At 50.0% G+C, this 106,779-nt stretch overlaps 1 protein-coding gene and 1 pseudogene across 3 annotated transcripts; both read right to left on the reverse strand.

Annotated features, from left to right (window-relative positions):
• Positions 1–12,700: 12,700 nt before the first annotated feature.
• On the reverse strand, positions 12,701–12,764 carry LOC134486899 (U4 spliceosomal RNA; annotated as a pseudogene).
• Positions 12,765–50,641: 37,877 nt separating this feature from the next.
• Wnt7a (Wnt family member 7A) lies at positions 50,642–96,515 on the reverse strand. 3 transcript variants are annotated; one of them, NM_001100473.1, is made up of 4 exons: positions 96,189–96,515; positions 93,788–94,014; positions 80,175–80,446; positions 50,642–52,965 (listed from the first exon to the last, which is right to left on the reverse strand). In NM_001100473.1, the coding sequence occupies exons 1-4, from the start codon at positions 96,257–96,259 to the stop codon at positions 52,486–52,488; spliced, it is 1,050 nt and encodes a 349-aa protein (NP_001093943.1). In that variant the 5' UTR covers positions 96,260–96,515; the 3' UTR covers positions 50,642–52,485. The 3 variants fall into 3 exon arrangements, with proteins under 3 accessions (NP_001093943.1, XP_038962844.1, XP_038962845.1); XM_039106916.2 differs by lacking the exon at positions 96,189–96,515 and adding an exon at positions 94,570–94,703 and having other exon boundaries at positions 50,655–52,965; XM_039106917.2 differs by lacking the exons at positions 80,175–80,446; positions 96,189–96,515 and adding an exon at positions 94,570–94,709 and having other exon boundaries at positions 50,655–52,965.
• Positions 96,516–106,779: the final 10,264 nt, after the last annotated feature.

The raw sequence follows: 106,779 nt of genomic DNA on the forward strand, positions 1-106,779 counted from the left end.
GTGACCAGCAATGCCCACCATCCCAACACCCACCCACCCGGGCACTTCTGTACTCAGCCCTTCCCATATCAGTCTCTCTTGGGACCTTAGCAAGTGCCTTTCCCCTGGGATGCTTTTCTAATAGGCTGTCACAGTCTTGTATTAATTAGCTATCCATTAATATAAAAAATACCTGAAGCAATCGATTTTAAAAGATGAAAATTCTTTTGGTTGGCAATTTTAGAGTTTCCAGTTTCTGGTCAGTTGGTCCAGTTGCTTTTTAATCTAACAGTGTGGTGACAGTGTATGGTGGGGAAGTTATTTGTCTGATGGATAGGATTGGGGGGAGAGGAGAGGAAGACACCAGTGTTCTCCTATTCCTGGGCAAGGGCACAGCCTATGACCTCACCTTCTCCTACTAGGGTCCCTCTTACAGTCTGACCACTTTCCAGTGGTGCCAAGGTGGGGATGAAACTTTCAACACATGACCTTTGTGAACACTCAGATGCAAAACACAGCACATCCCACCCCAACTGCTCAGGATGTCTTCCCCACCACCCCGTCTAAGAGGAGTCTGCCTGGCTCTGCATCACACCTGCCTCTGGATTGTTGGTGATGTTGATGCTCCGTGAGAGGAGACTGCCAGTGTAGGAAAAGTGTGCTCTTCTCACCACGTGGGGCGTGTGGGACAGGTACTATGATGCCACAGCACATGGACACAGCACAGATGGAGCCATGAGTGAGTGTGGAGGCCTACCACCTCAGAGCACCTTCACATAGTGCCTTTATGGAAGCTTGAGGACCAGGATGGGACAGATAGGGACATTGTGTGGGCAGAGTCAGACCTGTCTAACTCCCTATTCTGTTTTTTGTTTGTTTGCGTGCTTGCTCGTTTGCTTGTTTTGTTTTGTTTTATGAGCCAGGAGTGAGCAAGCCTGACTGAATTCTCTACTGATTTGGTTAAACTCTTGTTGAATCTTGGTCTGTTGCTATGTACAACAATGCTGAATATAGGCCCTGGTTGCCTCAGGGACAAGATCCTCACATACACAAAGTGCTATGTGATCTTGCTCCTTAATTTAAAACTATTGGTTGAATAAAGATGCTGATAGCCTATAGCTGGGCAGAAGAGAGGTGGGCAGAGTTTTGGTTCCTGGGCTTGGGGTCTGAGGAGAACAAGGAGGGAGAGGAGAAGAGAAGGTGGAGAGAGAAGACATCATGGGGTAAACGATCGATCATGAGAACTGGCCATAAGGGCTGCCCAGTGGGAGTAAGTGCAGCCCAGACAAATCATACAAGTCATATCTGGGGGTTATTAACAGCACGGAGGGTAGATATCTCCCAGCTCTAGTGCTTTAAGGCTTATCTTAAATATAAAAGCTTGTGTCTTTCATCTGGGGACTGAGTGATGTAGGGAGGGACGGAAGCCCCCGATTAAGATTAAATAATTAGTACAACAAACTATACATCCTATACACACCTGTTGGATTGTGCAGGCTATTCAATTACATTCTATCAGATCTATTATAGAATATAATTTAATATCTTATGTAGTCCAACAGCTCCTTCAGGCAGGAACCGCACAGGGACAGGCTAAAAGTTCAGCAGCTGTTGCTTAAAATAATGGTGTGTCTCCTGAGGTAATACAAATACATGAATATAACATGGTGTGCATCATAGTCACTCACTCATTCATTCACTCACTCATTCATTCATTCATTCTGACATTACAGAAATAAAAGCCTGCTTCATTTAAAAAACGCTGTTTTATTTAATAATTTAAAAAGTTTTAAAAAAATGTTTGACTGTTTTGCCTGCCTGTGTGTAAGTATGCCACATACACCTGGGCCTGGTCCCTGCAGAGGTCAGGAGAGGGTGTCAGAGTCCCTGGGATTGGAACTATAGATAGGTGAAAGCCACCATGTAGGTGCTGGGAACTGAAGCTGGGTCCTCTGTAGAGAACAGCAAGTGCTTTTAATGCTGAGCCATTTCTCAATTCTCTCTCTCTCTCTCTCTCTCTCTCTCTCTCTCTCTCTCTCTCTCTCTTTCTCTCTCTCTCTGTGTGTGTGTGTGTGTGTGTGTGTGTGTGTGTGTGTGTGTGTGTGTGTGTGTGTGCATGTATGTGGGTACCCTCAGAGGCCAGGAGAGGGCATCTGATTGCTGGGAGCTGGGGTTACAGGCAGTTGTGAGTTACCCAATAAGGAACTGGACTCAGGTTCTCTAGAAGAATAGCAAGCACTCTTAACTGCTGAGCACCCTCTCCAGCTCCCCTTCTACATTTTTATTACATAATCTTTCCTCCCTACCGGTGAGGGGTTGGTTTCAGGATCCTCCATGGATTCCAAACACCGTAGCTGCTCACGTTTCTCATCTAATGTAAGGTATTTGCACAGAAACTCTAAATGTTCTCCCACACACTTGTAAGCAACCAGAGTTGGCTTGGAGCATGCAATGTGAGGTAAAGGGCTTGCAGATTGTGACTCTCTGTTCAGGGAGTGCTGACAAGAGGTTCACAGGCTCAGAGCTGATACCAGTTTTTGAAACAGTGTTTCACCTGCAGGTGGGTGAGTTGCAGATACAGAACCGGGGTCACATAGCATCATATAACTTAGCGTGCACAGAGTGTGCTCGATGTGCCATTGGATGACAACCTGTAAGTCTAGCCTATGATAACGAGCAGTGTGAAGGGGATAGCAGTTACCTGTAGCAAGCTACCTGCAGTATGTTGTGGCATACGCCCAGTCTGCTACTCCTGTGACCTTCTAACCTTCAGTAGGAGGGTGAGTGCCAGCTTCCTGTGGGATATGGGAGGGGTCTTTAATTGCTAAGACTAAGATGAAGCTTATCTCTGGCTCCGGTCCTGAGACCATCACTGTGCCTCTGGGACTCGGCTCCTCATCTGCACAAAGGAGAGGCAAGCTGTGGGGTGACCGCATGCCGAGGGCTGAGGAAGTGACAGTTAATGAGCACCTTTTGGGTGTCAATGGGTTTTTACCACCACACCATGAAGCCCAGTTACCACACTGCAACTTCTGTGAAATAGCATGGCTTGGGCTTGTACCCACAGCCCCTTTGTTCATGCCAGACTGCTCACAATGCCACGGCAGTATACACGCTAGGGTGAATGCTGCTCCCGGTATTGTGTAGCGATAATGACACGGAGAAATGCTGCTAAATAGCTGTTATGCTGCATTGTGTAGATAATGACACGGAGAAACGTCCACACATGCTCAGTGCGGGCTTATAATGCACATGCGCATCCGCATGCTCTCTCAGGCTTCTTTTCCATCCATGACTGCTCAGGAAACCCTGGAATATGTAGGGTACCCTATGCTCAAAGTTTTATAGCCAGGGCTGGTGCAGCCACTCCAGTCCATGATGGTCCACACCTCTCTCCTAGCGACGGCAGTTGGACACTCGTGCTTTTGGGTGTGTGGAGCAGGGGAGAGGCTGGAATCTTGCCAGGGTAATTCTGGACTTTATAGATGAGGGCATTTAAAATGTGACAGAAATGCCAGTCCTTGGTCCATGCTGTGCTCACTCAGGTGTGCCTGTGTAGCAAGGGTGGCTCTCGCTGAGGCCAGCTGTCGTCCTGATCCAGGTACAGAGCCAACACTTGTCCTTTCTCTAACACATGCATCTCCAGTCTTGTTTTCAAGATGTAGTTTTCTTGAACAAATGGGATTATTTTTCCAGAAACCAATGTATGCTCAAGGAATGAAGGAGCGAGTGTGTGGTAGCTTGTATGTGGTCATTCTGAGAATATGAGTACATGGAGTCAGAGACTACTGAAGACCTCTGTAGGCCCAGCCCAGGCGGCACGAATTCACTTAGGGCTTGTTTTCGGAAGTCGTTACTTCCTGAAGCTCATCTCAGGCTGACCTCTGTCAGGAAATGTAGAAATGCCGCCTTGAGCATGTCCTGTGAGCATCTGCACCTCCCTGGCCCAGCGGGACCTCTCCGGGAGGCTGCTGTTATTTATGGAGCAGTCCCAGTGACAGGGGAGCAGTCTACCCAGGAAGCATAGGTGGTATCTAGTCCCTAACTCGACCTACATCTCAATGCCCTGGGGAGCATTTCTCTAGGAGGGGATGGGGTCAGGAGCCCCCACAGAGACTTTTCAAAGCCATAATAAAGATATCAGGAGGGAGATCTGTCAGGTGGACGCTGCTAGGCCATCGAGGGGGCGGGCAGATGGTTCAGAGAAGGCCGGGCTAAGAACCAGATGTTGTGCTCCCTGAGAATAGACATGTCAGGTCTTCAGGGCTGTCAGGTGCCCCCTCATTAGCCCATCAGCCTCTCAGAAGCCACAGCACACTGACATCTCACTCAGCATAACACCTGGCAAGGACCCAGGTCCACAGTCATCCACTATGGCCAGTGCTTTCCTCTTTGCAGAGGAGGGGGCCTCCAGGGGACACGATGAGCCTAAGTGGCAGAAACTGGAGCAGGTGACAGTTCAGGGGAAAAATCATCAGGCTGTGAGCTGTGGAGATCGCCTGAGTGTCACCACCCATGTGTCCTTAGCCTGCACTGATCCTTCCTTGCCTTGGAATTAGTCTTCTAAGCACATCTGCCTCTTAGCGAATGGAAATTTGATAAACTATCTTAAACCACACCCAGGGAAATTGCATGCTAATGCCCATCAACCTGTACAGTGAGTGAGGGGTAACACTAACAGATCTCAGTTCCTCTGTTTCTGGGCCTCACCTCTGTCTTCTTGGTTAGTGGGTGGGTGACAGGACCAGTATGGAGAGCACCATAGATGGACAAGTACTAAAGGGTGATTTCCTTTGTAATAATCAGGACAGAAGAGAGGATTATCTGTAGTGTCAAAATTATTTAACACCTGAGTCACACCACATGCACACACACACACACACACACACACACACACACACACACACAGGGCAAGCACTGTTCTCTTTCTCAGGTGGGTTATAAGAAGATATTCATGTGCCTATCATGAATGAAACACACAGTAGTCACTCAGTTCATGGGTTTAGTCTTTTCTCAGCACCAACACACAGTAGGTGGGCAGGTTCTTCATTTTGCCTACCTGGGGAATTCCCATTTAGCTCAGGGAAACTGAGGCTGCATGTATGCCATCCACTCAAGTACCAAGGTATGCTTGGGAGAGCCAATAAACTGGCAGTTTTTCACTGGCACTAGGTGTCACAGGGACTCAGTCTTGGCTTGGAACAGGGGGACAGAGGCCCAGCAAGGACAAACAGAGCCACTCAGCCTTCCCACAGTGCCACTTCAGATGCAGGGAGTTGAATCCAGCCCTGGATAAAGCTAAGACAGCCTTGGAGCCCTTGGAAGATTCTGAGTCCTGACCCCAGGCCCATTGGATGCTTCTGCCTCTGCGGAAGAGCAGGAGGGAGGAGGACACGAACTACACAGGCCGAGGTTGTTCCTCTCGCAGGGTGCTCCTCAGCCTAGACGCTGTAATTACACTGGGTAATAACAGGTCCTGCTTCTCCTATGCCTGTCAGGGGGAAGAATCCATCTTATCACTAATTGCAGGGTTGGCGGGCAGGCTCTGAATGTCTCTTTCCGCTAACCTGGGCCTTTCCTGGGGGGAGCTGGCAGGGTTGAGTTAATGCTGCCTAGGCCCAGGTGCAGGGAAGGTTGGAGAAGGGTGAGGCAAGCTACAGGAGCCTCATAAGAGGTGAGGCTTGTTCTGGTCTGAGCCTGCAGCTCTGCCTGAGATTTGACACGGCTTCTTCGTCCACCTTCCCTGCTCCGTCCCTTACATTCAGAAAACACGCAGCTAGACTGGAATTGTGTCCCCTCCTTTGCTTTACGTCCCCACTGCTCCCACTTCTGTGAGAGACAAGACAAGCACTCAGGATAGCCCGCAGGCCAGCGTCCTCAGCTTTGACCTGTAAGAGTCCTCCCGCCTGCTGGCCTCCCTCTGTTTCCCTATGTTCACCCAGGATCTTTGCACGAATGCTGTCCCACCCCACCCTCTGGCTGTGACTCTGCCTGGTATCTCCACTTCCTGGCCTCCTAAGTCCTGCTGTGGACGCTCCCTTCTCGGGAATGCGCTCCAAAGCCCCCAGCGCTGGCTGCCCACCTGTCCTGCTTTATCTTGTTTTCCTTGTTAGCTCATCATCTTCTCAACCACCATATATTTTACTAATTACTGTCTCCCCCACCCTACAAGGCTTTCAGCTTCATGAGTCCAGAGTCTGTGTCTTCTGGCTGGTTCACTGCTTGTATCCCTACTACCTCAAACAGTGGTCATCACACAGTAGGTACACACTGGTGACCTAGCTGGCTTGCCTCACCGCTTGCTGGTTCCCTGCTCCGACTGAAAGTCATCAAAAAAGATAAGGAAGGACACTTCATATTCATCAAAGGAAAAATCCACCAAGATGAACTCTCAATCCTAAATATCTATGCCCCAAATACAAGGGCACCTACATACGTAAAAGAAACCTTACTAAAGCTCAAAACACACATTGCACCTCACACAATAATAGTGGGAGATTTCAACACCCCACTCTCATCAATGGACAGATCATGGAAACAGAAATTAAACAGTGATGTCGACAGACTAAGAGAAGTCATGAGCCAAATGGACTTAACGGATATTTATAGACCATTCTATCCTAAAGCAAAAGGATATACCTTCTTCTCAGCTCCTCATGATACTTTCTCCAAAATTGACCATATAATTGGTCAAAAAACAGGCCTCAACAGGTACAGAAAGATAGAAATAATCCCATGCGTGCTATCGGACCACCACGGCCTAAAACTGGTCTTCAATAACAATAAGGGAAGAATGCCCACATATACGTGGAAATTGAACAATGCTCTACTCAATGATAACCTGGTCAAGGAAGAAATAAAGAAAGAAATTAAAAACTTTTTAGAATTTAATGAAAATGAAGGTACAACATACCCAAACTTATGGGACACAATGAAAGCTGTGCTAAGAGGAAAACTCATAGCACTGAGTGCCTGCAGAAAGAAACAGGAAAGAGCATATGTCAGCAGCTTGACAGCACACCTAAAAGCTCTAGAACAAAAAGAAGCAAATACACGCAGGAGGAGTAGAAGGCAGGAAATAATCAAACTCAGAGCTGAAATCAACCAAGTGGAAACAAAAAGGACCATAGAAAGAATCAACAGAACCAAAAGTTGGTTCTTTGAGAAAATCAACAAGATAGATAAACCCTTAGCCAGACTAACGAGAGGACACAGAGAGTGCGTCCAAATTAACAAAATCAGAAATGAAAAGGGAGACATAACAACAGATTCAGAGGAAATTCAAAAAATCATCAGATCTTACTATAAAAACCTATATTCAACAAAACTTGAAAATCTTCAGAAAATGGACAATTTCCTAGACAGATACCAGGTATCGAAGTTAAATCAGGAACAGATAAACCAGTTAAACAACCCCATAACTCCTAAGGAAATAGAAGCAGTCATTAAAGGTCTCCCAACCAAAAAGAGCCCAGGTCCAGACGGGTTTAGTGCAGAATTCTATCAAACCTTCATAGAAGACCTCATACCAATATTATCCAAACTATTCCACAAAATTGAAACAGATGGATCACTACCGAATACCTTCTACGAAGCCACAATTACTCTTATACCTAAACCACACAAAGACACAACAAAGAAAGAGAACTTCAGACCAATTTCCCTTATGAATATCGACGCAAAAATACTCAACAAAATTCTGGCAAACCGAATTCAAGAGCACATCAAAACAATCATCCACCATGATCAAGTAGGCTTCATCCCAGGCATGCAGGGATGGTTTAATATACGGAAAACCATCAACGTGATCCATTATATAAACAAACTGAAAGAACAGAAACACATGATCATTTCATTAGATGCTGAGAAAGCATTTGACAAAATTCAACACCCCTTCATGATAAAAGTCCTGGAAAGAATAGGAATTCAAGGCCCATACCTAAACATAGTAAAAGCCATATACAGCAAACCAGTTGCTAACATTAAACTAAATGGAGAGAAACTTGAAGCAATCCCACTAAAATCAGGGACTAGACAAGGCTGCCCACTCTCTCCCTACTTATTCAATATAGTTCTTGAAGTTCTAGCCAGAGCAATCAGACAACAAAAGGAGATCAAGGGGATACAGATCGGAAAAGAAGAGGTCAAAATATCACTATTTGCAGATGATATGATAGTATATTTAAGTGATCCCAAAAGTTCCACCAGAGAACTACTAAAGCTGATAAACAACTTCAGCAAAGTGGCTGGGTATAAAATTAACTCAAATAAATCAGTTGCCTTCCTCTACACAAAAGAGAAACAAGCCAAGAAAGAAATTAGGGAAACGACACCCTTCATAATAGACCCAAATAATATAAAGTACCTTGGTGTGACTTTAACCAAGCAAGTAAAAGATCTGTACAATAAGAACTTCAAGACACTGAGGAAAGAAATTTAAGAAGACCTCAGAAGATGGAAAGATCTTCCATGCTCATGGATTGGCAGGATTAATATAGTAAAAATGGCCATTTTACCAAAAGCAATCTACAGATTCAATGCAATCCCCATCAAAATACCAATCCAATTCTTCAAAGAGTTAGACAGAACAATTTGCAAATTCATCTGGAATAACAAAAAACCCAGGATAGCTAAAGCTATCCTCATCAATAAAAGGACTTCAGGGGGAATCACTATCCCTGAACTCAAGCAGTATTACAGAGCAATAGTGATAAAAACTGCATGGTATTGGTACAGAGACAGACAGATAGACCAAGGGAATAGAATTGAAGACCCAGAAATGAACCCACACACCTATGGTCACTTGATTTTTGACAAAGGAGCCAAAACCATCCAATGGAAAAAAGATAGCATTTTCAGCAAATGGTGCTGGTTCAACTGGAGGTCAACATGTAGAAGAATGCAGCTCGATCCATGCTTATCACCCTGTACAAAGCTTAAGTCCAAGTGGATCAAGGACCTCCACATCAAACCAGACACACTCAAAAAATAGAAGAAAAACTAGGGAACCATCTGGAACACATGGGCACTGGAAAAAATTTCCTGAACAAAACACCAATGGCTTACGCTCTAAGATCAAGAATCGACAAATGGGATCTCATAAAACTGCAAAGCTTCTGTAAGGCAAAGGACACTGTGGTTAGGACAAAACGGCAACCAACAGATTGGGAAAAGATCTTTACCAATCCTACAACAGATAGAGGCCTTATATCCAAAATATACAAAGAACTCAAGAAGTTAGACCGCAGGGAAACAAATAACCCTATTAAAAAATGGGGTTCAGAGCTAAACAAAGAATTCACAGCTGAGGAATGCCGAATGGCTGAGAAACACCTAAAGAAATGTTCAACATCTTTAGTCATAAGGGAAATGCAAATCAAAACAACCCTGAGATTTCACCTCACACCAGTGAGAATGGCTAAGATCAAAAACTCAGGTGACAGCAGATGCTGGCGAGGATGTGGAGAAAGAGGAACACTCCTCCATTGTTGGTGGGATTGCAGACTGGTACAACCATTCTGGAAATCAGTCTGGAGGTTCCTCAGAAAATTGGACATTGAACTGCCTGAGGATCCAGCTATACCTCTCTTGGGCATATACCCAAAAGATGCCTCAACATATAAAAGAGACACGTGCTCCACTATGTTCATTGCAGCCTTATTTATAATAGCCAGAAACTGGAAAGAACCCAGATGCCCTTCAACAGAGGAATGGATACAGAAAATGTGGTACATCTACACAATGGAATATTACTCAGCTATCAAAAACAACGAGTTTATGAAATTCGTAGGCAAATGGTTGGAACTGGAAAATATCATCCTGAGTGAGCTAACCCAATCACAGAAAGACATACATGGTATGCACTCATTGATAAGTGGCTATTAGCCCAAATGCTTGAATTACCCTAGATCCCTAGAACAAACGAAACTCAAGACGGATGATCAAAATGTGAATGCTTCACTCCTTCTTTAAATGAGGAAAAAGAATACCCTTGGCAGGGAAGGGAGAGGCAAAGATTAAAACAGAGACTGAAGGAACACCCATTCAGAGCCTGCCCCACATGTGGCCCATACATATACAGCCACCCAATTAGACAAGATGGATGAAGCAAAGAAGTGCAGACCGACAGGAGCCGGATGTAGATCGCTCCTGAGAGACACAGCCAGAATACAGCAAATACAGAGGCGAATGCCAGCAGCAAACCACTGAACTGAGAATAGGTCCCCTGTTGAAGGAATCAGAGAAAGAACTGGAAGAGCTTGAAGGGGCTCGAGACCCCATATGTACAACAATGTCAAGCAACCAGAGCTTCCAGGGACTAAGCCACTACCTAAAGACTATACATGGACTGACCCTGGACTCTGACCCCATGGGTAGCAATGAATATCCTAGTAAGAGCACCAGTGGAAGGGGAAGCCCTGGGTCCTGCTAAGACTGAACCCCCAGTGAACTAGACTATGGGGGGAGGGCGGCAATGGGGGGAGGGTTGGGAGGGGAACACCCATAAGGAAGGGGACGGGGGAGGGGGATGTTTGCCCGGAAACCGGGAAAGGGAATAACACTCGAAATGTATATAAGAAATACTCAAGTTAATTTAAAAAAAAAAAAAAAAAAAAAAAAAAAGAAGGCTCTTGCCAGGCCCTTGCCTCCAGGAAGCCAGCCAGGACTCCATCCAGTGCACCTGACAGGCTGTGTTGGAGACAGTTTCTTTTTCTAGATACATCTATGTCTGACTCTGTCACCATGGACTCCTCTGGGGCTGGGTGGTCCTCCTCTGGGTCTCTAAGAACTGCCTGGGCTTAGGGTGCCAGTAGGAAAATGAGGGGGAAGCAAAGGGCTAGGGTGTGTTGAGGAGCAATGCGGTAAGACAATAAATAGTAGGCCCTGAATTTAATCCAGAATGCCTGGTGGCCAGGACACGTGCTGAGCTCCCACACACCAGTCTGCCTATCTGCAAATGACCCAAGAGGCACTGCTCTCAGCTTCCCTACTGTACTCCACACAGCAGTTCCTTTAACCAGTGAGGTCCAAAACTTGGTAGCATACTTGGGTTGAATGTGATCTGTCCCTTTGAAGTCAGCCATAAGCCGGTTGAGAGGTGTTGGGACTTCGAGAGGTGGCGCTTAGGAGAGATTAATGACATTCTCATGGGACTTGGTTGGTACCTGCAATCGGGGATTGTGTTAAAAGGAGGCTGCCCATTGGGCTTTGCCCCTTTCAGGGTGTTTGTTTTTCTGCTTTCGCTGTGTTATGACATAGCACAGGGTCACCACCAGGTGTGGCCACGTACACCAAGAGGACTTGCAACCCTCAGAACTGTGAGCTCCTTTATAAATTACCCCACTTCCGGTGCTTTGCCATAGCAACAGATGCTCGGCTAAGATGTAATTTCACTTCCTGAAATCAATTCATTTTTTTAGAGCATCTACAGTTTTAGTTTATATTTGTAAAATTTGTTCGTATTTACTTTCTCAGTGATAAACACTGCAGATCTATCTTTGTAGGGTATATGGAATATACGGACAGGAGAAATACAAGGGCATTCGTATGTGTTGGTCCTCCACACAGTGACATCCCTGACAGACTCTGGGACTGACATCCCTTTCCTGAGGCTCAGTGCTCAGGGAGCTGATGTCCCAGGTACTGAGGTGAGGGCAGGAGCTGTGGATGAGGGCTGCCTTGTCTTCCCTAACTGTGTGTCCTTGAGGAAGTTGCTACATCGCTCTGAGCTATAGGTTTCTCATTTGTGAAGTGTGGGTGAGGATGTTAGCCCATCACAAAAAGGAAAATGTAGTCGCAAGGCTGAGTGTGGAGGTAGGAAAACAGGTCTCAGAAGCCCCTGAGGGTGGCCGGGGATATTTATGGCTCAGGCATGGGGAAAGTAGACTGTCAGGTGAGAAGTCATCAGTGGTCTGCCTGCAATCAAATGTCACCAGCCGTGATGAGACAATCTACAAGACCAAGGTGCTATGGCCACCTCTACAATGGGTGAAGAGGCCATTCCCTTTCTCTTTCCCTTTCATTTCTTTTCCTGTGGCACAAGGACCTGAACAGAGGCTTTTATACATGCCAGGCACAAGTTCTGCCACCAGGCTGTACCCCAGCCACTGAACTGGTGGAATCATTTCAGGTCAGTGAGCCAGAGGGATGCGGTGAGTTTCGCCAGGTGCAGCAGTCACCCTGAGTGCTCAGGGCTCTGCAGAACAGCCAATGAGAGCATAGCCTGGGTCCCTCATTGCTGCAAGTGGCCACTGAGGAAGCCCGGCCAGCAAGCTTGTCACCAGGCAGACCCCCGCCACCTGCCAGGGCTGACGTATGCCAGGAGCTGAGGCCTCTGTCCACTGGGTGAACAGTATAAAGAAAGTGAGCAGATGATTCCTGTGCCCAGAGCCATCCCCATGGTGTGCAGGGGAGGGTGACAGGTGGGGCATGTCTGAGGCTGAAAGCTGAGGTCAGCCCCAGAGAGGTCTGATTGGCAGGATGGTTGTTGTCAACACCATTCTGAGTCTTGGTGGTTTGAGTATACGTGACATATTTCTTCTATGACCTTAAGTTTGGGTCAGAAAGGAAAGATCAGAACAAAATGGCACCAAGCAGCTTGCTAAATGTGTGCCTAGGGCCTTGACCTGAAGTGGAGTGGGGTGGCTTCTGCCTTCACACGGTCCTGGTGTCAGAACCTATGACCATCTGGCTTTCTGTTTCAATTAGCAGTAACCAGCAATAATTGGCAATAATCATGCCTCAGATAAACCTCATTGGCTATGATACTGCCACTGCACAGAGCCCCGTCTGGCTTTCTGGACAGCGAAAGAAGGACTCCACAGACAGCCAAAGACCATGAAGTCATGCAATAGAGCACCACAGCCGCAAGGCTCTTCATGGGTTCAACTTATCAGGCCTAAACCATCTTTAATTTAATTTAATTTTTTTTTCAGAGCTGGGGACCAAACCCAGGGCCTTGCGCTTGCTAGGCAAGCACTCTACCACTGAGCTAAATCCCCAACCCCAGGCCTAAACCATCTGACTAGTGGGTCGCTAGCCAGAGCCACTCTGGGTTTTAATTGCTCTGAAAGGTCCATTGGGCCATCAGAGTGACTATGATAGCGGTAAAAGTACAACACCGCATTCTCACTGTTGTCTCTGTAACAGCATGCACTGTGTAAAGTATCCTGGAAATCAACCACAGGAACCTCACCCCAGCAGGCCCAGATGACAGACAGAATCTGTTGATTCAAGAACCTTCAGACAATTTGGTCAGGTGTGAAGTGAATTAAAACAGCGTTTCTCTTACTCCCTCCAGACAGGAAGGTGGCATCCCTTAGGGACAGTCACCAACTCCAGCAGAACCTCAGTGGCCTCTTCTCTGGGTACCTATCCCATGGCTGTCAGTGTAAGCTTCTCTTATAATTGGGAAGGTTGAGTAAACCCTCATGGCTTCAGTATGTTATCGGGATGAAGAGCTCTGCATCTTAAAGACATCCAGGTACACCCCTCTTCTTAAGTGGTTCCCCTAGAAGAGTCAACTGTACTATCTAGGGTGGCCCTGACTATCCAATCACCCGTGATAACCTTTGCAGCAATGCTTCTTAGCACTTTTCAGAAACGCGTAGGGGGGATCCAAGTCACAGGGACTCAGAGTGGGCTGGGGCACTGCTCTGTGCCCTGTGTCTCCCAGAAAGCCCAAGGACCACTTTCTGAGAGACAGATCTGGGACCAGCTAGCTCCAGCCTATTTCCTTGCATGTTGGGTGTCCTTAGCCTGTTAAATGTCTGGGGGGCAGGGCTTTAATGTTGCTGTGGCTCTGACAGAATGATTTATCACCTTGTAGGTCAGGGGATGGAGATACCTGCAAACATCTACGGAATGTTACCAGTGGTGTTTTTAAGGGGGCCCCTCACTAACTATGTAGATATACACAGTAGCATTGTAGCAGCACCAAGCCAGCAAGGAGCCAGGTGTCCCATCTTGAGATTAGAGTGAGAGAGGGCATGTTGGCAGCTGGCAAGGCAAGCCTAGCTTCTCTTCTGGCATGTCTTGGCCCTTGGCTTCCATTCATTCATAGATAGTTTGTATCTTTTTCTGTCTTTTTTTAAATCATGATTCATTCTACATTCCATCCAACTTACTTTAAATTGTACAGTTCCTTTTCTGTACAATTCTGCCATGGCAGAGAACATTCTCTCTGAAAGTAACCCTGCTATTAGCAGTACTCCTTGTTGCCCCTAGCAACCACTGATCTTCTTTGTGTGTTGATAAATTTGTCTGTTGCCAACATTTCATGCAAATGAAATCATACACACACACACACACACACACACACACACACACACACACACACACACACACACGGCCTTTGTGCCAGACTTTGATATAGCTTAGTGTTCCCAAGGTTCTTTGTTTTGGCATGTGCCATACTTAATGCCTTTTCATGCCTGTATAATATTTCATCGTGTGACCCAACCATTCATCAGTGGATGGATATTTGACTTGCTTGTACATTTTGGGTACTGAGGATAATGGTGTGCTGACCATGTATGTACAAGCCTTTGTGTAAACCAAGGTCTTCAGTTCTCTCAAGTGAACAGCAAGGAGGGGAATTTGCTAGGTCATGTGACAACTTTAACTCTTATGCTTTGAAGAACTGCATGAGCTTTCCATGTGGGTCATGTTGCTACAGGGAGTGTGTGAGGCTCTAACACCTGCATCCTTGCCAGCACATGTTACTGTCTGTCCAGGGATGACAATCACCCTTGTGAGTGTGCTGTGCTTTGAACTAATGGTTCTCTTCTGGTTGATGTTTCGAATCTTTTGTTTATGGGGTCTTTTTTTTTTGAGAAGTCTTATTCAAACTGTTTTTACATTTTATTTTTGCTTTTGTTTGTTTGCTTTTTGTTTTGTTTTGCTGTGAGAGTTTTTGGATGCTAGCCCTCCATCAGGTAAATGCTGTGACTCAAATAGCCTTTGAGGTACACGTTTGTAATTTTGATCAAGTCTAATTCATTGGCATCTCCTTTGGGTAACCTGTGCTAAAGGAACTGTTGCCTAACCCAAGACTACAACCCTTCTCTTGAATGTTCTTAGGGTTTTTATATAACCTGCACATTTATGGCTTTGCCCCATTCTGAGTTAGTTCCTTTTCAAATGTTATAAGAAGTTGGTTCCACATCTGTCCTTTTTCAGTGTGGATAGCAGCTGTGGGTAAGCTCCTTTGTCACCAGACTATCTTGGTGTCCTTGTTAGAAGCCCATTGTGCAGAACTTTCCTATTCTGCCCTGCACCACTGTGCTGGCCCATGTGCACCTATCACTGCGGATATGTCTTGAAACTTTGCAGACCAGTTCCATTTCATGATCGCACTAGGCACTCGGTCCCTTGCGTTTCCGGATACATTTTAGAACCAGCTCGTCAATTTCTGCAAAAGACGCAACTAGATATTTTTATCTGGATTGCATTGAAAGTATAGAGCAGCTGGCTTTGTTGCCATGGTGACTGCACCATTGTTGCATTATGGCCACGGGCTGTCTTTTCCTAGTCCTGTTTGACAGTGGTTTGCAGTTCCCAGATGTAAGCTTCAACACCTTCTGTTCCTGGTATCCTGCATGACTTATTCCTTTTGTGGCTTACTCTTTTTGGTTTTTATAAGTGGAATTGTCTCTAGACTGCCTGTGTTTTTGAAGGGGAGGGGAAAGTTTGGGCTTGGAATCCAACTCTGGAGTGTTCTAGGAAAGTGTGGTTGGTGTCCAGTGCTGGAGCCCCAGAGCTCCTGTTGCTTGCTGCTGTGTGTAAGAGCACGGCTGAGTATTATGTGCTGAGCTTTTTTTCAAAATAGCTTTCCTTAACTATATTAGCTCTAATTTTCTTATTCTTAAAAAAAAAACAAATAGAATTTAAAATTAATCCATCAGAATCACCAGGTAAATTCGTTGGGATTTTGTTTTAAATTGTGTTTAGGATTGAACACATTCTTTTGCTACTTTAAATGTCCCTACCCATGACTATGAACTGTTTCCACACTGGGCCATTGTTAACGTTTCTGATCTGACAGTATACTTAGTTCTCTGGGGCTGACATTGTCTGTGAATTCCTAGGTAATCTGTATTTTCATATTTTCTTGGCATTATGATGGTCTTAGAAGATAATCTTTCAGGGTGGCCTTTGTTCACATACAGTGTAATGTGATTGTCTATAATCAGCATCTTGTCAGTAATTTTTCTCATTTCTTGGGTTGAGTTTAGTAATGTATCTGCAAGTCATTTATTTATTTTATTTTATTTGTATCCCCAGAGGGGATACAACCAAGGGTTAAAATTCCTCTGATTCTGTGAATTTGGAGGCAGGGAGAAGGAAGAGGGCCAAAGGAAATACCAGTTAAGTAAGATGCGTGCCTGCCTGTGAGATCACCTGCACTCTCATCTCCAGATTCTCTGCTGTGGCCTGCAACGTCCTCTTCTGTGTCCGCTGACCCTCATCAGCAGGATTGAGTTTAGTAGCTGCCAAAGCGCGTCTTTACTGGGGCAGAGGTGGGACTGTAGCGTGCTAGGCAGCAGGTATGCTGTAAGACACTCGTTTCTCCCAGTAATGGTTGTTGGGGACAGTTACTGGTGAGCCGCTGCCATGCACTGTTGGAGGGCGCGGCTTTGTGTTTTCACTTGAGACAGACTCCATCCTGAGGATTTTGAAGCGCTTAATGCTTAGATTTTAGGGGCTGCAGATCTACAGGCCTGCTCGACGGAGTGGGGAGACATAACCTTCTATCCTAGGCAAGAAACAAAACTACCAATCAAGAGCTAGCGCCTGACAGGAGGAGGGCGGGGCTATGCCTTGCAGAACTCCTGGTCCTCCGCTCGACCCCATCATTCTTACACCACCCCAGGGCTCATTCCATTCTCCTGTGGTCTTTGCATTTTCACTGTGGTCCCATTGGGTGCTTAGGAAGGACTCTGAAGCCAGGAGAGACAGATGAGCTATTCAGACACCCAGCAGCCAGCGGCAGAACCGGGGCAGATCCGGGAACTTAAGCCCTGAGTGCCTCTGCTCCAAGCAAGACAAAGAAAGAGGGAAGGTATTCTGCTTGGGTTCCCTTAAGATGTCCAGGTCCTGGCTCCTTCTAGCTTCTTAGCACTTCTTGATTTTTTTCCAATAAATCGCTTCATTACACTTGTTTGGCTCAGGCTCATATCAAGGAGCTCCTAGTACCTGGACAAAGGTGTGATGTGTAGAGGCTTAAGGGAAGAGAGAGATTTCTCTCTGACCTCACAGCCCTGGCACAGGACTTAGCACATGGATGCATCTGAGGACATTTGACTAGGATTGAAGACCAATTGACGCCTGTTGCCCTGCATCAAGAGTCCTTGTGTGTGAAATGCCACAAACATATAAACCTCACCACGATCCTCGTGCGTCTACTTCTAGGGCTCCCAACCTAGAGACAGGGACTAAGGGGTAGACAGCCTGTCTCCGTGTTTCAGGTCATGGCACAGGCAGCAGGCAGCTGAGCCAGAATTGAACTTGAGCCTATTCTCCAAAGCCAGCCTCTCAGCCTCTGTGTGTGGGCACGTGTGTATCATGTGCTTTCTTGCTTCTTCACCTCAGAATTGAGAATCTGCAGTGAGGGGTCTAGCACAGCACCACCTGCCTCGCTTATCACTCTGGTGTTGTCTGAGCTCACGCTCTGTTTCTGAGCGCTGCTGCTTGGTCTAGAAGGATGGCTCTTCTCCATGATGCTGTCTGAGGCAGGGTCTGGCCTCTCTGAGGCCCACTGCTACAAGTTACCTTCCAAAGCAACCTTCTCTTTTGCCAAGAGAAAATGGTCCCCAGCTCTTCCTCCACCTTGCTGGTCCAGTCCCTGTGGAGGCTATGATGGTACCTGCCTCCTGATGGGGCTATGGCCTTTGGTGACTTAGAACCACCGACTATGGGTTCAGGGTGACAATCCCCACCCATCCCTCCCTGGGGTCACCTGCCAGATACCCAGCTGTACAGATGGGGCTCATATACACATGCCTGAGTGGAGTGGCTTGGTTCCATCTAGCTAATTCTCTTGAAAACAAGCTGACTGCTGCGGTTCAGAGCTGCTAAGAAAAATGCCTCAAGGTCAGCAATACAATGTGAGGAAGGGGGGTTGGTGTTTTTTTTTTTTAAATGCATTTAGAATGTTAACACTAGATAGATTCTGTTTGGTCTTTCCTATTTAAAGAACCCAGACTCCTCAGTGTGACAGAGAGTGTGGTGTTTAATTCAGGAGATAGGTTTGGATTGAACTTGGCTAATTTAAGTAGCCTTACTCTCCTTGACCAGGCCTGGCCCAGGGAAGGATGTGTGACTTCATTTGGCCTAGAGGATTTAAGGGAAAGACTGCTGGGGGCTCCTGGGTGTGGTTCTCCCTAGAAAGGGATATTCGCTGAGCAAGACCTTCCCTTTATCTTTGCTCGACTGTTACCATGACTGGGTATGGTATTGGAATGAGGATAGCTGTCTGTGACTGTGAAGGGAGAGATTACAGCATGTGAAGAGTGACATGTCTGAGCCTTTCAGCCAGCTCAAAGTATTACCTACATGACCTCCAAACTTCTTGTTCTGTTGCTAGTTAACTTTCATTGTCAACGTGACAATAGCCTGAGTCACCTGAGAAAGGAGTTTCAATTGAGGGATTGCCTAGATCAGATTGGCCTATAGACATGTCTGTGGGGAATTATCTTGATTTTTTTTAATGGATGTATGATAGTACAGTCCACTGTGGGTGGCACCAATCCCTAGGCAGGTATAAAAAAGCTGGCCAAGTGTGAGCCTGAGGTAGGCCAGCAGCAACATTCCTCTATGATTTTTGTTTCAGGCTCCTGTGTGGTTTCCTGACCTGTATGTAGACTGAAATAAACCCTTTTCTCCCCAGAGCTGATGTTAATCAGGGTGTTTTATCATGGCAACAGAGGTGAAATTAGAGCAGCAACCCTAATGTTTTAGGCAAAATCTCCTATATGCCAATGAAACCCAGTTTCCAGGTCCTGAGCATTAATCCCCTCAGACAGCTAGAAGGACCAGGTGGCTGGACCCCTGGTAGATAGCCTCTAGTTCACTCAGTCCCTTCTGTTTCCCACAGGAGCCCACTCTACCGTCATCTCTGTACACCAGGAAGGGGTGAATAAAGGCCAGGGAACTTCCTGAGACCCTACAAGCCCATGTCTTTCCTGTGTACAGTCTTGAATTTTCATTGCCTTCCCTTAGTCATCAGGAACTCAATTCCCTAGACTCCTCTACCTATTTGTTCTGTGATTGGCATCCTCTCTGTCCTGTCTACTAACACATTCCTCCCTGGCCAACACTTTTTTACCACCAAACCACAGCGTGAGACCAAATGCCTGTGCAGGGAAGTTGTGCGTCTCTGGTCCTGCCCATGACTCATCCCAGTGTCTGGTAGTCTGTCATGTCAGCCATCGGGTTCTTTAATCCGAGGCCTGTGTCTCATCTCTTGTTCCTAATCCAGGGATAGAGGGCTGAGAGCAAGGTTAACCTTGGTCTTGGATAGTTAAATGAGAGGGGGTGTGGACGAGTAGGTGGATGAACACATGTGCTCACATACCGAACCCTGGGCAGAGGAGGCCAGGAGGCTCTCTCCATGGAGAGCATGGTCCTGGTGATGCTGGCGCAGTGGCTGCTGCAGGGACAGTGCTGACTGCAGAGCTGGGCTGTAGCTTGCTCCTGGGAGGGCAGGTGGAGGCCTGCCCACTGGCCTCCTGCCTTCTCTAATCTCCTCTCCCTGCATCTGGGCTGCTGCAGGCCGGCCCGCCCTCCCCTCTCCTCTGCCAGCTGAGTTATCCCCTCTGCCATCTCCTACCCCAGATGCTTGGGGGCTGGGGCGGGACTCAGGAGGGAGACAGGTGATGGCCCCACCACTTTGGGAAATTAATTAGCTGGGTTCTTCAAATCACTTTGAAGATTTAAAAAAAGAAAAAGAAAAAGGGAGTGGTTGTGAGAAGGGAAGTAGAGAAGAAAAAATGCTTGCTTGCCCTTTCCTGGGGAGGTCAATATCCAAGCCTTCATTTCTTTCCTTTCCAGGGCACAGTCTACACCCATCCTACCTCATAGCTGGTACCTAATAAAACCAACTTCTGGAAGCCAGGCCCTCTGTCTACTGTTCAAAAACAGGGTATTTGTGTCCTGTCTGTTGGCCTCCTATAGAAAAGGGACCCCTCTTGTGCTGGCCTTGGTCCTCAGACCTACCTGAGGGTCTAGCTAGAAACCCTTGGCTACAGCCCAGTCATGCAGCCAGTGTCTCAGCAGAATGTATGAACAGGCAAAGCTCACAGCCTTTCCTTCCACCATGGACAGAGTAGACAGTCCTCACAGCTCAGGTGGAGGCAGGCCTGGAGTCTGGGTCTGGGAACTCAGCTGCCTCCCTGGGGACCACCCAATCAGGCTGCCTGCTGCTTCAGGGCAAACTCCTGCTCAGAGCCTCAGAACAGCTGAGAGCCTTGGGTGGAGAGCATGCCAACTTCCCGCACCCTAAGAAAGTCCTTGTGCTTATCACCAGGCCCCAGGGAGACCGCATGGTGGCTCAGAGGCTTCTCCTCAGATCCCCAGGCTATCCTTTGAGGTGCCCCAGAATGCCCCCTGCCCTTGCCCGAGGCAGAAACCGAAGCTGCAGAAGCTGGCTTTGGCTTGCTGAGAGCTAGCTGGGCTTTCTGCTTCAGCCCCAGCTGGGCTGGAGGAGGGTAGCTGCCTGGCATGCAGGTGAGGTTTGGCAGAGCTATGGTCTGGAAGCTTTCACAGGGCTTCAAAAGTTTGGCATAGGCACATCAGGAGGGATGATGCTTCCTTTTTGGGGACCCCACCCCCGCAGGTCTTGGCATACATGCCAGGCAACAGGTGGGGCTCAGAACCATCTTGTTTATGGCTCCAGGTGAGCACTCATGGGCCCCCCACTGAAGGGGGAGGGGGAGGGGGTTGGGCTTCTGCCAGGGTGCCCCATCTCTACTGCTCCTCAGCTGCAGCATCCAGGGAAACCAGAGCTCTCGCTCTCCCTCTCTCTCATTCCAACTTGGGCCCTACACTCTTTAGTTGGATCTCTTTTGCCTAGAAAGATTGATCGGCCTTGAGAGACACTGTAGGGTCCTTTGACAGAATGGCCATGCTAGGTTTGAGCCTAGCTCAGATGGCTAGCTTGGTCTGAGCCAGGCTCTTGGCTCTGTGAAACGGAAGTAGCAGCTGCTGCCAGGGCTTCTGAAGAGGGGAAAGGACAGGTAGAGGCAGCGATGGTGTAGCTCTGTCATGGGGTTGCTCATGACTCTGTGCAAGGCCTGGCGTAAGGTGGTTGAGGCGTTGTGGATCTGTCCCCTATGGGGAGCCGAAATGGCTCACTGTTTACTCCTTGGGATCACAGACTGGCAGCATCTGTTCAGCAGGCAAGGTCCAAGCTGTCTATACTCCTGAGGAGGTGTGAAGTTAATCCAGGGCATTAAACGTGCTGGCAGGGGTGGAGGCAAAGCTACCACGTGCTGTGCACTTGCTGTGTTTCAGACACTCGACAGTTAACCCAGTCGATGCTCTCAACCACCTGAGGCAGTCTTTTATGACCAAGTTCAGTTTTAGGATGGGCCCGAGCATCCGTGTATCGCTGGCATGGTTTAGAGCTGGGTCTATACCTGGACTGGTGGGCTCTCGTCTGCAGCTACTGAGCCATCCTACCTTTAAGAGAAGACTGAGGATTCCCAGGCAGCAAAGACTTGTCCTGCCATAATGTCTTCCTGTCATAAAGGAGAGTGAGAGGGTACTCTGGAGATACCTCAATGTCATTTCCAAACTGTACCCCACTCCTCTCACCAGCAGTGTTACCCCTGTGCCTGAAGACCAGCTGAAGCCCTGGGCTGCTGGCCTTGCCCCCTCTGCAGACTGCTCTATCTCGTGGGCTTTCTCTTCCCATAAACTCAACTCCCTCCTTTGGTCACCATCCCAACTTTAGGGCAGTCTCTACTCACCAGGGACTTCTGAGGGGTGCCAGGTTTTAAAATGTGAGAGGGGAGTGTAGCCCTTTTTGACTTTTCCTTTCCAAAGCCTTACGTGTGTGGCACTTACTTGTAGGCTGAGCAACAAAAAAACATTATTACGTGGTTCCACCCCTTCCCCAAGATGTAAGGCTGTTCCCAAATGGGGCTGCCTATCACATCAATCTCCCTCCGCCTTTCCTCCTTTCTTATTCTTAATAACAGAGTATTTTCTATCTTTTCCAGTTTCAGAGTTTATCCTTCACAAGAGATCGGTAAGTTCTCCCTGACTTTAGCACAAATCCCTTTTTTGTAATGAGGTTCACGATAGGCCACGCCCTCCAAAGTGGGTAGAAGTCCTGAGCCACTGCCATCCTGAGGGTAGAAAACAGGTTCTTCCCTGGCATCCTCTCAGAAGACAAGTTCTGGATAACCCACAAAATAAGGCCTTGAGGGATACTAAGTTTCCCCTGTCACCAAATTGGAAATGGCCCCAGAGGGGAAGACAACTTCATCTACATGTTTGCTGAATGGCTGAGTGAGTACATTCAGAGGGAGAAGGAGAACTATGGATAGAGAGCAGGAAGCCTTGCACATGGTCCCATATGAGAGGCCGGGCTGGTATGGGACTCAAGTGGGGGCAGATTGCCTGGCCGAGGGCTTCCTAGTAGGGTCAGAAGGTCCCTCCCAGCAGCACTCCTTGCATGGTCAAGGGAAGTGGAAACTGCCAAGTAAGATGCCTGAAGGCAACCTCTATGGGGCTATCCATCTCCTGCAGCTATCTGTGGAATGTGGAGAGAGAGGTCCAAGCTAGAGGGTGGTGAGAAACCACCAGTAGCAGAAGGCAGCAACCCATTCTCCACAGCAGAGAAACCAGGACTTGGCACTAGGCTGTGACAGGTGAGTCCCCTCCTTCCCTCCCCCCTCCCTCCCTCCCTTCCTTCTCTCTCCCCTCCCTCTATTACCTCTCTTCCTTCTCTGGCTGCCCTGGGACAGCCCATACAGTCCTACACTGGCCTGTCTTAGGTGCTGCCCAATTTCCATTGGTTAACTTTCATTTAAGAGGCTGACCATGTGTTCTGTGGTAGACATGACATGGTTGTGTAAATTACTGTTGTCCTTAAAGTCACACCAGGTGAATAGCAAAATTAAGGCTACACACTCAAGAATACTACTACAGTCTAGAATAAATGTCTATGCTGTGACAATGTGCACTTTCCTTAAAACCCAAGCCAGGCTGGGGCCTTGCTACCTGTTAACATCCTCTCAGGAAGAGCCAAGGTTTCTCCAATGGCTGCAGAGCTGACTGGTCAGTGTGTCTCTGGCCTCTTCTCTTGGTCATGGTGCTTTAGCTGCCGACTTAGGCTGTTCCTCTGTCTGGGAACTCTTCCCCCAGTTAGCTGGTTCATTATCTCCCTTGTCTTTAGGATCCTGCTCAGAAGTCACCTACTCTGGGAGCATTTCCCTGACCCCTCTCATATTAGAGGCCCACTTCCCATTGCTCCCACTGTCCTAAGGCATCCATCCACCAGCCATATGTGTCTCCAGAACACCCAAGACCTACTGTAAGTGAGAAACGGCTTCAAAGATCAGGACACCAGCCAGAGCACACCAGCTCAGGGACAGTCTTCTCTGTAGAATGAGGTTGACACAGTGGCATTAGAGCCGATGAGATGCCTCATGGCCGAGCTGCATCCATCTGTCCCGTTCTGCTTCCGTCTCATCGAACCATCACCTCTGTTGTACTGACTTTCAGTCACTGCCACATCCAGATGTCTATCTGCTTGGTGTCTGTCTTCCCAGAGACACTGGCTCCTTACAGTGCAGAAGACCTTTCCCAGAGGGGCTTTAAGATGGCACAGAAGTGCTACACAGTCCTCAGAAATGGTGGCAAAGAGAGTTGGCACAGGCTCAGAGGTCTCCAATGTTCTGAGAAGACACTGGCTGTAACACTGGTGCCTGGGCAGTGGTGGCAGCTGGTACAAGCCTTGCTGGGATCTGACTGTGTTGAGAAGGACTTGGTGTGCTGTGTCTGGGGTAGAAGAGTGATATAGTCATTGCTGGAGAGCTGTTCAGAAAGGACCGACTCTAGCAGATTACAAGGCATGGAGGATACAAGCTTGCCTGCTGACAGGGTCCAGGACAGCTAGTCACAACTCATCTGGGTGCTCAGTGAGTGGCTGGCCTGCTGCAGTGGACAAGAGGTTCAGTATGAGAACAGCCATCTCTCCCAGCCTTCCTTCGGGGAGCCTAGACTTGTGTGGACACTGAGGGTGGCTTCCTGTGACCTTCTGGACCCCTCAGACCTCAGTGCTGCCTCTGGAGACTCAGTTACAGAATCCCCATTTTCTTGGACGAGACCCCATCAACTAAGCTGCCAGACTGCTTAGTCCCACCCTGGTCTGGTTGTGTTCTCTCTCCAACACTGCCTATCTCTGCCCTTCGCATCAGGAAATGCAGAGGGGGACAAAGGCTCTCCATGAAGAACAGAGGGAGGAGTGTCCTTGGACCATCTCTGGGTGTATGACACCCTGTATTCAGCCTCAGTGTCCTGCTCCAGGAAGTGAGTTTGAGTCACTCAAGAGTTTCCCTCTACGGGCCACAAGGACTGCCCTGCAGATGATGCCCGAGTGCCCAGTTGGCCTTGGCTTGTTAAATGTGTGTTCTGTCAGGAGAGCAGAGTCTGAGTGTAGGTCAATCAGGGAGGCAGGTGGGTGGGCAGGCCTGGACTGTTATGCAGATCAGGGGGTAGCTAGACTGGATTCGCTCTCTCTCAGGATTGGGGCAGTCAGTGCGCCAGGAGCCATTAGCACCTGCATGTAATTAGTGATCACTTCCTGGGAGTTATTTTTAACTTAGTCTTTTATTGGGTTCCAAATAAATTGAACCAGACCAGGAAGGCCTGGAAAGTGGGTAGTTTGGGCTCTGGCTCTCAATGCTACTCCGTCAGGGCACCTGGTACTGGACTTTTCCCAAAAACTCACTGGGTCTCACAGCTCCACTGGAAGGGAACCCTGTCTGAGGCCAGAGCAACCTGGCTGTCCCCAGGAGAGAGGGTGAGAGAGTTGTAGAGCGCCGGGCAGCCAGGTGGTCTGTGACCAGGCCATGTGACCTTGAGGGAGGGAGTTCAGCAGGGCAGAGCATGTTTTAAGTAGGTCTTGAGGAGGTTTGCTCAGTCTCTGGGCAGTGTGTTCTGGGAGGGACCGGTCTACTGGTGCAGGTACCAGATGGTGAAGTCTGCCTGCACCAGGCAAGTATTGGGGAAGGTAAAAGGGGTTGAGTAAGGGAGTGTGTGTCCCGTGTGGACTTAGGAGTGCAGTAAGATGCTGAGTCAGCAGGGATAAGAGTGGGCAGCTGTTTGCCTGCAGGGCCATAAGGTGTAGGCTGTCCATGTATGACTGAGTGTGCGAACACGTGTATATGCTGTGGTCTGGGAGTATGTGTGCATGTGTAACACATAGGTGATGTATGAATGACTGAGTGATTCTTGGGATTTTTACAAGAGACTGGGGCAGGTGGCTTAAAGAATTAAGTGCAAAGCTGGGTGCCTAACAAGGCAGGTCAGGAGCCTATAATGAGACAAAACATGCATTCAGAACCCCTTGAGTGGAGAGGACCACATCCCCTGAGAAAGAACCTTTTTACATTCCACACATGTGCCTGTTTTCCCTGACTTCTGATGTCCTGACTTCAGGATAGTGTGAAAGGCACTCAAGTTCACTAGAAGCCATACTTTGATGTGACTTTGCTCTCTATGCCAATCTTGGTCACTTTTAATACGTACTTCATGCACTGTACACGATACTCAACACCTGACAACATGCATGCTTGTGTTAGGCTTTAAACCTCAAGGCCCAGCCCTCCCAGATACTCAGTTCACCACCGAGTCCCCATCTGCCAACAGTCATGCAATCTCCTGAGCAGACCTAGCAGCCTGGAGCCCATGAGGCATCTCCCATCCAAACCATAATATTCTGCCCTGATGCCATAGACTTGTGCTCATCCTAATGCAAAATTCACTCTGTCCAACTTGAAAAGTTCCTGTAACATTATACTGTTCCAGCACTGCTGAAAACTTACGGTCACTTCTGAGTCTCAAGACACTCCAATAATCTCTTAACTGGGAGCCCTGTAGACTTTGTTTTTAAGGTACACACTTCTGATATACAATGCACTGAGTAGACATTTCCCATTTCAGTAGGGAGGAGTAAAGGGCACAAAGGGCAGCTCTGAAATCCAGCAGGGAAGATACAAAACCCTACAGTTCTATGTCCAACATCTGGTTTGCACTGCTATCATCTGTGCTCTGGTGAGTTTGGACAGCTTTTTCCTACAGCCATTTTGCCTGTGGCACACGTGACTTCTCTTTCTCAGCCAGTGTTCTGTCATATTCAATGTTCTGAGGCCTGAACTGTAGCTTAAGCCATACTTCACAACCTCACTCATAGCCCATGCTGGGACTCCATGTAGAGAGCCCAGCCCTGGTGCACATTGCCTGGCCTCAGCAGTTTTCTGAAGCCTTGGTGCCAGCCTCTATGACCCCCATTAACTCTTGTGCCCTGAAAAACTAGCAGCTCGAACTGTAATCTGTCTCCCTAGGACCATGGCCACAACGCTTTTAGTATGCCTTCAAGGCTGAGCCTAGGAAAATAATTCCTAGGAGGCCGTGCTTAAACAGGGTGCCCCAGAGCCTCTTCACTCTCATGTAGCCACCTTTCTGATGAATTTGCATTGTTACAAGTCTGGAACTCTTGGTGAGTTCAGGTCTTTCCATCAAGGTACATTTCCTGTTGTCCCAGCATCCTCTGTAATGGTGCTCATCTCTTTCAGGACTACTTTCTGTGTTCACCCTGTGTTTCTCCTGTGTGCCTCCTGGAGAAGGCCGGTCACTGGGAGCACAGCTGGCAGCCTTGACTCTGGCTCAGTCTCTGTACAAGTGCTGTTCCACCCCCCATAGGGCCACACTGTCATGCTTTCCCTACTCTGATGGGTTGTATCCCTTTAAACCATGAGCCCGTATAAAATCCTTCCTAAAGTTCCTTCTGTCAGTTACAAAGATGGTGAACAGGATCATACTGGAAGCCAGGCAAAAGGGCATTTATATTACATCTCACCAAAGCGTCTACCATGTCTGAAACTTACAGAGTGAGGCTGAAGTAAAAAGTGAAGAAAATGTCAGGACACCACAGCATCAGGCTGCGGCTTGGTTAGTGCTCATCTCTTTTAGTCAGCAATACAGTGAGAAAGAGCAGCATAGGGTGGACCACAGCATTCTGAAAAAACTGTAACCCCAGCTGGAGACCCAAGCATACAGTCCTATGGGGCATTGCTTAGCCAGAGAGCATCACATGGCTGACTGCAGAGAGAGAGTGCAGGGTTGACGTTCATGTTTAATTCTCTCACAGGGGAATCCTTGTATGTAGACAGTTCACAGTCTAATGATGGCTCAACTTACTGTTTCCTCAACTTTACAACTGTGTAAAAGTCAGTAGACATGCCATAGAAATCATACATCTGATTCTTTTTTTTTTTTTTTTGGGTTCTTTTTTTTTTTTTTTCGGAGCTGGGGACCGAACCCAGGGCCTTGCGCTTCCTAGGTAAGCGCTCTACCACTGAGCTAAGTCCCCAGCCCCCATACATCTGATTCTTAAGTTTTGGTTTTCTTTCCCAGCCTGGCAACGTTCAGTATGACATTCTTCCAAAACCTGGGCAGTTAAGTGATCGCGCTGGTGGACTGCTGCTAAGCTGTGAGGTAGGGTGGGTTGTATGCATTTAATTTGCCTCCATATTATGATATTTTCAAGTTGTGGGTACAGGGGAGGGTGTTGGCTCAATGCTCATTTTATATAGAGAAGCAGTTGTACATCAATCCATTACCCCCTTTTGTTTCCAGCCTGCTAAATGTGGCAGTAGACCTGAGAACCTGTTATTCATGTGGTAGACACTAAGGGGATATGCAGTACAGAGAAGATGAGCTGATGTGGGCCATGTCTCATTCCCAGAAGGGGCTGTGCTTGGTGTACCCTCAGTAGGGAGGAGAAATCATATTAGGTTGGTCACAATGCCATCTCCTGTCTATTCAGAAGTGTGGCTAGAGCAGGCAGGCAGCATGAGACTGGGCAAAGTGTGGCTGTGCCAGCTTGTTTGCTCAGCTAGGCATGGTACCAAGGCGGCAGGCAGGTTTCTTGGGACCTTCTTTGTCCTGTTGATCTGTTGATGGGTTTCCCAGGGGGCAGTGTTCATGTGAGAAAGGGCGTCAAGGTGTGCGTGAGATCTTGTGTGGCGGGGCCAGGTACAGTAGACTGAGCAGGCAGAGAGACTTCCACTGAGTTCTGCAGGATACGCTCAAGTCAGGGTCTTTGTTCCTGTGCTGAATTGTCTTGGGCGTCCTCCTGTTTTACTTTGTCAGCTGCTTCTCTACGATCATGATGGAGCACGTCCCAAGATCTGCATGGGCACTTAGAGGCACACCTTCCAATATACAGACAACTGGGCTGGTTCTGAGGCTCGCTCTTGGAAGTCACAACCTACTATCCAGAACATGACAGATCCTCAAGCTAGAGTCAGCCAAGGTGCTCAGAAGTGGCCCTTGGGCCTCTGCCTGCCTGAAGATGGCTGAGGAAGGGCACTGGGATGGAGGGAGGAGCAGGTCTTATAGCTTTGCCATTGATACCTTGGAACCCAATTCATAAGAGCATCTAATTACAGGGAGCCTGCATTTCAATGTCGTGTTGGTAATGACCTGCAACTGCATACAAATTACAGGGTACTCCCCCTCAGTGGTGCTCAGTTCCTGTGGAACTTTCTGGCTAGCGCCTGAGGCTAAGGTGATGCCAGGGCAAAGTACTCTTCTCTCCAGGGCATTCATAATGGATACCATAGTGAGATAAATGCTATGAATCTGGGGGACGTGAACTTCCTACCCACTGTGAAATACAGTGTTCTCAAGTCTCTAGGCTGGACTACATACAGCAAGAAGGATTTGACTTGGGTCTATTCTGCTGGGGTCAGGGGATCCAGAGGCAGGGGCTTGGATAATCTGCTTCTTCTGTTCCTGCAGAGGGTGTCTCTTCCTTTACCAAGCTCTCAAAGAGCATGATGGAAGCCCTAGGGGAGCCTGTATACCTTCTCATCCCTCTGCTCTCTCATCCTGTGCCACATCCTTTCGTGCCACCGTTTCACTGCCTGGTCGTGGCCTGATTTGTCAGCGTGGTCTAGAGACAGTCTCTGGTCAGAGGGACAAGGGCTTTGGAGCAGGACAGCCCTATGGTTGTGTACGTTCTCTCTTTGTGTGCATGAGAGAAGATGCCCAGGTAGGGTACCCAGGCAAGAGGGCTGTGGCCAGCACTCAGCGGAGCTGTAGTACAGACTACAGGTCTCGGTCCAGTGGCCTCCTGAGGCATCCTGCATTTGCATGTGCCAGGATGTCTTCTTACATAACAATGGAGTGTCCCCCTCAGAGGGCTGCGCAAGAAGCCTATAGAGGCCTGTCAAAGGAGTGCCTGCAAGCGGGGGTACTCAGTGTCAGTGATGAGCAAAGGCACCACAGGTTTCAGAATGAAAGTCAGGATAAAGCTTTGGGGGCTGACTGTGACTCCTGTAGAGCCTTGCCTAGAAAGCCAGAGGCTCAGACCCCATCCTTAGCACTGCACACATATGCACATCCTCAGCACTGCACACATATGCACATCCTCAGCACTGCACACATATGCACATCCTCAGCACTGCACACATATGCACATCCTTAGCACTGCACACATATGCACATCCTTAGCACTGCACACATATGCACATCCTTAGCACTGCACACATATGCACATCCTCAGCACTGCACATATATGAATGCTCTAAGTGCTGGGATTTTTCGTTTGCTTGCTTGCTTGCTTACTTGCTTGCTTTCTCTGAATGCAGGTGACTTTACTTGTTTGTGAAGACAAAAACCCAAAGTGAACCATCACAAGGTGGGGACACACAATGGTAAGGAAGCACATAAGGCACAAAGCCTAGATTTCCTCCTGAACCCCTTGAGTTTTCCAGAGGCAGCCACCTCAGTTCCTTGTCCTTCACTGTGGCCTCTTCCTTGGGTTCACACGCAGCACACCATTCTCTGTGAATGACCTCGGACACGCCTATCCATGGCTATCCTGTTCATTTGCTGGTAGTCTCGGACATTCTGCCACTTCTAATGTCACACCAGGTCTTCATTTTGAGTGGCATGGGCTCTGAGGTGGGGATGAGGTATTTAGTGCCCCTCCCCCTTCTGTGGAAATATGGGATGGTTCTGAATTCTTATATGTGAGCTGCCGCGTTCCTCTGTGTGTGCATCTGTAGGGTGGCGTGTTTGTGTACTGAGCCTTCTTATGTCAGCAGAGCCTCACCTGGAAACCTGGCTCTTAGCTGCCTTCAGCCTGTGGCTTCTCCCCGTGAGCCAGCTCCAGATATGCCTAGATGCTGCTGACCTCCAACCTTCATGACTTGTTTCCCAAGTGACACTATAGTGAGATGTTTCCAGGTCACTGGGGCGTGTCTTTGAGGGGCATATGGCACCCAGGCCCTTCTCAATGGTTTTTTCCACTGTGAGTAGAACAGCTGTGCTTTGACACCTGTCTCCACTGTGGTCCACAGCCCAATGAGGGGCCTGAGAGCAGTGGTCACCAGTCACAGCCCCTGATCTCCTTATAAGTGGCTCCTCTCAGGTATTTGGTTATTGTGTCCGAGAGATAACAGGGGTGCCATCACGATGGACATTCGCCCTCTTCGGCCCACCACGAAGCAACAGCGTTCTGTCCTGCTGTACATCACTCCTCCTATGGCCTTTCTTCCCTTCAGAATGAAACTCAGAGCACTCATGCCCTAACCCCACACTGAGAGTTAGAGACTGAGATACAGGGAGGGGCTGTTCACCCTCACTGAGGGCTTGGGGAACTGATGCATGGCTCAGGCCAGAGGGCAGTGGCCGACACTGGCCTTCTGGGGCCGCCCCCACCAGGGGCCTTCAGCCGTCCTTGGCCTAATCCTGTTTTCTGCCCAGCTGAGCAGTAGGAAGGCTTAGTTCTCACCCATTTTAATGCAAAGGAGTCTGCCTAGCCAGCTTGTTCTGAGCATGGTGACAGTGGCCATGAATGGGGACCCCAGTAACGGTGGCAAAAATGTGACAGGGCCCTCCATCAAGGTATTGTACGACAATTGGGACATTATAGTTGGTCCTGGAACCCTCTCAGGAAGGGGCGGGGCCTCCAGCTCATATGCTAAGCAGGGCCAAGCCCGCCTCAGCCACCTTCTTTGGCCTGGCCAGTGACCCCATTGTGTGAGGCACTTGCACAGGGTTTAACTGCCTTTCTCTTTCCCTCACCCCCTTCCACCAGTGTTTCGACGCAGCCTAGGCAAAGGTGCTGGTCCTGGTGTTCGACTGTGTGTCCTGGATGGGTGCTTCCCCCTCGGGGCCTTGATTGACAGTAAAGAGAACAAAATAGTAACTGCATGGAAGGGACGTCCTGAGTGTTTGCCTTGAGCTGTACATACCCTACCAGCTCTTTTTACAGCCTGGGAGAAGGGAATTGCTTGCTCTAGCTTGCAAATAAAGCCACTAGCTCTGGAAGTCGAGAAGCCACATACATGGTGTGCGGGTGTGCGGGTGTGCGGGTGAACGGGTGTGCATGTATCCATGCATGAAGTCAAATCTCTTGCCTCCATATCTTAGTGTGTACACAGCACAGCATGACCCTCACAGCAAGACGGTATCCACGCTCATGAGCTACAGAGGGTAGTTCAGGACAGAGGTAAAAAGCACAGGCAGGGACTGGCTGAGGTTCCTTCCTCCCTTCTATGCTGTCCTGCTCAGACCAGAACAGACTCCATTGATCAAAGCAGTCTCCTTGCCCCACCATAGGCCAGCCTGCTGTGCCAGCCCCCGGTTCCTCTCCATTTGCAGCTGGGCAGCTTCCAGGGCCGGATTTGGGGAAGGCAGTAATGGACCACAGACTGATTTATGGAGTCATGGAAGCAAGGGCAGACACAGTGGAGGCTGGACCCCAGTGCCGCTGAGCTGAGGGACACCTGTCTTCCTGCCGCGTGGACCCTCATCCACTCTCACCTTAGCTGAGCTCTTCTTTAGCCTTCTAAACTTTCCAAAGTTGGTGACTGAAACTCAAAGGACGAAGATGGTTTATCTGAGGTCACATTGATAAGTGAACTCTTCAGGGTCCGGCTGTTTTTTTCCCAAGACCAGGAGATCTAAGGAGCCCTCCGAGCAGCCTGAAGATCCAGGATCAAGTCTGCCACATTAGGAGGCCAATGTGCTTATTTGCGTGGATGGCTTTGAGCCTGTGGCTTTTTAGATCACAAGTCCCTTCTCTGCCTCTTACTGTTGGGAAAGCCTGTGAGATGTTCAGTGGACAGAACAGTAGAACCTAGATCAGCTAAGACTCAGGTCTCGCTCATTAAGGTCTGTGCCTAGAACAAGGTGGAAGGTCTATGGTTCCTACTGCCCGGATGGTTCCTGAATCTTGTCCCTGGGGTTGATGGAGAGGAGCTCACCAGAGCCAGGAGTTTGCAGCCACAAACCTAGTAACTGGGGACAATGTCCTTCCATCTGGAGGGTGTGGCTCATGGCAGTTTCCAAAGGCTTCCCTGAGACAGGAGGAGAAAGTGGGGTTGTAGCCCCAAAAGAAGAACTGGGACCCAGCGTACAGTGCACAGAGAGACAGGCCACAGATTGGTGAAGGGATGTTGCCTCCCAGCAGGCACCTCAGATCTGAGCAGGCTGGGTGTTGAGGCAGAACTCAGCCAGCTACAGAAGCTGGGGGAGGGACCCTAGTGAAGGAGGTGCAAAGGGCCTCAGGCTTGAGTGGGAGCTCAGTTCTGGGATCCACAGGGCCCTTCCTTCCCAGCGTGCTCTAGCAGGAGTCCCCCACCTCCCGCTGATTACAAATTGCTCTGTGATTTTCTCCCATTACCATGGTGACGGCAGGCCTAGCATCTTAAGCAGCAGTCGGATGCAGCTGGATCATTTAAGTCCGGGGCTCTGCAGGCTCCCTCTCCTCCTTTGTCTTCCCTGTCTTCTTTCCTGTTTATGCCCCACACATTCATTCCCTTCTCCATCCCTTTCAATCATTCATTTCTTCCTCACTCATCCTCCCTCCCTCCCTCTCTCCCTTCTTCCCTACCTCCCTCCCGTCCTTCTTTTTTTCTTTTCCCATTTCTCTCCCCCACATCTCTCATTTCCCAGCTCCCAGCAGCCCCCAGATTGGTAATGATGGCCAGTGACTAACCAAACATCCAGAATGTCAGATGTGTCCCTTGGTGTGACAACCAAGCCCTCCCCCCTCAGCCACATGACCTCAGACCTCCAACTCCATCCCATCCTCTGGTAGCTCTAAGAAGCAGCTCCCCGCTGCTGTTCTATTGTGATTGCGTTGAGGCAACTTGGTCCCACAGGTACTCAGCTTCCCGGTAGCTGTGTTACACCCTGGCCTTTGATCACTATTGTCCTGACATCTCAGAAGCCACACATACCTGGGAGGGAGCAGCAAGGACACAGCGCTCTGCAGGATGGAGCTGCCCTGACCCAGGCCTGCTGTGAATGGCTTTTCTGAGCTGTTTAGTTATCCCCTGGAACAGTCCCTTCTTCACTCTCTGCTCAGGAGGCTGCCACTCAGCCACATGGGGCTTCTCCCTTGGTAGAGCAGCAGGGAAGTGAGCCCACCTCCTGCCTCCCCTCCCTCTTCTATCCACAGTCGTTGACTTTGCCCTGAGTCCCATCTCGAGGCTCCAGATCTGAGCTCAGTGACCCCCTTTCTCCTCTGTTCCTGTCGCCCATGGTGCCAATGGCTGTGTACAAGTGTCTCTCAGTCCTGAGGGCTCCCTGCTGTCACACCTCTATGTGCCTCTTGCTTCTATCTTCGTTAGTTCATCTCCTGCCCATCCAAGGCCTGAGCCTGGCCTCGATCTGGCAGTCGACTTCAGTTCCTGTCAGTTTTCAGTGGTTCCCAGAGGTAGGAATTCTGGAGCTAGATGACTGGGCTATAATCCCAGCTCTAACAGATCCTGATCTGCCCTGTCAAAGCTATGTGACCTTGGGAAATTGTTTTGCCTCTCTGTGGCCCCCTTGTAGTAACTACAATGCCCATCACAGGGAGTTGCCTTGAGGACTAAGTCCCCTAGCAACTGAACACAGGAACATCGAGTACTAGTAGGTAATAAATGTCAACCAAGTACTCAGTGCTTCACGGGCATTCACCCTGATGACCTGACCAAGATCTTATGAAGAAGCTGTGTGCTACGGGGAAAGTGATGGACAACTCTGGCATTTGATCCATGGAGACAGGCAAGCCTTTCAGCCCAGAGAACTGGTTACCAACACAAGGCTGGGGGTCCCTCCATCCTCTGCTCTCTCACAGCCTCATCCCTCCCACGACCCCCACCCTTGATTCTTCTCATTTTCCCCCTTTCTGGCAGTGAGACACAAGCAACCCTTGATAGTGTGTGACTTCATGCCCAGGACCCTGTGACTTGCCACCATCCCTGTGGCCTCACACTGCTCACCCTTCTTCTGCCTTTTGCCTGCCATGGGTATGCTGGAGGGCTGCGGCCCCCTTGCCCATCCGGCCTGTAACTGGAGCTGTGGCGGTGTGGCCGAGTCCTGGTGGCCAGATCGCACAGGTATCAGTGACTGCCAGTGCCCCGTTTTCCTTCACACCGGGACACAGTTAACAATGGCTGACAGTCCTCACAAGGGCCAGGCTCCCCCAGGGAGAGGCCCTAAGCATGCTATCAGGCCTCTCGATCTCACCCCTTAAAAGGCCTACCCTCCCTGCTGACATATCGCACAAATGGGGCCTTCAGCCATTGCCAGGGACCGTCTGCTGCCCTGGGAATGTGGGCCGGAACCTGGGCCCCCTGTGCCAGCCAGTCCTGCAAGGCTTGCCTTTTCCCTTCGTGTGAACCTGCCTCTCCCAGCACCTGAGCATTTTTCCTCACTCAGCCTGGATTACACCCCGTGAAAGCCCTTTGTTCCCTGGCTGCCCACCTTCTGCCAAGGAGCCATCTGCCCTTGGGTAGTTGCTCAGACCCTGGGCCACTCTCAGGAACCAGTGCTGGTCCAGGTGTTAGGTAACATAGCGGTAGAGGGGAGGGGCGTGCCACTCTCAAGACAGGTAATCCTGAGAGTTGCCTTTTGTCTCCGAATGCTCGGCTGTCTTGTTCTAGAAGTTTCTTTGCGGCAGCTCCGAAGAGGCTTTATCAGCTTATGGCTGGAGAGGTTTCCCCTCGCTGATGCTCTTCCTCATCGGAGATAATGGCAACACCAGGCTCCCCCACATAGTAGCCCCATGAATGCTGAGCTTGGTGGTGGCAGATCTGGCAGAGCTGGATGGCGACACAGGGATGGGGTACAGATTCAAAACTGGGGTTTGAGACCATTATAGATACGGCTAACAGAAAGGACAGGTGGGAGAAGCCAACAAGTCCCCATTTCAGAGGGGGATCTGGGAAGCTTGAGAGGTGATTCTGGGCTAACCATTTATCTTAGGGTTTCTATCGCTGTGATGAAACACCATGACCATAAAAGCAAGTTGGGGAGGAAAGAGACGATTTGGCTTTTGCTTCCATATTGTTGTCCATCATTGAAAGAGTCAGGACAGGAGCTCAATCAGGGAAGGAACCTGGAGACAGAAGCTGATGCAGAGGCCATGGACAGATGCTGATCACTGGCTTGCTCATGGGTTCAGAGGTTTAGTCCATTATCACTGAAGGAAGCATGGCGGCACACAGGCAGACATGATGCTGGAGAACTAGCTGAGAGTGCTACATCTGGACCAGCAGCAGGGAGAAAGAGTGACACTGGGCCTGGCTTGAGCTTCTGAAACCTGAAAGCCCACCCAGTGACACTTCCTCCAACAAGGCCACACCCACTCCAAGAAGGCCATATATCCTAACTTATTAAAAGAATGTCACTCCTTACAAGCCTATGAGGGCTATTTTCATTCAAACCACCACACCACTGAGACATTTCCCTGGAAATGGTGTTTGGATGGTTGTAAGTCACCATACAGCTTGCTGCTTCAGTTTCTGTGAGTTCATTGATGCATCTCTTAGTTGATTCAGGGGACCTTGTTTTGATGTCTTCCGTCTCCTTTGGCTCCTCTCTTCCATGGGGTTCCCTGAACTCTGAGGGGAGGGATTTGGTGGAGACATCCCACTTAGAGTTGTGTGTCCCAATGACTCTCTCTCTGTATACTGTCTTGCTGTGGGTCTCTGCATCTGTTCTTGTCTGCTGCAGGAGGAAAGCTTCTCTGATGATGACACTGACCTATAAGTATAGAAGAATATTATATATACATATACATCACACACACACACACACACACACACACACACACACACACACACACACACACGACCAGGAGTGTTTGGTTTTACCCCAAGTCCCTGGGCTATCTAATCTCTGGTTCTTGTTCATCCGGTGTCAGGTGTGGGTTCCATCTCATGGACCAGGCCTTGGTCAAATCAGGCATGGATTGGCTACTCCCAGAAGTTCTGTACCACTGTTGGTCTAGCTTACCTTGCAGGGAGGACAGATTATGATTGTGTTGGTGTTTACGTTTCTCTTTTGGTAGCCTCCAGGGTATCTTCCTGCACAGAAGATGCTGGAATGTAGAAGTGAAAACTCCCTGTAGACACCATCTTGACTTTTCCGTGTTCAGTGAGTTGTGTGTGTTGTCCTCAACAGTGGGGCTCCCTTGCCAGCTTGTGGAGAGCATCCCCTCATCTTAGCAGCAGCCTGGGTTGTTGGGGGATTTCCATGGAACCCCCTTGGCCAACAACTCAATTGAATGCAACCTAGTTCTTCTACTGGAGGCCTCCTTTGGTGACAAGAGATGAACAGTTTGGGACTCTGTATTCCCCCATCATTAGGAGACCTCATTAGGATCACCTTCATATCCTGTAAGAAGTTTCCACTGCATTAGGTTTCCATATTATCCTTCAAATGCTTCCCTCCCTCAACTCCATCTCCCCTCCCCCTCCACACCTTCTCCTCCCATTCCCATAAAATCTACTCTGTTTCCCCCTCCCAAGAGATCCATGCATCCCACCTAATCCCCTCCTCTATACCTAACCTCTCTGAATTTACAGATTATAATTTGGTTATCATTTATTTAATAGTTAATATTCACACCATATTTATCCTGCTGGGTCTGGATTACCTCACTCAGGATGATGTATTCCAGTTCTATCCATTTGCCTGCAAATTTCATGATGTCATATTTTTAAACAGTTGAGTAATACTCCATCGTGTAAACATACCACATTTTCCTTATCTATCTTCTGTTGAGGAATACCTAGGTGGTTTTTAGCTTCTGGCTATTGTGAATAGAGCAGCAAAGAACATGGCTGAACAAGTGTCCTTGTTGTAGGATGAGCATCCTTTGGGTACATGCCTAAGAGTGGAATAGCTGGATCTTGAAGTAAATCAATTCTCAGCTTTCTGAGAAACTGACATATGGATTTTCATGGTGGCTGTAAAAGTTCGCACTCCCACCAGCAGCGGAGGAGTGTTCTTGTTCCACATCCTGAGTTGTCCCTTGTGATCACAGCCATTCTGACAGGTGTAAGACGTGATCTCAAAGTAGTTTTGGTTCGCATTTCTCTGGTGACTAAGGATGCTGAACATTTCTTTCATTGTTTCTCAGCAATGTCAAGGTTCCTTTATTGAGAATTCTGTTTATACCTGTGTCCCATTTTAAAATTGAATTATTTGGTCTTTTTTTTGATATCTAGTTTCTTGAGTTCTTCATATATTTTGGATATTAGTCCTCTATTGGATGTGGAGTTGGTAAAAAAAAAAATTTCTCATTCTTTAGGCTGCCACTTTGTCCAAATGATGATGTACTTTGTGTTACAAAGCTTTTTGGTTTTATGTGGTCCCATTTATTAATAATCAGTCTTAGTGCCTGTGCTATTTATAAATGTTCTGTTCAGGAAGCTGTCTCTCGTGCCAAGGAGTTCAAGGCTATTCTTTACTTTCTTTTCTGTCAGGCTCAGTGTATCTGGCTTTATGTTGAGTTCTTTGTTTCATTTGGAGTTGAGTTTTGTGCAGGGTGATGATCATGACTCTATTCAGATTCTCCTACATGTTGACCTCCAATCTGACCAGCACCATTTGTTGAAGATGCTGTCTTCTTTTTTCTACTGTGTACGGCTGGCTTCTCTATTAAAAGTCAGGTGTTTGTATGTGTTTAGATTTATGTCTGGGTCTTCAATTCAATCCCATTGATCAACACATCTGTTTTTATGGCAATACCACACACTTTTTATTACTATAGTTTTGTAGTAAAGCTAGAAATTGGGAATAGTGAGACCTCAGGCAGTTCTTTTATTGTTCAGGATTATTTTAGATATTCCGAGTTTTTTGTTTAACCATATAAACTTGAGACTTGTCCTTTCAATGTCTGTGAAGAATTGTGTTGGAATTTTGATGGGAATTGCATTGACTCTGTAGGTTGCTTTTGGTAAGATCACCATTTTTACTATGTTAAACCTACAGATCCACGAGCATGCAAGATCTTTCCATCTTCTGATAGCTTCTTTGATTTCTTTCTTCAAAGACTTGAGGCTTTTGTCATGTAAGTCTTTCCCTTGGTGAGCCACTTTCCAATTTCTCAGCAGCGTGTGCCTGCTGGTTATCACACGGGACAGCTGGGATAGTCTGTTTTGTGCTGCTTAACAAAATATCTGAGGCTGGAAATTATAAAATAGGCTTAAACCAAGTGGTGCATGTATGAATTCCAAGCACCCAGGAGGTGAAGGCGGAAAGAAGATCAGAAGTTCAGTTACTTACTAGTAGTAGTTATCCTTACTAGTTTTTTTGTCAACTTGATTCAAGCTAGGGTCATCTGAAAGAAGGAACTTCAGTTAATAAAATGCCTACATAAGATCTAGTTGTAAGGCATTTTTAATTAGTGATGAATGAGAGGTCTCAGCCCATTGTGGGACTGATGGTCCTAGGTTCTGTAAGAAAACAAGTTGAACAAGCCATGGGGAGCAAGCTAGTAAGCAACACTCTTCTATTCTGTATCAGCTCCTGACTCCATCTTCCTGCACTGTTTGAGTTCCTGTCCCGACTTCCTTCAGTGATGAACAGTAATTTGGAGGTCTAAGCCAAATAAACCCTTTCCTTCCCAAGTTACTTTGTCATGGTGTTTCAGCACAGCAATAGCAACTCAACCTAGTACAGAGAGAGAGAGAGAGACAGAGAGAGAGAGAGAGAGAGAGAGAGAGAGAGAGAGAGAGAGAGAGAGAGAGAGGCTTATAATTGTAAAGGCTAAACAGGCAAAGCCCAGGGTGCTCTGGTAGCTCAGACTCTGCTCTGGGCCCAGGTGGATGGCATCATAATGGCAGGAGGTCATGCATACTTCAACAGAGAAGGCCAAAGGGATTTGAGGTTAGGTATGCCTTTTTGTAATAACTCCCCGGGTAACTAAGTCCCAGGAAAACCATCTTAATGCCCTTCCAAAGGCAATGCTTCAGTGACCTACTTCCTTCCAGTGATCTCTCCCTTCCCCCAGTGGCCTAACTACATGTCTGCAAAGACCTAACTATCCCCACCCCCACCGCGCAGTGACCTACCACCTTCTCCAGTGATCTAACCACTTCAGCATCCCATCTCTCTACCCACCACAGAGAAGACCAAGAACCTTGGAGGTCTCACTCAGACCCCCCTCAACCCATGATAGCAACTTGACTGTGAGGTGTCCCCTCAGAAAGTTCTCGAGAGCCTGGTAGGGACTAGCTGTTGGGCATCCACAATGTACCCTGCCTGCAGTGCTTATGGATGTGACACCCACACCTTGCTTCTGCTACTTGCTCTTTGCAAGCACCTGTATGAGACATGACTGTGGGTCAGTGCTGGAGCGAGGTGGTGCTTTCCCCTCAGCATGTGTACACAGCACAGCACACCAATTCTGGGTCTCTGAAGGAGGTCACATGCAAGAGCCTGGTGAGAACAAACTCTGATGGGGACAGCAAAACTCTCTTCACCTTACCTGGAAAGGTGCAAGGTGAGATGAGAACAAATTCCAAGTCTTCAAGGTAGGATCTCAGAGTGATGAACCAAGGTGTTCAGCGGGTGGCCATGTGCTCACACACTGGGTTAACAGCCCGCCTGGTATGTCCATGGGTCCTGACCACTGCTACCTGTGATTACACTGTTGTAACTGACAAACGAGCCTTTGGCTATGTGAATAGAGAACATACAACAGGGATAGTCATTAAGAAAACAACAAATGCTGGTCAAGTCATGTGCAAAAGGGAGGCCTATTCACTGCTGGTCCGAGTGTAAACCAGTCCAGACATGATAGAAGTTGGTATGGTCTGTTTACCCTATGTCACAGGTGTGCCACCATGGGTATTTCCCCGAAGGACTCTGAGTCAGCACCTCAGAGACACTGCAATCATGCTCGTTGCAATCCTGGCCACAGTAGATTATATACGCAGCCTACAGCAGAGGGACAGACAGAATAAAACGTGAGCGTGTGCATACAGTGCAGTTCCTTTACAGTCGAGAGAAGAGAATTATGTCATTTGCTGGAACACGGATGCAAGTGGAGCCAGCCGCAGTGTGTGAACTCAGCCAGTCTCAGAAAAACCACATGCTTTCTCTCCATTGCAGTTCCTAGAACATACGGGCACATAAAATCATCTATGTATACACAGAAGAAGACAAGTCAGCTGTCATGGATTGGTCATGTGAACCAATTCATCATGAGGGTCCTTGCTGAGGGACCCATGAGGCCAGAGGCAGAGGCTGCAGCAATGTGCTTTGCAGCTGGAGGGGAGGAAGGACCACCAGCCAAGGGATCAGCTGGCCTGGGGAAGGCAAACAAGTCAGGAAAGGGTTTCTCTGCTCTGTGCCTCTGGAAAGAGACACCGCCTTCACCCACACTTCAGTGTAATTTTAATGTTTTTAAAGCCTACTTTTAATGATGATTCTTAAACACTTTAACCTCCCTTTCAGCCTATCACCCACCAAAGGTAATGGAAAAGAAAGGGTACGGGGAAGTGAATCTGTTCAGAAATGGTTCTTTGGAGTAACTCTGTCTGGAAATCAGCAGTTCAGTTCACAGGTTAGCAGCCGCATCTTGATTCCCTCGCAAACACTTCACGGATACACCAGTTCAGTGGAGTCAGGATAGCAAACATAGATCAGCAGCGGTGGCACTGCCTAGCAGAGACAGCCAGGCCTCAGCACAAGTACGCAGGAACGCCAGGGGAAGTTCTCAGCTGACCGTACCTCTCCTAGCAAACTGAGGACGACTGGAGGCCTACACAGCTAGCTCTATAAGCAAGCCTAGCGTGGCCTTTGTCACTGTCCACTGGACCTTTTATACCCTCTGAACATTGCATGTCTCCACGGGTCTTACCGCAGCACATGCACCTGTCTCAGCTGACATCACTCTGCCAATCAGCTGATGAGAATCTGCAGCACACCACCAGAAGTTTTTTGGTGCGTTTCTCTCTGAAGTCTCGACAAATGGAGCTCAACTACACAATGTAAGGTGGACCAATACTTGTGTGTTGTTAACAAAGAATCCTTCATCATGTACCCTTACATGTGTTTGCTTTAACAAAACATCCTCTCAGCTATGTCTGCTTCAGCTAAACGTTCCTTCACAAGTCTGCCTTAGTCTTTCACCAGGAAAACACTCCTTCATGTGTTTGCCCTAGCGAAACACCATCCAACACAATGGACTTTCCAAAGACCCCTTAAGTTTCCACTTCACTTCATCATGGGGAGTCTGGTTACAGACTTCTGTCCACCAGTCAAGCAGGTATGCTGTACCAAGCTACCAAGCTGGTGAGCTTGCTTCAGCAGGAGGAGACAACTTATACATTTGTAAAGATGCTAAAATTACTAATTTGGGCACTGGGTGGAAGCTTCTTTTTCTAACTGGATAACCTTGGGCAAGTGGCCTCGTTTCTCTTTGCTTTCTCTACTTGTCTGAAAGTAGACAAACAGAGCTGGAGTGCAGCTTAGTAGCAGAGGCTAACATGAGCCTAACTTGGCCCTGAGTTTCCTCTCCAGCACTGAAAGAAAAGACTCAGCCTTTCAAGGTCACCAAGAGACCCAGCGGGGGACTGCTGGTCTTAGGTAATCTGTAGGTGACATGGAGAGTAGTGCTGGGCCTCCAGGGAACACTTTGCCAACACTGGTTATGACTGACTTTCATTTCCATGGCCCTTTCTTGACACCACACACAGACAACAAGGCCTGTGGCCCAGTGCAGGGCATAGGCCATGGATGGGGTTAGGGGAGTGGTCCCGTGCAGTGCCCTGAGGAGCAGCTGGGAGGCTAGGGTACAAGATGGGGTCTCAGCAAGCACGGGCCTGGATCTGCCTCTCCCCTTTCTCCACCCAGACTCTCCAGCAAGCTGTCCAAACACAGGCCAGGCGCCCAAGGAGGTCTCCCAAGGATGGGCCCTGGGAAAGGTTGGCGACGGCAGCATGTGACAGGAGGAAGTAGTGTGTTTGCTTTCCTGCGGCCCGGGAGCTTCCTGCCCTCCATGTGTTTGCTTTGCTTTTCTAGCTGCTGCCTACTGCGAAGGGTTGGCCACCTGGTGGCCCTGAGCCCTGGAGGCCTGGGTGGCTCTGGATCCCGACTTGAAGGAAGCGTCCAAGACAACTCAACCCCAAAATCTACCCATGAGCCACCAAAGCCACCACGTGCGGTGGCTGATTTCATGCTGGGCCCCTTCTGAGAGTCCATGCAGCACTGTTCCTTGAATCACATACACTCAAGACCACTGTGCTAGCCCTGTGTACCACTGTGAAAATGGAGGCACAGAACGTGCTGGCCCTACTCCATTTTCCCAAGGGAACAGCCTGACCGGAAAGCAGCCTAAAACCGGCAGCTTCCCTGCTGAGCATCTCAGAGCAGAGATGTGAGCACCAGCACCAGATGACCGAGTCCTACCTGGGTTATAGGTGCTGGCAACAAGCCCCGCCCCTCGTGCTCTCCTTTTCACCACAAGTCCATATCGGAAGAGACCTTTGTGTGTGCAGTGACCTCCACCTATGCTCTACGTAGCCTCCAGCTCCAGGCTTGTCACCTCGCCTCCCTGGTGTGGTGGTGCTGCTGTGTCCTGGCTGGAATTGTCCCCTGCAGCTGGTTCCTGTTGCCCTTCATCCTTTGATCTCTCCATACTCCTCTGCCTCCCTGCTAGCTTGCACACGTTTGCGCCTCCGCCTCTGATCAGGGGTGACCAACAGTGGTACTGATTCTCAAAAGTTGTGCTTCTTGTTTGTGTTTCGTTGGAGTCCCTGGCGGGATGGAGCCATCATCTGCTTCCTGGTTATTTGGAGACTTCAGTTCATAGCTGTGAGAGCAGCTCAGGAACATGGAGCTGGGCTCGGCTGCTCACATCAAAACAAGATCCATCCATGGGGACAGGCGAAAAGGTCACTTGGACAATCCAGAACTGGAAAAGGGAACCTATCTGTGGTGCCCCTGGCAGATGACAACTGCGACCTCCAGCAGAGGCAGACTCACTCTCCAAGGGCTCTGCAGGGCTCTGCACTCGCCCTGGCTTCCCATCGGGAAGAGTTTAGTGGGGGAATTAACAAAAGGGCCTAGCATCGATTGACCCAGAAGTCCCACTTCTGAGACCTGGTTATAGCGCTGTGCTGATCTGCCTGCTTGCACAGAAAGACATTGCTTCTAGTGGTAGCTAGACAGATGACTCTCCTCAGCAGTCACGGATTCCCCCAAAACCAACAGGAGGATGAGGTGCTAGGATTTGTGTTGGCCAAAGACAGCAGAAAGCAGTCCGGGGCACATTCGTGTCTTCTGTTCTATGGATAGGTTTCTGTTCTCACAGTCAAGTCTGGCAACAGTACTGTCTCCGGGTATAAGAGTCTCTGAGAGATCGTGTGCATTTTCATGTTTTACTTTAGACACGTCTGTGCATTTTTAAAACTAGGGAGCATCTGCCATTAGCAAGTGCCCCGCCCGTCCCAATCCCAGAGCATAGAGGAAGCTGTAGTAACCTGTCCTTCAGTCACTTTCTTCCCTGAGATGCTGACTTAGCATTAGTTATCTGTGCTCTCCCTCCTTCCCCCTAGCTAATGAGATGGCTGTGCCCATTTTAGTTGGTCACCCCAGTTGCTTCAGTAGCTAAAACTTGACTCGGTGGCTTGGTATCCCTGGCTCCTTGCATTTCAGCACTAGTAAGGGCCAGAGTGAGGGACTCGCAGGGCTCTGCAGATCCAGGCTTCTGCCACTTGGCAGCCCTCTCCCGGGGCAGCTGTTAGATAGAGGAAGGTGCTTGCTTCCCTCATCCAGGTGTGGATATGACAGGTTTCTGCTCCTACCCAGCATTCCTTTTGGGAGATGCTCCTCCTGAACCCCCTCCCAGCTGCATAGGGAACGGGTGCATAGACCCATAAGAAATGGCTCTGAAAAAGCCCAAGCACAGTGTTCTTCCTTCCTCCGATGTACAACCTTTGTCCTTTCTCCTGCTTATGAGCAGCCCATAGGGCTCTGGAAAGAAGTGAGGTGAACTCTCATAAATGCCAGGATAGTCCAGAGTTAACTAGCTCGGAATTTCTTATAGGAAGTGTTACAAAGGCAGCATATGGTCTCTGCTCTCTCTTCTGGGATCCCATCTGGGTGTTTGGCATTGATCAGCTTCCCCACCTCTAAAAGCTAGTCAACAAGCACATACGATCTGCTTGTAAAGGCCAGGAACACAGATGGAATTGGATAGGAATTGGGGTATCACGTGGGGGCAGGCAGTGAGCTGGCATTTCAGGTAGTGATGCCAGAGGGTGCCTGCCTGGAAGAATGGAAGGATGAGCATTGAGTCATTGAGCCAAGAAGCTCAAGTAAGCTAAGCAAGGTCCCAGAGATGCTAAGCAGGGCCATGCCCTCGGAAGGCCTCTGGCCACTGGGCTGAAAACTGTTAAATCCCTTCATGTAAATGGAAGCCAGTGCACTGGGCAGCTTTGCTCCATCACGTATGTGCCCTGCCACATGCTCCCAACATTGTTCCTACCACATGCTCCACAACATACTCCATCATGTGCTGTCGCATGTGCTCCCATCTCATCTTCCCACTGTGTGCTCCACCACATGCTCCCATCATGCGCTCCCACCTGTGCTCCACCACATGTGTCGTGTCATGGTTTGCATATGCTTGGCCCAGGAAGTGTAGAAGTGTGGCCTTGTTGGAGTAAGTGTGTCAGTATGAGTGTGGGCTATAAGACCCTCACCCTAGCTGCCTGGAAGCCAGTCTTCTTCTAGAAGCCTTCAGATGAAGATGTAGAACTCTCAGCTTCTCCTGCACCATGCCTGCCTGGATCCTGGATGCACCATGCCTGCCTGGATGCTGCCATGCTCCCACCTTGATGAGAACAGACTGAACCTCTGAACCTGTAAGCCAGCCCCAATTCAATGTTGTTTTTTATAAGACTTACCTCGGTCATGGTGTCTGTTCACAGCAGTAAAACCCTAACTAAGACAACATGCTTCACCCTGTATTCCACCACCTGCTCTTACCACATGTTCCCATAGTGATGCATTGCCTCGCCATAGGCTCAAAGCAAAGAGGCCAAAACCAAGTGGCACCTTCCTCCTTTCTAGCCATGATCTTGGCTGTCCCATCACAGTAATGCAGAGTTGACTTACATGCCAGCCTTTCCAGGCCAAGAAAGGGAAGACCTGTGATTGGAGCTCATGCTTGGGCTGTGAGCTGGGGCTCTGGGGAGCACAGATGCTAAGCTTTAGAAGTACTCTTGGCCCTTCAAACCGAGGTCCCTCCCTCCTGGGTCGTAGCCTCCTGAGGCAGGTAGCACCAGTGCTCTCTAACCTCACAGGAGGCCCCTCACTCATCCATGTACACATGTATAAGCACTGAGGGTCTGTGTCTAAGTAGGCACCAGAGACTACAGCGGGAGAGTGAACTCCAAGGCATGGCTCCCAAGAATGGGTTTGCAGCATTCTCCATGTCCTGTCTGTGGCCTGTTCCTGGGTGTGTGCATCTTACCCTTATTTATATGGCACTGCCCACTCACCTTTTAGAGAGAGGAACTCATCCTCTTCTTACCTTGGCTTCCCAAACACTGGGATTCTGAACCTCTGCTACCTTGGCAGGCACCCAAGTATGGCTAAAATGGTCAGTGTGTGTGTGTGTGGTAGCTGCTTGTGAAGGTCTGCATGGAGCTACACTGCTCTCGAGTGTCTGCCTGTCCTCTCCCTTGGCTGTGGGGCTCTCTGGATCTCCGGCTCAGTCAGTTTCTTTGTGGGACAGTATTGCACATGCATTGCGGATTCTCTCTCTGCTGTCTCAGCGCTGAGCTGGGGTGAGCTCTCCTGTTGTCTTCAGTTCATTCTTCTGGGCCCATGGGCGTTGCTGTGGTAACCAGTACTGTCTGTCAGTGGAGAAGCTGTGTCTGTGGTTGTATCCATCGGCACCAGCCAGCTCCAGTATGCTGCAACCCTTAAAACAAGCCATCCTCTTGTCTCCAGGTCCTTACCTCTGATGCCTTCCTAAGCCCTCCAGGTGCTTATTATCCTAACCATGTGCTGGGCACTGGGGAACCAGCATCATCCTCACAGGTCTTTGCTCCATAGCCTCCCAATTTTGGCTCTTAGTGGCCTGCACTGCATGGGTTACACTGGGTCACTGTCATCATGTTGCAGCTTCTGCTTGACCAATAGAGAAAGATGGGCACAGAGCGCTTAAGGGGGCACACAGTTTAGAATCCATGCTCTCACTTTTTATTAACTTACTTATTTTGTTTGTTTTGAGACAAGGTTGCATGTCTCTCAGGCTGGGTTTGAACTCACAGTCTAGTCAAGAATAACCTTAAACCCCTGCTTTCCCCTCCCGAGAGCTGTGTGTGCCACCACCACTGGACTGTATGTTCCTGATGACTATTCTTTACAGCCCCTAAGATATAGGAGCTCTCATTTCAGCTCTTGGTAACTGCTATGAGGGAATAAAAAGACAGTGGATGAGAGGCATGGAGAGCCAGGGCAGAGATAGCGAATAGCTGGTGTTTGAATCAAGTTGGAAAGGAACAGCCCTAAGGTGGAGGAACAGCCTTGGGCAGGGTGGAGGTGATCTTACTGAAGGCAAGAAGAAGGCCAGCCTTGGTGGGTGGAGTCTAGTGGGCCTTGTCAATTCCATGATAGTCACAGAACTCTTCCCATGTGCTTCTCTATGTGGCCATTCAGGGTCTCTGAAAGCTGTGGGTTCAGTGGCCTAAGACAGGAAGCAGTTAGGCTAGCCCACAGGAAGGTGAGTCAGAGTAGAAGAGAAGCCGGCCTAAACCTACTCATGATGAGCTGACTCCAAGCATGGAAGAATTCTGTCCAGGTCAGTAATATGCCTACATGACCCCTGGCTGACATGGACACATGAGGGAACCCTCCCAGCCACTCCAAGCTTCGAACTGCCTGACACACCCAGGACTCATGAGCAACTGTCTGCCATCATGGGGCGCACCATGATGTTTTGGTCAGTGTCTGGCTGTGCACCAAGGTGATTCCATAAAATTGTAATGGAACACAAAATTACTTTTGCCTAGAATTTTTACTGTGCTTTTCCTCCATTGTGTGTGTGTGTGTGTGTGTGTGTGTGTGTGTGTGTGTGTGTGTGTACGCGCGCACGTGCATGTTTTCCTTTCAGACAGGCACACACTATATAGTACAGGCTAGCCCCAAATTCACTGTGTATAGCCTAGCTTAGCCTTGGACCTCTCACTCTTCTGTTCTCAGACTCCTGAGTATGAGGATTATAGGTATGTGCCATTACCACCACATCTAGCTTGTTAATGAACATTTTCTGATCATAGACATGAATATTTTCAACCATGTTACAGGTACCTACCACCTGTTTGTTAGTCGTAGATCCCCTGTAGTTAGCAGGCAGTGACTCGCTGTACAGATCTTGTAGCCTAGAATAGGTGTTGGCCCATTGAGTCCAGGCACAGTGTGCTGTACCTGCGTCTACGCACTCTGCAATGCCCATAGACCGATGGACTCATGGACATTGTGTCCATGGCATGCTCTTGTTGTTGAGGGGCATGTGATTGTCCTTACTGTGTCGGGACAGCGAGCCGTAGAAATGATTTGCTGTTCAGCAATCCCTGACTAGTTCACTTCTCCAAGCAAGAGGAAAACTCTGGCCCTGGAGCCCAGGAGATGGGTTCCAAGTCTGTGTCCATTGGTGACTTGTCATGTGTTTTCTCTGCTTCTAGCTGGCTCTGGAGTCCCATCAGGGTTACGTTCTATGGCAGGGACCTGGGAAGGGGCAAGGGCCAATGCTGCTTGTGAATGGCTTCGGCCTCATTCTCCCTGAAGCATCTTGGAGAGACTCCTCTGACGAGCAGAAGGGTCAGATGTAGATGCAGGCATGTAGAGGGAGCAGCCATGTGTAGGGTGTGCAGGGGCATGAGAAGACACAGTGGCTGCCGTGCTGCAAACCCGTGTGGTGCTGGGGAGGCCCGCAGATTGCCAGAACTTCACCCAGCACTGTGCGCTTTGTAAATGGCTTTGCTGCACCTGCTCTGCACAAAGCCCTGTGCTGGGTGTGTGGAGAGTGAGAGGAGTTCCCATCTTTATCTGCTTTGGTCAATGGTGAGCAGTGTACTGGTTTGGCTAGAGCTTGGCTGCTTAATGTGACGTGTGGAAGTAAGGAGATCTGGGTGTTGGCGGTGAGGTGGTCTGATGGCTCGTATAAATGACCAACTCATACAGAATCACCTGGACGACAGGTATCTGTGCATGCATGTAGGGAGTTGTCTTGATTACGTAACTGATGTGGGAGAAGCCACCTCAAGTGTAGCAGGACCTAGGCCGTGTATGTAGAACAAGCACTGTGAGTATTGGTAAGCATGTGACCACTGCTCTCGTCTTCCCACTGAGGACCTAATGTGACCAGTTGCTTCAAGCTCCTGCTGTCTTGGGTTCCCTGCCACATGGACTATACATCGAATGTGTGCTAAAATAAATCCTTTCTCTCACAAGTTGCTTTTCCCATGGTCACCTATCCAAGCAGCAGGAAAAGAAACAAAGACAGGCAGAGAGTCGAGTCAGAGGACCCATGTCATGCCTTGGGAGGCCGTGACGGAGTTCCTTTCCTGGGGGATGTGTTCAAATGGAGAGGAGGAGCTAGCATGAACAGCCTATGTGGGTCTCAAAAGCCTGCGTGGTTCTTTGTCTTCATCTCCCTCAAGCCCCCATTGGAAGTAGCAGAGGGCTGGGGGGGTGCTGATGTGAGGTCATGTAGACTGCAGCCTCTATTCTCCCTTCCTGACGTGAGACTTCTCATCTATAAGATGCTATCACCTGTCAAGTGGGGCAAAGAGGCTTCCTGGGTGCTCGGGTTACAGTTCAGACCTGCTTGTAAGTGTACAGAGGAGACTCTACCCCCCCCCCGGGGGGAAAGCTTTGCCCAGGACCCTCTTGACCTGTTGAGGGGTTCCCTACTCCTCTCTTGGCTTCAGTTTCACCCACAGTCCTATCTTGCTTCACACTGAGCATGGTGCAAGCAAGGGCACCTCGAATGGGAGGTTGTATTTAGAAACCCAGACCTGGGGGCCAGCTTTGCTTGGGGGCCAGGGCTGTGGATTTGGCCTCACAAGGCCACCTTGTCATGTGGCAGAAACGACCTGTGTGGGGCTGCTTACCTGATGCATTCCCACTGTCCTCTGCCATCTGGCTGATGTTTTGATGGAGTGACTTAAGATTCCAGCCTTTTAAGCATTAGTTTTGCTGGAAAACCACTGTGGGGTACAAAAGATGGGACAAGAGGTAGTTTTGCCAGCACAGAGCCAAAAGTGTATCCTGTAAATCTGGGCTAGAAGACTCCTTTTGCCATAAAGCCCTCAGTGGACATCCCGATTGTGACTGACAGAAGCATGCTCTAGACATCATGTGCTGTCTTGCCACTCTGAATGCCATGTGCCCATTCCTGAGAGGATCCTTCAGTAGTCTGAGGGGAAGGTGTGAGTTTCTGGATTTTACGGATGGAGAAACTGAGGCTCAGAGCACAGTCACACTGGGCATTCAAAGAGAGGACAGGCCCCGAGGCTGGACACCTGCAGTGCATTATGGGATCAGTCGATAGGCCAGCAGCCAAGCCCTGTGTTGTTCTGACAGGGCCAGCTGCCCTCACGCAGGGCCTCTGCTCACTTGGACGCTGAAACAGGGGTATCGTCTGAGTTGTGTTTATGTTGCTATTATTAATTAATTAGTCCCTGGTGAGGCTAGTTGGAGCTCCCACCCCCACCCCATTTCCAGGTACAGGTGAGGACAGAAACAGAAAAGACTGATATCTGGAAAAGCCTATGCTCTATGGAGATTCTACAGATGTGCGGAGTGAGGATGTGACACGGGGATTTGAGAAACGCTGGAAAGTGTTCTCCTTACCAAATACATATGTATCCATTCACACATTTATCTAGGCACTCATCCTTCTTCCTTATCCTCCTACACATCCATGTACACATCTACTCATCCACTTGCCAAAGCTCACTTACTATCTGCCATCTGTCCGTCTGTCCATCCATCTGCCCACCCACACCCCATCCATCTGTGCATCCATGTTTCTGTTTATCCACGCATCTTACCAACTCCATGCCCATACATCCACACACCTACACAAGACAAGAAGTTAAAAATACACTCAAGGGAAGGAATCAGCCATACAGTCGTGTTTATTTGTCCTGCTGTGACCCAGGTGGGAGACTGGACATGACCTAGGCACTGAGGGGCTCCCAGCACGCAGGCCACGAGGCTCAGGGTTGTGGTGTCACAGGCATCTGAGTTTCTCCAGCAGCTGTGGAGACAGAGTTCAGAAGTTGCAGTCTCTTTGCGGCTCAACGCAATCAAATTAGTTCCCTGCTGTCTACCTTGCACCCCACCCACAAATGCAGATACCTGGAAAGACCCCCTGGGACCACAAATGCTCAGGCACACAGCTCCACACGCATGATCTGATCTCCCAAGTGCAGAGAGTTACACGCAAGCACATGCACATGTGAGCACTCTGGAGGTGCCTCAAAGTGCTGGCACAGGAGTGTGTGCGTGTGCTTACATGCACATGGGTAGAAATGCATGTGGACACACATAAAAATATTCGCAGCCTCCTGAAGGGGTTTCCTGGTTGAGAGGTGCAGGTGGAGCAGGGTCTCTGCTGCAGAGGGATCACGCCCATGCTTTCACTGAGGTTGGCCAACAATCCTTGGCTTCCTCCTGCCCCCTCCTTTCTGACCCCTTCTCTTAGGACTACAGCTCACCTATAGGCAGTGCCTGGGCTGTCCTGATGGGACATTGGCATCCCGGAGCTGGCCTCTGCCTGTTCAAAACGTGCAAGACACTGACTGATCCGCCACTGTAGCTCGTCCTGAGGTCACCTCCCAAGATAACCATCCAGTGACCCCATTCCAAGACCTGAGCTCAGCAGGCTAAAGCCAGGGGAAGATTCCCTCTCATTTAACACAGACGATACCCCAGCCCAGGCATCTGGTAACTGCTGTGGCCCCTTGGCAAATGGAACTCCAGACTCCAGGGGACCTGCGCACACACCTGGCCTTGTCCTCCTGCCCCTGAGTGAGTACCAGTGTTAAGAAGAGGCATGGGCCATGGGGCAACACAGGCAGACTCCATATAAATAAAATATTCATAGAAAAATAGTCTCTTAGAAAGCCTCTTATCCAGTGGTTCACTTTCCGGGATGGGAATTGCTGGGAATTTGTGATTCACACCATGCCCAATGGAACTTTTCTAATGGCGAGGTTTGAACTGGAGGGCAAAAGGATAGGGGCATGTCCTGGAGAGAAACAATTCCAGATCTGGACCAGCTTAGATTCTGGATAGGTAGCAGCAAACAGCAAAAACAAAAACAAAAAAAATACAAATGTGTATGCATATATATCTATATGTGTATAAAGACCGTCTTCTCTTTGTACTTAACACCCAGCACTGCGGAAGGCAAAATCAACTAGAAGAACCATCTGCATGAAGAATAATTATGTACAGCTGTTCTCAGCTCCCAGTCCTAGCAAGTCATCCCACCAGGACCTCAAGCAGTCCACTTTGATTGCAGAAAACGGATCCCGACGAGGTGGAAGAATTCTCTTTAATTAAATAAATTAATATTATTTCTTATCAGAATAAACTGTTAAATATTGCTATGACGAGGCCCGAGGCTCCAGAGCTCCTGCTGTAGAAAACTTTGTTCCAGCCATGGAGGGACTCGGGCGGTGTCTGGGGGAAGGTGGCTGAGCAGCATCTGTGTGGAGTAGAACGGGTGGGCCTCTGAGAGATGCTTCCCACAGGAGTCTGTGGGAAACCCAGAATACCCTTCCCCCTCAGCAGAAAAGACAAGGACAGTGCTTCTGTGGTTCCCTGTGAGTATCCAGGCAGGGGCCTGCAGGGAGGACAGTGCTTCTGTGGTTCCCTGTGGGTCTCCTGGCAGTGGCCTTCAGGGAGACGGTATCCTGCCTGTGATCTGACCTGTGACCTCATTCACTTGCACGTATACATCTCTGTGCGCTCGCTGCATGTGTTACACTTGACGTAGCAGCACCAGTGGAATTTGCAGTTGCACTGCCACACCCGGGCATACTGGTGTGTGTTGTAGCCACGGCCGCAGCACATGAGGTCACAGCCACTAGCCTGAGGGGCTGTCTTATTGCAGGCACGGCCCTGTGTGCCCACGCTGCCTGTCACTGGGTCCTCTTCACAGTAATTGGGTGACTTCTCGATGTACACCAGATCAGTGTCCATGGGCTTACGGTAGGACAGGGGCTTCTTGATCTTCAGAAAGGTGGGCCGCTTGTTCCGACTGGCACGGACAGGTTCCACATGGACGGCCTCGTTGTATTTGTCCTTGAGCACGTAGCCTAGCTCTCGGAATTGTGGCAGTGTGGTCCAGCACGTCTTAGTGGTACAGGATCCTGACACGCCATGGCACTTACACTCCAGTTTCATGTTCTCCTCCAGGATCTGCAGGGAAGACAGGGGAAAGCATAGGAACTGTCGCCGTGGCTCATGGCCACGCAGGCCCAGCCCTATCCTCTAGGCCCTGTTAGCCAGCTACGGCTTCCATTCTCCTCTTTGGTCCAGGCAACATGGGGCTGACTCTAGCTGCTCTGTCTCCACAGCCTTCATGCAGTGCCCTCCTTAACAAGTGGACTGTTTACTCTCAATTGCTTTCTGCTCTGCTCTCCAAGTTTGCTGAGACCAGCCCAGCTCAGTCCAAATGCATGCTCGTTCTCTTTGGTCTGAGTGGGTCCAGGATTGGTTTTGAACCATGCTTACAACACAGGAGGGTTGAGCTTAGAAGATGGGCTTTTCAAATTCCTTGCCAAACTTGTGGCATCTGTCAACACTGGGTGAGGACCAAAGTTCCAGTTCAGCTGGGCTGGTGTAGAAGCTGGCCCAAAGTTAGCAGAGCAGTCTACTCTGTAGCCATAGCAACTGTAGCTCAGACACTGATCTGTGGCAGTGGGTCCCTGAGCTGGACTAGGTTCCAAAGCTCCAGGGAACCATCATAGCCACTCTACCTCATGCAAACTGCCTCTCTCTCTAGGCCTCTCCCTCTAGGCCTCTTCTCTTCCTCTGCAGCCACTGTTGGCTTGGAGCCGTGGTGACCTTAGATGGGCCCTTCATCAGGTGACATCCAGCCTAACTCTGCTAACTCTGCACTCTGAATGAAAGTCTCAGAGATCTCACTGTATTCAGCACAGTCACAACTGCCCTGGCCAGGACCGGTCACCCATCGGGCAGCCAGCAGCCTCCCCGAGGCACCGAAAGTAGCAGAAGAAACATCTTTAATCCCACCTTGAGGCCAGGCCAGATCCTGATTTCTTAGCTGTCAGGAATCCTAGCCCTCTTCCATGCTTCAGGTCAGACAAGTTGAGGCTTCGAAGCCCCTGTGGTGGCCAGTCTCCAGCACCTTCCGAAGGCTACTCCTCAGCAGGTGCTTGGAACACACCCAAAGGGAGTTCACCAGAACTACTGCTAACATCACGCCTCTGGGACCCAGGTTAAAGGACAGCTGGATGGGCATTTTAGGGTCTGCCACTTACAGCAACACTTCACGAGGCCTAAAGGAAACCCAGGAGGAAATGAATACACGTCTGGGTCCAGTCTCAGCGGACTGGCCCCTGGAGGATGCTGAGGAGTCACTGTCCCTGCCAGATTCCCTCTGGACCCCATGGGAGGTTGTGGTTCTGCTGTCAGCTCCAGCTCCTGCCGGACATCCTGTCTGGATTCCTTCGGGCCTCCAGTCCCAGGAAGTGGGTCACCTTTTAGGCACACTGATTTCATCCCATGGATTAAGAAACCTGTTTGAATAGTTCCATTCTGATACAGCTCATGTGCCAGAAAAATGCTGCCTCCTCCAGGAAGCTTCCCCTGATTATCAAGGTAGGATCCTTCCTCCTGTCAGTCCCAAACTCCATCTATCTCCTGGGAAGTTTTGAGCCATCCATATATTGGTGTTTTCCAGTAAGGCAGAGCTCTTTGGGACACAGAGAAGCTCTGCTCTAGTGGTCTGTCTCAGGGCACTTAGATCCAGGGGGACTTGTGCCTGGCTACTCCAACTGAGGCAGTGACAAGGGTGAGTAGCACCCACTCCAAAAAGCTCAAGGCTTAGACTCCACCTGTCTCCTACAGAGCTCAGATCTGAATCTAACTTGACCTCCTTTCCCAGAATTCCCCAACTGGGACAGTCATCGATCTGTAACAACTGGCCTAGTGTAGCAAAAGTGCTCACTTCCGTTTGCAAGGAGAATGGAGGGCTGTTTGGCCCCAGGCGCATTCCTCCATTCACTTGTTCGTTTTGCAAAGAACACGTGCTCTGCACCGCTGTATTACCTGTGCTATGACCAGGGACCAGGATGGGGCGTGTCCTCCTGGAGGCCTTCTGACCCCCAGACACTGATCCTGCCTGCTCTGAGATGCACCCTCTTCCGTCTCTGCATTTATGGGTCCAGACCCAAAGTAACCATGGAACTCACAGAAGCTGGTGGCACTGTGTGCTGCAGGAGTAGCAAGGGACGCTGGGAGAAGGGTTGGGGTGGGTGGACTCCAGGAAGGCAGGAGTCAGGGAATAGGAGGACTGACTAGAGCAGCTTGCCTGTGCCTGTGTGGGTGGAATGCAGCCCCTGGAAGGAGCAGGAAGGAAGCCCTGTGGATGGAGGGCAGAGTTTTGGGTGACAGAGCTGAGGAGCCAGCAGGGTTGACTCTGGGTACATCGCAGGCAGCCGGAGTTCATTCTGGATAAAGTAGAGATTAGGCTGCAGGTGGACTGGCAGGAGAGGAGCCTAGAGGAATACTCTCCTCGGTGACCAGAGCAGAGATGACGTAGCTTTAACACAGGCAGCAGCCATGGGAGGAAGGAAGTGGCAACATTCATAGTGATCACAAGTGACCCAGCCCTGGGGACCAGCCGGTGGGGAATCTGTGCCTTGAGGCAGGAGGTTGGAAGTCGGGCTTGAGGAAGAGTATATGTGCAAATCATAGGGAACACTTCCAGACTGAGCCAGTGGCCAAGACTCAGGGCCTCTGCGGAGTAAGGGGGTCTTGTGGTGCAACTGGACCCTGACTTCCATCACCTGGCATGCCTAATGGGGGTCATGTGGAGCCCCAGGAAGAATGCTGTTCCTTCCGCAGACTAGCACATTAGTAAGTACAGCCAGAAGAGAGGCAAACACTCAAGAATTTTTGTATTAAAATCGGTCATGGGCTGGGGAGATGGCTCACTGGTTAAGAGCACTGACTGTTCTTCCAGAGGTCCTGAGTTCAAATCCCAGCAACCACATGGTGGCTCGCAGCCATCTGTAATGAGATCTGATGCCCTCTTCTGGTGTGTCTGAAGACAGCTACAGTGTACTTACATATAATAAATAAAATAAATCCTTTTTTTTAAAAAAAAAAATTGGTCGCACAACCACAGAAAGGGAGACTGAGAAAGACTGAGTGCTTTGATGGCCACAAACCCAGGATTTGCTAAGAAATTGCTAAAAAGCCAATGGTCTGAGGTCACGATGAAAGACGCCTAATGCACACACAGAGAGAATAGCCATCCTTTGTGATTTCTAGAGCAGAAGAAGAGCAGCCAAGCCTCATAGCACTCACCTGTAACACCAGCGGTTGGGAAGCTGGGTTAGAGGAATTGCTACATAGCAAGGTCCTATCTGTTCAAAAGAAATGAGACTTGGGCTTAACACAACTAGAAGAGGGGGCCTGCACAGCCCAGCATGGAGAAAGCAATGTGTAAGGCCCTTGAGCACTGCCCCCACGGGCTCTGTATTCTTGTCTGGGACAGGGTAAACAGGAAGGACCATGTGGCTAAAGGACAGAACTTGGACCCTAGTAGGAGAAGTCTTCATGAGCAGCTAGCCTTCTCTACCAAGCTCGCTCCTGCTGGGAGGAGGCTCTTGAGAAAGACTGAGCTCCCTGTCTCGGAGTGTGTACAACTAACAACTAGCTCTTTGGAGGGGCTTCCTGCACCCAGTGGGTGGGGCTGCAGCTGAGATCCTTCTGTGTCTCCCAGCAGTGCCCCAAATCTGTCTAAAGCAGCAGCAAGGATTTTCCGCACCGCCGGAGGGAGAGACATCAATCTCTTTCTGACAAGTCCTCCAGGAAGCGCAGACAATGTACCAGGTGCTGCCCAGAGCCCAGAACTCCTCAGGGTGGGGTGCTCAGGTCTGGGAAGGTCTGGGGAGAAATTTGGTTCCAGAAAATTCTTTGACTCATACATAATGCCAAGTAGATACCATCAGAGTCTGACTGCTGGGCCTGCCCCCAAACCCTCACAGTGGCAGTGACATAGAGGATTCTGGAAGACAGAAGTGGTTTAGAGAGGAGAGAGTTTGGACATGACCTCTGACTCCCACTCCCACAGGGCACCCGTCACTAAAGTGTGGGTCACACTCTGCAGCATCCAGAAGGCTATCTCAGTCTATGTTGTTTCCCTGTGCTGAACACCACTGTCCCTGTCCATGACCCCCAGCCTGGAGCCATACTGAAGCTATCTGAGCTTCTCAATGTGATTAGGACTTCCTGATCCCTGGGATGGATCACCTCTGCTGAGCCCTCCTCAGGAATGTGCCTCAGTCTAGGAATGTACCCCCCTCCAGGATCCTGGGTCTATTCATCTCCTGCACAGGTCTGGCTCACCCTGTCAGGACACTTTTGTTCGTTTCTAGCAAGGCTGATATGGTTGACACTGGCTCCTCAGTGCGGCTTCACACAGTCACCAAAATGGAAGTCACCCCACTGGTTACTGATTCCAGATGCCAACAGCCATTTCTTCAGTCCCCACCAGTCACCTTGCCACTTCCCAGCAGTTATTCTCTCCGTTCCCACTCCGGTCATCCTTCCTAGTTCCCAAAGTCACCCTCACCCTAGTTCACACCTGTCACTGCTCCCAGTTCACACCTGTCACTGGTAAGGAGCACCTGGTGACTTGAGCCCATCACAGCCAACCAGAGTAAGTCTTGGGTCTTAGGTATGAACTGAAGATATATTGGTCATTTCTCACCAGAGGGGAACAAAAGGGAAAGTGAAGCCCACAGCTATGGACAGAGAACTTGTCAGCTTGGAAAACTGAGTCCGACCCTGGCTGAGAAAGTGAGATCAGAAGTGAGGATGTGTGTTCCTGGATCCTGGGAATAGTGTTTGTGCCCAGGATCAGCCTGTGCTGGGATTCATTGCCATAGAACCCTTCCGTGCCAAGAACCAGTGAGTTCTCTGTCCTTGAGCCAGTTTGAGTTGTGTTAATACACTGTGAAGTAGCCTGACTGCTACAAAAATCCTTCTGTCTGTGCCAGAGGGGTGTGTGTGTGCGCGATTATGTGATTGTGTGTGTGTGTGTGTGTGTGTGTGTGTAAAACAGTCTCTGTTTGATAGGTCTGAGAGCACAAGCAACATGATATGGGTTGCAGAGAACTGATTTGCATATTAAACAGGACTTGGGGCAGGTGAGATGCCAGTAGGTAAAGCCCATGCTGTAGGAGGCGAGGACAAGTTTGGAGCCCTAGAACCCACTGGGCAAAATCACATGTGCGTCTGAGTGTGTATGTGCCTTTAGCAGGAGACTCCCCAGAAGCTAGCAGGCCACTAGCCTGGTGTATGTCACCATGAAGAGCAAAGAGACCCTGTCTCAAAGACAGTGGAAGACCTTCTGACCTTCACACAAGTGCTCCATGGCACACGTGCACCTGTACACACACTTGTATACATCAATCATACATATATACAACACACCACACACACACAGACACACACACAGACACACACACACAGATACACACAGACACACACACCAACACAACGGCCACCACCACTATCCTAAACTGTAAGTTCAAAGGGCATGAGGAGGTCAGGACCCTGGGGGCTGAAGGCTGAGAATCCAAGTAAGCTGACATTGCTGTTTCCTTCCCTGGTCCCCTCTGAGGCATCAGTCCTGGGCCATTTGTACCTCAGGTAGTGGGCGGGGATCCAGGTGATTAGATTCTTTATGCTAGCATGCTGTAACAAAACATCCTGAGGCAGGGAACACTTGCTGTTCTCCATCACTCCTCCTGCTGCTGCTGCCCCTCCCCCTGCTGCTCTTCCTCCTGCTGCTCCTCCCCCTCTGCTCCTCCCCCTGCTGCTCCTCCCCCTGCTGCTCTTCCTCCTGCTGCTCCTCCCCCTGCTGCCCCTCCCCCTGCTGCCCCTCCCCCTACTGCTCCTCCCCCTGCTGCCCCTCCCCCTGCTGCTCTTCCTCCTGCTGCTCCTCCCCCTCTGCTCTTCCTCCTGCTGCTCCTCCCCCTGCTGCCCCTCCCCCTGCTGCCCCTCCCCCTGCTGCTCTTCCTCCTGCTGCTCCTCTCCCTCTGCTCCTCCTCCTGCTGCTCCTCCCCCTGCTGCCCCTCCCCCTGCTGCTCCTTCCTCTTCCTCTTCCTCATGATCCCCATCCTTCACAGCTCCTCTTCATCTCACTCCTCCCCTTCTGCTCCCCTCCCCTTGTCCTTGGGCCCATCCATCATGAGCCAAAAGCTGCCTTGCACTTAACTGCAGCTGTATTCCTCTGGGCAACTCAGATGAAGGAGGGAAACAGCTTTTTCTGTAAATAGTTGGGGTATTTTCTCTTTGGTCGAATTCTTTAAACCACACTGAGTGCACTCACTTCAAGCCAGTGTCCCTGCCTGGCTCAGGTGGGTGCAGGCACAGCTGCATTCCACAGACTGGGGCCACTGCAGCACAAGGGCCACAGACCTGAGCACAGAAGACATGACCAGAAAGGGGTTTGGGGCCCAGCCAGAGAGGCTTTCCAGTGAAAAGGTCTCTAGAGGCCTCTAGAAATCATTGTCTATCAGGTCACAGAGCCTTGGGCACAGTGACTCCCTGCTGTCCTTGAGTCTAGAACCTATCCTCTAACTCTGAGGTCTTAGAGGAATTTACACTTCATAAATGTCCCCAGTCTTGGGTTCACACTCCTCTGATATACCTGCATGCCCGGCACAGGTCTGCTGTGGTTAAAGAGCGAGAAGCAACGAATGCTATTTTACACTCATATAATTATACACACACACACACACACACACACACACACACACACACACATGCACACACACATACACACATATACACACATACATACACACACACATACATACATACATACACACATACATACACACACACACACACACGTTCATCTTCCCCTACATACATGCACATGTGCACACCCTTGGAACATGGTGTGAGCCCAGGTGACAGCAGATAGGCTCCTGCCTGGCAGTGGTCCTTGGCCAGGTCTCAGGTTCTCTCAGTAAAATCCTTTCTTAGGGCTTTCATGGACACTTGGAGCCATTTCCAAAGGGAAGTGGCTAAGCCCTGGGGACAGTAGCTGCTCATGGTACAGACTTCCGCCTGCCATCTCTTCTGAGATGATAAACAGACCGGGGTGGCTTCAGGCCTGTCCCATGGTCCAAGCTGAGTGGAGACTATGGAATGTGGCTTTTAGTGGGACAGTTGGGTGGTCCTGCCTGTAATAGAAGGATGTGAAGTCAACAAACATGTGCTTCCAGCCATCTCTGAGGCACCCGTGAGTGGACTCTTGCCTCATCTCCTCTTTCATTCACTCTCCTTCATCTTTGCACTACGTGATGAGTTATTTCTTCGGCCAGGATTGGAGGTGTGTGGCCAGATGTGCAGTGAGAAGCTTACACTGTGGATTGGGAAGTAGTCGCAGATCAGCTGCCACACTGGTGATAGGCAGAGGCCAGCTTCTAGCAGCAGACTCCCCTCTTCTAGTTATAACCAATCTGGAGGGTATTTGTAAGAGTGGAATAATCCACTTCTGGGGCTGTCTCTCAGTGGCAGAGCACTTGACCCGCATGCATGAAGTTCTAGGTTCAATCTCTAGTAGTAAATCACACTTGTTCTCTCATCACCCCCCCCTCTCTCTCACGCATGTGCACACACACACACACACACACATACATATGCCACGCACACATGCACACACGCACACGCCACACACATGCATACATACACACACACCAACCTAGAAGAATGAGGTGGTAACAGGATTAGGTCATGGCTCACCTCACTCCGGCTGTTAATAGTGCTGGGGTTGAGCTCTCAGAAGTCCTTACTATCACAAAGGGATTGTGGGTAGAACAATGGATTTCTCCTCAACCCTTCAATTAGGGGGTGGGGACCATGGCAAAAAAGTAAGATAGTTAGCGTTGCCAGCACCCACCAACCTGATGCTCTGACAGCCCTTAGAGATCTAGGATATGGCTGACCTATGCAGCCTTCTCTGAGGCCTGAGGTCTGTCAGTTCTTCTTCTTCTTTTGGCCCTACACTTACACACTTTTGGAAGCAGCTCTAAGGTGGCAGTGCCTAGGCACACTGACAGCAATGAGGTAAGACCAAGAAGCCCAAGTCTACACATGCCCTTTGCAGCAACAGCCATGGTAGTTCAAATGGAACAACTCCCAAGGCTCTCACTGGGCAAATCGGTTTTGGTAAGTTCTTGCAAATGAACGCATCTAAGCTGTCATATTCCACTAACACACGGTCAAGGGCCATGAAAACTGGGGTACTCCACCAGCGCTCATCAGTCCTGGGCTATCTTCACGAAGCAGCCAACCAGAATAACCAGTGACTTAAAGACTAGCTTTGCGCAGGCAATGCTACCACATGACAGCCAGCGCTCCCGCAGGCACCCAGTGTCCTCAAAACAAGCCATGTAGACTTCTCTCCTAAAGTTCCCAATTTCCCTTTGTTTTTTCTAACATCAGAGGCCTCGAAGGCATGTGCCTATGTACTCCAGATCCCACTCCTAACTTAGCTTATTTACCCTAATGAGATCTGAACTGGAGATTTATCTCTGCATTTTGTTTGGCCTTGACACTACCAACTCTCCATATAATGGGATAGTCTTCTCCTGTGAAAGGGAAGAGGTGTTGCTACTCAGACTTCTGTCACCATGACAGAATTCCTAAGGTCATTGATGCTTACTTTGATCCATGGTTTCCTACTCTTTCCATGTTGTTTGACCCACTGCCTTACTGCTTTGGGGTTATGATGTCACAGCACATCATAGTAGAAGTGCTCAGTGAAAAGCTGCTCACCTGGCAACCAGACTGGATAGGTAGAGGCCGCACTCTCTCCTTCAAAGACATATTCCCAGATACCTAATGTCCCCTCAATAAGCCGGCAACTAAGCCGTTAGCACATGGGCTTTGGGGGATGCTCCAGGTCTAAGCAGCATACTACAACATGGATGTGCCCTACACACATGCTAGTAATGAACTAAGCCTGTCACAGAACCACACACAGTATGACCCATTTACATGAAACGTCGAGAAAGACAAATCCACAGAAACAGAAGATATAGCCATAGTTATAAGGAAACCGGAGGGAATAGGGATTGTTGAACAGGACAATGGTTGCCTTTTTGATTTTCTGAGACAGGGTCTCACGTAGCTCAGGCTAGCCTTGAACCCCTGATCCCCCTGCTTACACCTCCTCTTTACTAGGATACCAGCTAGCTTGCTTGCCTTTTGGTCCACAACTATTAGTGGTTACCAGAAAGTTTCTTTTGGGTGCTGAAGATTTTAACTTTGTTTTGGTGGTGGGTGTGTATCTCTATGAACCTGTTAGGAACCACTGACATTGGGTGATTGTGTGACACATGGATGGCTCGGTAAAACTGCTGCAGAAACCCTGTGGGGCCTGCAGCTCTGAGCATAGCTGCTGAAGCAATGGGTGTGAAAGTATGGCTCTGGCCTGGCGTACGGCTGGCACCTGCTTCTCCTTCCAGGTTGGGTTTTCCAGCCCTGCAGAGTCAATGGGGCTGGATTTCCAGAAGTCTGACCCAGGTTCTCAGAAGTTCTGATTTGGTCTCAGCTCTGGAAAGGTGTGTGAGAGCATTCAAAGCTCTTCAGGTGCTTTTAATACATGTGCAGAGGAGAGAGCCCTAGTCTGCCCTTCCATCGCCATTTGAGAGCCTCTCTCTGCTAAGTCCTGTGTCAGGTGCTGGTGATGTGAGCCTGGTAAAGCAAGGTCTCTATTCTCGGGAGACTCTGTATAGTGGGGGAGACAAGCCAGCCAGTGAATCTTTCTTCCTTAGACCTGGCCCCGCACAAAAGCCTTTGCATTCTGTATGCACCAAGCAAATGGTGTGCCTGTGAGGCTTCCTGGAAAAAGGGATTTCTGAGTTTTAAATCTTGCAAAGAAGCAAGGCCAAGGCATCACTAGTAGCAGAAATAACTGGGCAGAAGCCCAGAGGTTGCAAAGACCAAAGGATCAGGGAGATAGAGGAGAGAAGTTGGGTGTGCTTTAGCAATGGCCAGGATAGGAAAGGAAGAATGTGGAGACCTCATAGTACTTTGGATGGTCTTGCTAGGAGGTTGTGTACTGGGCCAAACCCCCTCCTAGAAGCCAATACACATCTGGGCATAGCTGGGCTTCCCTGCAGAAGGGATATGGGACCGTCATAAGAGGCAGAGTGGCCACCTCTTAAGAAAACATCCTCATCCTACTCTCTGGTGTCCAGGATGCCTGCTTCCTCTCAGTTCTGCCAAACACCTTCAGTAAACAGTTTGGTATCAGGCATTCTTGGGAAGCCATGTTTATTCCCACCAAAGACCCCTACATCTGCCACTGACTTGCTGAGGCAGCTTTCCCCCGGGTCCTCTGCTTTTAGCACTGTCCTCTGTCAGGGTCTCTCACACCATGCTAGCTTGCATGCCCCTGCCATAGGTTGTTTTTAGAGCACTTGCTAGTTTGCCTGTGCAGAGTCTTCGGTTGTCCATGAGACATCTTCTCCTGGGAGATGAATTAGGAATGGCTACCCTCCAGTAGCTGGGACATACAGGCTGGGCATCTCTTCTGGATACCCCTTACTAGCTGGAGATTATATTAGATTTCTATTGGATGGAACTCAGGCTCTTCTGATTGAGTGCCTGGTCTTGATCCCGTGGAAGTTTCTAGTTGAATACAATGAGCTTCCCCCAACTCAGACACAGATGGTGGGCATGGCTGAGGGGACACTGGACTCTTGGTGTTGCTTTAAGCTTTAGGATCTGCTTCAGGAGCCAGGGTCCAGGGCTCCCAAGGACTTGGGCTGTCCTAGCCCTGCCAGCCAAAGCTACTGCACCTTCTCTGCCACTCCAGGGGCTCCCTGGCTTCAGGGTCCAGGTCACCCCCACAGATCTACAGAAGTGAATGGGCCTGCAAGTTCCCTTGAAATGGTGTCATGCTAAAAGTCTTAGACTCTTAATGCAGAGGAGAAAGAGCTTTCAACATTTTTGATTTAAGTCCCAGGTCTGTCCCCTCCTGACAGGGTCACTCTGAGGAAGCTTAGCCTCTCTGAACCTGGCTGGTTCTTTAACCACAAAATCAGAAACTGCTAAGAGAAGCTGTCTCTGGGTTATGTGAGCTAAATGAGGTGGTGAACAGACCTGCTGGCCTGTCAGGGCCGAGGAAGAGGATGTAGGGACCTAGTATGGCCTCCTTGCTTCTCCAGGATTGTCCTCAGCAGAATTTTACAGCGGCATCAGGGACCCAGAGAGTGAAGCTCCATCTGCCTCATCAGTCCTAAGTCAGATTCGGAGTTTATAGGAGTAGAGTGGGCATCCTCGAAGCAATATGATGTTCTGAAGTGAAATATGCTATGAACATAAACACTACATTATGGAAAACCAGCACATAAGACCTCGATGTTGAATGGTGATAATATATTAGATTAAATAAAATACATTATTCCATTTAGGAGAATCTTTTTGTTTTCCTTCAGTGCCAGGACTTTACGCATGCTAGACAAATGTTCTCTATCCTTGACCTATATCTGCAGGCCTTTTGATGTGGTCACTAGAACATGTTGGCCATGTGGCTTATAATAGATTTCTATTGGATAGCAGAGGTCAAGATCCTTGCTACCCAGGTGTAGTCCCAAAGCCATTGTTCCAGCCTGTGTTCCGTGGCAATAACAAAATATCAGAAAGTAGGAAGCTTCTAAAGAAAATAGAATTTTCCAGCTTAGCTCTGAAGGCTGAAATCCTAGATGCATGGCACTCAGATCTAGAAGGACCTTTTGCCTTGTCACAACATGGCAGAGGATGTATGGGGAGCTCAGGTGTCTCCTCTTCTTATAAAGCCACTGTTGTCACCCTGAGGGCTGTCCTCAAGACTTTATCTATCCCTAATCACCTTCCAAAGGCCATACCTCCAGATCTCCATTTGGTTTGGGGATTAAGTTTCCAGCACCTGAGATTTTGGGACACATATTCCAGCCATAGCACTCAACTGCAGGAAGGAGACCTGGGGAGGCTGCTGGAGATATAGAGCCTGAGGCCCTGCCCAGAACTGTCATGGAGTCAGAGGGCATTTCCACCCCCCAGGTGTTTTATGGGCAAGTGATGTCTGAGAGGTCCTGCAGGGTCCTAGGCTTTGGGTTGATGAGGCTGGGGTATTACAACCTCAGACAGAAACACTTGGTCTGTGGTCGCCTCCAGGGCCACCATTTGGCAGAAAGCATGCATAGTCTCAGAGAGAAGAGAATCAAGGCACTGGACAGTTGTGCCCCATGTCACTGGATACCAGTAACTTCGGGTAGGCGGGGGAATCTTATCCTGGAGGACAACTGAAAAATGGATCGATGCACTTAAAACCCCAGACTTAACCCCCACCCCCAGTTCCACTTTTTCTGGTTCTCTGAAAACTTGGCCAACAGCACCCAGGGCCACTAAATATAGACATGGTGAGGGAATAAATCACCAGAGTGCCACATGTTGCCCAGGGCCTGTTTCACGGTTGGGCTGCAAACCATTGAGAACTGGGAGCTGTAATTAAAATGCTGCTGGCCTCCCAACTGGGAACCTTTCCAGGGGAGCAGCGAGGGGGGCCTCTCTAGGCAAACCAGCCCAGATTCAGTGGTCTTTGCTGGCTTCCGGGACTGCCAGACACAACTGCCCCTGAAAGCCTTCAGGCCTAAGAGGCACTACTCATCCCCCAGGTGTGCCTATGAGAGGCAGACCCCTCACACTCGTCCCCCAGTGCACCCCTGTTCCCAACACTCCTACTGGGACCTTGTCACCTCTTTCCTCACTGTTCCCTTGGTGGGGCCATACTTGCCTCTGGGCTGTTGAATGCTCTGACTCACCTGCTCACACCTCACCCTCTCAGAAAGGTCTCTTCCACCTACCCCCAATGGCAGCATCTGTAACCTCTCTCTCTCTCTCTCTCTCTCTCTCTCTCTCTCTCTCTCTCTCTCTCTCTCTTTCTCTCTGCTTTTTCTGTCCTAGCATTCATTTCTCTCTGACAATGGGTCTCTCGTCTCTCTCCATCTGACTATTTGTTGTCTGACTTCCCCCTGGAATGCCAGCTCTATAAAGGCAAGTGCTACACCTAATCCCAGAGCCTAACACAGTACCGGACACACAAATAGGTACTTACTGGTATTTGTTGCGTGAATGAATGTGTGGATTTGCATCCCTTTTTTTCAGCTGGTCGGGTGATCTCACTGGGAAAGTGTCCAACTTCCTAGCAATGAGCTCAGCTTTTTACTCATTCATTCAGTCAACTAACCATCCTTCCAAACGACTCTCCATCCATCTACCCATCCATGCATCCAGCCATCCTTTCAAATCTTATTTGCCCATGTTTTATTATTTATATATACATGCTGCATGCCTACACATCTGTTCATTCATCCTCATACTTATTCATCCATCCACCAACTTTCCCACCCATTCATTCACATTTTTATCCATCCATCCATCCATCCATCCATCCATCCATCCATCCACATATCCATCCATCCTTCCAAATTCTATCGAATAGTAAAATATCCCTATATCTCTCCCTTCACCTACCTTTCTATCCACACCCTCATTATCTATCCAACCATTCTTCTATCCACCCACCTCCACCACCCACATACCTATCTCTCCATCCTTCCCGTCACCTGCACAACCATCTACCTACACCCCTAGGCAGCTACACTACCACTCAGCCATCTTCAGTTGATGTCAACCAATCTCCGAGCAGAGGCCTCCTCTTCCGGGTTCCCACAACGCCCTACGTTCCTGTGTCAGATTTAGTGTTTGCTGTCAGTTGCTCTCTATGCAATAACTCACCTCCCCCCTATATTGTCACAGTGAGCAGCCCTCAAAACCGGCAGCCATGCTTCATCTCTGGAGTCCAGAGCTGACACAGTTCAGGTGTCAGCACATGTTTACTGAATGGGAACATTCTCCTGTCTCTATCTTGACTCGTTCAGTATTTCTTACTGGTCCGTGAACTCCTTGATGAAGAGCATCATTTAGTCATCTATTTTTTATGTTCACCTCCAAAATTTATATTTAACGTAAGTAGACACATATTTAGTAAATGGAGTGGGCAGGTCCAGCAAGAAGTGCGTATAGTGGACATAGGCTCTGGCTGTGTGATTCCTAGGCACAGGCTCTTGATTTCTTGGCCGTGGGATCTTGAGCAAGTCACTAAACCTGCACCTCACTTTCTGTGTTTATAAAAGAAGACGGTGAGAATGGTCACCTCCTGGGTTCTTATGAGCACTGTGTGAAACAACATGGACAGAGAATTTGGGATAATGCCTACCCTGAGAGGAGTGCTGTGCTGTAACAAACCCTTCTCACTGGCACACTAGGACAAGGTATGGAGGGCACAGACTCTTGAGTGTGTTGGGAAGGAAGCTTTGCACTCGAGCTCTCCTGCAAAAGGCCTTCCACAGCAAGTGTTCTGACTTTTCCCCGTCATGTTGGGATCTCTGGCAAATTCCCAATATTATGTCAGGTGGTCAAAGCGCTATGTGGGAAAACAAAACATGGGCGGGAGCAGGAAGTAGGGAGGCAGATGGGAGCAGCTTCCAGCAGGGAGGTCAGGAAAACCCTCCTTAGGTGATATCTGAGTGGAGACTTGAGGAGGTGTGTGGGGTGAGTTTGGGGGGCGGGGTGCAGCAGGCTCTCCCTGATGCAACAGAGAAACTGGCAAGTTCAAAGGCCTGAGGTGGAGAAATACCCAATACCCAGCATGTTTGAGAGCAGAGGGGAGAGCAACAGAGGAGGGAGGGAATTGGCAGAGGGGGAGTGGGAGGTGGGTAGGAACCGAGGAGGACCGAGATCATGGCAAGTCTTGATGGCTATTTTGAAGGTTTCACCATCTACGCTACGATAGAAGGGAACCAGTGTGAAGTTGTAGACACAGGAGGGAGGATACAAGTCACATTTGGAAAGAGTACAGCCCCAAGCCGGGGACTGCCATACTGCAGCCAGGAAAAAATGTGAATGAGCTGGAACACCAGGCAAGGGCAGATTCTGCTTGCAGAACATCTGAACTCAGGATTTGGCCAGGTGAATCCTGGGTAGCTGTAGTAGGCAGTAGATGAAGTCCCTGCTGTGGGCATGAGAGGAAGTGTATAGCCAGAGGTAAGGCCAAGGCTCTGTCCCAGGGTAGCATGGATGCATCCTAAAGATGATGCAGGGAGATGAATCGAGATGGGATGTTCAGTCAGCCTGTAGCCAGGAGGAAGGCAGAGGCTGGATGCAGCAGGGAGGGTCCTAGACAGAAGGTCTGGGTGTAGACGGGGCTTTGTGGGCAAGTTTGCAGGTCCTGGAACATAGGATGTATGTGAACAGGGGTATCAGGAGAGGACAAGAGCGGGGCTCTCTACTGAGATACTGCTCTGAGATGACTGACTGACCTAGAGACCCATTCCAGGAAATCCACAGTGTCATCCGCTAGCTTGGATGTTCAGAAGTTACAAATCTCAAGGGCTTTCAAAGAAAGAGGATCTCAGAACTCGCAAGACCCTTAGGAGCAGAACATAGAGTCTAGTCTAGTAGTGCATGAGGCCTGTGATTCCACACTTGGAGATGGAGGCTGCTGGATCTGAGTTCCACATCAGCCAGGGCCACAGAGTAAGACCCTGATTCATCTTCACCCCCACCTAAACAGCTCAGAGATCCAGATATTACACAGTGGAAAACTGGTCATCCAGGACTTTGCAGGCATCGAGCTTGCACTGTGGGTCTAAGAAGTCTATTATTGGTGCCTTTGCCCCTGGGGGTGTGTGGGGGGAGGACAGTGAGCCTCAGAGATAGGCTGTATGTCAAGATCATACAGCAAACAAGCAGCATTATCAGGGCTGGGAGGAAGCTCTTCCCACACCCAGGCTATTTTCTACCACCAGCTCAGAACAAAGGCCCAACTGGAATTCTCGAGAATTAGAGCAGGGTGTGGCCAGCAACCCCACCTGCCCAGAGAAGAACAGCTCCCTGCAGCGCCACAACCCTCTGGTGGGCACAGAGCCCCACCAGAGCCTCAGTGGCCGCGCCTGCTTACAACAGGGCCCAGTGACACTGTTCACCCACATGGAGCTGCAAAGCTAGGCCAGGAAATGGTGTTGTAAACAGTGAAGGAATCTTGCAGGAATAAGGTGTGTGCAACTTGTTAGTCATTGCAACTGCAACATACCAACCCTACCTAAACACCATATAAGCATACACAGTTGAGGGCTGAAAAACAGGTATATGGGAGATGGACAGAAAGTGGCCGCCAAAGTTGGTGACCGGGCTACCTCAAGCTTGCTACTCAGTCATTGAATACTTCAGTTTCCTCCTGTGGCAGGATAACAATAGGCCCTCTCTTGGCGATGAGAGAGTAGCTGTGAGGTACATGTGGGTTGGGACAAGCACACATGTGGTATTTCCAGTCTTGAGAGAGACATATGGTACCATGCAGTGAGCAGCTGAGGTTGGCATTGTTCAGTTAATGCCCAGGCCACACTGCCCTGGAAGCTCTGGTAGCAGGAGTAGCCCCCCTCCTCCATCTGCTACCTGGATCTTCCCTACACATGAAGTAGGCAGGTGACATATCATCCCATGGGAAGCAGGTGAAGCTTTCCTTCCCTCAGCATGGCAGACACTCCCTAAGCTATCTCTCTTGGTTCAGGTGAGCCTCCCTCAGCTAGGCAGAAAGTCCTCTTCAGTGATACTATGACACTGTAAAGGACATAAGTGTCCAGGATCAGGAGAGGTGGCAGCTGGGCTCCTAGCAGCCTGTTCTACGTACCACCCCCCCACCCCACCCTCAACCATGCTATGCCTCTTAGCTCTCTCAAATCCTCTTCTGCTGAATGGTCCCCTTTTCTTATTTGATAAAACCCTGAGTTCGAGTCCCCCTCCTGAGGACAAAGAAAGCGATTGTGTACCCATTGAGCACATTTTGACTTGGTCTCACTGTGGCATAATTGAGCCTCACCATGCTGCCCCTCCCCTCCCCTGGTTACTTTCCAGTAAGCTCCTGCCAGGACTAGCCACATGGGGGATTCTTTCTGGTGGAAATCACATGGCTGGTCCTGGAGGCCAGGAAGGTGGCCTGCTACCAAGGCCTTCCCAAGTTTCTCTAATAATGATAAGTCCTGAATGCCCCATGGCCACCAGCTGTCTAGGTGACCTCCTGTACCAGAGAAGTCATATGCTAACCATGAGCCACATGCAGCCACCACACACTGGAAACCTGGGCCAAAGAACTGAATTTTCAACATACTTAATTGCAGTCTGTTCAAACCGTCACACGTGACTTACGAAGACTATTTAACCGTCTGACTGTAAACACTTTCAGTCCATTTGATCATTTTGCTAGTGTCACTCTATGAGACGAGCCCCCAGGTTGATGGATGGAAAGAGACGGCGCAGAGACTAGAAGTGAGAGCCTTAAGGGTACCCTGGCCAAAAGCAGCAAGACCAGGTCCAGATGAGTGCACCACAGCGCACACAGTGGACAGGAACGAGACCAGCACTCCCAACCCTGCAGCCCACGCTAGCCCTGCATTGTGCCACCCCACGACATCAAGAGTATGCCAGGCAGGGCTCTGGCAGAGGCTAAGTTGAAACTCATGCTTACCTAGGAGAAGAAGGACACTGCAGGTGAGGGTTCATGGCTCCCAGCCTACCCTCTGTCCAGCACAAACCCTGAGCCGTGAAGCAACAGAACACTGCTTCAAGGGACAATGCATCCTAAAACAGTTATTTCCTCTGCCCCCGCCAGGTGTCCTCTTTTAGGCAGCAGACCACATCCAGGGCCCCATGAACAGAGCAAGACAGGACACAGCACCTGAATGACCCTCAATCTCCAGGTGATTAGAGAGTGGGGTCTTGGGGGCTGAGGATCGAAAGGCTTCTAAGACACTTCAGAAGGTTCCAGAACTTTTGGATAATATTGTGGAATCACTCATGGTGTGACAGGATTGAGCGAGGACAGCCCCAGACACTGATGAGTCTGGGTCCGGCTTGAGTTCTGCAAGCTGTGCAGTCTTGGGCTATATTACCCCTCTTCACCTCCATTTTCCCATGCGTAAAGTGGGTAAGGCAGACCTGTGACAAGGCAGAAGGCTAGCAGTTGTGGGGATTAAACCAGGATTGTACTTTTGGAGCCATATTAAGCTTGCCTGTGTCCCCCAACAGAGAACCTTGTATCCACCTGTTTCAACTCCGCTGACCATGACCTTGTGACTTCACTTAAGTGAACCTGAGAGCCTGAGAGATAGCAACAGTTCACTAAAGCCAACTTCTTCCTGGATGAATGGCCCAAGTTCCTTCCAGGTCATGGTGTCCAGCCATTCTCTGGGCTAAGCCTGGGCTATCATGTCTGCATGGGATTAAGTGGAGGTGGTCTTGGCAGCCCAAAGCAATGTGACGACTGGGGACCCACAGGCACTGCCAGTCTCTCCAGGAAGAGCTGCCCTGTCCTGTCACTGCTTACCACTCCTTTTTATCTTATCCGTCTTTCCCTGGATGCTGGTCATGGTTATCACCATGGCATCAGTGACAGGAGCCAGCTGGGCAGAGCCCCAGCTATGTCATTGGATAAAGGGAAAAACACTACCATGAGCGCCCTCCACCCTGATGGCCAGTCCCCTGCTGACCTGTCCTCAGCTCGCTCAGTATCAGCAGCCTCGTTCTCTTTCTAACTCTCATCTTCATCATGATCACAGCCTCCCAGTCTCTCACACAGCTTGCTCTACTACAGACCAGATGGGGTCTAAGCTGGGCCTGGGGGCCAATGCTGCCCTGCTTCTCCCCATGGGCCCTCAGAAGAAGAGTCTCTAAAACCAGAATAGGCCTAGTTCCTTCTCCTGGCCCAACCCAGAGGCTGCACTCCTTGTCTGGGCACTAGGGCTGGGAAGAGGAGCCAAACTGAGCCACCATGAGGATCAGTTTGAAATATGGATGATGGCATACAAGTTACATCTACAGCATGAGAATCCATAAGACATGAGTCAGTTCAAAAGAGACATGGAAGGAAAGCACTTCAATCTAGCCTATGTGAAGTACTCAGAATGGTCAAGCTTGTGGAAGTAGAGAAGAAAATTATGTCATTGGGCTGTGATAGGAAGTGACTTGTAGCTTCAGTGGGGTGACTGAAGGCTTTGGTTGGGATGTTAGAGCTGAGGCTGAGGCTTCCAAGTTGCTGACATTAGGGAATTTGATGGAAGTTCTACCATAGATGTGGGAGAGGCTCTGGTACAGGTGTAGGGTGGAGGCTCTAGCACAGGTGTGGGGATGGAGGCTCTGGCACAGGTGTGGGGATAGAGGCCCTAGTACAGGTGTGGTGGTGGAGGTACTGGTATAGATGTGGGAGGTGGAAGCTCTGGTACAGGTGTGGGGATGGAGGCCCTGGTACAAGTGTGGGAGTGGGGGCTCTAGCACAGGTGTGGGGGTGGAGGCCCTGGTACAGATGTGGGGGTGGAGGCCCTGGTACAGGTGTAGGGTGGAGGCTTTAACACAGGTGTGGGGATGGAGGCTCCGGTACAGGTGTGGGGGTGGAGGCCCTGGTACAGGTGTAGGGTGGAGGCTCTAGCACAGGTGTGGGGATGGAGGCCCTGGTACAGGTGTAGTGTGGAGGCTCTAGCACAGGTGTGGGGATGAGGCTCTGGTACAGGTGTGGGAATGTAGGCTCTGGTACAGGTGTGGGTGAAGGCTCTAGCACAGGTGTGGGGATGGAGGCCCTGGTACAGGTGTAGTGTGGAGGCTCTAGCACAGGTGTGGGAATGAGGCTCTGGTACAGGTGTGGGGTGGAGGCTCTAGCACAGGTGTGGGAATGTCTCGTGCACAGGTGTGATGGGTAGGGCCTCTGGACAAGTGTGATGGAGCCTGTGCACAGATGTGATTTTTCACAGCATTAATGGACCTATAGCTGCTTAATCACAGACATAAGCTTGATTGAAGTGGAAGCCTTAGATGAGTTGTTTTAAAATAGATTAAAACTTATTAATTATTAAAACAACAACTTGTAGGCTTGAAACAACCTTTTTAGTTATAAAACATACCATGGGCTTAAAGGTTTAATTCTTTTTTCGAGTCAGGGCTTTGCTGCATACATCAGGGTGACCTCAAACTCAATACTCTCCCTGCCTCAGCTCTCAGAGACCTGGCTTACAGGCATATGACACCACACCAGGAATTTAAATGCAAAGCTTTTAGAAAGAAAGCACTCAGGGACACAGGGTAGCAAAGGGTTCTCAGCACTTTCTCCCACAAGTTCAAGGCCAGCTGAGCTACAGTGAGACCACAGTAGCAGCAACCACAGGCCCACCTTTGTTCTGTGAAGCCCTGATGAGGACAAAAGACAAAATGTAGGCTGGAGAAAGACCCGAAACTCATACACCTGGCAAAAGCATCTGAATAGACAAATAAAAAAAAAAAAAAAGTACAGGTAGAGCGCTTGCCTAGGAAGCGCAAGGCCCTGGGTTCGGTCCCCAGCTCCGAAAAAAAAGAAAAAGGAAAAAAAAAAGTACAAACCCAACAGTAAAGAAAAAAAAGTAACCAGTTTAAAAGGTGAGCCAGAGGGTGGACAGACATGATTCCACTCTACCCACTAGGGCACACAGAGACACACAAGGAGAGAGGCTCACCTTATCAGCCTCTAGAGATGTGGTTAGAACCCTGTGAGATAGGGCACACTCTCATCACAACGGTAGAAATAAGAACCTGTGTTATCAGCGGGAGTGGATGGAGAAGCCGGTCACACGCAGATTGCTTATGGGAATGGAAGAGGGTGACACCAGTGCTGTAGTTCAACCTGGGATGTCTACAGAAGGCTCATGTAGTAAAGGCTTGTTCCCAAGAGAGTGGAATCTTGAGGGGCTGAGGCTGTAAGGGGATTTCAAGTCACCGAAGGTGCCATCAAAGAGGAAAGATGGGGGCACGCTCACCCCATCCCTGTCTGTCACCGTCCAGACACGAAGTGTGCAGCTTTGCCCCATCACCCTGTAGTAATGAGCTGCTACAGAACCAAAGCCACAGGACCAGCCCGGCTGTGGGCTAGACCCTCAAAACCGTTAGCCAAAGCAGCCTTTGGAGCCCAGTGGTCTCAGCGGTTGCCACGTAGTGATGTGAGGCTGACTTCGCCTCCATGGGATGCCTCAGGCCTTTATCAAAAAGCTGTCCCTCATCAGCAGTGTGCTGGCACTCCCGGCATTTAGCATGGAGAACTAGACATTTCCATCTATAGAAAAATCTGTACACACACATTCACAGCAGCTTTATTTACGATGGCCCAAGCCTGCCAACAACCCGGTTGTCCTTCAGCAGGGGGACAGCTAAACCAAATGTGCGGCCTCTGAGCTGTGGACTGTCGTGTGGCTGCTGAGAGGAAAGAGCTGTTGTCGCACACGGCAACTTGAATGAGTCTAGGAGATTACATGGAGCAAGAAGGGGTTCTATTGGCTGCACACTCCGCCACTCGGTTTATGCAACCTTCTTACAGGACACCGTTATAAACACAGGGAGTGGATTAGTGGTGTGTGGTGACTGGAAGCCCCGAGAAAGGGAGGGTGTCATGAGGTCCTCGTGTTCTGTATCTCTGTAGCATCCGTGCCCATGTCCTGGGGTGACAGCGTCCCACAGTTCTACAGGCTGTCACTCTGAGGGAGCTGGACTACAGGTCCCCAGAGCCTGTGTTCTTTCAACTGCATGTGAGTCCACAGTTAGCATAGCGTGAGCTTGATTCAGAATGCATGAAACGGTTAAATTTGATGTTAAACAAAGATGTTTAAGTGGGTGTCCCATAAAACATTTGGGAAAATAAATAAAATAAATTGATTTCCTACTTATCCCGAAGCCAAATTCAACTGAGAATCTCAAATTACATCTGGCATCCTACTCCCAAGACACTTCCAGGAAAGCTTAGACACTTGCCATTCACTTATGCTCTTTACAAATCTTCCTTGAACCCTACTGTGTGCCAGGCATCATTCTAGGCATAGGGGATTTAGCTCTCCAGACCCTCGTGGTGCTGGCCTTGTAGCGGGAGCTAAAAGACAATAAAGACTCAAAGGGCTGTGCAAAGGGAGTAAGTTCAAAGGGTGGGAAAATAAGAGCAGCACGGTATACCGAGGTTAGGTGGACACTGGGGAGAGAGGTCTTTCTGAGCAAAGGCTAAACTCCACCCTAATGGACAGCGTGTGCAAATCCCCCCACCCCCTGGGGGTGTGGCGAGACGGTTGTCCGAGGAGTTCAGGACTGTGGCTAGTGAGGGGGTGCTGGGGAAGGAAGCAAGGTCTCTGGGAGCTCTGTGTCTTCTCCTGCCCAGTATGTCAGACCTGGAAAAGTTTCTGAAACGCAAATCCCTCCTGGTCCCTTGAGCCCGGGATGCAAGTTTTTTCCTTCATCCACCTTAAATGTGGGGCAGGACTTGCAAGCACAGTAGCCTGAAGACTGCTGTCTGGCTTCTGGGAAGGTGGGGCCTGGCCTCTTGGGGGCCCTTGACATGCCACACTGTCCACTCTCTAGTCAAGCATGTAAGTGGCTTGAGCAGCCACTAAGTGGAGCAAGTCTTATCTGGGCCTCGCCCTCACTGCCTGGGGCTGGGTCCCTGCTGTCCCCCATACGCTGGCTGCCCTGCCACTGTGCCCAGAATAGAAAGCCAGCCCCCAGGAGCACCCAGACCAGACAGGGCAGGGCAGGAAGGGACAAGACCAACACCCCTTGTGAGCAAGAGGTGACTCCATGCTCAGGTGGAATTCCATCCCCCTTAGCTCACCTCCCTGAAGCTAGTCACATTCCAGCAGGGCTAGCCTGTCCCAGTGGGGGGCCCTGTCCTCAGGCTGCCTGTCCGGTCTGCTCTCCTCCTCACTGTAGACAGGGGCTGCTGACAGCACACCCTTCCCTAGGACCCTCCAGAGTACCCAGCACACTTCACCCTGCAGGTACAGCAAGGCCTCCACAGCCAGTGGGAAGGTACAGTGTTGTCCTGAGGACTGGGAAATACTGTCACCAAGCCAAGAGATAGCAGAACCCACCTTCACATGAGGACCAGGGAATGTTTCCTGTGCAGTCCGGTGGGGTCCCAGGTTGTCCCTGTTCTGGACACCTCCCTGCCAGTCCCTCCTCTCCCCCCAGAACCCTCCTGCCCTCTGTTTTACCCCTCCTTCCGTGCAACCCCCAGAGGCCTAGTGTCCTTAGCAGTTCCTGCTGTTGGCTCCCTCTGTGGTTCCTGGTCCACCTGGCCAAGGTACCAGAACCCTATCCATCACCACCTCGTACATCCAGGAGCAAGCTGCTGTGCTCTCTAAGACCTGTCTCCTCTGCTTAACCCAGTGAGGGGCACACCCCCAAACTTAACCCAAAGGCTGATTATCAGACTTCCCACACTCCTGGGTGTCAGCATCTGCCACCTCTAAGATCCTTCACTCCACTCCACTCTGTGCCAGGGAGGGAGAGGGACCCACCCAAAGCTCACCCCATTAAGCTACTTCTGGCCACTCCTGGCACATAAGGCCTGTATTTGACTCCTGCTTCCTCAGCAACCTCACTGCCTGTTACCATCCTCAGAGCAAGGAGCCCCTGCTGCTCTTTAAGGATTTAACTACCTCCTCCCCCCTCTTTTCAATGCTTGGTGTTGAGTGCAGGGTGTTCTGAATGTTACACCACTGAGTCCCAGGCCTGCTTATGCTGACTGCCTTCTTCCTGGGGTGCTTCTGCTTATCCATCAAGGCCTGGCTAAAGATCCCGTTCTTCTCTCTGCCATCTCTTGTAGGAAACTACACTGCTTCTGTGTCGGAGCCACACTTCTCCTACAATGTCAAAAGTCTGGCCCTCATACTAACTTGAGTACCTCGAGGACACGGACCGTGGAGTAGTTAGTTCTCTACCTGCCACCTAAGGGACAGGAAAGAGATCGTTTGAAGACACAGAGGCTACTGTGAGGATTTTAGGACCGTGCTCCAGACGTCTCTTTCCCTCCAGTGTCCCGTGACTCGAACAACCAACCAGAACGAGTGAGCTCAGTATTCGACCGACCTGAGTGGACTGGCTGGTGACATCAGTCTAGAAATAATGTCCTCCCTCCCCAGAAAGCAACAGGAGAGGCGCCAGTTGCCAGTCATCTTCCCCAAAGGCATCTACAGTCTCTCGCCTGCCTTTTTGTGACTACCCCAACCATGGTAGCTGCTGAAGCACATTGGCCGCCATGCCCTGGCCACCATAGCTTGGTTCTGGAGTCTGCTGATGGCAGAAGCATCACACTGGTCCTTTCCCTTTGTAGGGTACACAGGGCACAGGGTACCCCTGTAGCTATGGCTCCTCAGAGGCCTGCAGAAGGCATATGTGGCCTTTCTCTCACACTGACTGCTCACAAGCCCCAGAGCCTATGGTCGGGTTGAGTCTTATCTCTGTGAAGCAGTGAGTAATCAACAGGACCATGTTCCTTCCCAAGCCTCACTACCCATCTCTGCCCAACTGCTATAGGCCTTTCCCCACCACCATGCAGAGTCCAGCGCAGCCTGGTGTGTCCTGAGAAGGGGTTTGCTTTATAATTAGTAGCATTTCCTGGGATCCAGACCTAGGACAGGGTCCCCACTAACCCTCACACTCATGATAGTAAATGGTCTCTAGAGGAACTGCACCCAAGGGTCCTGTGGTGACTTGAATGAGAGTTGCCCTCACAGGCTCACGTATTTGAATGCTTAGTCATCAGAAAGTAGCACTATTTGAAAGGATTAGAAGGATTAGGAGGTGTGGCCTTGTTGGAGTCATTGGGGGTGGGCTTTGAGGTTTCAAAAGCCCATGCCAGGCTCAGGCTCAGTCTGTCTCTCTGTCTCTGTCTCTGTCTCTGTCTCTGTCTCTCTCTCTCTGTTTTTTCTCTCTCCTCTTCCTCCTCTTCTTCCTCCTCCTCCTCCTCCTCTTCTTCCTCCTCCTTCTTCCTCTCTCTCTCTCTCTCTCTCTCCCCCCCCCCACCTACAGATCACAGTGTAGCTCTCAGCTAGTGCTCCAGCATCATCAGGATAATGAACTACACCTCTGAAAATGTAATCCAGCCTCAATTAAATACTTTCTTTCATAACAGTTTGCCTTGGTTGTGGTCTCTTCACAGCAATAGAACAGTGACTAAGACAGGTCCTCACCAGCAAGTGTGGAAAATCTCCCCTTCTGTGTTCCCCACCTCAAGCAGACCCAGCCTGTACTCCATCCATACCCAATGTCTGCCTGGACCTTGCTGTCTCCATTTCTGTGACCTCTACCCTCTCTGTTCCAGAGCCAAAGAATCCACCTAGCTGTCATAGGCCCTGGTCAATGTTCTATGTGCAACATGCCATCTAGGGTCTGGGGTGCAGCTGTAATGGGCTCCCCAGGCTATCCTGAGTGAGAACTTCATAGAACACAGCTGCATCCTGTAGAGATGAGGAGGGAACAAGAAGGAAGTCTCTCTGAGCAAGGGTATCATGCCTGAGACTTGGACACGGAGAAGCCACTTCAAGACATCCTGTCAATTTGGGGATCCTCCAGGAACCCACAGACCAACTAGAATACACTATGTAGTCTATGTGTATAGACTGTGTATACACGGGCATAGATCTCACCCTTCTGGGCCTTCACCTCTTTCCTCTTCTCAGCCAAACTCAGCTCTCTTTGGGCCTACCTCTTCCAAGAAGCTCACTGAGGATTTCCTGTGACCATGCAGTGCCCACAGTCCCACATGACTGAGCAGCAGCCACAGCCTTGTGCCTAGAACCAACTGTGCAGTTTATGAAGCTCTCTTACCAGAGCTGCTAGCCAGCGTCACTTTGATCCATGGGCTAGCCTCACACTCTACCTCACTATAGGCTGAGCAGGAAATCTGTGGTAAGGAAACTGGAGATGAAGGAGGGAAGTTGCTACCTTGTGCCAGCCTCCAAAGAGTGAGACCTTCGGAGATGGGGTAGCGCTTGTGACCGCCGATGTCTCCTGGGACAGTGAAAAAGAGGGAACAGCTGAGATGCCTGAGGGGTGACCCATCTGGACAGGTGGTCTGAGGCCACCAAATTTACCTGGATATCGCTCTGGGGCAGACAAGGTCTCTTTTACTCACCAAGGCTTCTCAGAGGCCTATGATGGGGGAGGAACACTAGAAAGGGGTAGTCCCTCTCACCCTTCTGAATACAAGCCTGTCTATGCTCTCACAGTATGTAAGCCCCCAGTCACACTTCTAAATGGCTTCCTCTGGGTGCTGCACATGTCTGCAACACGGACTCACACCTACCCTGGCTGAGCACTGAGGATGGTGGGTCAGGTCCTAGGTGGGCAGTTTTTCCTTCTCACCTCAGCCCTGAGAGTACAGGAATGAATGACAGAGCCAGGTTGAGCTCAGATGACCATGCCACCCTCTCAGTCACTGCAACCATGTACACATCTGTGTAGAGAATATGAACGCTGTGCCCAGACACTGGCCCCAGTGATAAGGGATCTTTAACATATGACTTCCTGCCTGTGCCTCAGTTTCCTCACCTATAAAGGAGAGTTCAAGTGACACCAACGCATGGGAATTCTATGAGCTGAAACACCCAGGCCAGAAGATGTGTAGCCCAGTGTGACCTGCTCCTCCGGAACAAGACACCGTCACTGTCACTAAGCCAAACAGCAGACTCCCGCATCTGAGCCCTTCTGGAAACTGTCTTTGTTCTTTGCTTCTCCAATTTTAAGAGCATTTCTAAAGAGGAAGCGATGGTAGAAAACCAGAGACTTATACCTAAGGTCTGGCTGCCCTGCTCCCTGATCCCCACTTCACCACACCCTGTGAACTCCCTATCCACACTCACTGATACTTCATAGAGCAAAGCATAAACTCCCTCCACTTTTAATGCTTCATAGGCCTTCTGGGATCTGGCCCAGCCCTAGGCCTCAACCGGGGGCACTGCCCACCCAGGTGACATTGGCCTAGGTGTCTCTCCATGAGGTCAGGCTGCTGATGTGTGGATACGTCTGGAATGGGGTTCCCAGCACTGCATTGGTCCCTTTGTGCATTTCGACAGTCATGGTGGTCCTTACGTCTGGCCCGATCTGCTCCCCTCTGTCCCCATGTCGTGGCTCCTTGGTTTTATTTTCTGAACCTCAGTCCTGTAAGCTTCTCCTCATGGAATGGGCCACCCAGATCCCTTCTCTGCCCAGCCAGGCTGTTGGAAACAGAAGAAACCCTGCCCTACTCTTCTAAGACAGACATAGATCTTGGTTGAGAAGACAGGAAACGGGTAGCCACTCTGGAGCACCCATTTTGGTTTTGTGACTATTTAGTATTTAGTCCATAAGCTTCATATTGTACACCCCTGGCACCAGGGTGGAGCAGAAGGAAACTAAGTGCAGAGCTGGGCTTTCCCAGACCCCACCCCTGTCACCAAGGACCTCACTGCAGTGTCCTCCCTGCAGCCTACCTTCCGGCCTGCCTCGTTATTGTGTAAGTTCATGAGGGTTCGGGCATTCTGCTTGATCTCTCGGGCATCCACGAAGACCTTGGCGAAGCCGATGCCGTAGCGGATGTCGGCAGAGCAGCCACCCCACTTCCAGCCCTCGTCCCGGTGGTACTGGCCTTGCTTCTCCTTGTCGCAGCCACAGTCACTCAGGTTGCCTTGGGTGCAGGCAGCGGTGATGGCATGGGCCACACCCGCAGCAATAATTGCATAGGTGAAGGCGGCCTCCCGACTCCCTGGGGGCAGAAGAATGGAGAGAGCTTTGTAAGAGCTGATCTGGGAGACCCTCCAATAGGAGCAGCTAGGGAGAAGGTGAGAAGCTGAGAACAGGGCAGTGGCTTTCCAAAACTCAAGCAGAAGTATGACGCTGACTGTGCAGAGAGCTCCTTAGGGTGGTGACAATGCCTGGACCCCAATCAAGTACACACTCACTCTCCTGCAATCCCGGACCCTCGGGAAAGCTGGACTTGGGGGTAAGGAGCTTCTATCCCATTTCCACCCATTGCCTCTCCCAGCAAGCTTGCCAGGATCATGTCACTTGTATGTGTTCAGATCACAGAAAACAACATTTACAGAACACCTGTGGAGTATTCAGGCTGAAGGCGGAAGCTGGGGCCGTTGATCCCTGCCTCTGTGTCTAGACCGGTGACCACGCCTTCCCTGTGCCTCAGTCCCCTCAGCTGTGGCAGTGACGAGTAGCATTAAGAGTTTGTCTTCAAAGCTCTAGCCAGTGCTCAGCAAGTGGCATTTTCCACTGTGAGGGGTAGAGAGGTCAGAGTATCAGGATGTAGTCAATAAAAATGCTGAGTGGGCACACGTATCATGTTGCTACTCTCTGGGCCTCAGTCTCCTCTCTGCCAACTAGGCTCAAGAGACACGGGTGCACTGTAGGGTGAAGGAGAGCACAGCTTGCCCATGGCGATCCCTGAAAGAGTACTGGGCTCTTACAGCCTGGGGCGCTGAGGAAGAAGCTGGAGCTGGAGCAGGTGCACAGATAGGGGAGCACGCCTCAGCAGGATGTGTTCTGGGAGCTGGAGCAGAGTCGGCAAGGGGCTGCTGGAGAAACTGAGGAAGCGGTGACAAACTTGCAAGTAACCTAGACCTTGGCCTCCACCTGGGGCTCCCTCCAACCTGCTTCACCCACCACCCATCCTGCCTCCAACCATTGCTGCTCTGGTGACCTCTTGGCTGGACAGAGCCAGTATTGCTCTGCCTTTGAAGAAGCCCACCCACGGCCTTCCTATCAAGACAGGCTTATGTCTGGTTTCATTTCTGCCACTTACTGACTACTGTGGGATAGTCTCTGTTCTCCAAGACCTGGTCTTTCCATCTGTTAGCCTGGGATGTCAGTGCCTACCCAAGAGGGAACGTGAATCCCATAAGAATGCTTAGCTCAGAGCCTAGCTTAACAACTGGGGTCGTCAGAGTGGAGCCCCTGCCCTTCTTCAAAACTGCAGCTCAACTCTGTGGCTTGCAGAAGACTTAAAGTACCTGCTAAGTTCCCCACAACCGTAGAGGCAAAGAGAAAGCCCCCCAACCTGGGTACCAGCTCACTCCAGAACACCAAACACACAAGAAACAAAACTCTAGGAAAGGCACTGGCATCAATGTCAAACCCTCACGGGTTTTGGAGCAAGGGGTGATCAGAAGTGACTGTTCCATTGTTTTCCAGCTGTGTGACGTGACCCCAGGTGAGGTAGCTGTGTCTCTGTGCCAAACTCTTCCACTACTAAAGGGGTTATAACAACACCTGCTTTCCAATGAGGCTGTGAGGAAGAGAAAATAGTTACCCATGTTAAAGCAGGAGAAAGCATGCCAGACAGCCATTACAGCATTTAAGGGGACAGCATTAGCTGGTCCTCACAGAACTGAAGGGGAAGGGCAGCTCTTCATTCTCTTGTCTACATTTGATGAAGCCAGTAGAGGTCTGGCTCATTCAGGGCACCCAGAGGAGAGCTTCACACCTGCCCCTGGCTACCTCCTATGAATAAAAGCTGTTCTGGGATTAAATCACTTCAGAACGGGGGATGTCATTGCTGCCAGACCTCAGCAGGTGGAAGGAGCTGTGTTCCCTTAAGCAGACCAATATGCAAACTGAGGGGAGACCAGGAGCCCCAGGCCCTCAGTCCCCCTGTGAGCCCTGTGCTTCCTGTGGTAGCTGTGTGACTGCCTGCCACCCAGCATGTGAGCATCTCTATTTCTCTGGGGTCTCCTGAGCCAGTGATGTAGGTGGTGAGCGGTAGTCAGTTGTTGCTGGTGATTCCCTGAGGTGAGGGAACAGTAGCCATGCTTCTAGTTAAAGGTGTACATGACCATCATGGAGTCTGATCCTGGCCATGCGTGGTGTCTACCTCCCTGACAAGTGGACACTTAGCACTCCTGCTCTGAGAAGCAAGGAGGGACAGCTACCCTTGTGTAGCACAGATGCTCGCAGCACAGGTGCTGTGTACCCATGCTCAGCCCTCCGGGATGTTGAAGAGCTGCTGTTGACAGAATGAGACAGATCCAAGGGTTCCTTCAAACCTGCCAGAGGCTGTGTGACCTCAAGAAAATCACTTAGCCTTGCTGCGCCTTCCTCAGTCCTTTCTCTGTAAATACCTCTAACCCAAGCAGGGGGTGAGAAGTAGGCATCATCTAGCTCATAGCACACATCTCCATAAAGGGCCAAGAGTAACACCAGATTCGTAACTGGTGCAATCACAGGCTGTTAGGAAGGTGCCTCTCCCACTCCCACCTTAGGTTCCCATTGCCTTTCTCACTCCATCTGTCTCAGGTCACTCATCCCCACTGTCCCTAGATAATATAACTTCCATCAGTGTAGCACTCTGTCATAAATGTCTGCCTGGGGAAGAAGGAATGGAGATGGGCTACAACAGGAGCAGCAGCCTCTGGGTGTACAGGATACTGCTCACTCACAGCTCGTGCAAGAACAGCCCCTCGGCTGGAGAGGTGGCTAAGGAGTTAAGAGAGCTTGTTGCTCTTGCAGAGGACCGAGGTTCAGTTCCCAGCACTCATGAGCACATGTAACTCTAGTTCCAGGGGACCCGATGACTTTCCACAGGCGTCAAGCATGCACATGCTACACACACACACACACACACACACACACACACACACACACGCACACACGCACGCACGCACACACACATACACACACACACACGCACACACACACGTATATATATGCAGGTAAAACACTGAATTAGTGACAGCACCCCACTTTACAGATGAAAAGACTGAGGATCGTGAATGTCTGACCAGGCAGGGGTTGAGGCTATGGTGAGCAGGCTATGTGCCTCTTATCCTATCCTGTCTACCACAACCAGGGAGCCAGCACAGTCACCCCTGGGCTCTGCTGACTCGGAGGGACAAAGGCAGACAAGGAGGAACATTTGTTGTGCACCTACTAGGTGCCAGGCTCACACCTGGGTCTCTGTGCTATATTTTGCAACAGCCTCCAATGTAAGACAATACCCAAATTTACTGGTAATGAAGGTCTCCTACCTAGATAGACTAGAGCTAGAGCTGGGAATCAAAGCCTTTGTTGGATAGCATTGTCCCTTAGCCTTGCCTTGCCACCTGCCTTGCCACTGTGTGTGAAAGTCATAGTTAGAGAGGAAGGCATCAGCTCTTCCCAGAATGCATTATCTCTGCCAAGATATGATATCCAGTTATCAGTTAATTCTTGTCAATAAGGGCAGACCCTGGCACCCTGGGAAGGAAATAGGGTAATGGCAGAACCAGCAGGGAAGGGTCCTAGATCCCCAAGTCCCATTCTTAGGAAGCTTAAGAAGCCACCCAGCACTCTGAGACTACCTTCCTTGGATTGGGGGTGGAGAAGTGAGGCTCACAGAAAGGTGCCAATGTCACAAGCACAGGTAAAGCCAGAGGCAAATCGAGAGGTCATGGGGTGTCCCTATTTATGACCTGAGCTATTCCCAAATCCTGATGGCCCACATTCTTCCCAGCACAGCCTGGAGAATCCCTCACTGGGACACTTACTGAGTGTATCTCATTTTACTCGCAAAACATCTGCAAAGAATTTCTGAGAGGTTCCTTCAGATCCTGCAACAATGGTGGACAGGGCCTGAGGGCCCCTCATTCACCCGGAGAGGGCCGAGTCTTCAGAAATGGGCTGCTGGCGAGCCTGTGTCTGAACACCTTGCCGACCAAGAGTAACAAACCGAGGCAACTGACCTCTGAGAGGCAGACTGGCCTTTGTCACCCCTTCACAAAAGGCAGATCATGAGGCCCAGACACAAGCCCTGACAGCCGGGCTCCAGGGTACGACCCACTCTCCTGTAGCTCACAGCTCTTATTCCAGCCCACCAATTCACAGCCCACCTCTCCAGCAGATCTTCCACACATTTGGTGAGTGAATGCCGGCTCCACTGAAGCTGGTCCCTACAGTGCTGAGAGCTAGCTCCTACGGTGCTCAGAGCTAACCCCTATGGTGCTCAGAGCTAGCCCCTACGGTGCTAAGGAGTCTGCCCTGAAGTACCAGGGGCAGAAGAATGTCTCCATCCAAATCTTGACTTCTGTCACCTCAGCCAAGCATGACGTGCCCATGCCCCTGCCCTCAGTGAACATTTCCTGAGCACCTACTGTGTGCTAGGCATTGTGCTGCAGGCTGGATGGACTAAGGTGTGGGATTCAGGTGTGGTTCTGCTTTTGCATGGAGACAGAAAGCAGATTACATCACTCTGTTAGCTGAGGACTCCAAGGAAACAAACCCCTCATTGATGGTAACTGGGGGTGTCAGAGTTTGAAGGCTCTTTGAGAAGAAGAGTTTCCTGGACAGGGGCACCCAGACCATGCCCCTGACTGGTGTGGGCCAGGTAAGCCAGGGATGACAAGAAGGGAGACTGAGTAGATAACACAGGGAATCCTGCTGAGTATCAGGATACTGTCTTGGGCTATCTCTATCCCACGATATTTTGACTATCGTGGAGTCAAAGAGGGTGATTCCCAGAGCCACAGACAGAAGGAAGGCCTGTCTGAGGTCACCCGTGACTCCAGAGACTAGACTAGAACCAACCCCCCAGGCCTCTAGTGAGGAATCCCCTCCCTTTCCTCCACCTTACCTGCAAGTCTTCCTGGCCACATATCAGGGATTTCTACACAGAAACCTGGGGAACCAACCCCAAGTGTCTTCAGCTCAGTCTGGGTGACAGGGCACTTGCCGACCACTCCCACTACTCCTCACTTAGCTGGGTGACTCCGAGTGCAGGCTCTGAGCCTGCACTCGGAGTCCCTGAACCTCAACATTCCCATCCGCAAACTTAGAACCCAGGGGACCACTGCCAGGCTGCCCCGAAGACCAGTCAGTCTCCTGAGGGAGGAGAACATCAGCAAGGGGATGGGGGCAGGGGTAAGTGTTCGTGCTGAGGTGCTGAGGTGAAGTCAGAGCCTGGTTAACGCCCTCTCTGTTCGGCTCCATAGCAGTCCCATGGGGACAGAGGAAATGAACCCTGTCCACACTGGCCCCAAAGATTCCATCCTCCGCCCTTTGCGATTGCTGCCCGTGGTTTGCACCGGAATATTATCTGGGTGTATTTACGGTATCTCACTGGAAACCACAGAGTGCACTGTAGATTTTTTTTTTCTCTTCTGCTATTTAAAGCCATTGGGTCAGAGAATGAGCGGTCTAGAGTGACACCAGCAGAAATGTTCAGAGATTGGGAAAACAGACAGATGGAAAAAGGTTGCTCTCGCCAGACTGGTGCAGTAGCTGTTCGCAGCCCAGTGTTCTGCCACATGGTAGTTAGGAGAGCCTCTGTGTAGCCAAGAGATTTTAGGGTTAGGAATCATGTGGGGGCAGGGGCAGTCAGGTGAAGAGACAGGAGACAGAAATGGGGAAAGGATGTACCATTCACCCCACTCTAACCTGCTGTTCCAATCCCCAATCCAGGGAAGGAGACTCTATCTGTGGGTTCCTCTTCCTACAGGGTCGGGCCACAGCACTGCTAACTGTCCCCTAGTGGGCACCATCCATTCATTATTACTCTTCCCTACATTTAAAAATATCCTTTCTGCCACTCTATGAGGCACCATAAATGTATCCAGGTTGTTTCAAAGTAGGACCCAGAGTCTGGGTAACCCGGGGTCACAGCCTGGCTCTGCTCTCCATCATTGCAAGGTCCTGGAAAGTTACCTTTTCACTCTGTACTAGGAATTATGAACGGTCTTTCTAAAAAGGTTGTTAGGAGCCTGATACACACCTGGCAGGAATCAGTAAGTGCCTCAAAGCAGAGGCACTGTTGGTTAGCCTGGTATCTGCCGTGACGTGGCTGTAATGTCCCCACTCCTGTTGTGCTCCCCTCCATTTGTGGTCAGCACTTTATCCACCTGCATTTTCTACTGACAAGTTTTCTTTCTCTCCCCATGAGGTTGTGGGAACCTAGATTATTGACCTATGAAATCTCCAGGTTGAATGAATGACTGTGTGAAAGTAATTGCGTGAATGTACATGTGTGAGTGTTTGTGTGTGTGTGTGTGTGTGTGAGTGTGTGTGTATGTGTGTGTATGTATGTGTGTATGTGTGTGAGTGTGCAAGTGTGCAAGTGTGAGTGTGCAAGTGTGAATGTGCGAGTATGTGTGTGTGTGTGAGAGAGAGAGAGGGAGTGTTTGTGTGTGTGTGTGTGTGTGAGAGAGAGAGAGAGGGAGTGTGTGTGTGTGTGTGTGTGTGTGTGTGTGTGTGTGTGTGGACTGTCTACCATAGGGAAGCTGGAAAGACCATGTAACAAAAAGCTCATCTCAAAGAATAGTGTCAGGAGAGCGAAAATCCAGGATGAACTGAGGCTTGCAAAAAAAAAAAAAATGCAAACGAGACAAAAAGCCCTTTGTTGGCTGTGTTCTAGGCGAGAATGGGGAAAGAAAAGGGCTTTTGCTTGGGCAAGATGGCGCATTGTTAAGAAAGGCACAGAGAAAGTGGAGCTGGCCGCCCCTCGCTCTATCTCCCTCCCTGGAAAGGACTTCCCATCCATCCTGCCAAATGGCCAAACACTGCTCCACTTTCAGAGGCTGTGGGTAAAAGACAGAGCATTTTGGGGACCTGTAGGGGTTCTCAGGCAAGGGATGTGGACCCAGATTGTCCCCTCTAGTAAAGGCGTGCATGGCTCAACCACCCGCCCCCAGGGAGAAAGGATGACACACACTTGGTAGCAACACATCAGAGTTTCCCAAGCACTAGACAGAGGTGGGTAAACCTGAGGCTGAATCCTGGGTCATGTGTGCCCATCCCTGGAAAAATTCTGCAGGAGAGTACCAAATCGGAGGCGGTGAGCATTTGGAAAGGAATGTAGCCAGCCCTGAGCACATGATGGGAAGCCACCATTCTCTGTTGATAACACTGTGTGTGCAAAGAATGTGATTACCACCCAACATCCTGATCGAATCTCTTGGACAGCTCCCTGTCAGAGCAAAACCTTTCCATAGGAAGGCTGGGAATGACAGAGCATACCTGCCCCCTTGGGAGGGGGCAGAAGTCTAACACCAGCCTCAGCTACATAGGGTGTTTGAAGCCAGCCTGGGCTGAACGAGACCATGTCTCAAAAACAAAACAAAACAAAGAATCACCGGGGATTCCTTGTTCTCCCTTTCTTTCTGGAGCCTCCTTGCCATTCCTGTCCATCACACTCGCATCCTGCTGGCCCATCGTCTGTAGAATCCAGGATCCTGTATGAGTCACAATACCACGGCTCAGCCATCCCTGCCACCTCCTTCCATTCTGTCCTGTAAGACCAGCCCCTACTTCAGGTGGCCACTCAGGCAGCTCTGTGTTACAGTCCGTGTGGACCATGTACTTCAACTCCAGCTTTATCTGTTCCACCATTAGATGGTGAGAGAGCAGGGTCAGAGCCTGTGGCTGACTAGTGTGTCGCTCACCAGCTTTTATTACACAGAGATTCTATCTGTGGGACAAGTGAATGAGTGTCTGGTGTGCAGAAAAGGTACGAGGGGATCTTAGCCCATAAGCATTTAACAGCCCCAGATTAACCAAACACTGCTCAGAAGCAGTAAAATGTCCTGGACTTAGGCTTTGGGTCTGAGCTCTTCATTCTGTCCCATGCATTCCTGGATGTATGTCAGACATGTCTGTGAGTTTTTATTCCCCTTGTGTGAGACGTCTGGCATCTGAGTTTCCTGGGTGCCTTCCGGGAATTGCTGAAGAATGCTGACTGAAAAGGACCTCATTAGCCCCCATCCACATCAAATGCTAGGAAGGCTCCTGTTCTGGACCCATAGAAAAGATGTTGGACCTGAGAGACAGTTGGCCCCAAATCACAGTCTGAGTTCAGTTGCCTGTGAGGGTATCTAAGAGTAGCCATTCCCAGGATGTGGGTCTCTGCAGCACTATACCTTGAAATAGCTGGGGCCTCTACGTGGAGGCTGCTCAAGTTGTTTCTAGTGCCTTTAGTATACTGGTGGACACACTGGCCCTCTGAGAGCAAAGAGTGTTACATGCTGAGATCCCCCAATCACCAACCATGAAACCAAACCCCTACCACATGAACTGAAGATCCAACTAGAGTTGGGTATCAGAAAAATGATGTCCAGGCAGTGACTACGAAGATGGTTTGAACCAGGAGGTGATGAGAAGTGGGCTGATTTGGAGACACGATTTGAAGTCAGTGTAAAGAATTCAGGTCGGTATAGCCTTGCCCATCACCCGAGCATCCTGCTGGCCCATCCTGTCTAGAATACAGGATCCTATACGAGTCACAATACCAACAGTTTCTGCCACTCAAAAAACAGAGCCTGAGGCATGAGTCCCCAATTCCTGAGCCGTGTCCCTATCAGATTGGCACACAGGGGGAAAGGAGATCCTCCCAGATCCAACCCACCAGGTGCCAGGGTTTTACATCCTGTATCATGTGGTGCTTCTGCCACCTGGCATTGTGGACCATGTCAGATGGGCATGGTGAGAGGGGACGGGTCGCATGCCCTCTCAAAGTTGTGGGTGGGACAGAATGGAAGCCTGGATGTGTGGCTCCAATTCTACAGCACATCTAGCTGCCCTGCACAGCTCAGCACCAAAACCTCTTAAAACACACAGTTTGAGACTGAAGGCCTCAAGTCTGACTCACGCACACAGACAAATCCCTCCAGTGATGGGAAACTCACTACCAGGTCTCAGCCCTGCCACAAAGCAGCCACAGGATGCAGCTGATTCTTGCCTCATTATTACGCTGGAAGGACGGGGCATGAGCAAGGGCTGTCTCCATTTCAGGCCGTATTTGAGCCTCAGTGAAGAAGAGCAGAGAGTGAAGCTCCCCACTGGGTACTTGCTAAGGCAAGCCCTGGATCCCTGTACCGTGCTGTCAGTATGACCATGTCATCCTACCCCATGGGGAAACCTGCAAGCGAATGGGGAACTGGGCAAAGGCATGAAGAGGCAGCTCGTGGGTAAGTAAATACAACCTTCTCCCTTCAGTGGGAAATATAAACCACAAGGCAGATGTCAGGGAGCTCCATGTGGGGCACCCATCATCCTGGCAGGAATGTGGAGGTCTGAGAAGTCTTGTTGGGGAGGTTGTGTGTGGCACTGTGTAATGTCAGAGGAATCTGCCACAGTCATCATTAACTACAACTGAAATGAATGAACTTTATGGGGAGGTGCATGTGCTACAATGAGTAAAATACATGCCACCAGGGACACAGAAACCCCCCACCCTCTGCATTCATGGGAGGGACAGGTCCCATGATGAAGGACCATCACTCATCCATTGGATTTGAGGAATGGACAAGACAAGGGGCTGCAGATGTAGTTCAGCGGCAGAGCACATCCTTAGCTTGGTTAAGGCTGTGACCCCAGTCACAGCCAGTCTCTTCCCTTGCTCTTAGACCCAGACCACTCTTCCTACCTTGGGTGTCCCACCTCTGGGCCCCTTCTAGCCCTCCAGCACCTGTATCACGTCACAGGCTTGCTGCTACAGGCGCAGTCATGCCCCCATAACTCACACTGAAGCTCTGACCCCTAGCTCTCCAGAATGTGGCTGGAATTGGAGAGGTCTTTAAAGAGGTGGTTAGGTTAAAATGAGGTCAAATTGTGGGCCAGATCCCATGAGACTGGTATCTTTTTAAAAGAACCACGAGAGTTTACATGAGGGAAAGGAATGACCAGGTGAGGACACATCAACAAAACAGCCTTACTGTGGGTGATAAGAGTGCTTTCCTAGCAAGTTCAAGGCCCTGGGTTGGCTCTCAGGCACCAGGGGAGGAAACCCTGGGAGGGAAAGCCTTATGTAAGTCCAAGAGAGAGGCCTCAGGAGAAAGCAACCCAGTCAGGCCTTGATCTTGAACCCCAGTCTCTGATAGGAATGACATTAGCTGTTTAAGCCCCAGATTTGGCATTTTGCTTCTTATCCATGAGAGATGGACAGAGTAGAGGTCTCACGCTGGACAGCAAAGCGCCTTACCCTTGGGTTGAGCATGACTGGAAGTCTAGCCTCATTCAACTGTATAGTCAGAGGAAGTATTGGGGCTTTCACAGTGTGGCTGGACATAGCCCAAGGCTCTTTCCTGGGGTCTTAAACTCGTTGTGGTCCTGAGAATAAAATGGCCACCTGTCTGTCCCCATCGTGTCATTAGAAAACAACACAACCTCTGGTCCAGCTGTTCTGAAGCCAGCACCATTCCTAGTTTTCCAGTTCCTTAGGTGTTTCAACAGTCCCCTTTTCACCTGGGTGTGTTGGACTTAGTTTCAATTTCTACTTCCAATAGGCCTTGTCTGGACATGCTCACAGCCTTCTCAGATCTTTATATGAAAACCAGACACCCAGAAGGGAAGGCAGAGCCAGGAAGCTCAGGCAGAACAGAGAATCACAGTTGGGATGGGCGTGAGCAGGTGGGAGAATGAGAGTCTTCAGACCTCAGCACAGGGAAGTAGAAGCTTACCTTACCTCACAATCTACGTGCAAATTCCTAGCCTCCTGAGATGCTCCTGACATGACTGCTCGCCATGCAAAACTTCCTTTCACAGCTTCACTTGCAGCTAGGTGAAGCCATGTGACTAAGTTCTAGCCAGTGGGATCTATGAAGATACAGAGGGTGGGGCTTCTGAGAAGTCCCTACAAAGGCAACATGTGTGCCCTATGCTTTAGAGTGCCAGCGGGAGGGGCTCCATATGTTGGAGACTTCACCCTGATCTTCACCCCTATGAGACAGCTCTAGTCAGCCGAGGCAATCAGCTGGTAGGGGAGAGGGGACTTGGTTGAGGAACCCAAAAATTCTCAACCTGAGAGATAGCAGGATACCTGTTACTATAAGAGAAAGGTTTGACTCATATGAAGTCAATGGTGGGTAAATAAGCATTGAATAGTGATAATGATTAAGACTCAGCCCACACTTTGGTGGTTGTGGCTATGGTCAGGTCAGAATCCTCCAACAAACCCCAAGTCCTAGAAATTCAAGCTCCTTAGTCTGGGCTACCTTATTCTTCCTGCTCTAGCTCCTACTTCCTCCCAGGGTATCCCAACATTGCTATGTCATATGTTTCCTCGTAGTTAGCTTTACCTGTCCCAACAGGCACGCCTCTAACCCAGTTCTTTATTGCTTCCCAGAATACTGGTGGCATTCCTTAGACTGTGTTGAGGCTAATCCCACAGTATGTAGCCAGGTATGTGGGGGTGCTATGACCTAGGGGTTCCTCCATCTTGGTCCCCTCTGCCACAGTCCAGTGGGCATCATCACGGTGTGGCCATGGGGTGTCTAGACTCATTCTAGAACAGCAAGCTGTAAGAGATGAACTCTGTCCTGGGAGACCCTGTCACTCACTTTGACCATGTCCCTTCTGAGCCTCAGTTTACTGATCTGTAGCAAGTTTACTCATTATGCCCCAGCAAGGCCGTTAGGTTTAAGACAATGTCAGAGAACCATCCTGGGTGTTTGAAGAGGGATAGGATATTTGAGAAGGACAAAGCTGAAAATGGACAAGCAAAAGGCTCGGGAGGCTGGGATTTCAGAGGCCTCAACTGCAATCTTGGTGTCGACACCTTCCTGTTACCAAGCTAAGTTGGTCTACTCTCTCTCTCTCTCTCAAGCCAAAAAAAAAAAAACAAACCCTAAATCAAACAAACAAACAAAAACTGATTCTGATGTTGAGGGGAAGGAGAGGAGAGGGGAGAAGGAACTTCATGTAGATCTAGAGACTGAGTTCTAGGAAAGGGGCTCTGCAGGAGGGGACCTGTCTGTTCCTGTCATGTTGACCACAGGTCCCAGTTCTGTAGTTAGTATAGTCTGGTGACCAAAGTAGGGAGACCTGTGGCAAGATTGCCTGGAGGCAGGGAAGGATGCAGTCACTGTGAGCTGGCTGGATCCCCTGCACCTGGAGTAGGAAGGTAGTGGGAGATGTTGGCTGATGCAGGGCTGAAGGAGCAGATGGGGAGGAAAGCTCAAGAGACTTGAGTGCACACGGAGGATTTGGACTGTGGTACTCATCTCCAGAGAAGCACTGAGGCCCTTGAGAGAAGCCAGTAAAAGAGGACGGGGCTGGATGGTCATGAAGCAGGTAGGCAATGGTTTCCCACTGGCTGGAAGGAGTGGCCCTTTAACCAGTCTTTCCTAGAGTAACCCTGTGGTCTGATTTCTACTTAAAAATTGTCCATGCCTGCTGGGAGCAATGGGAAGGTGGGCTAGCCTGGGAGCCCAGATGACAGCAAGGAGGCTGGGGAAGCCACTGGAATGTGGAGGATGCTGGACTGGACTGGTAATTTGGGGCATCCCACTGCAGTACTAGTGCTAGGGCTGAGGAGAGCATTCAAGGGGGCCTTTGTAGCCGAGCTGTGTGGATAAGCCCGCCCCCAGAGGGACCTGTATTGTCCTGTGCCTCCGGGAAGGTCACAGTGCAGAAGTGAGTCTGTTGACATCTTGGCCCCCCAAGTCTTACACCTACAAGTAAGATGTCTCCATATTTTTTCCTACAGTCCAGGATCTCCTGAAGATCAGTGATATTCTCTACACTCATTCCACCACAAACATCACGATCGTCTTACAAGTTGAATGTATGTGTGTACGTGCTCAGGCATACGTACACGTCTGCACACGCCAACTCTCGCCCCCAAGCACTGCTATAGGAATCAGGTGGATTGTGTCACAGGACTATGAATGCTGGGCCACAGTAGGGAATGGTGGGGACTGTGGCAGAGAATAGGTCAATCATACCCTACCCTCAGGGGGCTATATTCTTAGCTCTAAACATCACAATGATGCCCTACACACATTAAGTAACCAATAGATCTACCCATTTCCCGAAAATGGCTGCAACTCCATTCTGTGCGTAAAACGCCCCACATTTAAACTCAGGCCTCCTTTGAAAAACGTTATATCCGCCAGGGAGCCTTTAGGCCATTAGTTGGTGCTCAGAGCTTTGCCTGTAACCAACAAAGTGGCATGGCTTCCAGCTGCAATCCCTGGATGTCAGTGGGAGACCTTAATCTGAGCGGAACATGCACAAGATACAATCAGCATGGGTACTGGAGCTAGTGCAAGTGACGGGATCACAGAGGGCTCCCAAGGGTACTGCTGACTCGTCACAGCTCAGAAGACCCTGACCAGGGTGTCTGATGATCACATACCCACTTTGAGCTCCTTCCCGAAGACAGTGCGCTCTCCCAGCGCTGAACAGTTCCAACGGCCATTGCGGAACTGAAACTGACACTCGTCCAGGCCCATTTGGGAGCCTTCTCCTATGACGATGATGGCGTCCGGCCGACTCTGGCAGATTGCCCGCTGTCTGGGAGCCAGGCCTGGGATCTTGTTACAGATGATGCTCGCACCCAGAGCCACAACCGAAGAGAAGTCACTGGAGGGGACAAAGAAACAGGGGGTGAGACCTGAAGGAAGGCTCTGGCTGGCAAGTGCTGGCTGGGGTGGGGGTGATGTCCTCTCAGCTACTAGAGAGGACCTCCCACAGAGCCACAGCCAGGAAGAAGTCTAAGGTAGAGAAGGGCAGGAATTTGGCTACAAGTCTTCTAAACACCTAGCTGATGACCAGGAAATGCCTGTCCCTGCAGAGAGCCATGACACCATGGGTCCTGAATTTCAGAGAAGCAATTTTCTAGTGCCCAATGGGGCAGACCCCTTTTCCATCAAAGCCTGCCTTCACTTTCTAATCTGGAGCCAGTTCATACCCCCTCTATGTATCTCGGAGCCTGTACTGCTTAAACAAGAGCTTCTGAGAGGCAATCTGCACCTCAGGAGGGTCGATAGGAAGCACATATTGAGGTGCCATTTTTATTGCTTTTGGAACTAACGGTTCCCAGGGTTAGTGCTGGAGCCACCTGAACAACACAGGTAAACTTAGAGTACCACAAATATGTCACACAGAGTAGGTGACACAGAAGCCAGTCGTACTTACCAGACTGAGAAACTTCAAGGGACTTGGGGACCTTAACCCTGGGACCCAGCAGAGCAGTTCAAAGTCACTGCAACTCTTATAACTGGCACCTCCCTCCAACAGCCCTGGAGAGAAGGCCACGCCCCCTGACCTCCGCCTCCTCTCCTAGGGTAGCTGGGCCCCTAGTGAGCCAATGAAGTGTCTGGTCAGGAGAGACCAGGGAGGTTTATTCTCTGCCGTTCCCCCCCTTCTCCAGTCCTCAGTGTCTCCGCCCTTCGTTTCTAATTAAAAATAAGATAATACCTAACGCGGCTAGAGCCAATGGGCCCGACCTCGCTTCCTGGATGCTGGATGAGTGGATAAGGGCAAGGCGGTAGTGAACGGGCCAAGATGAAGATTAAAGCAAGTGAGGGGGAAAAAAAAGAAAAGAAAAACCATCCAGACGCGGGCGAATCAATAACACTTAAAACACGCCCGCAGGCAGGCAGCGTGCGAGCCCAGAAGCCGCCTCTCGATCCGCGGTTGGGCTGGAGGCCGCCTAGTCCACTCAGAGCACACTTGGTTTTGAAATCCCGTTCCAGAGAGGTGGGGTTGGGGAAGTGGGAAGCCTGAGGGTGGCGGCGGAGAAACACAAAGGGTCTGCCACACACGCCCCCTGACTTCGGGTCCAGTCGTTTCCAAAGCAGCAACAGGAGGCTCACAGGTACTGGGGGTGTGTAGAGAGGCAGGTGTGAAGTCTACCAAGGTGGCCCTTTGGCGCTGGGACCTCTGCCCATAATAAGCCCCCCGCATCCCCCGAAACACCGTGCTGCACACAAGTCATTTCCGAAGTACAAAGAGAGAGACCGTGCAACACAACACAAGCAGCGTCTGGAGCCACCTGCTTCCACTTTCCAGTAAGAGTGTCTCCTGCCCCACCTCCTGACACGCCTGGGTTCTTTGGCTCCCACCCCAGCGACCCCAGGGTCGGGCTGGCTTGCTTTCCTTGGGTGGCGACTAGAGAGCATCTTTCCCTGGTGTCTCCGACCACCCATTAACTATCTCTGGTCTTACTATTTGGTTCTGATTGTTAAAGGTGCTGTCCCCCCCCCAGCTTGGGAAAGGGGGTCTGAAGATCGCTGAAAATGAGGCGGTGCCAGGGTTCTGAGAGGTGGTTTATGCTTTTGCCAGAGAACATCCCCACTCCTGGGCCCCAGTTTGCTACCTGGGGAGCCCTGTCTGCAAAAGGGCTGCGCCCACACCATCGCGTGTAGAATTCCTGCTGGGAATTGAGCTCTCTCGGGGTGGCTGTGGTCCTGCAGGACCTACTGTGCTTGTGGCTTGCGTGCAGGGACGGGAGGGGGGTAAGGGCGGTCCCTGGGGATCCTATGGAGCAGCTATTCTCCTCCAGAATCCCCAAGCTATCTGGTTCTGGAGGTATCCCTGACTCTGAGATCCTTGGGATAGCCGATCCCCTGCCGGAGTCTGTGGAACTCTGTGCGCCCCTGGGTTGTCTCCTCACGGGGAGCCTTTGTGCCCTCAGGGCTCTGAACCGCCTACTTACTGCCTCTCCTGAGCTAAGTTAGGCAGTGCGCCTCCCTCCCCGGCCCAGCCAACTTTGCTTCTCCGGCACGCGCGGAAAGAACGCGCGCGGCGCTTACCCGATCCGGAGATAGACTATGCCCAGGCTGAGAAAGAGGTGGCCCAGGCAGCGCCGCGCTTTCCGGGTCATAGTCCCCGCTGGTGGCGGGTGCCGCGGGCCGGGCTGTGCTGATCCCGCCAGCCGGGCCCGGCGGGGCAATCCACATAGCCTGCGCAGGGGGCGCGGGCCGAGGCTCCCTGGACGGTCCGTCAGTGCGTCGGTCCGCGCTGGGCACTGGAGACTGTCCTAGAGCGCGGGAGCCGCGGAGCCGGAGGAAGGGGAAACGAGCGCGCAACGCGGGGCGACGCTGCGCGCCAGCGATCGCGGCAAGTGTTTGAGGCGCGGGGACTGCGGGGCGCTGCTGCCTCCCGCCCCCGCCCCTCCCTCTCCGCCCTTCCCCCGCCCGCCTCCCGGAGCGCCCGCCCCGCGCCCAAGCGCCCGCGGGTCGAGGATGTCTGCCCCGAGCGCGCTCTCGCGGCGCTCCTCCGAGCTCGCGGCGGTGGGAGGCGGGGGCGTGGAGCGAAGTTGGGGGTGGGAGGGCGGTGGAATCCTGCCTGCCTAGCATCCTTCGCTAACTCGCAGGTTGAGACCAGCAGGTGCCCAAGGGCCATCCTCTGTGTGTAGAGGATATAGGCTCATTCCATAACCCTCGCGCCTTGTGAGAGCTCTGTCACACCGGCCAGAAATAGGGAACTGGGGTAGCGACTCCTGCAGAACTACTACCCCACACATTCTCTCTTCATCCTCGTCTGTGCGAGGGGGCTGACTGCGCGGAGGGCGAGACGTGACAGGATCCTCCAGAATTTCGCTAGGGTGGAGACTTGGAATTGAACTGAAGCCCAATGACCAGTAACAGAGCCTGAGAGCGCGAGCAGGTGAAAACTCAGTGCGCTCTTACAGCGACACCTGCTGGGTTCGGCAGGTGGTGCATTCTGGCCTTCTATCTTTCTGATCAGTCACTGACCCCAAGTTTCAGTTGGAGAAACTGAGGATCATGGAGGTAAAGTCAAACTCTGATGATTAGCCAGACTGGAACAAGGTATCCACAACTCTAGTCTCTCCACTCCAGGCCTTCTTAGCCTTCCAGACCGCAGTTATTCATGCACACATTTCATGTACATTCATGTACAGCCTTCTTCCATGGAAGCTGCTGTTCACGAATGAATCCACGGGCTACCGGTACCAGCCATGCTGACAACAGTGGATTCAAGGAACACGAGAAACCTTGGTCTGAGAACACTGAGAGATAGACCTTAGTAAGCACGTGTACAGCTTCAGATGGCACAGGCTAATGAGAAGGTCACAAGATGGGGTGATGGGAGAGAGGGTTCTGCGTGCTGGAATGTTCATTTTAGCACTGAGGAGGTGGCTGGGCTGTCCCCAGCCAGTCACAGGATTTGGGCACCCATTATGGTAGAAGCTAGGAGGTGGGTGAAGGAGGAGCTAGGATGAAGAGAAAGAAAGCCAATGTTGTGGAGGGAAGAGATGGGCACTGTAGTCCAAGAAGAGTTTAGAGTCCAGTGGAGACACTAGAGAATGAAGCGGGTGACTCATTTGTGTGTGTATATCACAAAGTACTTTCTGGATGTTCCGTGGAGACATTGATGGGGACTGGGAAGGGAACTGGACCCAGGAGAGCTAGTCTAGTGGTGGACTAGAGAGAGTCCAACATGGGTTCAGGGAACTTTTATTGCTGTTTTGGCATGGAACTGGCTGAAGTGGAGAATAGCCTTGACCTTCTTGTCCTCCTGCTTCCACCTCAGGAGTGCTGGGATTACAGACTGCACTCCCACCCTAGTTTATGGGATGTCAGAGATTAAACCTAGTTCTTTTCTAATGCTAAACCAGTACTTTCCCAACTAAGCTCTATTGCCCCCAGCCGGGGGAAGGGGCACTTTCAGAACATGACCACTCCATGCAAGGAGTTCTCTGTGCCCTCCTGGCTTGCCTCTGGGCAGGCCTGTGACGGCTTTCTCAATGACAGAGAAAAGGTACTGGTGCCAGTGATGGTAAGCGGATACATACAGGAGCCCTGCCCCACCCTAATAACTGTTGTGCTTCGAGGAAGCCAGGAACATGCAGAGCCAGTGCAGCCCACAGTCCTAATTGGGTCCTTGACTGGTGCCATCCATCCTGATTGCTACACAGCTCATTGAAGGCCCTCCAGATGCCACCAGCTATCCACTCAGTTTCCTTGGCTTCTTTGTCTGGTTGAACCATTGTGGACAGTGACCAATGTGTCCCTCTGTGTGCCCTCTCCATCCCATAGCAATGCTTTTATATTCCTCCTCTGCCTAGTCATCTTCAGACAAAGCATCACCTGGTCTCCAAAACATCTCTCTGGTGTGTTACTTCCAATATGCACCATTGTTTTCTTAGAGCAGAGAGTCATTCCTGTCACAGATGTTGGGGCACTCATGACCTGGAAGTCCTGTGGCAGCTGTCCTGGCAAATGCTGAGGGTACCTACTGGGAAGGGGGAGGAGGAAGAATTGATTGGAGAACATACTGAGACAGAAGAGTGGGTGGAAAGAACCCAGTCTCTGCCCTTCTCCAGCAAGGAGTCTGAGGATGGCAAAATGGTCAAGCCCAGAGGCAGCACTGCCCTGTGCCTGCACTGCCCCCAGAGCTGCACCGTGTTACCTGTGAGCCCCTGTTCTCATTATCACATCCCTGTGTATATGAGGAATGTGATCATGGAGGATTAAATATCCCCATATCCTCACAGCCTGTAGTATATGATAGAGTTGAGATTTGAACTTGAAGCACTGGCTCTAGCCAGAGCTCCTACACTACCCCTTTATTTGTGTGTGTGTGTGTGTGTGTGTGTGTGTGTGTGTGTGTGTGTGTGAACGCGTGTGCGTGCACATGTACACATGTGCTTAAAGGCAGGATCTCATATAGTCTAAGATGGCCTGATCTCACTGTGTAGCCAAAGATGACTTGAACTGATTCTCCTGCTTCTAGGACTAGGATAACTCTTACACTTCCTTTGTGGCATTAACTTACAGAAGAAGAAAGACCAAGGCCACCACAATAGAAGAGACTGTGTTGGGAACTAAGATGGCTGTGTTAGCTTTCGGGTACCATGACAAAATATCTCAGATCAAAGGTTTAGCTTAGTTTCCAATGTCTCATCCCACGGTCATTTGCTTTTGCTACCTTTGGACCTGTAGTAGCTGTGTACATCACTTAGCATAGGGGATGCTGGAATTGTGGCAGCTATCACTTAGCATAGGGGATGCTGGAATTGTGGCAGCTATCACTTAGCATAGGGGATGCTGGAATTGTGGCAGCTGGGAGGCAGAGATGCAGAGAGGCAGGAAGAGACTGAAGGTCCTGCGATAACTTAGTTTCCTTCCATTGGATACCATCTCTTGAAGGATCTACCACTGCCTTCCAGCACCTGGGAGGCAGAGGAAGGTGATCTCCATGAGTTCCAGGTCAGCCTGATCTACATAATGAAACCCTGTCTCATTAAAACCAACAAACAGAAACGTTTCTACAACCCCTCAATGGTGTCACAGGCATCAGTCCTTGGGTATATTTCAGGATCCCAACTGTGGCATAGTATCTGAGTTATCAAGAGCAACTGAGGTCTCAGTGGCAGGAGTGGGCCATAAATCAAGTCAAATATGAGTAAGACACCTCAGTACCTAAGATCAATGGGAAACTTGTTGCCCAGAGTCTTAACAGCTTAGCCTGATTGACAAATGCTGGGGAAGGAAGCCATTAAAGGTGGAGCTCTCCCCTCCCCTTCTTCTCTCCCTTTTTCTTTCTCCTCAGTCCTCATGTGATGGATGGTGTGTGTGTGTGTGTGTGTGTGTGTGTGTGTGTGTGTGTGTATTAGATGCACATTGAACATGGGTCGTGATTTACTCAAAAGTGTACCCCATCCTTCCTCTTTGTATAACTGGAATGCATTTAGCTCTCTTTCCACCTGGTAAAATTGAAACTCACCCACCCTCCAAGGCCCGCCTACATCCCCACTCACATGAAAATCTTACCTTGACCCACCTGGCTTCTACACACGGTTCTTGGTTTCTTCTTCATCCCTTTGTCAAATATCCATCAAGGATTAAAATATTCCAGGCTCTATGACAGAGATATAGAGAGACAGATGTTCTCTGCAGATCCCTGAATGAGTCAGACACATATCCCTACATAGGGCTAGGTCTGTATTTGAAGATAGTGTATTTTATGGTAATTCTTCCTTGGGCTTCCACTGCCCCTGGGTTGGTCTTGGCAGAGCCATTCTTATCCTGAAGGATATCCAGGCCCACACCAGAGGCCTCTCATTAGAGTCTAATCTCCTTATTATAAAGGTCCCTCTGCTCTGCTACACAACTGCACAGGGCTTGTGTCAAACCAAAAACCATGGCTTGCTGAAGAGATCACACATTTTGGGGTCAGCTCTGCCACTTATTAAATTCATAGTCCAAGACAGTTCTTCATTTGATTGTTTGTTGAGCGTGCTCTGCAGCTAGTAGCTTCCAGGTCACTTACTGACTAGAGGGGGTTGAGAGTTCTGAAGAAGAAACTTTATTTAAAGCATCCCAAAATCTTTTGAGACCCAGATCAACTAACTGGCACTGGCTGCAGAAGTTCTGTTTTTGTTGTTGTTGCAAATTCCTGCTAGCCCAGGGCCTCTCTTCCCATTTGCAACCCCTACTTGCATCTTTGAAAGAGCTGTCTCCTGTGGGTGTCTTGTTCTTCGGACAAACCAAGAATACCTGGGCAGGTGCACACTCTGTGTTTTGTCGCCACCTGCTGGAGGAGGAAGAAATGACCAGCCCAGTTCCAGAACCGCAGTAACAGTTGCTAAGAGGCGCTCGCACACACAGGTGAACACACTAATACACACTCATGCACACACAACCCCCCCCACAAAACACACACACATGCGCACACAGAAAAGAAGAGGCATAAAGAAAAATCATAGGCTGCAGAAACCCTTTTCATTGATGACGTAACAAGCTGCTGAGGTCCTGTGCTAGGCAGACTACTGATAAAGAGTTAATGAAGTATGCTGATACCCAGAAGGAAAGCACAGCTGGCCCCAAAGACCCCAGCCAGGACACTTCTTCCCATCACAGTGGTTATTGTGCTGCACTAACTTGGCCTGCATGCTGGCCTGTTGCTCTGACCTGACACAAGCATCCACTGAAGAAATGGATGTGACGCCCAGGTGATACTCTCAAGAGCCTGGGCACCCAGTCCACAGAGAGTGACAGTTAGAAAGAAAAAGAAGTCCAAAGTGGCAAGAGTTACCCTGAGCTCTACTGTGAGAGGCTGAGGGATTCCTCCTGCAGGGGATACCCAAGGGTTCTAGGCAGGACGGTGGCAGTGTCCTATTTGGGACTGCATAGGTGAGGTGATTCTCTGCGTCCCACCGAATTGTGACAGCCCCACTGCATATTTGTTGGGAGGGCCCCAGGTCTCTCTCATAAAAGCTTTGGGCCTCCCGCCTTGTAGCTCTTGCCTGCATGTCCTGTCTCCCAGAGTGGGAGCAGGTGGGACAGGACGATGAGGCCTGAAGATCCCATTCTCATAGCTTGGGAGCAGCAGAAACCTAGAGCCCGATGACAGTCAGCTGCCAGTCACTGTGACAAATCACCCTCCCCAGCCTCTAGCTTGAAGGAGGAAGGCTTTGTTTCCTGTCAGAGGTTTAGGTCCATGGTTGCTCAGCCCTGTTGCTTAGCAACTCATCATAGCAGGAAGTTGTCGGGGAAAGACGTACTCCCCTCATGACATCCAGGAAGCAAGAATGAGACATGAAGGAACTGAGGTTTTCTCTTCTTCAAGGCCTTGCCCCAGTGCCTTATCTTTCCACTGGGCCTTACCTCTGGAGATCCAGTTACCTTCCAGTAGTATCTCAAGCTGGGACATGGGCCTTCGGGGACAGCTAAAATCCAAACTAGGATCCTCTATTTGGTTGAGAGAAGAAAGGGCACCCACTTCCATCCAGTGCTGTCGGGGGAGAGCAACCTGCTCAACTTCTGGTCAACTTCTTGCACAGGGGACAGAAGTGGCTTGTGCACAGTTTCTCCTCACACAGGTGACATCAGAAGATGAAGGAGAGCAGGCCCTCTGTCCCTTGCTGGTCCTCATCTCTCAAACTCAGAAACAAGGCCTGGAACGCTGGGGCAGAGTCTGGTTCTCCCCCCCCCCCGGCAGTTTTGGAAAATAAATGCTTAAATCCCCAGAAGTGAGGCTTTGAAGCGTTCTTGCTTTCAGATGGACACAAACCCAGCACTGCCTCCAAGTGCGTCCGTGGTTCTGTCTTTGTGCCAGAGGCTGTGAGCTAAGCCCACTTTATAGTCTGCGGTTCTGGAGGAGAAAGCAGATTGGAAGTTTCACACCGTCACCCATGCTGTGAAGCAGTCAGGTAAGTGGAGAGGGCTAGGAGCGCTGATTCCCATCGGCACATGGGACTGCACAGGACCCGAGTGGGCCAGCGCTGTTGGCATCAACCACTTTGAAGCTGGGTTTCGTAGCCTTGATCACACCTCCTGCTGCTGACCCGAGAGCAGCACAAGAGACCATAATGGCTATTTTCAGTTGTCAACTCGGTTGCATCTGGAATTAACGAAAATGCAAACACTGGGCCCTCCTGTGAGGGGTTTTTCTTCTTCATTTGATTATTTAGAATGGGAAGGCCCACCCTAAATGTGGATGGCACCTCCTGGTGGCAGATCAAATAAAGGACAACTTTGGGGTTAACCTTCTTCCCCTGATCTTGTGAGCTTTCTGAGTGAAATTACGAAATGGAAACAGGAAGATTCTGGCCCACGATGACCTAGTGAGCAGCATCGCAATCCACACTGCTCATGTTAAGGCTGGTTTTTCCAGGGGAGGAAAATCTTTCAGTTTGGTTTCTTTCTTAGTGAAAAGACACTGAGCGCTGGTGTCCGTTTCTTATCCTGACCCCTGTCTTGGCTGCTCTGGCCTCCTCAGAAGGCTCACATGCAGAGTCTCTCCTCGAGGTGCCAATGCTGTCCCTAGATCCAGCAAATGCTGCTCAGCATCCCCAAGCCGCTCTGACTTGCCAGGGGCAACAGGACATGAAGCAGTCTTTGTGCTTCCCATCTACAAGGCAGAGTTGTGCAACCGAGAGAGATCCAAGCAAAGAGCTCAGGCAGGGAAAGGTCAAGGTCAGGCTGACGACAGTGCCATCAAGTAAACCAGAACCAGGATCCTCGTCCACGGGAAGCATGACGCAGTTGGGCATCGCCACAGTCCAGCAGCAGTATGTCGGGACTCGGAAGAGGCATGGAGGGACTGGATCTCCAAATCCTCCTGAACAGAGAGAAAGTGATAAGATTCATCAGAACATGGGACTCAAGAAAGAGTTGGCTTAGTGTTCATCATCTGAAATCTGTGGCAGGCATGTGGTTGGGTAACAAACCCTGTGTAAAGTTAGTAACTGTTCAGTCCACTCACATTTATTTACCTTGGATTAGGTTTGAGAAAGAAGAAGTTCCACACATTTAAAACCAACACTCACCGTGACCTTTGGATGCTTTTTGTCCCTTCCTCCCTCCCACCTGCCTTTCTGCCTTCCTCCTACCCTCCCTCTCCTCTGATCCTTCTCACCCTCCTTTCCTTCCATATTTAGTGACTATAAAGACATCTAGAATGATGTTACCCAATTCAGATTTGCGGTGTGGGGCATTAGGTTTTGCAATGGTTTCCCGTCCCTCCTCAGTTTTGCAGTATATCTTGAATTCTTTTTTTCTCAGGCTATTGTTTTTACTTTTTCGTCTTTTTAGTTTTCCCATATTTTAACTTTTTGTTTTTTTTGGTTCTTTTTTTGGAGCTGGGGACCGAACCCAGGGCCTTGCGCTTCCTAGGCAAGCGCTCTACCACTGAGCTAAATCCCTAACCCCAGTTTTCCCATATTTTATTGTCTTTTTAAGAACTTGTTTTGATCGCATTCACTACCTCTCCAACTCCTCTTAGATCCAGCCCCACCCCCAACTCCACCCCCAACTTTGTACCATTTTCTTTTGTTCTTAAGCCCATCAAGTACAATGTGTGACGTCCATACACTCTTGGATGGATGGCCTCTTACCAGAGCATGGTCAACCTACCAGGGCCCACACCCTTGAAGAACACTGACTCTTCCTCTCCCAGCAGCTACCAGTAGCCAATGTCTCCTTCCTTGACCATGCTGGGAATTTGTGTGGCCTGAGCCTTGCACAGGCCTTGCGCATGTTTTTACCTTGGCTGTGGGTTCATATATGTAACTGCCCAGCTGTGCCCAGAAAACCTGTACTCATCCTCTGCCTCTGGCTCTTACAATCTTTCTTCACCCTCTTCCATAATGACCCCTAAACTCTAGCAGGAAGGGGTGTGATACGGATGTCCCACTTAAGAGTGAGCATTCACCACTTGTTCTCTGCATCTTTACCTGCTGTGTGTCTCTGTGTTCATCTCTGTCTCGTGCAAAAAGAATGATGCAAGTTGAGAGATGCCCCAACCTGTGAGCGCAGTAAGACGTCTTTAAGAGTCTATTTAATCCCATGCCCCTTTAGAAAAGCAGAAGTAGGTTCTCCTCTAAAGCCTATGACGTATCTGGCCACAGGTTATTGTTCCTGATAATGATGACAGATACAGTTTTCAGCTAGTGGAGTGTGTCTTAAATTCAATCAGATAGTGGTTGGTCACTCCCTATGATATTCCTGCACCACTGCGCCGGTAGGCACGTCTTACCAGGCCTGCGACCGTCATAACTAACGAGGTTCACAGCTGGGTAAGATGAGCGATTACTTTTCTCCTCCACTAATGTGCATAGCCCTTTGCAGCACTATGAAGGCCAGCCAGTAGTAATGAAGTTTCCAGGTGGGTACTAGGTTGATTTCTTCGCATCCTATAACATAAACATGTGGTGTCCTCAGCAATGGGGTCTTACCACCAAGTTTAGTGGTGGTAACCAAGAGCACTGGTAACAGCCTGTAATGTTTGAGAGTCTATAGAGCCCCACTGGCCAACAACTCCCAAAGAGATGATCCATTCCTGGGACAGGGATGTTGTTGTTGTTATTGTTGTGTTGTTGTTGTTGTTGTTGTTGTTGTTGTTGTTGTTACACTGTGGTATCTAGTAGGGACATTGTTGCCCTGTTAGAGTAAAACTCCATTTAATCATGTGTGTGTGTGTGTGTGTGTGTGTGTGTGTGTGTGTGTGTGTGTGTAAGCTTCTAGAGTAAGTTTCCATATGTCTTTTTCAAAAAATTGTTTGATATTAATTATTCTTCCCTTGTCTACCCAGCCTCCCATTCTCCAAACTGTTTTGTCCTTCCTGTTCCATTATTTCCCCTTTTTAACCTTTAAACCCTGAGTTCTTTCTACCTTTTCTTGAAATCCACCATTATCTCCTTATTAGTTGTCCCATCTCTATGGGTATTTGTGGTGGTTTAAATATGCTTGGCCCAGGGGATGGCACTATTAGGAGGTGTGGCCTTGTTGGAATAGGTGTGGCCTTGTTGGAGGAAGAGTGTCATTGTAGGCATGGGTTCCTAGCTGCCTGAAAACAGTCTTCTCCTGTCTGCCTTTGGTTGAAGATGTAGAACTCTAAGACCCTCTAGCCCCACTTCTGCCTGGATGCTGCCACACTCCCATCTTGATGATAATGGACTGAACCTCTGAACTGTAAGCCAGCCCCAATTCAATGTTGTCCCTTATAAGAGTTGTCTTGGTCATGATGTCTGTTCACAGCCGTAAAACCCTAAGATAGTTTTCCAAACACACATATCTAAAGATTCAAAGCTAAGATCCACAAATGAGAGAAAACACATGACAAATGTCATTCTGAGTCTGAATTATCTCATTCAGAATAGTCGTTTCCAGCTCCATCTACTACCTGCAAGTTTATATTATAAGTTAATATTCCATTCTGTAAATGTGCCACGTTTTCATTATTCATCCATCAGTTAATGGACATCAAGGCTGTTTCTATTTCCTGAGTAGCATGAATAGAGGCAGTGAATGAATGTGGATGAGCTTGCATCCTTACAGTATGATATAGAGCCCTTTGTGTATATGCCACGAGATGTATAGCTGCACCGTGTAGTAGATCTATTTCTAGCTTTTTTAAGACAAGGTTCCTGGATGGACTGAAACTTACTGCGTAAATCAGACTAATGGCAAACTCACAGAGATCCACTTGCCTCTGAATCCAGAATGCTACAATTAAACATGTATGCCACCATTGCCCAGCCATTTCTAGTTTTTCTAGAAGCCTCCACAATGATTTCCATAGATGTTGGACTAGTTTGCACTCCCACCAGCAGTGGATAAGTGTTTCCCTTGTCCCACATCCCCTGCTCCCCTCATCAGCAATGGCAGGCATCACTTGGAAGTAAAAGGATGCCAGAAGGTATTTCAAGCAAACGGAAGTAATAAACAGGTGGAAATGTTCTAATACCCGAGATAGACTTCAAACCAAAACTAGCCTGAAAAGATAGGGAAATAATATTTCATAGACATTAAGGAAAGAAATCATCAAGCAAACCACATTCTCTGGAAGAGCAGCCTGTGCTCCTGCCTGCTGTCTCTCTAGCTCCCTCTTCCTTTTGGTTAATTTGGCCAAAGGTTTTTCAATCCTGTTAAT

The sequence above is a fragment of the Rattus norvegicus genome, chromosome 4 (assembly GCF_036323735.1).
Source record: "Rattus norvegicus strain BN/NHsdMcwi chromosome 4, GRCr8, whole genome shotgun sequence".
Classification (NCBI taxonomy): Eukaryota; Metazoa; Chordata; class Mammalia; order Rodentia; family Muridae; genus Rattus; species Rattus norvegicus.

What these genes read in the sequence shown, in the direction of transcription:
- Wnt7a (NM_001100473.1), bottom strand. Translation starts at nt 96,259, where the DNA reads ATGACCCGGAAAGCGCGGCGCTGCCTGGGCCACCTCTTTCTCAGCCTG. An exon ending in ATAGTCTATCTCCGGATCGG is followed by an intron (nt 94,015 to 96,188) that starts GTAAGCGCCGCG and finishes TGTCCCCTCCAG; the next exon opens with TGACTTCTCTTCGGTTGTGG. An exon ending in CGGGAAGGAGCTCAAAGTGG is followed by an intron (nt 80,447 to 93,787) that starts GTATGTGATCAT and finishes TTCTGCCCCCAG; the next exon opens with GGAGTCGGGAGGCCGCCTTC.